The sequence below is a fragment of the Podarcis filfolensis genome (genome assembly GCF_964270895.1).
Source record: "Podarcis filfolensis genome assembly, chromosome: 17".
Classification (NCBI taxonomy): Eukaryota; Metazoa; Chordata; class Lepidosauria; order Squamata; family Lacertidae; genus Podarcis; species Podarcis filfolensis.
In genome coordinates, this window is record NC_139621.1 from 31,694,927 (window position 1) to 31,817,100 (window position 122,174).

The window sequence follows — 122,174 nt, forward strand, 5'->3', positions numbered from 1 at the left end:
TATAAGCACCGACAACTGGGAAACACTGGCCTGAGAGCACTCCAACTGGAGAACAGCCTTTACCAAAGGTGTCATGGGCTTTGAAGACACTCGAGCTCAGGACAAAAGGGAGAAATGTGCTAAGAGGAAGGCACACTTGGCAAACCCTCACCATGATCAACTCCCACCCGGAAACCTGTGTCCCCACTGTGGAAGGACGTGTGGAACCAGAATTGGCCTCCACAGTCACTTACGGACTCACTGTTAAGACCGTGTTTATGGAAGACAATTTTACTCGGCTATGAGTGATCTCCAAAGAAGAATTAGTTTCAGTAGGGGATGAGGAATTATGAGTTAAACCCATAGACTTTATGGAAAAGGTCGGCTGGGAAGAGGGGAAGTTGTTCTGACAAGGAGTTCCAAGCACAACAGGCAACAAGGACGAAAGGGGTAGGAGAGACTTGCAAGGAAGACAGGAAATAAGGAGAACGTAATCCCCATTAGAAATGGCTTCAGGCAGGCTTCCAAGGCACGAACTGCAGGGAAAGTTGTTTGAGGAGCCTGCCTGAAATGGCCCAAGGAAGGTAGAGCATATATGGTCTACGGGATATGGGTGGCGGGAGCAGCAGCAGCCTGGGCATAGCTGTCAACTTACAGATTTGAAAATAAGGGACCAGCAGCCTTGAAAATAAGGGACCAGCAGCCAAAATAAGGGACCTGCAGCCTCACCTGTTCCAGGCACTCCAGTCTTCCTGTCCTCCTGCAGTCTGGTCAAACTCATGCTGGTAGCTTCGAGAACACTGTCCAACCAACTTTGTAACCAGAGGTTCAACTGAATAGAATCTGAATCACATGCACCACAAGGCCTATGCAGCCTCAACTTAAGATGGCTCCCCGGCCTGGCTTTGCACTGCAAAGTTTGCAGCAGCACGTGCAACAAAATGGCATCCAGCATTCAAAAAACCCCTCAGCTTGCATTAACTAGCCACACACAAGGCATGCAAGCTCCACCCCCGGTCGTTCTTAGACTTCTTATTGGGTGAGCAACACAGCCAAGCAACACAGTTGGAGCCTCCCTCCTCCCTGGCCGGCAGGGAGGGAGGGAGGGAGAGGAGCTGCTTCCTTTGAAATTTAAGGGACATCATTTAAGGGACATTTAAGGGACATCCATGAATAAGGGACAGCAGCGGGACATGGCGCTGGAATAAGGGACTGTCCCTTCAAATAAGGGACACTTGACAGCTATGAGCCTGGGAAAAGATAGGAGTGCAACCTCTGTGTGTGAATGCATCTTTCCTGTGTCAGATAGAAGCTTGGGAGCAGGAGGAGCTAGAGAAAAACGTGTGCTTCAACAGCTGCCGCATAGACCCCTCGCCCTTTCAGCTGGTGGAGAGGACATCCCTGCACAAGGTGAGTGTCACTGCCCTGTCCCTTTCTGTCTCCCACCGCCATCTTTGGCCAGCCCCCACAGTCCCCAGCCCTCCTCTTGCTTTCCAATCTTGTCTACTTTCCCCCCCGACTCTTGGTCAAAACTGTATTTCATAGTCACAAAGCCAAGAATTGCTGAGATTGGGGTTACTTGCTGCTACTTTTTCACATATGCAAGAGACAAACAGCCAAAGACAGAACTCTCAGACCTTCCTGTTGTAGGGCCTATGCCATGATTTTACAGACACAAAGCCATGTCTCCATGCCTCATCAGTTCTCCTCCCTTTCCACCTCCCCTGGAATGCACAGCCATTCCTGACCATAAGCTGGACAACTTGTGATTCCCAAGTGGAGCACAGCCATCATCAACCGTCTACTGTGAGCTGCCAGGTATTTGAGAACTAGGGGTTTTTTTTAGTTTCAGGTGAGCTCCATAAACAAGAGGTTCATTCAGTGCTATTTTTCTAGAAAAATAGGTGCTGGAACTCATCATGAACGCCTCTCTCTTTCTCATAGAATGGCAATGAAACCCACCTGAGAGTTCCAATGAGTTTCCCCTGAAAAAAAGCCCTGGGTTTGTTGAAACTTTAGTGGGTCACCCAACTTGTGTGGTGCCATTTGCCCACTTGCCTGGACTTATGGGGGAGGTGGGGCAGACACAAAAGGTTCTCAAGCCCCTGACAAGCCAACACCTGGCAGTGACCTGGGTTGAGCTTGGAGGGTCACATGAAGTACAGAACTGCTCATCAGATTCATTCAGACAAAAACATAATCTGTAATTCAGTTTCTGTAGTTATGGTTCTTACGCTACATGAATTTCAGTATGTTATGCTTAATACCAGCGGACTTGCCACAATTTCTTCTCAACACCAACAAAACATTACAGTAGGTGGGATCTGCACCATTAATGGTTCAGGTCCAAGCACGAAGATTTCATCTCTTGGCTTTGCCGAATTTTCTCTTCTGGACTTGGGTGCAACAAAATCCACCACGTGCGATTCAGATTCTCCATGAATCTACAATGACTGGCCTGTTCTCTTTTCTCACTGATAGAAACTGTCTTATCTCTCCCCTCTCACAGACACACACCTTGTTTTCATTGCTGGGACTCAGCCATGCCTATGTAACCAGTATGGGGAAGCTGAGAGGTGTGATTGCCCTGGAAGAGGTAAATTTAACTTTGCTACCTTTGTATTCCTTTGATCAGTCTCAGATAGTCCTTACATTGTCCAATGCCAGTTGGCTCTTGCCTAGAGGAGTAAAAGATCCAGCCACTACAATTCAAGGCAGACAAATAGTTTTAAAGAGAGGTATGATCAGGGCAGTCTTGCCATGTTTGTACATTAACACTGGTTTTATCCAGTGCTATTTTTCTAGAAAAAGAGGTGCCGGAACTCAGTTCCAGCGAGTTCCTGCTGGTTTGATCTCACAGTTGCCCCACTACTGGGATGTTAGCTTAGTAACTGTGCTAATGATTGTTTATTAAAGGCTTCTGGGCCCAGCATGTAGGGGCGTGGGTGGCGCTGTGGTCTAAACCCCTGAGCCTCTCGGGCTTGCCGATCAGAAGGTTCGAATCCCCGTGACGGGGTGAGCTCCCATTGCTCGGTCCCTGCTCCTGCCAACCTAGCAATTCGAAAGCACGCCAAAAAGTAGATAAATAGGTACCACTCCGGTGGAAAGGTAAACAGCATTTCCGTGCGCTGCTCTGGTTTCGGTGTTCCATTGCGCCAGAAGTGACTTAGTCATGCTGGTCACATGACCCATAAAAACTGTCTGCGGACAAATGCCGGCTCCCTTGGCCTGTAAAGCGAGATGAGCACTACAACCCCAGCGTCGTCCACGACTGGACTTAACTGTCAGGGGTCCTTTAACCTTTACCTTTAGTCCCTGAGTAGAATTGTCATTGTCAGGGTTTCCTGGGATGACGCAAAGTCTGCTCAAACCACTGTTATCTGTGGTGTAGATATGGCCGAGTATTTCTATTGAGATTCTACAAATTGAGACCTAGTATCCTTTGCATGGATATTTTCTGATCTTTTGATTCGAGATGGACTCATTTATAGCCATACCCGCCTCCACCTGCCAAGGAGGCACCAGACACTCAGTGAATGTTGGCGGAGATTTCCAGGTCTCCTGAACAACTGTAGACTTGTTTATTTGGTGGTGGTGGTGCATCTGTTCATTCCCTCTCTGTAACTCTCAGCTCCAGAAAGCAATTGAGGGCACCACAAGCTCTGGTGTTCGCCTTCGTCCTCCCCTGGCCAGCTTCCGTGACACTACCCAGACGGCGGGTGGCAAGGAGCAGGCCAAGTGGACTGCACAGATGTGGAGCAAGCACGACAGTGATGCAGCGGCGGCGGCAGCAGCAGCAGCTCCCAGCAGTATGGCAGCAGACTCAGGGACAGAGAGCCTGGTAGCCCCTGGCTCTCCCTTCCCGCCACCCTCTCCTGCCCCCAGTGGAGGGAAGGCGGTGGTGCGCTCTGCCTCAGTGGCTGATATGGAACTGGAGGAACTGGAGCTTTCTGGCCCAGCTGCTGAGAACATCTCAGGCATCCTGAAGGACCTCAACCTGCGCCCCACAGACGTGTCTGAGGATGACGACGATGACGTGCCACTATAATTGCACAGAGGAGGCCCCCGTCTTGCCCCTTCACCCAAGATACTCCTGCCATACTTGCGCTTCAAGGAAAGGCCTGTGGGCAGCTTCTCTGGCACTAATGGATGGTAATCCGCACTGGAGAGCCTTGGCTACATGGGCTGACTCTTCCTTCTGCCACTATCAATGGGGTGGGGTGTACTTTGATTACCATGCTGTGTTAGGCATTCCATAGGGCTCCATCCCCTGTGGAGAGATGGTCATGGCAGGCTGCGCAGAAACTTCTCTTTAGACTAAATGACACGGCCACCAACATTTTCCTCGCCTTGCTTGATGAAATACTTAGCTTAGAGAGGAAGTAGACAAAGGATTTAACCCAGACTGGCTGTGGAAAGAATGCAACCCAGGTTGTCAACAGGCCCATAAGTGGGGAATTTATGCGGTGGTGCCCTTCCCTTCGTGCTCCCGGAGTGAAACTGTCTCGTCTTTACGACTTTGCACATCTCAGAAGCCCCTCTCCTGAGAATTGCAGCTTTAAGCCACATGTGTTTTTTGCTGCTTTTCCAGACCCATCCTTGTCCAATGTTCCCATCCGGAAATCACAACATTTTCCCAATATATCCCACTCAAGTGTGCGGCTCAGGTCAGGATGTGTTATGGAATTTAAAGGCCAAGCTCAATCTGAATAGAGAAGAGTATCTCTGCCCCACCCGCTAGAGAAAAAGAAGGCAGCAGTAGGAAGGCAGAAAGCCAGTGTGGTGTAGTGGTTAAGAGCGGTAGTCTCTTAATCTGGTGAACTGGGTTCGCGTCTCTGCTCCTCCACATGCAGCTGCTGGGTGACCTTGGGCCAGTCACACTTCTTTGAAGTCTCTCAGCCCCACTCACCTCACAGAGTGTTTGTTGTGGGGGAGGAAGGGAAAGGAGAATGTTAGCCGCTTTGAGACTCCTTAAAGGGAGTGAAAGGCGGGATATCAAATCCAAACTCTTCTTCTTCTTCTTCAACCTGATCACTTGTTTTGTATATTTCTTGGAGATGTGAAAATTAAATGAAGGAAAGACTCAGTGCCCTGACTCACTCTAGGAAATGTAACACAACCAGGGCTCTGTTTGCAGAAGTCTTCTAAAATCCTGCTTTGGGTTGCTGAGCGGGAAGAAGGGGAATTAATCTGGCTCCCTGAAACCTAATAAATTAGTGCCCCCACCTCAAACCCAGAAAATCTATTAATAAAAACAAATTCAACCATCACCACCACCACATCTGCTGGATTAGAGAAATGAGCATATGCACAGCGCATTGCTCCCATATAGCTTCCCACCCAGCTTGGGAGACCTATGCAAAAGCCTTCTCTGGCACACATAATGGCTGCAGCTTTACCTGAAGGCTGTAAGAAAATGATACAACCAGAAAGGGTAGTATTCTGAAGTTTTCTGATCATTAGCGAGGCGAAAGTTTGAGCAAGGTAGCACATAGTCTTAAATGGTTGGTTTTTTTTTTTTACGTTTTTATCATGACATGATGGACACTTATGCAAAGCAGTTGTCTTAATCACTAGAATTCCTGCGAAGAAACGGATGTGATAAGAGGCGGCAAGTGGAGGAAGAAACCGTTGCTGCTTCTGTGAGCACACCTCTATTACAGTTGCCTATAGGCTTTCTACCAGTTTAACAGCCATGGCTTCTCCCCAAAACTTAAAGTTTGGCAAAGGTGCTGAACATTCTGTTATGAACAATCTGCAATGACATTTCCTGGGAGAGAATGATGGCTGACCCTGTTTTAAGTGGGTAGTATCTAAAAGAGAGGAAAATGCCTGTCTCTTGAGCTTGCCATTACAAACACAGTTTTGTCCTAGCTGTGTCTTCCAATCCTGCACTCCAGTTCCCTCGCTGCTCCATTAGGGTGGGTAAATCAGTCCATTTTGGTTTCTCTTGGTTCCTCCTTTTTCCTGCGCTAATTTCAGTTCACCACACCAGTTTCTTTCTTTTTTTTAAATAATAAAGCCCTCGTTAAAATTCATCAACACTTTAGGGCCAATTTCTAATATACACACATTTTTGTATGCAATTTTCCCTAATGCAATGCGTTTTGTACGTTAGGGTTAGCATTTTTGTGCACCCTTCTACGCCAGTATATGCTCTCTGTGCAATGTCAAAATCTGGCACCTTCCATTGGACTTCGCAGCTGTGGCACCCCAAAAACTCTGCACCTGAACTGGTTGTGCTCCTCTAGATCTGCCTTTGCTCAACCCCCAAATGCCTCCACACAGTTTCGCCAAAGCTCCTCAGCCACTGTCTGTGAAGTGGTCTCAGTTATTCTTGCTCCTACTCCTGAGCAAGCCTTGGCTTACCAGAGAGGAGGATATGCACTGGCATTTCTTGCACATGCAGGGGAATACCACCTGGAGGAGTAAAGTGCCTGCCCTGCCTATGTGAAACTGATGACATGCAATGTTTACCGTTTTTTAGAATTCTCCAGCCCTCTTGGACAGTTCCATGGGGAAATAAAAACAAAGTTATTACAAGCAGAAATCACCAGCCCGAAAGCTGTCTCATACACATGGAGAAAACACTGGAAAGGACATTTATGAATACACTCATGTGATGGTAGTTTCTTAGGCTCAGAAATGGCACATTTGAGGGTGTGTGGGCATATTTTCAACAGCTGTTTGCTACTTGGAAATTCAGTAACCTACTGAGTTTGTCTGCCTTGCAGTTGTTAGGAGCCCTTCTGGGGAAAGATGGTGGCAATCCTGTCTGTGCCGGGTTTGGAAGCTAAGCTTGACATCAGGTGTCTACCTACCCCAACTCCATCAGAACCATTTTGGACAGCGCTTTGGTACAGCTCACTGTCTTTTGCCAGCAATTCACCAGTTCTATTATACGAGCAGCATCTCAGTTCCCAGGGAGCTTGTGGCAAAACTGGATGCACTGAATCAGTATGCTCGGTCACAGACAAAATCCCCGTGTGGTCAGGCCCAAGGGTGTACGTGCAGGATTAATGATAGGTCAGCTGCATCTTAACATTTAAGCAACCTGTTGGTGACACATTCACTGCTGTTAAAGAGGAGTGTGCATGGAATGGGGATTCTGACATATGCATTCATCACAAAAGGGATAGTGATCTAATAATAATAATAATAATAAACCTAAGGTTACCAGATTTTTTTCAATGAATCCGGGGACACTTTTCAACTTCAACGGATTTTGTATGGGGACTGATGTATAAATCTGGGGACTGTCCCCAGGAAACGGCGATGTCTGGTACCCTTAAATTAACCTGGTTATTTAAACATGTGATTCTGGGCAGATTTCAAGGTTAGACAGTTCTGAGCTCTAGGCAGATTCCAAAATCTGTGGGGAAAGAGAAGCAGGTCTGCTGCCAAACGTGCTCCTTTTGTTTGCCATCTGCATGCACTTCAGTGCTCTACACAGTTTTCAGCTGTGGATATGGAAGGCAAGAACTGCATAGTGCCTGCCAAGCGGTAAACATGGCACAGTGAGTCAACAGCAAAAACTATTTCTATTCCTCTTGTACTTGCCTCTCATGTCTGCTGCACCTGTAGCCCTACCTTCAGCATCCTGCAAATCTGCCTTTAGAGGCCTAGTTCTTGAAGCAGTAAGCCTGCATCTGGGCAGCATCCTTTCAGACTGCATGTGGAAGTTCATGTGTTTGAAGCCCTAAATGGCCTCAGTCCAGTACAGTGGTACCTCAGGTTAAGTACTTAATTCGTTCCGGAGGTCCGTTCTTAACCTGAAACTGTTCTTAACCTGAAGCACCACTTTAGCTAATGGGGCCTCCTGTTGCTGCCATGCCACCGGAGCACGATTTCTGTTCTCATCTTGAAGCAAAGTTCTTAACCTGAGGTACTATTTCTGGATTAGCGGAGTCTGTAACCTGAAGCGTATGTAACCTGAAGCATATGTAACCCAAGGTACCACTGTATATCTGAAGGAGCGTCTCCACCTCCATCGTTCTACCCGGACACTGAGGTCCAGCGCCGAGGGCCTTGGGGATGCCTGATTTAACAGATAAAATTCTACAGGGTGTGTTGATCTTTAAAGCCCTAAACGGCCTCGGTCCAGTATATCTGAAGGAGCGGCTCCACCTCCATCGTTCTACCCGGACACTGAGGTCCAGCACCGAGGGCCTTCTGGCAGTTCCCTCACTGTGAGAAGCCATGTTATAGGGAACCAGGCAGAGGGCCTTCTCGGTAGTGGTGCCCACCCTGGGGAACACCCTCCCACCAGATGTCAAAGAGAAGAACAACTACCAAACTTTTAGAAGACATCTGAAGGCAGCCCTGCTTAGGGAAGCTTTTAATGTTTGATGTATTGCTGTATTTTAATATTTGGTTGGAAGCCGCCCGGAGTGGCTGGGGCTGCCCAGCCAGATGGGCGCCGTATAAATAAATTATTATTATTATTTGAATTCTCCTCCATCCCAAAGGTCTTCTCGCATAGAAAACTCAGTGTCAGGCAGGTGTTACAGTCCAGATACAGGGCTACTGCCACTGTAAGAATTAGGCCAGCATCTCAAACGCTGAGTCCTATGGGAATTTTGAAAGCTTTTGCAAGCTCCTAGTGGAAAGCTAAGACAAACCCACAGGCAGCTGCATATGTGCACACCTTGGGGAATAGTAACAATTTTGGCTTAGGCCCAGCTATACTACTGTGAGCCACCTTGAACATTTACAGCAGCACACAGATCCATACAATAAATAAATATTGTCAAAATATGCATCCAAGTTACGACGACACATAGAAAATATATTTATTAATACATACAAATGTTAAGATACATATTCTGTGAACACAGTGACAGCACTTGGACATTTTACTTAAAAAACAAAAACAAAAAAACCCCAACAGAATATGGCCTGGTTCTCATGGACAGCATCAGCCCATGTCAGTGCCCCAATGCTTTTGGCTGCAGGAGTGGATAGGGACTTACAGAACTGAATGTCCCTCCATATAGGATTTCCTAGGTAAAGCTATCGAGCACCCCTTTCTGAAGGGTCAGCAGTGTGAAATTGTACAGCCCAGACACAGGTCAATAAGGTAGAAAGCAGGATTTAAAAAGAAACCAAAACATGACAGCAAGAATGTTATGTATGTTACTTTTTGCTTGTATTTTGTGTGTGTCAACAAACATCTTCCCTACGTTTTGAAGGGTCTGGGATGTACCCATAGCTTTTTAGGTTGGGTTATTGGTTTCTAGGCCAACAATCTCAACAAGTGGTATATTATTATTATTGTGCCGGGGATACATAAAATGTCCAGTACCTGTCAAGGTGCGCTTCTTGGAGTTGGTGGGGAAAAAATTCTTCTGATAATGGTCTTGCTCACATGTGTGGATGGAAGTGTCTTCACTGACAGCACAGGCCTTGGTTAGCATGGAGGAGAAGTGTGCTTCTTGGAAGTTGCTACTCTCTGTTTGTTTGCCTCTTGATCTTGGCTCTTAGAACTGTACTCCTCTTCTGGGTCACGCCACATTCTTTCATGGATCGATACCCCCATCCCCAATGTTTCATATATAAGGTGACTGTAATGGAATGTCATTCTGAGGCGGGGAGGAGCCAGGGGAAGGAAGTTACAAGGCTCGTTGGGCCAGGCCAGGACCTCCACTGTCAAAAAGGCTGTTTTCTGGCAAACAGGTCATAATTACCTTTCATTAGTATCAGGCAGTGTCTGAGCATCATCTCCATCGATAGAAGGGGGAGCCCCAAAATGAAAATCCTAACGTCTAACCATGTATGTAAAGTTAAAGAACAGAAACATTAAACTTTGTCTTATTTTAAAATATACACTGCGTCGTCTGGCTGAATATACTACATCTTTTAGCTGCTTGGGAGCTCGGCCAATGCAAAGACACAACCCAAGCCCCCAAAACATCATCACTATAAACCAACCTTTCCTGACCTGGTGCTGATGGGATTTGTAGTCTCAAGCAGCTGGAGGGCACGAGGATGGGAACAGCTGCTGTAGATGCACTCGCTGTCAGAAATCGCAACCTTGAGTCCATTTCCCAGCCCGTTCCTCCTCCATAAAGTCTAGTGGGCGCTGCCTCGGGTTATGCCATCATTATGTCCTTGCTATCTTTCCCACCACCCCCAACCCCATAATGGGCTTTTCATAGAATCGTAGAGTCAGATGGGGCCACGAGGGTCATCTAGTCCAACCCCTCGCAATGCAGGACTCTTTCACCGAACGTGGGGCTTGACCCACAAACCTAGGATTAAGAGTCTCGTGCTCTACTGGCAGGGAAATGCGTGAAATTGTGACATGAACTAAGGCAAGTTCTACAGACCTTCCGGAGGAGCGGAGAAACATGGCTGCCCTTTTGGGTGGCGTTTGCCGCCATTCGGTGACCTAGAGATGGCCAGTGTTCTGCAAATCAAAAAGGCAGTAATATGTGCCAGACATGAACTGGGAATACCACAGTGCCCTTTTTCTAACTCGGTGGAGAAAAGCAATACTTTGTCTACACAAAACGAGAGCTTTTGTGGAAGTGTGGGTGGGTGGGTTTTATTTCGTTGGCGCTTTTTCAGCTCAGCCACATTTTTCCATCCTTTTCTCCTGCTCCCCGCTGTGACGTTGACATATGAGAGTGATGGAGGTGAAATAGTTAAACAGGTTACCCAATCAGGACCCAGGGGGGTGGAGTCAGAGGGACTATAAAACCAGCTCTGGGAGGGGTGAAGGGGAAGTTCGTTGGGTGGGTGGTTGGAGTAGGAATGAATTGGGATAGAGTCTGTGGGTAGGTTGAGTTAGTGTAGAGAAATAAGCTGAGTCAGGAATAGTTAGGGGCTAGGAAGACAAGTAAATATCTGAGAGGTGGTTTAGTGAGTGAGAGCAGGGAATGGAAGTTATAGGTCTGGATAGGCACCCCACGTTTGTAATTGACCGATACTGTTTATGAAACCACACACTTGTTAAACTGCAATAAATAAATAAAAGTTTATGTTCCAATTTAACCCTGACTGGACTCAGTATTGTACCAGGTAGGGCCTGGGTGGTGGCAGCGAGAAATAAAGTGGTGGCACAGGGATCAATAGACGGTGAAACGTCCGGGGACCCTGTGTGATCGCCACACCCGCCACCTCCCTTTCAGAATACGCACAGTGCATCTGGTAAGACCTCCCGTCCGGAAATAAAACACACTTCCACCAACCACAATGGCAAAACCATGTGCTGTTTAATAACAATAACTTCACGAGGTTCATACATGCCCTTCCAGGCCATGTTCCCTCATCCTCAGTGGGTGTGAACCACAACCAGGCATGGTCGCCATATAGTTTTTATATCTATTTGTATAGTTACATATATATATTTATATATATGGTATATATATATATATATTTATAGAAGATATAATTCTCATAAGTCACATTATCAAAACATGCGCAGAATAACCAGCAAAAAAGTTTCAAGCAAAGACATTTTGGAGCTGGAAGACCAAAGGCAAATCTGTTTTTTGTTTGTTGTTTGTTTGCTTGTCTGGTAGGGAGCTTCCCCCTCCCCTAGACAGAAGGGGTGTCGGTAGTGGTGAGAGGGTTACAACTGTAGACCCATGTCTTGTCCTGCTCTTCCCTATTACCCTCCTTTCTCCCTGAAAAGTCACAGACCTCAATAAATGTCATCCGTAAAGGATGGGAAGATTCTACGCTTCACCCCTTGTTCAGAAATTCAGAGCAGGAAAAGGACTTAGAGCTGCCCCTCTCCTCGTAATCTCCTGATGCAATTCATATATATATATTTAAAAAACCACCCAAACTTAAGCCCCCAACCTTTGGTAACTTTTAAACGTGCTTTAATAGATCAGTCCCCATTGCTCCCTTGCACACAACCCCTATAATCTGTAGTACCCCCACTGCCCACCCCTGAAAATAGCTGTTAAAAAAAAAGAATTTGCTCATTGCAAAATTATTTTTGAGGCTCATTTTGTAGCTGGGAGGACCCCAAGGATTCCACCACTTCATGCACAGCACCAAATGAACCAGATAAATATTAAAGGATAGTAGCTTATATTCACAAAATTGTTTCTGTCTCACACATAGCATGGTTTCTGGAAACAACAGAAGGAATCGGAGCAAAGGTTGCTCAAATGGACTTTTGGACAAAACCCAGACATAGGCGGTTGTAGACTTTAAGGAAAAGGCATTCTGGATCTGAAGAGATGCCTGCGGAAAGAGGGTTCGGGTAAGCCTGGCCTGGAACGTGTGGAAAGAAAGCGGAACCCATTTCGGAGAACACGGAAGCCCTTTTTCTTTCTTTTTAGCACTGAAGTGATAACTCTGCATATGGACTGTACCACTTCAGGGTGCAACTGGGGTTCCACGCGACTGAACGCTGTTACATACAAAAACCTCCTTGCACATGGAAAACCTATGTTGGGGAGAAGTCAAAGTTAGAACCCTTCACCCTCACCTCACATCTAGCACTCTTATTTTGTCTGGAGGAGCGTTCAGACCAGAGTGGATTAAACACTTCCAGTGCTTTTCTTTCTTTCTTTCTTTCTTTCTTTCTTTCTTTCTTTCTTTCTTTCTTTCTCTCTCTCTCTCTCTCTCTCTCTCTCTCTCTCTCTCCCTCTCCCTCTCCCTCTCCCCCCCCCCGTTTTACTTTGCCATGTCACTCCCTGCAGGGTCTTGAGACCATGCAAGCATTGCAAGGAGAAAACAGCTGGAGGGAAACCAGTTTTGGGAGGAAAGGGTAAAAATACTTGCCTGTTTCCTTCTCACTTCAATCATTTTATATGAAATGGTCTCAGCTTGCTTACAAGTCAAGGCTTGTGCCACCATTAAATAAAGAGCTCTTTTCTTGTATAGATACAATAAAAACTTCTCCTAAGCATTTCATGCTTTTTTTTTTTTAGAAAACAGAAATAAGGTCTTGGGTAAGTGGATGTTCAGGAATAAGTATCCCTCTCTCCTGCATATGAAATTAAAGGAAGACCCAGAGCAAGGCTGCAGCAAAATGTCTGGTGCCAGAGCTGATTTGATGCATGGAAAGGTGACATTCAGGTGGGAAACGGCTACAGAATTTCACTCCTTTTGCAACCAAATCACCTACCTCCATCTGCCGTCTTACCACCTATTTGTTACATGACCACAAAACCCTAAAATGAGGGCACCAGCTCAGCCACGGCTTGGCTACCTGAGACTCAAACTTCAATCTTATCAAAGTAACCAGAGAAAGGATGGTAAACAGAGGCACAAGCCAACATCCAACTTTCCCTTCCACAACAAACTGGTTTATGGGCCACAATGGCTGGTTGTACAACACTTCTTGCTTTAGAGGCTGTCCAACAACTACAGAAAATTATTTTCACTCTAGGCCAGTCTAAGATAGGACTGTGTTGGGAAAAAACCAAATGACACCCTCCCACTAACGTATCTTATTTATTTCTTTTCTTACACCTCTACGCCTTCTTTCTTGTGTTCATCACTGAACACAAGGCATTATATTTGTGGTTCCCAGATAGCCTGGCATCCTGGCATTGCTCAGACCCAGACCTGTTTAGCTTCAACAAGGAGGTGGCTTCATGTGCTTTCAGACCATACCTGGAAACCCATAAAGTGCAATTCATTAAAACAGCACAAAACAAGCTCCATTGAAGTGAAATGAGCACTGGCTCATTTTGATGGAACTTGTGTAGAAAAGCTTCCCAGAACCCACCCTGATCAGCTGTTTGGTAAGGGGGAAATAAACCAAGATGCCACCCTCTCCGTCCTGAATAGCAGCGTTTCCCAAACTTGGGCCTCTAGCTGTTTTTGGACTACAATTCCCATCATCCCTGAACGCTGGTCCCGCTAGCTAGGGCTTGTGGGAGTTGTAGTCCAACAACAGCTGGAGACCCAAGTTTGGGAAACACTGCTGAATAGCATCATTAGCAACTGCTGGATGAACAGTGCCGGCAGTGGAAGTGGGATGGTTTCATTTCAGATCAGGCCAAACTTGAATATGTCCGTTGAAAAGAGGTGGAGTCATTTTAGCCATCCCTCCCCTTTGGGCACTGTGTTTGAGACTAAATGGGGATGCGGGTGGCGCTGTGGGTTAAACCACAGAGCCTAGGACTTGCCAATCAGAAGGTCGGTGGTTCGAATCCCTGCGACGGAGTGAGCTCCTGTTGCTTGGTCCCAGCTCATGAAATCCTGGGGCAGGCCATAGCTTAGGAGGTAAAAGGCCCCGGGTTCCATTTTGAGCATCGCCAAGTAGGGTGAGGATGCAATCTTGAGAGAGCCACTGTGAGTGCAGACGATACGGAGTAAAATGGACCAATGGTATGACTCTGCTTTCTATGTTCAACAGCATTTGGGTGAGTTGCTATCCTCCCAGCATCATCTGCTCTAGTGATGAAATGAGGCCAAGACATACTTGTCTAACTTACAGGTTTGTCATGATGGCGGCGAAAATGTTCTCCTTAGAGAGGCTTGCCTGGCACCTGCCTTAATGTCATTCTAGCTTCAAGCCAATTCTGTTTTTGTTTTTCCAGTCTTTTGTTGTATTTTTCTTCTAATTTGATTTCAACTCTGCTGTATGCTGCCTATACTAAGGTGTGTGTGTATATATATATATATATATATATATATATATATATATATAAGGTATGAATTCCTTATGCACTTTGGCTACTTGGTATTCTAACCATGCAAGTCACCTTATGCAAGCCACCCAGATAATTTGTTGAAGTCTTACAAAGCAGAGGTTGTACATGAATTATTCTGAGCGCTTGGGGAAAGTCTTACATATTCTACGAAGTGAATTCCTAAGGTTTTCAAGCCACCGTGGGTGTGCCCGCCCATTGGTAGCAGGATGTATGACTATGCTGGTTTAACTGCATGCCTTACTAAGGAAGGAAACAGAGACAGCAGGTGCTGCTTAACAACACACTACCAGATGAGAAATGGAGAATCATGAATGATGGATGCATTGCACTCAGGCCTAAACTAGGTTTGATGAAGGAGGCATAATAAAATACCTTCTTCTTGTTTATTTCCTTTAGTGCAGCTGCAGAGCGCTCCAGATTTTTATTTGAGCTATAGGGTGGAGGGAGTTGACTTAACCCTTTCTCTGCAGGCTGCTAGGTTTCTAAAAACAAAACACTCCACCCATCTGCTTCTTCCCTCACAAGGGATAAGACTCGACATATTTTCATTTCATAGCTGGGTCAATTTGAAAGGCTAAGTGCCTCTCCCAGCAGCAGCCGCATCAAATTCAAGGGACCTAAAGAAACATCACCTTTAATTTGACCCTCAGGCTTCAAGGACAGAAATTGGTTCTTTTTTTTAAAGGAATTTATTCCTAAATTTCTTAGTTTACTATGCCCAGTGCCAGCACCCAGCAAGGCTAGATAGGTGCCTGATTATCTGTGGCTGCTTTAAGAGCCCGCAAGAGGCTTGGTGAGATCTGAAACCCATGCTCCACTCCTAGTCTGCTTCACTGCTCTTCCAGCAATGCGGATGGTGAGATAAGGTTCATGGCTGGGGGTGGGGGGAGGAAGAACCATAGGTCTCTAACCTGCGGCCCCAAACTCTGAAGGCACCAGGGCTCTCAACAACAGACATTTTACAAAGCTACCCTTCCACAATGCTCTGGCAGTGCTTTCACTACCCATTCAAGCAAATTTTCTAAAACTGAAGTAAAAAATTGAAATAAAACTATATAGCCGATGTAGCCAAGTGAGCATTATGATATTGCAGCAGAGTGGATTATGTAGTCATACAGATATGCTAGTCTTTGTTTTCTAGGCTCTGCTGAATGGTACTTTTGCATTCCTATGAAGGGACTAAGCGGCAGAATTTTTTTTAAAGGCTTCTACTGGGCTGAAACCAAACAGCAGTGCCATGAAAATGCAGAGCCAGATTTCACCTCATTAACAACTGGCTATTTCTAATTATTTCAAAGATAGTCCCTCTATGTGGAAAAGGGATATAAATCAGTAATTTTGTGCATAAGCCTACAGGCACCTTGTAACAACGTCTTGTGCATGAGCACACAATGGTTAATTCTACTGATGTTACTCTACAAACCAAAGACCATTCACTCATCGTGTTTAACATCCACTGCTTAAAGCTCATTGCTGATCAATTTACATAAGCCATATGGGAGTACAAAATACATTTGCCATGGGCCATATATTTGAACTGTGTGGTTTCCAAGCTGGCCTTGGAGACCAGATCCTCTTCACTGCTCACGTGTCTTTGGAGAGACCAAGCAACTAAAAATAAATAAATGCATGCGCAGTTCAGATGCGCTGCATGTACATTACTCAGGTACCATAGCAAAATACAGGAGGGGGGGACCCATTACTGCACATGCAGATATTAATTTATAGTGAGAGTCAAGAAACATGGCACCCTTCAACCTAGATGGTTGCTTTCCAAACATGCAAAGCTTCAGTTTTTCTCCCTTGTTGAGCTTTCTACAAGAACTGAACTTCAGGCTGTGAAAACACAGGAACACAAGTGCTGCCACTTTCTCCTTGCAAAACTCTGCCCCTGCCCCAGCTGCTTTTCTCTCAGCAATGCTTCATGTTCAGAAATAAATTGAGGTAATGGAGAAAACATCCTGAGGGGAGGTGGTGGAGTGGCGGAGGGGGGGTTCATTATGCTCTCCTATCTGCCGCTTTTCTGATAGTGCTGAGAGCAATTTTTCTACCTACCACTTTACTGCAGCTTACTTACATTTGAGGACACCGATCTAACCTCGCCACATGGAGTCCCGGTTTATCTTAACAGCTCCTTCAGGACATCTGCTGCTAATGACGATCCGATCCGTCAGGAATTGTTTTTGAGCTGCCCTCATCCATTTCAGCTGATGCCATGAGACACGTGGCTTAATCTTTAGGGGGCCACAAGTGCTTTTGCTGACTATTCTCTCTGAATTTGGCTCAACAAACCAAGTCCCTTACCTCTTGAGAGTCTGGAAGGCTACATCAACAAAGAGCTGAAGTTTAAGAATTCTTCTAATCTAAGGCCAAGTATAAAATGGGGGGGGGGGGGAGAGAGAATTCTTGCTAGCCAGGCAAGATTTCAGTAGTGGGTTGAGGACAGAGTTAGAAACATACGCACACTGCCTTAAATGTCAGAAGAATTTCAGAATGGCAAGGCAAGACCCCCTTATTTAAAAAATAAGTTAAAATTGAGTTGAATGGTCCTGAAATAATGTTTATTTAGAAAACTTCTCCAGGAATTGTACAGTTTAATAGAGAATGGAGTCTCTGTTTTTGAGTAGGACTTTCTAGTGGCAGGCTGTGGAATGCTACAGCAGAGTTGTGATTCTCTATTCCACTCTACAGAAATGTTCAGTATGGTTCCCCCAAAACACAAAATTAGCCTCCTTCTCTATCTCCTGTTGTTTCTTTGCTAGATGCCAAGCCATGTGCCCCTCCATAGCAGCCTTCCCAAACCTTTTGTCCCCATATGTTGTCAGACTACAACAGAGGCGCCGCTTGTGGCTGAAGATTGGGGGCCCCCAGCGTCGCGTCGCATTTGTGACATCACTCGCGTGTCGCATGCTTGTGATGTCACGCCTTGCCTAGCGCTGCACAGCTTCAATGGCCACAGCTCCTCCTCTCTCAAACTCTGGAGGAGCCTGCTTTTGATGCTGTGCCACGCTCAGCTCAGTGATTCAGCCTCCTCCCTCAATATTCAAGGGGCTGAGCGACACCTCCGCCCCCTAGAGTTAGCGCACTCGGACCACAACCCACATCATCTCTAGCCACTGGCCATGCTGGTTAAAAGGCAACAGATGTTGTAGCCCAACAACATCTGGGAGACCCAAGGGTGGGGAAAGCTGCTCTCTTTATGCACCACATCTCAGACAGAGGAAAAAAGAAATATACGTCTCCCAAAACATTAGTGTCACATAATATTACCAAATGCACACAAGTTGCTTGCATTTTTGTTTTTAAAAAAGACGGACAATAAAAGAACGGGTTTGGACAAGATGAACCACTTGTCTCGAGTCCGGTGAGTGCCAAGATGACAGCAGGATACATTTACATTGAAACATAATTACCGTAAACATCCAGGTTGAGTCCTGGTCCTGGATAGGCACGTGGAGCAAGAATGGTTTGAGGGAAAGAAGTAGCAGGCTGCCTGACTCACTGCCCCCTGCCCCAACCCCAATACTGAGGACATCTCAAAGCTTTCTGGAGAACCTGAAGGCTCTAAAATGTTGGGGCAACTGGAATTCCATCCATTCTTCACTTGCAGAGAAGTTGCGCTCTGCACTTTCTTGCTTCTACATCATCACCAGCAGAATCCCCCCTCCCCCCCAAAAAAAAACTGACAGCCAGCCAGAACGCAGCAATTAAGATAAATGCAGGAACATGAGGGTTCGCCCTCATATTCAGAGCAGTGCTGTATCCAATCCTCTTAGCCCTCAGAGGTTGGCACTGTAGCATGTAAACATATTTTAAAAGAGAGAGGTGGATTCCCCAGAGCTCAGAATCCGAGCCGCCTCTCCACTGGAGGAGCCAGGAAGAGGAAGGGAAAGGAGAGAAGATTGGGGAAGGGTTGCCAAGAGGCTTCTCATTCATGCATATGCTGCGCTTGCTTCTGCCTGAGCACGTGTCTGTGGTCGTGAAGGCTTTTTCAAGGAAAGTGCCATGGAGAGGGAAGAGTGGGCCCTCTTAGCTTTTGAAATCCATGAAGTGAAAAACCTCCCACTATTCTCTCCATCAAAAGTGAATGAACAATAGCGTCCTGTTCACCTTCTGGATGCAAACCAGAGTGTTCTGGGCTGAACACTCATCTTCTTTATCTGCACAAAGCACCCCAGATGGGTAAGCAAAGCACTCCTCCGTCTTGGTTCACTCCTCGGTCTTGCAACCGGTAGTCTGCCGAAAGTAATAAGTGGCAAGCCTCAGACCAGGTCAGGCTTGGAGAGGAGCAGAGACAGGGCTGTTTCCTGAAGGATTCCCTTCATCAGATAGCCCTACAGTCATCTTTGGCAAGACTTTCCTCATCAGAAATAAGCTTCCACCGCTTCAATAACAAACTTGTGGTTTTGCCCCGCAAAATGTAACTGTTCACTCCATCCTTTTCTTCCATTTTTTAAAAATAATTTTCTGGAGACTTGCAGGAGGATAAAAATGTGGTTTTTATGCTGATAAAACACTACCCCTCTTGTCTTTTGCAGCAAAGCAGCATTTGAGGATGGACTGAAAAGTATGTCCCATAAGCCATGACTTCTCATTCACAAAATCACTCCCGGTCAAAAAAAATAAATGCCCTGCAAAACTTAAGAACCCCTAACTCACCCTGTCTTCGTTCCTAATCAAGATGAAGCCTGAGAAATATTTACATTGTCAGCGTAAAAAGGAGACAGAGAGATTTCAACGGAAAGAGGAAAATCACCCTTTTCCCAGTCTCTGCTTCATCAGTATTTTGGCACTACAGAAGATCTGGCGGTGCTAGGAAAGGAATATGACCTCACACTAAGTGGCACCCAGGCTATTCCCTCTCTGTTAGCTTCTGCTTCAAAAGCTGTTACTTGGAAATACAAAAAAATTAGGGAGAGGGGAACAGCGACAAAAGTTCTAACAGAAACTGGGAAAGGGTGGTGCTGAAGCCACGCATGCTTGCTTCCCTTGGTTTCTGCACCTGCACACTGCTGGAAGGAGAGGACTCCATGGCTGCATAAAATAGAAAACTGGCAGATGACCCACCCTCCCCCTTCCCCTACCCTGCATGCAGTATCCAATATTAAATAGGGGGAGAAACCCCTCTCTCCAGCTCCCAGGTAGGCAGAGGTAACGGGGGTTAATAAGGAAGGCTTCTGCAGAGGCCCACAACGCACACGGGCTAGAGAATGAGGTTTGGGCTGGACTCATAGAGCAGCTCTGTCCACATCAAAGGATAGTTGGTACCAATAGAGCCTCATTCTGGTGCATGGCCTGCACATCCACAGAGTCACTCTCTCTCCACACATCACTCTCTTCTCGGACTCAAGTCCAGAGTGCATCTCCAAGCAGCACCTCACTTTAGGACGGGTCCTGGGGTTGCAAATTTTGCTGCGGTACGTTTTTGTCTACAAAGCTGCACGCCCTCGCTGTTCCTGCTCCACGACGCTGCCGTTGAAACTCTTGCCTGTATCCTCAATGACCCTCCAGTCCCAAGAGCCAAAGCAGATCGTAGCAGCATCTTCTGCGTCGCTGAATTAAGTACGAATGTGTGCCTCCCCTCAAAAAAACCCACATCTCTGCTAAAACCACAACCTGTATCCACCACACAGCCAGTGGAGGCCACCGTCTTGCATTCCCTGAGCTCTCTGTGTTTGGGTGTCCAAGGCAGTAGGTCTTGAAGGCTCAGCCCAACATGTACAGGAGGAAGGGGTGGGTGGGTGGGGGAGACTTAGCATTGCCCAGCACTTTTGGTCCTCGGCTTACCTTGCCGTGAAACTAAAAACAAACAAACAAGTGTGCTCGTGCGCTTGGGGACTTCAGGAGCTGGAGAGGGGGTTTCCCTATCACTTTCCCCCACCCCACCCGTGTGTTTCCCATGCATAAGAACAAAGGGTTCCTCCATGGCAGCATCAGTTGTTGGCTTCACCTTCCTCTTCATCAAAAGACTGCACCCCGGATGAGGTAACGTCGGAGACCTTGCGGCTGAGGGCAGCAGGCTCCGGCTCCTCACGGGGGGACAGGGACTCCAGGTCCCGGCAGACAGCATCGTCCTCCTCGGGCGAGGGCTTCTTGTTCAGTAAGGGAGCCTTCTCCAGCAAAGGGTTTCCTTCCTCCTCCTCTGTGTGGATTCCCACAAAGGTGCTGGAATCTGTGCTGCTGCCGCCGCCACTAGGAACTGTCTGAGCAGGCCATACATCCACAAGGCTAGTATTAGAAAGCAGTTGTTGTTGTTGCTGCTGCTGCTGCTGTTGTGGCTGTTGTTGTTGTTGTTGTTGCTGCTGCTGCTGTTGTTGTTGTTGTAGTTGCTGTTGTTGTAGCTGCTGTTGTTGTTGCTGTTGCTGCTGCTGTAGCTGCAACAACTGATGCTGCTGGATAAGGTTGTTCTGGATCAGAACGCTTTCCTGCAAGCTGGGCTGGGACTCTTCAAAGTTCTGGCCCTGATAGGAGCCAGTCGCTGGGGACGCAATGAGTGACTGGTCGCTGGTCTCCCAGGCGTCGGAGGAACCCAGGCAGTACATGCCTTGCGAGACGTAGGAGTGAGGCCAACTGTCATACTGTGCCTGGGCCAGGTGCTCTGCAGGGAAGGGAAGAGTGGGGGAGGGGGAGAGAGAAACAAAATTTAAAAAATGGAAGAAAGGAAATTAGAGTCCAGCCATCTCCGGACGTTACAAATAGGGTTAATAAAACACCCAGGGTGTGGGTGTGAGCAATGGGAACAAATGTGTTAGCTCTACCCTTCCACCATTTTTTTAAATTAACCTTCTAATTCTTATAGAGAACTCTTTTTTTCCGGGGAGGCTACCATGCCTCTTTAAAGGGTTTTAAAATGGGTGAGGAGCCTCCCCAAATGCCCAAGGGTCATTGCTTCAGACAGTCCCCTTCCACAAGTTTAGGCCAAAATTCCCCTTAGTGAGAGGATTGAGACCCACAGATCCCAGAAGGGGTTGGGGGAAAGAGGTTTACAAATAGAAATATAGAAATATAGAAATAAACAAACATCTAGCATTTATTTAGTGCTTTAGTATTTAGATACGTTATTAATATACAAATCACCATCCACTTGAATCTCAAGGTGCTTTACGTAAAAAACAACTAAAAACAGCTTTCGAAATGGTGCAAAATAAGCAAATTAAATGCAAGTTTTAAAACAGTACAGAATAAACACATAAGGCAGAGAGGCCTGTTCACTCTGGTGGAAAAACTTGTGGAAACAAAAGTGCCTTCTGGGAAGTACAGAGAGGCACCACAGTGGCTCCCAGTTCGCTAAGTACTGCAGACTCCCGGTTTTTCAAAAGCCTAGCCATGGACCCTGTACTTTTGAAAATTTTGGTATCTCTACCATAGTTTTAGTGATATGAAAGGCACTGCAGACCCCGTGGGGTCCGTAGACCACCAATTAGGAATGACTGGTCTATTGTATCTCCAGAGGGGATGCAGTTCTACAGAACAGGGGCAGCTACAATGAAAGACTTGCCCTGAGTTATTGTGGAGAAGGCTTCTGTTATTTTATCAGAATTAACTCAGAATGCTTATTGCTAAAACAAAATTGAAAAATTCCTTCCAGTAGCACCTTAGAGACCAACTAAGTTAGTTATTGGTATGAGCTTTCGTGTGCATGCATATTTCAACAATTCTCACAATATCCATATAATGTAGGTCCTTATCATTAACCCCCACCCACCCCGAATTGCAGATGGGGACAGGGAGGGTTGTGCGCCTGACGGAGGAGAGCAGCTTCCTTAAGACCACCTATTATGTTCACTGCTGATGTTAAGAGCACAGTTCACCCTTCTCAGCTATGATACTATACTAGCAATGGCTAGAACGGGGCAGATGGATGTCCTAAAAGGAACTGAGAAAGGAAAATGTCAACAGTGGGAAGGTTTGGGTAATGAAGGCTTCTCCCTCCCCACCCCAAAAAATGCAATATAGCCTTAGCCAACACAGGAAAGTCAAGCTGCCTACGCCAATTGGCTTTGCTGAATAATTCCCTGTGGACCTGTGCTCACTTCAACCAAATCCAGGAGGAAAAGCCCAATGCTCACCCTGGTTCTCCATCATCTCCTGGTAGTTCTCGTTGTAGTTGCCAGCTTGGTTCTCCTGGTTAGAATTGACGCTCACATCCTCGCCATCCATTGAAGACCAGGCCATGAGGGTGGCTTCTGAGATAGCAAACTGCTCCATCACCCCTGTGTTGAGCAGAGAAGAGAGAAGGTTAGCGGTACATGGAATTGCTCCATTCTTCTCCCCCAGCCAATAGCCGCAGATCCTGCCTCTTGGGTCCCATTGCCCAGTCCGTGCCAGTTCCTGAGAAACTCTGGCTGGGATCCTAACTTAGCAATATGGAGCAGCCTGATCTTCTGTGCAATTGCCCAGGCTCCCAACCCAAGTATCAGGATTTGGTTTTCTGAAGGGTTCAGAACCCCAATCCAGAATAGCTGCCATTACCCTGGTCCCACTAATCCTCATAAGCATGTCTGCAAAGGGCCGTGGACAAAATGTAACCCTTGTAAGCATCCTGTTGCAACTGAACCCTAATAGGGAACACAGGGCAGAGAGTGGCAAACGGCAGCCCTGTGCTGAGCTCCCTCCTCCCTGCTTACCCTATGTCTTGATGTCATTACACAGAGAATTTCCCTAACCCCGCCCCGCCCGCCCCCCCGCCACCAGTGGCAGGCCAGCAATATGGAATGGGACTGGGAAGTGCCCAGTGTATCTCACAGCCAGATAACCAGAGGAATTCAGCATAGCACTAAGGAGATCGTTCCATCAGCACAAGCATTTTGGCTTGCTTGGTGAAACAATCTCCCCTCTCCTTCCCCCCTAGGGGGCTCTCCTAACCCCCTAAGTCAATACCGTGGGCACAGGAGGTGGGGGAGCCCATTTGAGTTAGTGGCGGTCCTCATGCAAGCTTTCGCTGGTGAGGATGGCGAGTTGAATCCGGCCCAATAAGTGCGCTGAGTCTTTCCTGACACCTTCATTATATTTTTTAGACGCCAGGCGAAAATGTTCCTCTTCAACCAGGTCTGTGGCTGATTAATATCCTATAGCCTTTTTAAAGTGTCTGTGAGAAGAGTTACTGCTTTGCTGTTTTGGTTTAATTATTTACTTGTTTTTACTTTATTTTATTCTGTAAACCTCCCTGAGATCTGTTGATGAAGGGCAGTATATTAATTTTAACAACAACAACAATTTCCTCAGCATGCGTGTTCTCCTTTGAAATGCCTCTTGGGTTATTTCCACTTTGCTCCCAGAAAGCTGGAAGGGATCAAAAGGTCATTCCTTCTAAGTTTCCCCTGCACCCACGACATCTAGTGGGTTAAGGTTTATGCAATCCAGAGAGAAGATGCATTCAGAGAAAATGGATCCAGGTGGCTCAACCAATCCTGTCCAGTTGAACTGTTCCCACTCCCATACCCTCCTGTTCCACCACATCCACTGATGGACAGCCAAACAGTAGCAGCCTACCTGCAAGGAATCGGGCCTCCTTCTCCCCATCACTCAGGTCAGAGTAAGCGTCGGCATCCTTGCGCACCGTTTCGTGGGTGTGCTGCTGCTGCTGGGTGTTGCCGTTGCCCCAACCTTGCCACTCAATCATGTGTGCGACGCGACCTGACCCCATGGCCGTGGGCTTGGTGACGTGATCCTTCATGCTGCGGGATATCCCTAAGGCGCCAGACATTAGGAATACAAAAAGGGGCTATTATACCGCTCCAGAGACATTGATCGTCAACCTAGGATGGGCCCATTTTCACCCAGTTCTCTCATTCCTCCTTCATACCTGCTTCCAAAACTCTATCTACATACTGGTCTAAGTAAGGAAACACATAAAAGTCATAAGACATGGGGCCCCATAATGAACTTAGTTGCCATGTTTTAATCTGACAAAGTATGGACACTGCAGCCTTTTATCATACCAAAGGGGGAAATGGACTGGGCATCTGGTTATTGGGGACCACAGTGTATTCACTGATATTTATTTCAATTTCATTATTAGTTGCTTGTCACCCAAGGATCTCCAAGCAACTTACAGCAAAAAAAAAGAGAAAAAAGGTATACCACACATATCACCATAGGGGGGAAAGAGGGGGGAGTCATATAATACTTTAGTATTTCATATAAAATCCATTAAAATACTCAAATAGTGAACAAAACAATACTCAGACCCACTAATGAGCAAATAAACAAAACCTCAACCTCCCCATAGTCTAAAGATCATTCACATCAAAACAATTTTAGTCAATTTCCTTCTTTTTTAAAAAAGTTTGCTGATTTTATATAACATTAAGCAGACATAAGTAAATTTAAAACAGCCCGCTCCCCCTGTTTTAAGCACTCTCCATTAGTTGACAACATATAAGCAATTGGATATTTTTGGAGATAAATTGTGTGCAAACACATCATTTCACAAATCTCCATGGGTCCTTGGTGGCCTGTATCCAATTTCTTTTGCTAATGCATGCATATGAAATGCAATTAAGCCATATGCTACTAAAGGCGTTTGAATTGTCACAACGTCTTTCTGAGGTGGGGACAGGTCTTCTACTATTCACACATGTTGACATACTTGTTCCACAATGGAAATTTGTCATAGGAAGTAGTAGTGCAAGTCTTAATGGAACTGGTGAGTATATTGACACACAAGCCTGGAGTCTGAGTGGGTAATGAAGTCACTTCAGGTTTAAAAAGGGTATGTGAGGTTCAGTGTAAAGTAAGGGATATACATATACATATATATGCGCAAGATAAAGCCAAGATTGGCAAAAAGTGAGATAGATGGCTTGAGAGCCACAGGTTTGAGATCCTCACCAGAGAAGGAAGACTTTGCCAGAGCTCCAATCCCATACGCATTGGAGTTTCGCTTCAGCTTGGGGAGGATGGAGGTTGTGTCTTCCATGGAGAGCTGCAAAGAGAGATCATGTAAAAGGAATGAAAAGGTAAGAGGGGGAGGGAAGGAGACATTCCAGTCTGGACTTCTAAGAACACAAGGAACTGGGAAGCAGAAGAAACCAAAGGAGAAGGGACAAATATAGATGGGGAAATTAGTAACTAGACTGAAAACCTGCATGGGGCTTGGTCAGGAAGTGCCCATGGGAGGGAATTATTGGATTGTGTATGCCATTTTGGATATTCCTGTCTTGGGCCAGCCCTGGTGTGCTAAGATGTATCTCATGACTAGTTGGGTGTGGTTTTTGGGCCAGAAGTTTGTTCAAGCGAAGTATTTATGAAAAGATGAAGATAACAACAAGCAGCAACAACAACAACCCTAAAGTAAGATTGTTCTGTATACACAGCGCTGGAGCGAAAGGAGAAGAATGGGAGAAGTTTAATACTGACTGGATGAAGATATTACTGAGGAAAGGAGGTCAGAAAGGTCTTTTAAAAAATGTAACTAAGCAGATGTGTCCAGGCCAGTGTCCCTGGTGCCACACATATTTTTTTATTTCAGTTTGCCCCATGTTTAGAGCAGGGCTTTAAAATTACAATAAACTGAGGACTGCTGTTGAAAACTGTAGCCCTGTGTTAAGTTCAGCAACATGTAGCATAACTTACTTAACATGCCGATGTCATTGTGCTCTTCATTTCCTTGCCTCTGCCCCCAAAACATTGGCTATCACTGGAGGGGCAACACTCCGTGCAATTGGCATGGGCCATGGGGCAAATGGAACTGAATGTTACAAAGGGAAAGGAGATAACCTGAAAGGGGATGCTTTGTGTTTATCTATATGGTCGCTTTCATGCTTCTTATTCTTGAGGTTGTGGGGCTGCATTTATAGTATAGTTCTGCTGAGTATTCAAAGCCTTCTGTATAAGGATTTCTATCACCTGGAGATATCTCCATGGGAATGTGACGCTGAGGTAAAAAAAAAAAATCGAACCTTTTCCTTTCCTGCCCTTGAACAAAACGATTCCAGAACCTTAAGCACTGTGTTGATGGTGAATCAGTCGATCTGTACAAAAGAAAATCTCTCTCTATTTCCACCTCCCTCCCTAAATAAAGAGGCTTTGCTAATGAAGAAGACTAGAATAATGGCTGGGGTGAGGAACATTGTGTTAAAAAACAGCCCAGAGTCTTGCGGCAATTTAAAAGATTTGACAAATGTATTCTATGGCAGAAGCTTTTGTGGAAGTGACTAATACAGCTACCCCTCTGGATCTGGGGGGAGGGGATGTACAAAGTAATTGTTGAAAGGTTAGCACCTCTTCAGAGAAGCACAAATTTCTTTGTGAAAAAGAGGGAGTAAAACATGAATCACAAGGGTGAGCCATACCGGGCAGGTGAGTCTCAGGCCATGCCAGCATGCTTCACTCACGCCATTGTACCCATGTCCTTGCCTGATAGGTGTCTGAATCGGCCATTTTTGAGGATGCTCGCCATGCTATCCAGCAAAGCTGTTTGCAACTATTGATCTTAGGTGAGCATGTGTACAGGTGTATGTGGCAATAAGCCCCAGGCCATCTCAGCTCTGCAACTCCAGGCTCTGACCAACAAAATAAAGCTAATTTAAGTTGTCCTCCTTCTCCAACTCCTCCTCCTGCTCACAGAAGCCAAACATAATAAAGTTCACTTCAGCAGGAATTTATTACTCTTGTATAAAAATGGAAGGGATTTGTTCATTAAAAAAAAAATGAAGGAAAGCTTTTGTTATGTACTGAGTTGAATAGGATCCAAAAGGCAGCAGTCTGATTGGTCTAGAACAATAGGATTCAGAATGCAGCAGTCTGATTGGTCCTAAAACAATAGGATCCAGAGTGCAGCAGTCTGATTGGTCCACAGGAGCCACCCAATCCAGCTCCAGGTGGAAGGGAATCTGCAACCTGATTGGCCTACAGGAGAATCCCAGAATTAGCCAATCATGTGGGGCCCATTGTGTAAATAATGTATATAAGGCAGACATTCTGGGGGAACTTCCATTCCTCCTCACCACTATGAGCTGCATAAAGAGCATGAAATCCACTCTTGACTCTGAGTATATTTCAGCTTTACTTGCATTTCCTGCCCACATCATATTTGTATCTGGCTTGGGTTGTTTTTAAAAGGGGTTAGAGGCACAAATTCACAGAGGGTAGATTCACCAGCAGCTATTAGCTAAGATAGCTAAGAATGGAAGTTCCGTGTACAAGGATTCTGATCAACATTTAGCCACTGTGTGAGTTTGGGCCAGTCACTTGGTCGAATCTACTGCGCAGGGTTCCTGTGAGGATTATTGATGCATTTATTTCATTGGTATCCCACTTTTCCTTCAGCTTAAGGTGACACCCCATTTTATCCTCACACGAATCCTACAGGGGTTAGGTCAAGAGACAGTGACTGGCTCAAGGTCACCCAGTGAGCTTCATGGCAGAGTGCGGATGTGGACCTTGGTCTCCCTAGTCCTAGGGCAGTACTCTAACCACTACGCAACTATGGCTTTAACTCCGTGTTTGCCTTTCTGAAGGAGAAGCCCATGGCTTTCGTTCTAAACTATAAGTAGTGCAAACCATAGCTGGCATGATGTCCACACTGAGTAAAGGAGAGTGACAAAATTTCAAAATAAATGGGAGCGCCTCCTATGTTTAGAAAGAGTGCAATATGAAGAGTTAAACTAAAATGTATGAGGCAAATCACTACCTCTATTACTGGATCCATTCACAACCGAGAAAAGTAGGCAAATTGTGGTTTCAAATTATAGTGCTTGTGTGCCACAGAGTTGCCCTCATAACCGAAATCCTTAAATGCACGAAAGCATAATTAAAACGTTTAGCAAAATAAATATTCATTTATCCATCCACCTAATTCAAAAGTACAGATCTCTGCTGCTGCTTCCCTGCCTCTGGGTAACTAATGCAAAGCAGGAGTGGGTGGCAAGGAGGTGCCAGTCCTCACTGGAACGACTGCAGGGAGAGGTGGCGGGCCATTCACATGCCCGCTCTGGGCCAATTTTTATTTGATGTGATTCCTAAATGTTCAGCAGGCACCCTTGTAATCACTATGGGTCAGACTGGAAGCAGCAATACACCCATCTTGAGATATAATCCAAAACCCACCAGTAGCAAGATAGGCTCCCACACAGACACATGGAGTCTATGCAAGAAAATCTCTTAGGGCAACAGTGGGGAAGCTGGGGCCCTCCAGATGTGGTTCAGCTGAAGCTCCTATCAGTCCTAGTCAGCACAGCCACTGCTCAAGGATGATGGGAGATGTAGTTGAGCAATTCCCAGAGGGCCAACCTCTGTCTTAGGGAATGGGGACGGTACTCACGTTAATGCCATCCCAGGAGAAATCTGTCCGTGTTTGCTATGGAGAAAGAAGAGGCCAAGTTAATGTCACATGTGAGTTCTCTGCATATAACATACATTACTTCCTCTACCAGCTGATCCTACTGGTTACTATGAGCAACCTACTACAGTGGTACCTCGGGTTAAGTACTTAATTCGTTCCGGAGGTCCGTTCTTAACCTGAAACTGTTCTTAACCTGAAGCACCACTTTAGCTAATGGGGCCTCCTGCTGCCACTGCGCCACCAGAGCACGATTTCTGTTCTCATCCTGAAGCAAAGTTCTTAACCTGAAGCACTATTTCTGGGTTAGAGTCTGAGTCTGTAACCTGAAGCGTATGTAACCTGAAGCGTATGTAACCCGAGGTACCACTGTACTTAATCACTTATTGAAAAAGGGTGTTACTCCTTCACTTTAAGGGTGCATGCTTGGAAGAGCATCCCTGTCCAATTTGCTCCTGGTGGCCACAGCCGTACGTGTGCAGCCATCATGTGCTTCATAAAGAATAAGAAAGATGAAGAGACAAAGAGAAGAACAGAGGTGGGCTGGGAGAAAGGGAGAGAGAACCACAGACATGCAGAAAATATATATAAAACTCTTCTGGGATTAGGAATCCCATGGCGATCAAACCCCTTCAGTCTTTTATGGCTGAACACTAGATCTCTGACACCAGCAGACGTACATTCAAAGGGGATGAATGTGCAAGATTAAAAGCTTATTCACAACAGTAACGGATGATTAAGTGCATATAGATTTATACAACAATATGGAGCTCTCTGTACCTTGAGGCTAGAGGCTTTCTTCTGCTCCCCTGCATGCTGCCCAATTCCCCCCCCCTGTTTTTCTACATTCATTCAAGCTCCTTTGGTTCTGCTGCTTCCAACTTCTCTTCATGAGCCCTGTCTTCCTTTTGTTCTTTCCTTTAGCCCTCCATTTTCTATTGTGCCATCTTACTTTCAGAATTCCCTTTCACTGCAAATATATGTTCTGCATTGGCTATACACACATTAAAATTTAGCTTTTCTCATATGCTTCTGTTCCCAGTTCAGGGGTGGCCTTGCAGGTGCTGTTGGGATATAATTCAACTCCAATGATTGGTTTTGCTGGCTGTGTCTGATGAGAGTTGTAGTCCCGCGGCACCTAGAGAGCCAGAAGCTAACCACCCCTGCCCTGACTGAACTGTTTCTCTTCCCTCCCCTTCTCAGCTCAGCCCTTCAATTCCCCTCTTCAGTTTCTTTCATGCTCTGTCCTGTTTTCTCCAAATTACAAACTTGCAGGCAAAAACTGTGACACACACCCTATTCACAATGCAGCTCGTCATGAATAAACATGACGGTAATGCACAGCTAGTTGCATGGAAAGGAGAATGAGGATGCACATTTGAAAGCACACGGAAATGTGCCCACCATTCAAATTCATGCACAGTGCGCCTCTGAATGCACATCCAATTTATCCAAATCCAGGCAGTAGATGTGTGCTCACAGGCCTGCTTATATGCACAGATCTCCTTAGCTGAGGGAGGGAGTTTGTCTAGCTAGTTATTCTAAAGATAAGCCTTGAATATTAAACATAGACTTTGGGAGGTGCTGCCAGTCAAAGTTGACAGTACCTATGCTGGATCACATCTAGGGTCTGTCTGGTCCAGCAGTTGCTCTCCAACAATGAGCAATGAGATGGAAAGTTCACAAGATCATCAAGATGGCACCAAATGAGTCTCCTCTAGTGCCAGCAGGTTAGGTGGCATCCTGGTAACTCACTGACACCAACCATCATCGCACAAAGAGAGGGATTTCTGGAGTCATCCCCTACAGCTTAGCAGAGATGTACTGAAATGAAACTCTCAACCTCATTGCATTTTGCAATGGAGAGAGATTCATAAAGCTAAAGTGGCCTGTTTGAATAAAAATAGTATTCATCTTTTGAAAAGACCAAAGGTCTCATCAGATTGCATTCACTGAAGCTTATTACATAGATAACTCACATGCATAAAATTACAGATGGTGAAGCGGCTGCCAAACAACAAAAATAACACCATCTACAGAAACCACTGCCTGGTAATCAAACGGCAGATATCTGACAGCAAATTTAGAGCAAAAAGAGGAGATTCTTCTCTGTATGGCAACACCAAGGCAAGAATATGCTATAGATTCTGTAGCATCCTTTTGCATTGCTGCAGCCATCCAAGGAAGCTTCTCCTCTTTTTGTTGAAAATTCGCTATCAGATCCCTGCCTCTATATCAAGGGTGGGCAACTTCCAAACCCAATTATGCTGGCTAAGTCATGCCAACTTGTCATCAGTTGTCTATGACATCAGGTATGGAGCAGGTAATAACCTGGTTCAGCCAAAAGGTGATGCCTGCAAATCCCTATATGAAGTGCTGTGCACACGTCTCTGCCAGGTCTTATAAAGTGCCCCACAAGGTATTTACAAAACATAATAAAACATTAAAAACACAACAACAGCAACAACTAAAAACAGTTGCAAGCATTCTTTAAAAAAACACCATTGCAAACATTATCAGCTAGAGATCTCAGAGTTGCCAGGAACAATGGCTTTCAACCACCTGATGCCTCTGTTAACAGGAATGTTTTTAAATTCCTTCCAAAAGTCAATAATGAGGCAGGGCATTCTGCAAATGGGGGAGCACCACTGAAAAGGCCCTGTCACACCGCCAACTGGGCAGCCACCAGTGGTACTTTGAAAATGGCTATCTCTGCAAAGTGGTCTTTCAGATTCATGCAGGCAGAACAGGGCAACCAACATCATTGCGACATCAGATGATTACAGGTGGGTAGTCCCACACACCAGTCATACTTGGCCCATGAGACGTAGGGGAGATAATGGTCTGGCCCACAGTATAGAGAATATCACAGTAATGCCAACACACATCCAGACCATTGGGCAAATTGTTTAGATTAGAAACTGTCCCAGATACCCACTTCATGGAGAACATCTGAGATGTCCCAAAGTTTCATGTACCTGGAATCAAACTCATTTGGTTCTAATCAAGTAGTCTGATGCAACTCAAAATTAAATTGTGCAGAAAATGCATAAAACAAACTACGTCTGGGACTCATTCTCTAATGAAAACAAAGAAGCACATTGCCTTCTGTCACTTTATGTTCTCCAAACTTGATCCTGATACTCTGTCTTCTTAAGAGGACACGGAATGGATACTTACCTCGGTGGACGGCCGGTGGATGCTGCTGCCATGGAGTGAGCTGGTGCTGTCCATATTGATCTGGTCAACATCTTTTAGTCCTTTCCAGTCCACAGCAATCACCTCGTTTCCTGCAATCGCACAGAAACTGCGTCAGAGCTTGCTGCTGCTTCCATCATACAGATTTCATTCCAAAACTGGAACATCCACTGCATTTATCCAAGCCATAGTGTTACAAGCTATTCGTTGGGTCAGTAACTCATGCTCTTGTTAAAATTAAGGAGAGGACGGGGAGTTGTTTTATGGTTAACAAATCAAAGTCCACAAATTTACTTTACAATCTTACAGGGCAGCAACGGGAGAAATACCTGTGGGGGCCAGGAAAGGCTCTTTTTCAAAAAGAAAAATTAAAAAAATCCCCGGGCTCACCATCCACTAAAGACAATGGATGTATTTCAATGCAGAATACTAGTCAAGCGGAGAGGTAAAACAACTTTGCTCCGGGGGCAATGAAATCAGCACAAACTCTAAATATTAAGTTCAAATATTGGTTATCAACAACCAATATCATTGATCAAATAAGGAATACGATAAATTTAATTCTGTTTTAAAATACAGATTATTAAATGTGACTGATGATAAAACATAGGTTATTCAGTATTGCTTGAAGGCAAGCTTCAAATAGGATGTGTTCAGACAGACCTTAAGTGGAGGGCTTTTTATTTTTTTTACCTCTCATAAGGTAACCCAGCTCCTTTAGCTTTCAAAATGCGTTTGACAGATGTCCTCCTTACTAGCAATTCTGACCCCACTATCAAGCATATTTCCTGCTCCTCACTCCTTCATCCGGCTGGCCGTTTACCCTATTTATTTTTTTAAGTATAGCGCTAATGTATATACATTAAACACAAATGTGTTCTTGTTTTTGTTGTTGTTAAAGCAAAATCCATCTTAAGGGAGCTGCAAAACATTTCTAGTGAGAAGGATTAGTGGTACCCCACATGCTGGTCAACTAGTACAGTTCACAACCAGCTTCAGCTACAAACTGGCTTAACCGGTTTCCCACCTTAGCTTCGGCCTGAACAGGGAGCCTTATATGTTTGTAGTATTCTGAGCCATGTTCCACAGCCACTCAGCTGCTCAAATAATATAGGACTGTACACACACCCTTAAATATCAAATATCAAATGCCAAACAGAAACAGACTATGTGTAATCCTTACTGAATCTACAAACAAAGATAAATTTAAATTTGTAAAATAATTAAACAGAACAAAAATAGGATGCAATACAGATCCTTGTGCATTCAACTTTCTACATTCTTCCATTGAGATAACTGTCCATTTATGCTTAACCTCTGCTTCCTGTTTCTTAAGCAGTTACTTATCCACATGAAGAGATCTCCTCATATTCCATGACTGCTAAGCTTACTCAAGAGTTTATCTGAACTGCACCAGAAGATTTTGGAGGAGTGTGAAATGTGAAGGGTGGTCATATTTTGACCTGCACATTAGTCCAAGAGGTGTGGATCAGGTCATTTCATTTAGGAATTTGCAAATATCTAATTCCTTAACCATCATTCTTAAGGCTGAAAGAAGAGTTCAAACAAGAGAGGTGGTTTTAAAAGAAAAACAGCTTGAATGGCACATATCGTGTTGTCTTGTGTTCATTCCTTTGAGTGCAATAAAGCCAGTTATCATCCATTTAGAAGGAATGTAGAAGCCTGCAAGAGGGACCATGAGACCAACTATTCAAAGATCACATTTGATTCAGACTGAGCATGCATGTATAGGTAGCCTTGAAACAAGGTTTGAAACTGAGAAAGCAGAACATCTGATCCTGAGGTGAGAGACGATGATAAACCAAAAGAAACTTTAGTCACACAAAGCACCTGTGAGACTTGATGACAATAATATAGACACAGAGATTCCCATTACTAGCTCGAAAGAAAAAGTGACCCAGATCCCTAAGAACTTTACCTTCTAAAATGTTAATTTTATTTCATGGCTCTGAGTGCATCATATTTGCGGCAACAGATGTTATATTTTATTTTTATTCCCCAGCCAAGTAAGTCCCTTTCCTGCTCAGCAATGATCCATTAGCTCATATTTTCAAGTGCATTTTTATAAGCCTAATTTTCTACCTGTGCATTAATCACAGCTTTTCTGCCCACATGACTTTAGCATTTGCCATTCTCTATAATTAAATAAAAGTGCATTGCCCGTATTGCAAGTAAAAGTGTGTTGCCTTTGTACAGCAAATCAGTTGTCCGACCTAAAGCATTTAAACTCTCAAGATATGGTCTGAACGGAAGGCACAAGGCCATCATCTTGCTGAAGCTAAGCAGGTCTTGTCCTGGTCAGCATCTTTCACAGGAGACCTCCTGGAAATCACATGTATTCCACCTTAAGGACCTAAGAAAGCCGCTGTTGCATCAGGTCAAAGGCCCATCTAGTTCAGCATCCTGTAAGATACACATATAATTCTATTTGTATGCCGCCTTTCCAGCCTTTGCATTGTTAAAACCATGTTCAAGGCAGCTTACAACATGAAAAATACCTGATTACAAACATAACAAAAGTAAGGTAAAGGTAAAGGGACCCCTGACAATTAAGTCCAGTCGCAAACGACTCTGGGGTTGCATTGCTCATCTCGCTTTACAGGCCGAGGGAGCCAGTGTTTGTCCGCTTCTGCAGTCAGTTTTTCCGGGTCATATGGCCAGCATGACTAAGCCGCTTCTGGCGAACCAGAGCAGCGCATGGAAACCCCGTTTACCTTCCCACCGGAGTGGTACCTATTTATCTACTTGCACTGCGTGCTTTTGAACTGCTAGGTTAGCAGGAGCTGGGACTGAACAACGGGAGCTCACCCCGTCGTGAGGATTTGAACCGCCGACCTTTCAGTCGGCAAGCCCAAGCAGCACAGCGCCACCGGCGTCCCATATAACAAAAGTAGTCATAACCAATAAATGAAACATCAAGAAGTACAAAACCAAGTTGAAGCAATTTCCACATAAATCACAACAGCATCTAAAATAAGGATACACAAAAATTAATACCTCCACACCAAAACCTCCTAAACAACACCCCAGCCCAAGTGTCTGTTCAGAAGCCTCCGCTTTTGTAGATGGAGTCAGTCCAGGCCCCGCCCTCCCCGGTCAGGTGGAAAGAGGCCTGCAAGACATGGAGCCGGTCTTCCAGGACTCACAACCAAGATGCCCAAGGGAAGACCACAAGCAGGACTTGAGTACAACAGCATTCTCCCCTCTCAGGATTTCCAGCAAGTTGTATCCAGAGGTCCACTGCCTTCAACAGTGCAGGCAGAACATAGCCAATGATTCCATGACAGAAGAAAGGTCGGGTATAAGTGCATGAGAATAACTAGACTGGATTGGTATTATTTGTTGGCTGCTAAAAAAAATGTAGTATTTCCCCCCCTCCCAGATGCTTACAAATTCTGTATTTTATGTAGCATTCCAAAAATGTGCTTCTGCAAACACAAGTACAGCAACCTGTGGACAGGATTACAACTGAGTTCTTCCTCTGTTGCCCATTGGCATCAGATATTAAACACTAGGAAATGTAGAATTCAGCAGGGAATAATCAGGACAGGAGCATGAGGTCTCTATAGATACCAGGATAATCTTGACTTTGAAGTGTGTGGCACCTACGGTTAAAACAGGGTTCCCCTTGAATCTGGCTTGGAGCCCATCTCTATGGAAAAGGCAGCAATGTGGCTTTCCTGCAGCTGCTCTTCTCTCATTTTCTAGCAGGAACTTATTTCCCATAGCTAGGTAACCAAACCTCTCTGCAGTTCAGGGGCTACTGGTGTCACATCCATATTCAGCCACTTCATAGCCCAGAGTCATTTGGACCAGCAAAGGACTTGGACTTGTCTTTCGCAGGTGGGAAGTGCATCTATGTGCCCATTTAATGCCCAAGAAACTCTAGAAGCGCCTCTGGGGAATCAGTGCCCAGGGATCTTCTCTGGAGCAAAGTTGGTGGGAGTTGTGCAAAAGCACACTACTGCTCATTGATTACCATGTGGCTACTACTGGAGAATGGGTGGCACAGTGGGTTAAACCACACTGCCTAGGACTTGCCGATCAGAAGGTCGGTGGTTCGAATCCACGTGACGGGGTGAGCTCCCGTTGCTCGGTCCCTGCTCCTGCCAACCTAGCAGCAGTTCTAAAGCACGTCAAAGTGCAAGTAGATAAATAGGTACTGCTCCGGCGGGAAGGTAAACGGCGTTCTGGTTTGCCAGAAGCAGCTTAGTCATGCTGGCCACATGACCCGGAAGCTGTACGCCGGCTCCCTCGGCCAGTAAAGCGAGATGAGCGGCACAACTCCAGAGTCGGTCACGACTGGACCTAACGGTCAGGGGTCCCTTTACCTTTACCTTACTACTGGAGAACTTCACAGGATATTGCACCTTTAGTATTCTGCAAGTTACCTACAGGGCTGACCCACCCAGTGCTTTTAAAAAAGAAAAATAGGTGCCGGAATTTACTGTGGGGCAGCCCTGAACAGATGCCAGTCTGACAACAGCCACGTTCACCACCCACAGAGCTGCTAAAAACTACGGCAAACTCTCTCACTAATTGATTTGGGGGTCACTCCTGGTTCTGGCACAGGTCAAATAAATGCACCCATGTTCCCATGTTCTCTTAGATTCAGGCAGGTGGCTAGGGCATCTCGGAAGGGCCCTCGCGCAAACGCACACATGTGCAATGTTAGAGGCCTGGGTGGAAAGCTTAAAGCCTGCCGCTACTACATGGGAGAAAAGGAAATGTGAATTGGCCCCACCTCGTAGCTTGACCAATTGCAGCTAGCAGCAGCTAGAAGCTAGGTGAAGTCATGGATTTAAAAAAAAAGTCTAGATTCGCATATGCTGGCTGGCTTCCGTTTTGAGTTGAAATGTTTGCTTTGGGCTTCTCGGAAGTATGTCAAGGCAAGAAGCGGTGGAAGGAGTGTTGGCCTGCAATGGCGCCCGCCTAAGAGGTGCCGGAACTACGCTCTGGCTGAAAAAAAGCACTGGGCCCAACCATGAGGCGAGGTGAGGCAGTTGCCTCAGGCAGCAGATCCAGCCTCTGAGGAGTGCAATGCTTGTTGATTGCTCCTCTCCAGACTTCTTTACTTTACTCCCCTGCTGCCATCAGTACTGGGGGCAGGGGGTTGCAGAAGAGGAGGCGGAGGCAGTGGAGGGTGGGAAGGCATTATCTATTTTGCCTCAGGTGACAAAGAGTGCCCTGCCTTTCTAACTCGAGTCTTACCCAGCTGGCTTCCAACATACAGAATAGCTCATTTGCTTCATATAAGATGAAGCCATCATTGGTCAGATACGCTAGCCGTGGACTCTCAGAGTCAACATGCATCTGCACCCTGCCAAACGACAAATAATATTTTTTTTTTAATATAGGAGAAAGGTAATTACAATATTTAGATAATTTTCAAGTTGGCTCTGAATTATTGCACAGAAGCAAGCGGTACGGGTTGCCACCGCACATAGATGCTACTGATTAGGAGAGAGCGTCTGACTCATTGAGTGCATCAGCCATTAGTGAAGCTGGGCGGAATCGGAAAATTGAAGAGGATTACTGACATTTTAAAAGTCGCACGGGGAAAGCAGCTTCTGCAATTAGGCTGCTTGTGAGAACGGAAAATGTAAGACCCAAAGTTGGGTGCAACAAGGAAGGGCAGGGTGCATTTGCACCAGTGTCTCCCACAGGACACGTATGAGAAAAAGCTGGTGTCATTGACATTAGATCCAGAATGGAGTCGCTGACTGGTGTCCTACTCCAAACTCTGAAGGCAAGGAGGCTGTTTATAGAGGCACATAAAACTAGCATTGCAACTTTTTTTTTTTTAAAAAAGCAAACCAGTTAAACATCAAGAAACCTGCTAATAATTTTTTGAAAACCTATGTGATAAATGAGGCAGATTTTTAAATTCTAAATGTGTTAAATTATATTTTTTTACAAGTACTGTATACAACAAACTTGGCACGGTGGTACCATCTCAGAAGAAGCATCCTATCTTCTTCTCTCTCATACATACACAGTGCCTAGTGTGACACATGCAGTACCCTACTGGGTTTTCCTTTTGCTTCTTGATCTTTGTTTTAATCATATGCAAATATATGCAGCTTTAATAAGCTAATCAATCAATTAATAATAACATTTGCACAGTGATATGCAGTGCTCAAAACCCTTCACATGCATTATCTAGATGTAATTCTTACAGCATCCTGTGAGGTACGACAAGTATAATTATCTCCCATATTACCAACTGGGACAGGGAGAGTGAGTCACCCAAGGCCACCTAGTGTGTTCGTGGCAGACACATGAGATCCAAACCAGCAGCCTTCTGATTTGCAGGGCCAGTCTCTTTGCCACTAGGCTACACAATTTCTTTAAATTGGGCAAAAGCCCCAGAACACACACATAACAGAACCATCAGACCTGCCAACTGGGAAGGACTCCCATTTACGGCTTGAAACGGAGCCCAGCTCTGACAGATCTGCTGCAGCCATTTATCAGGTAGATCTGTCAACCAGGAGGGTTTTAAACGGCAAGATGGAGCTCCACCCCGTCAAAGAAATGATCCATTAGTAAATGTTCCCTCTGGGAGGAGAGCTGAAGCGGATCTGGAGTAGATTCTGCCAGAGGTAGCAGGCAGCAGCCCACCCAGACAGATTTACTCAAAGGGAAGGAGCCCAGCTACTTAAATAATATGCTGGCCTTCTGCTGCTGTGCTTTGCAGCCGAAGCAAAAACATCCACAAAGATTTAAAGAGGTGGTGGCACATAGAAAAGAAGATTCCTCCCCTTGTAGGATGACATACACTTACCCACGAATGGACCTACATCCTTTAAAGCTCCAGTAGGAAGTTCTGGTAGCATTAGGCTGCAGAAACGTGATTTGCAAAATCCAAATGGGAGCAACTCCCCATGATGCTACCACAACACCAACCTTCACTCCAGGATGAGTCGGTTGACATAAACTGTATAAAAGCAACCAAAGGGGTGGGAGGAACCAATTTCAAACTGGTGGGACAGTGATCCATACTAGCCTTTTGGTTTTGTTCTGCGTGCTAGGGGATTTGTCAGGCGTGCGGGAAAATATTATTCTGATGAGAGAGAATGCACCCCTGTTGAGGGCTGTACGTGCTCAAATTGCTCCTGTTAAGTTGTGGGTGAACATATCAGACGACACAGCGATTCTTCAAACAGCTTTTGTTTATTCACGGGCCATGACAGAACTGAACTGAAGGGTTCAGTCAGCCTGCTTATATAGAGCTCCAGTACAATGTAACTGTAACAATTTTCTAAAACTATCCAATCACTGAACGTCACTTTCGATCCCTTATTTGCATAACTATCTACAGTACCCCCCTGCTGGCCCAGGGTGAGAACTTCAGTACATAACAGCTCCCATACAAGAAGAACATTAGAGAACAGTTTCAAAGTTCTGGCAGTGGTGAAAGCAGGGGAAGAGAGATTAGACCTTAAAGAGAAGATTCCCTTTCCTCACACTCTGCCCCTGTATGGAGAGAAGTGAGTAGAGCTCTCTTCCACAACTACCTCCAAATTCTCTTTCCCGCCCCTAATCTACAACAATGCAACACAGCTTGCTGGTTCTGAACCTGCCAACGTAGCACTAGCGAGAGAATTTTGATCCCCACCCCTCTCCCACTTTCATAATATTACAGCACTCAACATTCATGGCTGACCATACAGTATTGGGAGAGGGATTAGATTAGCCTCCTTGCATTGCACTGCTTGGGTTGGGGGCCACCGACAGCACCCTACTTTCACTCGTCATCCTCCCAGCAGCCAGCAGTTTGAAGAAGTAGGGAAACCCATCACACAAAGTCCGCGCATGTCCCCAAATTGCTCCTAACCCATCTCTGATCCATGCAGTCCAAAGCGTGGTGAATTGCTTCTTGTTTCTTTGTCAGAATGACTTGATCTTTAGGAATCAGCAGGTGAAGCTTTTTGCAGCATGGGGGATTTTACAATCTCACTTGCTAATTCCTACAGGTCAAAGCCGCTGCTAAAAGCACCACCACAGGGGGCTGGGGGGAAAGGGGGGGGGGAAATCCAGGCCTAATTGTACCTGGCTATGAAGGAACCTAGGTAGATCTCTCTTTTCCCACTTAGCTTCACATCTACTCCTTTCACACACGGTGCCCGGAGACCACCTTGATTTTTCAAGCCTAGGCATTTTGTTTAAGGAAGGGTTGCTTTCGTGATCTAGTCAGGCTTTCAAAGCAGATGAGGCCTGCCAGGGTAGTAGAGTCCATAGCTCAGATAGAGGTGGCAAACCCACTGACGTGATTCCTGTGTTTGCGGCGTCTGGGAGGATGGATAGGCCAAGAAACCTAAGTCATTAAAAAAAACAACAACCAGGAAGATTCTAGTAGCATGGAGAGCCAGCAACTCATCCTGAATGAGAAGTGCAGCAGACGTTGGTGCTATATAGATGGCAAAGGTATATAGGACTGGCTCTCCTAGGTCACCTGACTTCTGAACTCAGGAGGATTTGGGCCAATATTGCCTGTTGCCTGATGGGAAATGGCTCAGGACCACAGTACCTCAAGGACTGTCTCTCCCCATATAAACTGCCCCGGACTCTGCATTCATAATCTGAGGCCATTCACGTGCCTCTTCCATGAGAGGTCCAGAGGGTGGCAACATGAGAACGGGCCTTTTTTGCAGTGGCTCCCTGTTTGCAGAATGCTCTCCTCAGGGAGGTTCATCTGGTGCCTCCCTATATCTTTTGCTGCCAGGCGAAAATGTTCCTCTTCAACCAGGCCTTTGGCTGATGAATATTCTACATGCTATTAAATGTGTTTGTGGGAGGGCAGTTTATGGGGTTTTGTTTTGGTTTTTGAGTATTTGTTTGTTATTTTACCTTGTTCTTTTATCCTGTGAACCACCCTGAGATTTTAAAATGAAGAGCGGTATAATAATAATAGTAATAATAATGATGATGATGATGATGATGTGGCCATAGCTCCCTCCTTCAACTCACAATCCTGGCTGCTCAAATCTAAGGGACTTGCTACCTGCAGAGTCCCCAGCTTCAGTCCCAAATTGCTTGACAGTAGCTCATGTTGGCTATTTGTGATGGAAAAAAAGTATATCTTACACAAATAGTTGAAAATATTTTTAATTTTTACTTGTCAGGTTGGCAACAGTATTATTTACAAACTCCTCCAGACAGGGTCTGCATGAAATCTCCACACCTCTCACGTTCACAGTCAAAATAGAACTAACAGAAAAAACCAACCAGTCACCAACTGCCAATTTCCAACTGTCAATTGTCAACTACCACCTCCTTTCTCCATCTATTCTTTGTGAAATACATTTTCAATGAAATTACAAGTACTAACAGCTCAACACCCTGAGCAAGTGGCTGCTGGTCAGATTTTTTTTTTTATTATTATTATTATTATTATTATTATTATTATTATTATTATTATTCTAGTGTTGCAAACTATTCAATCAATTGTTCAGCCATGTTCCTCCTTTCCCCTAAAACGTACAATGTTGAAAAATTGCGGTGGAGATTGTGAAGAATGGTAAATTCATCACGCCACAAGACACCACCTCTAGGCAGATCTTTTGATATTTAAGTTCTACCATGTTATGGAACCTAAACAAAAACAAAAACTTGCCTCAAAACAGAAGTAGCACACTTCTTTTACAAAAGCAGCAAAACTGCCTCTACCATTTTCACAGCACCAAACCTGTACACACTCCTTAAGATAACACAACTATAGCAACAGGAAGCAGATATAAGCAGAAATTAGCAAGGACTGTAGAAACACAACTAAAAGTAGTTTTTTAAAAGCCAACTACCGGTAATTAAATTATGCCCATATACAGTAACTATAATAAACAGTATGCAATACACAATTATGTCTACCTACTCTAAAAGGTGAATGCCAAGAGATTCTGTTCCACTAAGCCATAATTTGTTTTATTGGCTCTGTCCCCAGTGTTTGGTGTTTTCTTAAAACTATCACCATATATATACATATGCTTTTTCTTCATTATTAGAAGCTTCCTTACATCTCCCATTTCCCTCTGAAAATTTTTTTAGTAAGTTTATAAAAAGAAAGCTGACAGGGGTTATTTATGGAACTGGCTGACAGGGTAGAAAAAGGCATTAGAACTAGTAACTTGCCTACAAGGCCATCACTCCTGATCTCTCTTGAAATAGCAGCTAGGAAGAGACAGGTTTCTCCACACAAACCTCTCACCCTTTGCTTCCAGTGCCAGCCTGATGCAGGCTGAGAAGTACCTGACAGCCAAAAAAACTCAGCACCAGGTATACCTGCCTCCCAAGGATCAGACAGCGGTGGCACATGTTCCCCAAACCCAGCAACTCACCATCTGCCACATAATGGCATAGGAGAGCTGATAATAATGCCAATGTATTTCACATCTGGCAACCAATGTGCCCCTTTGGTTTCAGATAGTACATGGGTAAGGTAAAGGTAAAGGGATCCCTGACCATTAGGTCCAGTCGTGACCGACTCTGGGGTTGCGGCGCTCATCTCGCTTTATTGGCCAAGGGAGCTTCCGGGTCATGTGGTACAGCTTCCGGGTCATGTGCCCAGCATGACTAAGCCGCTTCTGGCGAACCAGAGCAGTGCACAGAAACGCCGTTTACCTTCCCGCTGGAGCAGTACCTATTTATCTACTTGCACTTAGATGTGCTTTCGAACTGCTAGGTTGGCAGGAGAAGGGACCGAGCAATGGGAGCTCACCCCGTCGCAGGGATTTGAACTGAAGACCTTCTGATCGGCAAATCCTAGGCTCTGTGGTTTAACCCACAGCGCCACCCGCGTCCCTACATGTACATGGGTAGATGAGTCTAAAAAGCCCAGGACGCAAATTTTCACATCCCTCTACGGTGGCTCATTTACCAGAAGTAATGTATTGTGTGTTAATTCTGGAAGTGTATACTTGATTCTGACCAAACTTAGCCTCCTAGGAGTATACACTTCCAGAGGTAACGCTAAATACATTGCTTCTGGTAAATGAGTCAACATAGCTGCTAGAAGGATGTGAAAACTTGTGTCCCGTGCTTTTTAGACTCGTCTACCTGTGTACTATCTAAAACAAAAGGTGTGAAATACATTGGCATTATTTTCAGCTCTCCTGCCCCACTACCAAGCAGTGGCCAAAGGGAGCTGTGGAACAGCAGAAGCAACATCCCTCCAGAGTCCAAGCAATTTGCCACCGATGGCATTGCACATTGGACTAGCCAGGAAGCAACAAGCCTGGTGGAACTTGGAGGAGATGCAGGAAGATACCTGGGCCTTGTTAGGGACACTTTCAGCCCATGGACCTACCGTATAACCAGTGCAGCGGCATTGTGGTGAGCCAAAGGGGAGGAGCTGCCCCATTTGGGCTGCACCAAGGCTACCCCCACTTTTGTTGTTGCTTTTCGGGTGCCCCCTAGTGAAAGCAAGGCGCGCCAGGGGTGGGGAGTGTACAATTTTGCCTCACCTTTTGGTGTGCACTTAAGTTGGCGAGATAGCAGCCCAAATAGTATGGCCCTGAAATGTACCAGAGTTGGAAACAAGTGAAGTAATATATATATTACCCTCTAAGGAGGAGGAGCCCAAAAGGCTAATGAACCCGTCGTATAAAATTTCCTAACTGTGCCACTGTCACTCTGGAAAAGAAAGGGTTTCCATGGAGTATTTAATTAACACACACATCAGTTGTTCTTAAACATTCTGCTTGTTTAATTTATTTGCTCAGCTTTGGCCACTGTTAACACAGGGCTTCCGTGGACCAGCTGTAGTTCTTTAAAGTTTATTTTGTTGATAGAAATCTTGTGCGGTTTGGAAGATTTACACAATACACAAGTTTTTCCATGAACAAAATCAAAACGAAAATTAATTGCATTCTACAAGCCTGGTGGTTTTTAATATGTGGTCTAAGAAGAGAGAGGTGCTTTCTCCTGCCCTATAGATTTGCATCACTAAAGAGAGCAGGCTTGTGTATAGCTACTAATTTGGTCATCTGTGGAAAGTGAGAATTGCATCCTGTCAACCCTGAAAGGAAGCTGTTGTAAACTGGAAATGAGTTTACAGCCCCCAAAAGGACTAGTGTTGGTACATATGGAAAGGTGGGCCATTAAACATTTCTGGTGGCTAGTACGTTTTGAAGGTTAATCTGCATGGGTGCCTTAATGTGCTATTGCTCTACACTTAACATACTGTAAGACGCAGCTCACTTGCACATCAATGCAGGAAATATATGGGAATGGTCACAGGCATGATCTATTGGTGCTTTAAAAAAAAAAAAGTACCAGATTACAGAGGAAACTTTCCAGCTCCAATTTTCTGATAAATGTGTGTACACACCAAGAAATTTCTCCCTACAAAATACAGTGCTATTGAAGCATGGCCAGTTGCCTTTCCACACATACTTGGCTGAACCAAAACCTATGTACCGTATTTTTCGCTCTGTAAGACGCACCAGACCATAAGACGCACCTAGTTTTTGGAGGAGGAAAACAAGAAAAAAAGTATTCTGAATCTCAGAAGCCAGAACAACAAGAGGGATCGCTGCACAGCGAAAGCAGCGATCCCTCTTGCTGTTCTGGCTTCTGGGATAGCTGCGCAGCCTGCATTCGCTCCATAAGACACACACACATTTCCCCTTACTTTTTAGGAGGGAAAAAGTGAGTCTTGTAGAGCCAGAAATACGGTATTTAAACTTATCATCTCTGTTTGGTTCCTTTTGGTTCAAGAGGCGGCATTTGTCTTTTTCAGTTTCTATATGATACTTTGCACTGCATCTGGTCAGCCTGTCATCAAGTTTCCTGGGCAGCCTTAGGCAAATCATTCTCTCGGCCCAACTCCAAGAGAGGTTGTAAAGCTATAATGGGAAGCTGCCATGTATGCCACTCTGAGCTCCTTGAAGGAAGGATGGAAAGTGTAACGAGCAAACCCAGATACCTGGCTTCTTCAGATAAATCAAAGTTTTGGAAGCTCGGTGTTAAATCAACGTCAGAAAGTCATATCAAAGACAATCCAACATCTGTGGGAAATGAGGTGTGGGAGGAATGAAATGGAAGATGGTGGAGGCTGGTGAGGCTGACTGATTGGAGCACTCCATGATGAAACTTGTTCCCTAATTTATCATCAGTTATATAGTGCCATCAGCACAACTGGAGCATTTTTATGTTTCAAGCACAGGGCACTCACTGCCTTGCCTCTAGTCTGCCTCTCAGTAAGTAGGTCCAATTTAAATGAGTTGTGCTAAAAAGCCACTTCCGCCTTAAGAGGAGGTGGGGTTGCGGGCGGCATGCCCCCACCACGTGAGCGGTGGCTGGCTCTCAGCCTCTGTGTGATTGAGGGAATCCCCGGCCGCATCATCCCCTGGACAGCCAATCGGCTGGCTCAGGGGGTGTGGCCTGTGCTATTTAACACTGGCACGGCCAGGGATCTCCCTCTTTTGCCGCCTCCATCTGCTCCAGTTTTCCCACCCTCCTACCCTTTAAGGTTTCGTCTTTGACCTTGCTATAGACCTCGGTTGGTTTGCCGTTAAGGGGCCGGGTAGGAATTTTTTCCACTTGGCAAATTGGCACCAGCCACTTGCTTTTTCGCCTTGTTGTTGTTGTTTAGTCGTTTAGTCGTGTCCGACTCTTCGTGACCCCCTGGACCAGAGAACGCCAGGCACTCCTGTCTTCCACTGCCTCCCGCAGTTTGGTCAGACTCATGTTGGTAGCTTCGAGAACACTGTCCAACCATCTCATCCTCTGTCGTCCCCTTCTCCTTGTGCCCTCCATCTTTCCCAACATCAGGGTCTTTTCCAGGGAGTCTTCTCTTCTCATGAGGTGGCCAAAGTATTGGAGCCTCAGCTTCAGGATCTGTCCTTCCAGTGAGCACTCAGGGCTGATTTCCTTCAGAATGGATAGGTTTGATTTTCTTCCAGTCCATGGGACTCTCAGGAGTCTCCTCCAGCACCATAATTCAAAAGCATCCATTCTTTGGCAATCAGCCTTCTTTATGGTCCAGCTCTCACTTCCATACATCACTACTGGGAAAACCATGGCTATAACTATATGGACCTTTTTCACTTTTTCGCCTACCTCGTAGCAAATCGTCACAACTTCCTTGGTATTGGCGGTTAGGCATTGCTATTGGTATTGTTATGTAGATGAAGGGGGAGGAAGCGCCATCACCTGCCCCGCATATTGAAGGGTAGTCCAATAAAGGATTCTGGGGGGCGTGGCCCTGTCCGAAACCTATGGAGGTGTGGGCCCAAGGCACGCCCCCAAGCGGTGACCCTGGGGGAGATCCTAGTTGGTGTGCCTCAGCAGGACTCCCCCTACTGGTGGTTAACCCTTCCCGGACTTCAAGGGGACAGGCTGAAGCCAGATAGTCGGTTAGGACCAATGCCTAAGCCAATACCGCTCATCACCTGTAACCAATAATGTTGTGGCCTTATTTAGCCCATTAACCTTAAATAATTGTGTCATGTGTCTTTATTTCCACTGGGGGGGGCGGGAACTCGCCACGCAAGCACCGGCTCATATAGCATACCTTCCAATACTGGAGTGAGGGAAATCGGGACACAACCTCAACAGAGGCTGCAACCCCTCTCATTCACCCTCTGTTACCTTCCCCCTTCACTCCTTTATCCACCGCCTTCGCAGTGGCAGCCGCCACAGCCATCACACAGCCTCTGCCTCCGCCATACTTCCAGAAGCTTTTGGAAGTATGTTGGCTGGAAAGCCGCCGCAGAAGGAGGAAGAAGAGTGGAGGCATGCAGGTGCAACTGACTTGCGCCACAGTGCAGGGTGGGGGTGGGGGAATTCTTTTGGTCTGCCAAAAGGGGACATCCGAGATTGAGGTCAAAAGTTGGGTGTCCTGCTTAAAATGGGGCGGTGGCGTGATATGGTATAGGGTCCACTGCAGGCTTGCATCACATTTGAAAGGTGTCTATTCCATATGCAACCTTTTACAAACTCAGGATGCACAGCCAGTATGCATAGAGGCTTGTGCATTAGCTAAAAAGTGTGTGCGCCCTATAGCAATAAACTCTTTTTTTACAAAAATCTGCATTACATTCAGCTCTTGGGGTCCAAAATGATATGACCTATTTATTCAAAATCACAGCATGTTATTTATTTAAAGCAGTCCATAAAATACAGAATTCTTAACTTTGTTTAGTTAGTTTAGCTGCTGCGCTTCCAAGACTGGCCAATTTTGAACCAACTGCAATTGCTGCCATATTGAGTCAATCATCCTGCAACCCTTCTGAGAAAAACCCCACCCCACCCTCCCACTATATATAAGGCCCTGGTGACCTGTGTTTCAGTGTATCTGAAGAAGTGTGCATGCACACGAAAGCTTGTAACCAGAACAAACTTACGTAGTTGGTCTCTAAGGTGCTACTGGACAATTTTATTTATTTATTTCAGCTGCCATTCTGTTTTTGAGTGGGGCACCTCAGAGAGTTGGTGCTTACCTTTAAGGCTGGAGTGGCTGCCCTTCCAATATTGCTGGATTACAACTCTTACCATCCCTGAATATTGGGCCATGGTGGCTGTGGCTGAAGGGAGTTGGGAGTCCAACAACATATGAAGACCAAAGGTTAGCCACTCCTGCCTTAAAGCTTGGAACCCGAACGACTGCTTTCTTCCATCCAAACCTGTCTTGTGTACAGATGTCTCCATCAAAGGCTCTTCTGCAGGTGCCGCAGGTCTCTGAAGTCAGGTGTTTGGCTTGCTTGACCATTTGGTGCCAGCTGAAAACCTTTTCATTTCCCCAGACCTCTGCTGTTTTAATATGTTTGTTTTGTTATTTTGGTTTTGTTTGCTATTTTGGTTTGCTATTTTGGTTATTATGTTTTAATTGTTCTCATAGCCAGCTGCCTTGAGAGTACGTTTCTGAAGAACAGGATATACATTTTTTTTTTTAATGCTGCAGGTTGCTAAAAACTGGGAAATGACACAGATTGATGGTAAAACACATGCCTTGCATGCAAAAAGGTCCCAGATTTTATCTGCAGTACAGCTAGGGAAGATTCTTGCCTGAAACCCTGGAGAGCCATTGCCAGTTCTTTTGTAGATCAGGATTAGCTAACCGGTGGTTCTCCAGATGTTTTTGAACTCCAGCTCCCCTCATCCCTGACCATGCTCGAGGTTGACGGCAGTTGGAGCTCCAGTAACATCTGGATTTTCCATCCCTGGGGTAGGCAATACTACATTGGCTGGACAAATGATCTGGCTTGCTATATGGCAGCTGCTTATGTTGCAAAAGTATATTTTCTTTGCACTGAGAAATGACAGCTCTACTTATCCAGGAATAACATTATGTACATTTGTCAGTGTACAAGTGAATAGAGATAAAATGGCCAGCATAACACTCTCATCACAAACATGCTTTTAAAAACAGCCACGCTTGCCGGATGCATTTTGACCTGCTGGTCTCCCCCCCCCCCCCGCCCCACACACATCAATATCAAATTACAAATATAAGTAGGTTAGAGTCACATAATGCAAATAATCCGGCTTACAGGGGCAGGCAGAAATTCACTTGGTATTTAATTCAGAGGCAATTCTCTCCTCTGCGAGTCTTCAGTTCTCTTCAAACTTACAGCCTGCTCAGTTTCACAGTGTTCTACAAAGCAAAGGCTCTGTCTCTTTTTCCAAAGGTTTGTAAGCTAGAATTTCATGAGGTTTTGAATAAACCTATTTTGTGCCCTTACTGCTGAATATAACATGTAAGTGGACAACTCTTTAAACACAAAGCTGGACCAGAGATCCCCATTCAGGCTTCTATTGCAACTGGAAGGTCACCGAAATTGGAGCTCAACTCCACAGCCTGGTCTTCAATGGCAGTGTTCCCTGGATCTTAACTACTCCCAACACAAGCTTATTCAGTCTGCCACAAGTTTCTATGCCTCTTGTTCCATTGTCCAAATGTCCTTACGATTAGAAAGCAATCCCAGGTATCTACCCTAAATCTGGTTGGCTGCAACATGAACCCATCATTCTTGTGCTCTCCTCCCTGCCTGTAGGAAATTGGGCTCTTACTTTTATAACAGCATCCTTTCATATAGCAAAAAAAATGCTTCCATGTTCTATATTTGGTTGTTTCCACGAAAATCCACCCCAGTCCTTTTAGTTTTTCTTCTATCTAGAATCTTTGTAGATCATACTAGCAAACTTCCTGCCTTCCAGCTTTAAGCACCTGGAATTTTTGAGGAAGAACTGTCCCATGTCTGTCTCTTCTTTCCACAAAACAACCCCCTTTTCCAGAAAGGTGGAAATGTACTTGGAATATTAGAATTCAGTTACTACTGAAAACCCTCTAGTGCAATTGTGACCAATCTGTGCATTTATGCCCTGCGGTTCACCCACCAAGTCTCATGTTGGGAGTTCCTTGCCTCTCTGGTGAACATTGCAAGCTTCAAGCATTTTCCTGATCTTGGGGGTGGAATACTCACCATGGCAAGCAAATATGCAGATCCATGGTATGACGTCAGCCCCGAAAAGTGACCAGCACAAGTCCATTCCACTTTAATGTCTCCCATTTAGAGGTCAGCTTGCCCTGCCTTCCAATTACCGTACACAGCTGTCTTGAGTTAAAACTGACTTAACACAGGACTGGCTTCCCGTATCTATCCAAGTATCAGCTGACAACTAAGGTAGCCCTATAAAACAACTGGAGGTGGCTCAATTTGCACCAGAAGACAAATGTCTTAAGAGTTAAGGTGATCTTACGTGTTATACATGCACAGAAAAATTGTGCCAAGTTTCCTCTCCCCGCCCCCCCCCCCGCCTTTACTACTACAAGGAAGGCACAAGGACATGCAAGCTGCAATAAAAAAACCTTGTGAAACATACTTTTTAAAAAAAGAGGTAGTCCAAAGATGCCATAGCTATGGGAAGACGGGAAGGAGCAAGACAGAAACGCAACATAAGCGATCTAGCCAACGTTTTTATAAAGGCACAGGAGACAATTCGCAATGTAAACATAGCTTCGAAGTCTGAACTGTCAGGCCCCCAGTGTCAGCTGGGAAGATGAAGAACCATAAATACAAGATTAAAATATTTCATGGGGAAAGCCCCTGACGTGCCAATGGTACTCATTCACTTGTTCCTTTATGCAGCTGGTACATAAAACTGCCCTACTAATTTTAGTGGAACTTTCCCCTACAAGTGAAGTTTCAGGGATTGAGATGTTTAACAGCCGTGGCCACTCACTGTCCTCTCACTGACTGTCCAGAATGGGAATCAGGCTCTCTAGGTAGCTATTGTTCTGCCCCATGGAATTGTGTGCATTTTGTACTCTGGGCTGTTTCAGCATCCACATGAATCCATTGAATGAGGTAATTCAGAATTTCAGGGAGGTGTCTTCAACATGCTGATGACACCCATATCTACTTCTCCTCTGATTCAGGCGAGGCTCTGCTGAAATGTGGAGTGAGTGAAGAACGGAATGAGGGACAGCATAAATTGAATCCACAAAATACTGGGTATGGTTGACCAGATTTGGGGAGGTGATGTTCTAAATAGGTTGCACTCCATTGCCTAAAGCGGAGATTATCAAGGTGACACCCATAGGTAGCACGGAATCTGTGCAAGCACTCACTTCAACACCTACTAACCACCATAACCACATCTGAAAACTTGTCTAGAAACCAGGTTTCAAAGTTCTTTGCTAGGCCACATGTAGACTGACCACACACCCTTTCTGAGGGCAACTCTGATTGGATGCCAGCCCCATCCTTTCCATTCTGGATGAGAGCGAAGATGGGACAACATGATGCACAGATCAAGTGGTGGTTGTTGAGTTCAGGTAGGTTGCTATGGCTTATTATAGTTTCGTCTGTGGGAGGGTGTCAAAAGGCACTTCTTTTTGAGTTTTTCAGTTTTCTATTTTGCAGAACTGCTCTTGCCAACCGCTTTATGACTGGCGTCCACAGCACATTCTCAGAATTCAAAACATGCCCACAGGTCCCAAAAGGTTGGCAACCGTTGCCCTAAAGAGTCAGGTCCACAGCTTCAGTATTGGAAATCCCCGTGGCTCTGGCATGAAAGTAACTTTCACCAGGTGCAAGCCTTCCTGGGCAGAGACAGCCTGGCCAAAATCATTAGCATTCGGGCAACATCTTGTTTAGACTATTGTAATCCACTCTACACAAGGGCTGCCTTTGAAGACTGCTTGGGAATTTCAGCTGGCACAAGTTGCAGCAGCTAGGTTGTTGACAGGGATTGGTCATATGGATTACATCGCATCAGTCTTGAGACAACTGCTCTGGGCTGCTGGTCTTTTGAAGTAGAATTCAGAGTGCTGATCTTACCTTTAAAGCCAGTACTCTAGGGACTCATTTATGAACCTGCCAGAGTATTAAGACTGACCACAGAGGGCCTTCTCTGGGTCCCCCATAAGCTTTAGGCGTGAGGCAGGTGGTGAGCAGGGTTAAAGCCTTTTCCACTTCAGCACCTGAGTTTTGGAAAGCTTCTCCCATGGGAGGCTTGCCTGGCATAATAAGCCTTGTTATTTTTTTGTGCCGGGTGCAGAATTTTGCTTTTTGTTTTTCACTCTTTTATTATTCTGAATTCAAGGTGCTCTGCTGGTTTCAATAATTTTTATTTTATTGTTTTACATTTTGTAAGTCACTTAAACTGAACCATGAGATATTAAATTATTGCAATAAATAAAATAATAATAATAAACATTGCTTCCTGTAGTGAAAAACAAGAGTTTGTTTCTCTCTGTCTCTCTCTCACCACACTAAATCAGAAACAGCTTAGCTAGCCCAGGGAATGAAGCTAGCTGGAGGAAAGGGAGGAGGGGGGTCAATGTTATATTAATACCATTACGTGTAATAGCATCTCTTGATGTGCTGGAATGATGTCACTGCGCAAGAACTGGATTTATACAAGCTAAACAGCATTGTATGACCACTAAGCGGAAACCGTTCTAGAGAAATTAGACGGGGCAGTTTTGTGGGATCTGGAAAACAGTCAAGACTAAACAGTGGAGGGTAGCAGCATAATTTGGGGAAGGAAAACAGATGAACAAATGTATCTGCAGATTGACAGTGCTTTGGCAGCATGAAGGCAAACTGAGGAGAAACAGGAGGGGGAGAAAATGAAGTGCCAATGACTGAAGCAACACATAAGCAAGGGTAGTATAATACATCACCTTGCCAACAAAGATCCGTATAGTTAAAGCTCTGGTTTTCCCAGTAGTGGTGTATGGAAGTGAGAGCTGGACCATCAAGAAGGCTGATCGCCGAAGAATTGATGCTTTTGAATTATGGTGCTGGAGGAGACTCTTGAGAGTCCCATGGACTGCAAGAAGATCAAACCTCTCCATTCTGAAGGAAATCAGCCCTGAGTGCTCACTGGAAGGACAGATCCTGAAGCTGAGGCTCCAGTACTTTGGCCACCTCATGAGAAGAGAAGACTCCCTGGAAAAGACCCTGATGTTGGGAAAGATGGAGGGCACAAGGAGAAGGGGATGACAGAGGACGAGATGGTTGGACAGTGTTCTCGAAGCTACCAGCATGAGTTTGACCAAACTGCGGGAGGCAGTGGAAGACAGGAGTGCCTGGTGTGCTCTGGTCCAGGGGGTCACGAAGAGGCGGACACGACTAAACAACAACAACAACAACAGTACAATACATGAGACCAGTGTTTCCCAAACATGGGTCTCCCACTGTTTTTGGACTACCATAATCCCTACCTAGCAGGACCCATGGTCAGCAATCATTGGAACTGTAGTCCAAAAACAGGTGGAGACCCAAGTTTGAGAAACATTGCATTAGATCAACCTTTCCCACCCAAGAGCCCTCCAAATGTTGTTGGACTACAACTCCCATCAGCCCCAGCCAGGATGACAAAGTGGCTCCAGGAATCTCAAGGCAGTGAATAACTCAGTGCAAGCTGTTGGTGACCTGCTGCTGCTACCCAAGTTACTAATTCACATATTATACTCAGCTCCACAGTCATTTGCCTTCTCTCTGTGGAAAGGCAGCTTCTAACATTAAGAAACTCTAGCACAGAGTTATTGTGTGTTGGGGAAACATATGTAAATGATAGCATGATGATGGCACACATGTTTTGCTGTGTGCATACAGGTAACAGGTGCCGCCAGGAAGCTACGATCGTGCTTCCTAGTGAATGAACATGAAGCAAAACAGAAAACATGCGGTTGCCACATGTAGAAGCATGGTTTTCAGTCAGACAGAAAAGCTGACCTTTGTTTAAGAATGTTTTCACCCTGCTGCAATGGCTTACAGAGCAATAAAACAAGTTAGTTCCTGCCCCAGGGCTGTGTCCACACATTTAAAAACCTCATGTTAAAACCCTACTTCTTGTTCAATTCCAGATTTGATCAGTAGTGTTTTTATAGACGATGAGGTGCTGGAACTCACCATGAACGCCTCCTTTATAATGGCAATGGTGGCCACCTGAGAGGTGCTGGAACTGAGTCCTGGTGAAAAAAAGCCCTGGGTTTTATGAAAAAGGCTGCTGCCTTAGATGGAAATCTCATGCCAGAGTTAATTCAGTTAGTTTCTGGCCTGTGCTTTTTGCTTTCTTACCATGACAGACTAACAATGCAATTCTAGCCATGTCTCTTCAGAAGTAGGCCATATTGAATTCAACTGGGATTACCTCCAGGTAAGTGAGTTAGGATTGTAGCCCAGCACAGCTAACCTTCCTTTTTTAATGATAGATCCCCCTGGTTCGCTGTATTCTTTTCTTCCATTTGCCCTCCCCTTCCTCCTCACTGCTTGAAGGCACGCTGTGGTTTGGCACTGCCTCCCCAATCAGCTTTAATGCATTATGGAGCTATCACCACCCAGCTCTGGTCTCTTAATAATGCCAAATTTGATTAGCTCTTTCTCTTTCAAGGGCCTCCATCCTTCCTGCCCTGCTGTCCTTTTCACTGGCCTGGTTTACATAATCATCTCTCATTTGGTTAGCCTGTTCCCTGTGCACGCAACCCTGACACTCTTCCCTTCACATGATTAAACTAGGAAAGTCTCTAATTAAACCACAGTTTCTCATTCTGTCCAAACCGGAAAACTATACTTAAAACCTGCAGTATAAGCTAGGATTAAAACAAAACAAAAACAAACAAACAACCACTTCAAACTGTGGTTTGAGATCTTGGCTCGTCCAGAAACTGATAAACCATGGTTTTCCCTGTTCAGACAAACTAGAGTCGATTAGAGGCTTCCTGGTTTTATTGTTATGCAGCACAAACGCAGAAGAGAAGCAGCTGTATTGGCTCATGTGTATTTCATCTTAATAAGCCAATATATGTCCAAATGTAGTCCTCCAAAACACACATCTTAAGATTAGTTACAGATAGGTAGCCGTGTTGGTCTGCCATAGTCAAAACAAAAAAATTCTTTTCCTTCCAGTAGCACCTTAAAGACCAACTAAGTTAGTTCTTGGTATGAGCTTTCGTGTGCATGCACACTTCTTCAGATACACTGAAACAGAAGTTGCCAGATCCTTCTATATAGTGAGAAGGTGGGGAGGGGTATTACTCAGAAGGGTGGTGGGAATGGGTGATTGGCAGATAGCTGTGATGAGCCTGTTGACGACTCTTAACGACTGCAATAGGTCTTACAGGAAAAACAGGCTCATCACAGCTATCTGCCAATCACCCATTCCCACCACCCTTCTGAGTAATACCCCTCCCCACCTTCTCACTATATAGAAGGATCTGGCAACTTCTGTTTCAGTGTATCTGAAGAAGTGTGCATGCACACGAAAGCTCATACCAAGAACTAACTTAGTTGGTCTTTAAGGTGCTACTGGAAGGAAAAGAATTTTTTTATCTTAAGATTAAGCAATGCCTTACTATTTCCTAGAAGCAGGAAACCACTCCCAAAAGAATACCACATGACTTGGTACACTGATTATGATAAACAGCAGCAAATTACTTTGTGTTTATACTGTACTTTGGGCACTTTGCTTGCCTTATCTCAGCAATCCTTTCTTGAAAGATAGTTTGTCTACCACTGTTGATCTTCTCCTGTTAATCTGCAGCTGTTGGAGATTGTTGGATGGGCTCTGCAGTGATCTCATAGTTCAGGCAGTGCCAACAGCGAGGGCCAAGATGTGGCCAGCACTCCATCCGAACTGACAATGCACCCTACCATCACACCGCAAACTTCAACAATCCGTAGAAGTTCATGGAAGGCACGGAGTACCTCAGTAGACACACTGGTTCAAAAACAGTCCCTTGAAAGCACGAAGTTTGAAAAACAGTTTTGTTTTGGATGATCCTCAAAAGGGTCATGTAACTACACTGAGAACCAGAACTAATTACACATACTTTATTTATTTTTTAAATCCTGCCTAATTTTCAGAAGAGACTCCAGGCAGCTAACAAATCAAAACATTGTGCCATGTTAAAATATGTCACGAGTTGGGAGTTCTTTGCCCCAGTTAAATAACTGTGACCGATATATATCATGCAAAACTGGCATAATGGAATAAAACTCTCTTAGCATCCAACGGCATCCTGGTGGCATAATTTTGAACTTGTTGCAGTTTCCACGCGGCAGTTTTCAAGGCCAGTCCCATGTAAAGTGTGTCCCAGTAGTCTAGCTACGGGAATGTGAATGATTGTTGAAAAATCCAAGGTTGTCTGGAAGAGCTGTAGCTGGCACCAAGCAACCTTCACTACCAGTGCTGGCCACACATCTAACATGAGCAGCAGGTAAAAGGTAAAGGACCCCTGGATGGTTAAGTCCAGTCAAAGGCGACTATGGGGTTGCGGCGCTCATCTCGCTTTCAGGCCGATGGAGCCGGCGTTTGTCCACAGACAGCTTTCCAGGTCATGTGGTCAGCATGAATAAACCGCTTCTGGCGCAACAGAACATTGTGAAAGAAACCAGAGCACATGGAAACACTGTTTATCTTCTCACCGCAGTGGTACCTATTTATCTACTTGCACTGGTGTGCTTTCAAACTGCTAGGTTGGCAGGAACTGGGACAGAGCAACGGGAGTCATTCCATTGCGGGGATTCGAACCGCCGACCTTTTGATCAGCAAGCCCAAGAGGCTCAGTGGTTTAAAGCACAGCACCACCCACGTCCCTAGCAGCAGATAAAGCAACACCCCAAACCATGCACCTAATATTCCAGGGGGCTGTGCAGCTCTATCTAAACCAGGCTATAAACCCAAACCCAAGTACCAGACCAATACTCTGTTCCCCTACCAATACTTAAAATAAATAAGATCTTGTTTAATGTGCTGGACAGTAAGCTGGATCCAAAGATCCTGCAGGCACGTCTTCATGTAGAGGATTCACCAATCAATTTCAGTGCCCCCACCCCTTACAATCAGCTCCTGAAAATTAGAATATATTTCAGAGCATCTATTTAAGGGGATTATGGAGTATGGCAGGAGGAACCGTGAAATTCTATATGGCAGGGATCCTGGAACCAGGAGGCAATGGGTCTCTTGGGTTCTGCACAGAGACAGATTGGATGTGTTCAGATGCCATACAAAAATGTGGCTTAACAAGACATGAACAAGTGTACATTCCCTTTGTGCTCCCACACTAATATCTCACCCCTCTTCCTTCTGAATCATTTCAAGGCGGTGTTTGGAAGTGTTTGCTTCCACTTTTGGCAAACCATGGTTTGCCATGTCATCCAAACTGACAAACTATGGTTAGTTTTAAAACAAACCAGCTTCAAGTCATGGTTTCCGAAGATGGCTTGTTTTAAGCTATCAATAATTCTGGGTCCGGATGACAGAGCAAGCTATGTTTAACTAAAAGCAGAAGCATCCAAACTCCTCTTGGCGGAATGTGTCAACCTAGGAAGAGGATAGGCTTATTCAGGTGTCACTAAACTATAGTACAGTGTTTCCTAAACCTGGGTCTCTAGCTGTTTTTGGATTACAACTCCCATCATCCCTAGCTAGCAGGACCAGTGGTCAGGGATGATGCGAACAGTAGTCCAAAAAAACCACTTGTAGACCCAAGTTTGGGAAACCCTGCTATGGCGTGACATCTGAACATAGCTTCTACACACAGGAATGACAGGCCGTCCTACGGAAGAGGCTAACCAAATGTTTGCTGTAAGAACTCTCAAGGCAGAGCTGGGCATATTGCTCCCTCATAATGAATGTTCAGCATCTGATGTTTATTTCCATCTTATAATTGATCTCAAGAAAGCAGGCAGGCTTCTAGTGCTGAGGCCATCTGTGACTGAGCCCCAGAGAAAATATTATCTTTCCTGCACACTGTCAAGAAAGAGTCTGACCCAGTAGACTCAGGAGTGCCTTGCAGACAGAATGGGACATTTTAGCTCTCCAGGTGGTATTCAACGATCTTTCACCGAGAACAGACCCCACTGAAATTAATGTACGTGGCTACGTTAGGCCCATTAATTTCAATAGGTCTACTCTGAGTAAAATGTGGTAGAATATTACCCTTTGCTCCAGCTCTACTGCTTCCAAGCAAGGATAGAAGGAGCGAGTGATGTGCAGACTGTCAAAAATCAAATAGCAGACACTAACTGTATCTACTTGTTCATTTCTAGCTCAAATTTCCAGTCTCCTTTATCTGTGTGTGGGGAAGGGGAGAAGTTATGTATCACCGGCGCTGTATCTTTTAACATAGTGGAGACCCACACAATTTGTCATCAAGCTACTACCTTTGCAGGGCGGCACAGCAAGGGCTCAATAGGCTCCTCAAAAGCTATTTCTAAATAACTTCCAAACTATTTTCATTAGTAGATTTCTATCCTATTTCCCCACCTCGCTGCCTTTCTGGTTAAAAGACACAGGTCCCTTGCTTTTAAACAACCCCGACTAAAGTCCATATATACCACTTAGACATATTTTATTATAATGACAATCAGAGCACTTAAAAATACTTATACCCAATCACTGGAAAAGGGTCCAGAATGATATGAAGTTATGGTCTGATTTCAATAGATCTTTTATTGGAAGAAGAATTATTAAAAATGAACATTCTCCCCTGCTTTTATGGCTGCTCTGCTGGCTTTAACGTTTCGTTTTATTGTTTCTTGTTGCAAGTACTGCAAGAGTCTATGAAAGCCTTCAGAGACCAGAGTCTTAATTCCTACAATACTTGAATAAAGTGAGTTCAAGACCCATTCCTTTCTACCAATACTTCCAAAGATTTTTTTGTTTTTTTAGCAGAGGTTTAGTGGGCTAGATCTAAGGAAGCAGCTGGAGTCAGTTCCTCTCATTTAGGTGATTCACTGATGTCCTCCTGTCTGCATACTCTCCTAATGAAAACTAGCTCCAGAGGATTCGGAAATCCTTTAGATTAGCTACTTAAGGGACATTTGTAGTGTTGGGCTGGAGTAACAGCAACCCACCCTGTACCTCCTGTGTGGGCCGCAGGATCTGTGGATCGAAGCCTATATTACCTGGACAAAAGAGAGAGTTTGAATTTTAACAAATGGTATCCTCAGAGGAATTTCCCAAAATATCTGAAGTGCACCCTACCTTATTGGAAGAGCAAATAAAGTGGTAGATGTTTTGACAGAATAGAGACCAGAAAATATTTCAAAACTTTAGCACTTTTTATTCACTTACATGCAACAATTATTAGAAGGCAATTACCAATGCAATCCATTGTCATTTGACAATACAGAACTAAGATCCATGTTGCAGGTGTTATTTCAGCACACGAAGGTGATTCTTTTTTACACACACACACACACACACACACACACACATTGAATTCATGTGCCTCATGAGATCTTCACAATACAGCGAATCACCTATAACATCCCTTCTTAACGCAGTGTTACCGGTAAGTTATATGGCGGCATTTCTCAATAAAAAAAAATATCAGCAATATTTTCTTACACATCATGTTGCCCGGTTGACACGCGCAAAGGACAGGAAAGCAAGAAAATATGAAGAAAATGAAATGGATTAGAAAAGCAATGGACCCCGTGACATGCTATGTATGTTTACTCAGTTCAGTGGGACTTATTCCCAAGTGCGCCTGGGACTGCAGCCTCAGTTAAACGAACAGGGTAGAAAGGTTCTATATTACTGTATTAATGCTTGAAGCCGGCAGATCTGTTGCTGATTATTTAGCAAGTGCCCTCTCTGTTTCTTAAACGAGCCTTGTCTTTATGAACAAGCTATGATAATTATTTGATTTGCTTTCTTCTCCTTCCACCAGTTTTATAACAATGTTGTTTTCGGTTTTATTTCTATGCTACGGTTCCCATCGTCATTTTGTTTCACGTTGCTTTCGCTTATTTCATGTTCCTTTTATTAAAAAAAAAAAAAACCTAACAGGAAAAGGAATCTGATTAAGGCTGCAATCCTATGCGCACCTACCTGAACACAACAATACTTACTTTGAAGAAAACAGCACCATGTAGTACCTTGTTTTTAAGAAGATTCCCCCTCACTGACACACACTAAAGCATGAAATTGGCAGTCCTGGTTATGATCAGTTTTGCTGTCCTCACATTTCACAGCTGCTGTGCTTCCCAGATGATGAGACTAGTTGGAGACCGCAATGGAAGAGAACCACATCCCCACAGCAAGCTCTGAATCATATCCCATGTTACCAGGAGCCTTGTTCACATTGCTCAGAGGCTGTTCAACCCCCCAACTAGCTTGGCATTTCAAAGACGCATCAGCGGAGAGATTTATGCTTCCCCCACAGAGCTGAGAATACTAAACAGTGGCAGATTGAGCAAGGCAAGAGCATTGCAATGCGTCCTACTCTACCCAGACTCAATAATGTTGTGCAGTCGATTTGGAAGGGGGAAGGAAAGAGACAGCACAGGTGTGTACGCATGAAAACTGCAGTCAAGTCAACAACAGCACAGCCATAAACAAATTTATTCAATTAAAAAAGCCCCATCCACTTGGGAGAATTATGATCTTCAGATTGCAGGCAGAAGAGGTGAGCTCACGGCAGAGGTGAGATTTTAAGTGGGGGATTTCTCCACCGCCATCAGCCATCCATGACTGCCACTTTCTTCTACACAATTTCAGCAGCAGAACCCTTGTGGGAATATGCATAAACTTGATCCTTCGCAATATTGTTTGCTTCAGGCACTTGGTCCTAATTTGCCTTAAAAGTCTCCTAAACAGATAATTACGAGGAGTTCGGTTAAATGCTTGGCCAACCAAGAGTGGGTGTCACCGGGGAGGGCGCTTGTTATTTTAGGAGAATGCGTGGGTGATACGGAAAGGAAGATAATCAGATGCTGTGGATTCGTACGCAAGAAAAAGAGTGCAGTATGTTTGGGGACACAGATGAGACTGGTTTTGGTTTAGATTAATGGGTAATATACTTGAACTATGCCACCTTTGACTACATGCTGAAATGCTATAAGGAAAAGGCTTCAACAGGTGCCAGGGACAAGCTGGGCACAGAGGAATGGTAGGAGGCACCAGCTGGGGAACCACCAAAGGAAGAAGGTTCAGAGCCTGGGGAGTGGCGGTGAGACAATGATGAGTGGTCAGAGGGAGAAGACTGGGAAGAGAAGGTGTCGGAAGCTGGCACCCTTTAAGAACTCAGGAACTTAAAGGTGACATTATCAATTGCTCTTAGTAAACAGAAGCATACGTTCATGTGTCATGGACTGGGTAGACTCAGAGGAATGTTGGGAGGAACCAGCTGCGGAACCACCAAGGGAAGATTAAGCGGTCAGAGGGAGAAGACTGGGAGAAGGAGGTGTTGGAAGCTGAAGAGGTATCAGGGCTGAGGGACCAGAATCAGAGGCAGAAGCTGAAGCAGAAGAGGAGGGAGGCCAAGAAGCAGAGATGAGTCTACCTGGTGAAGAAACCAGGGTGTCTCCCACTCCTGCTGCAACAAGCTCCCTGCCCCACTGGTCTTCCGGGTCCAGAAGAGGTATGAAGAGAGGGAGGAGCAGAGACAGCAGTGCCGGCTGAGTCTTAGGTTGCTTGGGAAGCACCCGGGATAACCACAAGTCTTAAGGCAGCTGTGGGAAGGCGAGGAGCTTCACTCCCCACAACTGGGGAGTGGGGCAAGACCTACTGGGCAAGACACAATATGGGGCAAGACCTACTGGGAAGAGGTGCCAGGCTCTTCAGGCCTGGCATAACTGAGCAGCCTTGTTTCTTCTATTACAAAGTTAACTTCACTTGCTCTGTGTAATTTATTGCTCACCTGACAACAGGACAGAAAGTATTATTGGGCCAGAGCCAAGCAAGATTTTTGAGAGCTGAAGTTAGCATGATGAGAGTAGTTCAAAGATGGAGAACCTTCACCCCCCCCAAGGACACATTCCCTCAGGGGTTATACATCTGGGGCTGTGTGCTGCAGCTGGTGGTCAGTGGTACCAAAAGCACATGATTCGCTTTCCACATGAATCACATTAGATCTAGGGGTGCATATGGTCCCTGGAGCCACAGGCTTCCCATCACTACCAGAGATCGAGAAGATCTAGAGTCACACACAATGACTACCGTCACAGTCCTCACTGGCAATTTTGGTGAAGAATTAACTTGTTCCCCCACTCTCACATCCAGATGGTTTAAACCACAGAGATTTCCCAAGAAACGGAGCAATGCTACCATAGGAAACCATAGCTAATGGTGGCGTTCCATTCTTACCAGAAGTTCAGACTGCATCTCATTTGAGGCCTGGAGTGGCTAACTGGTGACTCTCCAGATATTGTTGGACTCCAACTTCAATCAGTCAGCACAGCCTGGTTGCAGCCTAACATCACCTGCAGGGCCACAGTCCAGGCTTACCCAATGAAGTGCTCTATAGAGATCTTTTTGGACTACATCACCCATCATCCTTGACCACCAGTAATGCTGGCTGGGGCTGATGGGAACTGTTGTCCAAAACATCCAGAGGACACAAGGCTGGGGAACACTGGGTTAGCCTATATTCCAGATTTTGTTTATACCTATGTGAATGACAAAGTCATCATTACCCATGGTGTTAACATTCATTCCTTTGTTTGACCACCCCCTGGCTCAAACCGGTTGTATAGCATCTCCCATAAATATGTTATTTTCAGCTTGACACATTAGAATCTGAAAGACAAATAAACAAAAGCAACATACTCCAACTATACCCATTGGTTGCAGGATATGGTGTGACAGAATATCGAGGCACTATAAAAACCTATCAGATCTATTTATCTAAAGGCAATCGTGGGATGGATGTGCACAGCATGGACAATAGCTACCAGTGCATTGTGAAAGCTCAGTCTTCAGCCTTTAAGATAGTCCTCACCAACTTAGAGCAGTCCAGATGTTTTCGCCTACCTGCCTATCAGCCCTTCTAAACCCTTGCACGCATGGGAAAAGCAGTGCATGGGGGAAAGGGTTAGGGATGCAATCCTATACACTCCTGGGGAAAAGTCCCACTGAGCTCAAATGAGACATACTTCTTAATAGCCATGGGTAAGATATCACTGCAAGCATTCCACCCTGTCCCTCCCTGCTGCAAATCACGCCCTCCCCCAATTTTCACAAGTAGTTTCAATCAGAAGCAGCAACCAGTTGACTTTAATATATGCTTGCCTTTAGTGTGTCACAGCAAAACCAGTAAAAATCCTATGTCAACTTGGTAGTCTGACGCCTTAATGATGGCAACAGGGTGGGGTTTTTGGGTTTGTGTGTGGGTTTTGTTTTTGTTTTTCTGCAAAAGATGCTGCTTCATCAGGTGCATGGGCAACTTTTCAAGGGGATCCTAAAATGCTAATAAGCAAGGGATCACCCAATGTGCAAGATGCTTCCTTGAGATCTGGTGGGACACCTTAAAACTAAGTCCAAAATACTTCCATCCCTACAGCTCAACATTCTGTTATGTGGCTGTCAAATGCATACATTTAACACCACAACAGTCATTTTACAAAATATTGAAATTTTAGAATAAAGGTCAGTCTAAGCATTTGAGTGACGGAGACAGAAGATACCTAGACACCATTCACGGGCATGCAGCACTGAAAGCTCTCCTACGTAAGTATCACTGAAGGGAACAGAAGCTACGCAAGACTGCTGTTGCATTAATGAATAGCTCCTACCTGGGGCTCATAGATCAGATTTGGTTGTCTCCCGCTCTGCCACCAAAGGTTAGGGCCACCACTAAGAGTCACCAGATTCCCTACACTGGCAAAGTCATGCGATCTCACTTCCAAGGAAGGGTATAGCAGAATACCAACACTAGCATTGCTAGAAGAAAACTCTGACATTAGAGAAGAAATTAGGGTACAACTCATTTCAGGGTACAACTCCATTTCAGCAACGCAGGACCGCATCCTTAGTACGTGGCACAACATACTGTATGTTGTGGAAGCTCAGCAGTGGAACACCTACTTCATGCACAGCTTCCATGTTCTACCCCTGGCATCTCAAGGTACGGCTGGGACAAACCCACCTTAAACCCTGGAGAGGCACTGCCAGTCAGCCAGAAATAATGAGCTAGATAAATGATCTGACTTAGTGTAAGTCAGCTTCCTATGTTCCTATATAGCACATTTATGGGGGGTGAGGGTTCTCAGGTCTCTTGTGCCATAATGTGGCCACAGGTACTGTACCTATTAAGCAGGTGCCATGAATCTGGGGGAAGCAAGGCTTCCATAGCCTCCAAACAAATTGCTACCTATAATGCCCTCTTTACACCTTATTCAAGAAAGCACCAATTCCCTGCTGACAACTGCTATGCTTTCTGAAGTGTAGATATGGGGAGGAGATGTATTGGTTACTAGGAAGAAGGAAGAGATGCAGTCAGTCACTCAGGACACCTTCAAATCTCTGCCAAGCCACCAAGTTCACTGGGTGGGCAACGCAACGGGCAAGTCATGGCATTCCTGAGCATTTTTGCTTGGAAATAACAAGAGTCTGTGAAGGGACTGGCAAGTGCAGTTGCAATTGCTGCCTCTGTCTAATTTACTCTTGCGTCGTGAGGGTGAAACGGGATCTATATTGCAATGCACCACGAGCCCCTGAGATCTGGCAGGGAAGGAACGTTAAACAAACGCGGAAGAGTAATTTAACTGATATGCCAAATACAGGAGGAAAGAGGCAGAGCTTTTGGGCGAAAAGCATTTCAGTGCCAGAGTCGGAAAAACTAAACGGCAGCACCACCACTAATGGACAATGTGGGTGGGGCACAATCCACTGGGACGGCTTTCCTGGGCAATACTCATCCAACCAATTTTTCGGCACCTTCCTCCCTTTTGCACTGAGCCTTCCTGGAAGGTTGTGGCACATGGGTCAAAAGCCCAGCCTGGACGCCTCTTAAGTGGTACCCAAACCCACCCTAATATGCCTCACGCCTGGAAGGGCCTTTGCAAAGACTCATCCCAGAATATGTCCTTTTCGCTTTTGCAATTCTTTGGAAATGCCTGAGGCTGCCGCCCGTAAACCCCGCTGGGGACCGTGGTGAGCGGGTGCCATTCGATTCTAGAGGGATGCGAGGAGCTGTGTAGCAGAAGCAAGCGGGGGTGCCCTTGGCAAGGCACTCCGGTCTTGTGGGAGGGATCCAGTGGCTGCTCCTTCTGCTGAGGCGTGGGCAGCCACGGGGAGGGAGGGAGCGAAAGAGGGATGAGCAGCCATCACTGCAGTGATATGGAGAATCTGATAACAATAACCACGAAGGGGAGGGGAAGGGATCAGCTGGCAACCCAGGCGCTGGTGGGAAACTCACTCAAGGAGTGGTGGAATGGTCTGGCCACTGTCATTCCTTATTCTTTACATTAAGGCTTTCTCCATCCATCTCCACGCCATAGGCACCTAGGCCAGCAAGAGATGGGCATTCCTGGGCGAAGACGGAGGCGGTGACTATCCTCTCCTTGTCACAGAGGAAGCACACCTCTTGCCTCCGAGGGCGCCTGCCGCTGCCAACCCCTTGGGGATGGGGGGCTCTCATCCTGGCAGCAGGTGAGAAGCAGCCCAGGCTGCAAAGGGGAGACCCCGCACTCCAGACGTGGGGCCAGCCAGCGAGACCCCCTCCCCATTCTTCCAGACGGGGGCAGACGGCCCTTCCAGCCCAAGGCCCCTTCTTCCCCGCCTGGCTCGCCGCGGCGCTTCTCCGCCCCTCCTTACCGACAGTCCTGGAGCCGATGCAACCCATCCTTCCTCCGGCCCGCGGGGCTCCCTCGTCGGGGAGGGCGCGCAGGAGCAGGTGCAGGAGGCGGCGGGGGAAGCGGCCGCCGCAGCCTGTGCGCACCGAAGCAGAAGGCGGCGGCGGCGGCGGCGGGAGCGGGGCTGCGGAGCGGGGGCTCCGTCACGGCGAGTCCCCAGGGCGGCCCGCCGGGGGCCCCGCAGGGCTGCTCATCCCCGCGCCGAGGGGCGAAGGCGCGCGCGAGCCCGGCAGGCCGAGGCGCCCCGAGGGAGCCGCGCGAGACGCTTCCCCGACGAGCAGCCAGACCCGCCTCCTGCCCGCCCGCCTGCCGTCTCCCTCTCTCTCTGCCCGGCTCGGTGGAAGGAAGATGCTCCCGGGGCTCACGAGGGAGGGAGGCGAGGAGGGAGGAGGGCTCAGATTGGGTAAACAGCTCCCGAGCCCGGCGCGGCGCTGCCATTGGCTGAGCCGGAGCCGCGGCGGGAGGAAGGAGGGAGCGGGCGAGGAGCGCAAGGCGGCAAGGAGACGCGCGCTGCTGCTGCTGCTGCTGCTGCTGGGGGCGGGGGGCTGCCTGCTAGCCAGCCAGCTAGCAGCCGGCCTGGTACACGCCCTGCCATGCCGGGGGGGGGGCAGGTGGGTGGAGAGGAGAAGCTGCAAAGCGGCGTGTTGGCACGTTCACACGAGAAAGCAGAGCGGGTCTCCGCTCTTTACCAGGGGGCCATTTTGAGGCATGCCGCCGTACGAGGCGGCACCGAGGAGCAAGCGGGGCGGGTGGGTGGAGAAAGCCAGCCAGCCGTGAGGGTTCACACGGGTTGTTGCGGCTTCTCCTCCCTCGGGGGTGGTGTGGCGGCCATCTGCCACGGATGCTTCACTCCAGATTCCTGTTTTGCAGGGGGTTGGACTAGACGACCCTGGAGGTCCCGTCCAACTCTACGGTTCCTGGATTCCATGGGTGGCATCGTGGCGGGGGTTCAGATGCCAGGGTCGTCGCCTCGGGTCAAGGGTCGGGGAGGAGAGTCCGGCGGGCGTCGTAATCCGCACCTGTCCAGAAGCAGGGCCGCCGCTGGTCGGCTGCGGCTGCCAAGCCTGTGCGTGCGCCCACCTGGCTCCCGGGAGAGGGCACTGCGCACTGAAGGGCAGCCGGCGAAGAGCGGCTACGACTGCAGTCGTCTTCGGCCTTCGCCGGCGAGGAAGCCCACGCCCAACGCGAGTCGACGGGCGCAGGAGGGCGCTGCAGGTCGTTGGAACAGCGAGGCCCGTCGGGACAGAGGGCGCGAGAGGGATGGGGGAGGCCAGCTCCCGGGCATCGCAAGCCCCATAGCAGCCAACTCCTAGGGGCCGAGGGACCCCCAATAAAATATTGGAGCGTAGGGGTGCCCACTTGAATGAAATATTGGGGAAGTGGGTAAGCCCCGCCCCCATAATCGATCACATGGCGGGGTGCACGCGCACTATTTGAATTGCAATGCCTATCAACTTGGGGGAGGGCAGCCCTCTCAAATATTTTATCCCTCCTCCCCCCCCCCCCCCAGCTGACGGGCATTGCCATTCAAATAGTTGTGCGTGCATGGCACCAAACGATCGATTATGCCAGGCGGGGTTTTACCTGCCCCCCCCCCCATTATTTTATTCAAGTTGGCACTCCTGCAAGCCCTCTTTGCCCCGGGCAGACGGAAGGTGCGCGGGGAGGGACAGCGAGATGCGGCCGCTTTTTTTCTTTTGGTGGCGCTTTCGGGCTCTGCGCCTCTGACCCAGAAGGAGGCGCGCGCGCCGGAGCCTCCTCGCGTCCGCCGCCGGGAAGTGCAGCGGCGCCTCCGAGCGCGCACCACACCCGCAGTGGACGGCGCGGCATCCATCGCATTGTCTGCGGCGCGTGCGAAAGGGGGGGGTGGGTTCCTGCCCGTGCCAGACGGAGCGTCCGCGGGGAGGTTGGGAGGGAATAGCGGGGCGCGGAGGAGGGGATCCCCGGCACGCGCTCGGGAGCCGGGAACCAGCAGGCAGATATGACGGAGAGCTACAGCCGGGACGATCAGCGCAGCTCCACGCTGTCGATCCGGTTCAAAGGTGCCCCTCCTCCGGCGACCTGATCTTCGGGGAACGCCCGGGAAACCCGTCGGCAGCCCTTATCCCTCCACGTGGGTCGTTGGTTGGTGGGGGTGATGGGGCCTGCAGGTCCAATGCCAGAGAGACAGCAGCCCTGTTAGTCTTTCAGGGGCGGGGGGGGGGGCCTAGGCGAAAGAGGCACCCTGAAACACTGACAGATATACTGGGGCAGAGTCTTGCCTGGGCCAGAACCCACAGGTGCGCATGACTTCCCCACACAACACCCTTTCACAGATCCCCCAGCAGGGTGGTGATTGCCCCAGACCATAGGAGCCAATTCCTTTGCCCCCCCCCAATACAATATTTGAGGGGGCCGCCTCCTCCTCCCCAAGTTAATGAGCATTGCTATTCCAATGGTGCGATAGCTGGGGAGAGACATCTGGTGAATGAAGGTCAACAAACCAAACATTTGGAAAGCTTGCAAATACAACCTTTTCCCCTCTGCTAGCAGGTAAGACCATGTTGAGCAATTGGACCCACAACGTTAGTGCGGACTTTGTTCTGTTTCCGATGGGATCCTTCCCCACTGAAAGGTCCTTTCTAGGAAGAAGTCTCCTAAGCTTAACTCCTTAACATGCCCATTTTGTTTTATTGCTTTTGTTCCGAAGGCGTACACTTAAGAAAGAGTGGTACAGCCAAAATACTGTTTTAATCACAGCAATGAGAACAGAGTCTGTTAAGTTCCTCCTCCTCCCATTGCCAAACTGCAAAAAGCTGGGGTGGGGGCAGCACTGAACAGAGCTGTGGGGTATGTGTGGCATAGGTAGCTCAGTAGCAGAGCACATATTTGGCCGGTCTCAGGATCAATCCAGCCAGCAACAAATCTGAGATTTTGTTGAGCCGCTGCCAGACAGGATAAACAGTCTTTGCTAGATGGACAAGTGAGTTCACCAATGTTCCTATGACACGAGCATAAGACGAGTTCTGCTGGATCAGACCAAAGGCTCATCTAGTCCCACATGCAAGCAAGACCTGAGCAAGCTTGCTACTCATTGTTTTTTCCCCAGCTCCTGCAATTCTTAGTCTTCTTCCCTCTGACACTGGAGTTGGCATACAACCATTGGGAAAAGTGCATGATCTTCTGCACAGACACATTCTTAATCCTGGGCCACAGTTCCAGCTGATGTCAGCTTTAATAATAATCGGGGGCACTTTCGCTGAGCAATGATTTCCTTCCTATGTTTGAGCCAGTTCAGGTGTTACCTGAAGCCATAGCCGAAATAGTGCCTGGTTTTTAAAAATCCTACTCCCAGTGAATTGTGCTGGGAGGAGCTCAGGGAGAAGAAACCACGGTGGTGCATCTGCAGCAGCACAACATCTGCCTCAGCTACAACAAAACATGTCTCTCCCACATCGGAAGAGTGGTTCAGATTTCTTCTCTGTTTATGGCACATTTAAAAGTTCATCCTTTCTTGTGCCTTATGGTGAGAGGTTGCCACACTTGATGACTGCCATTTGTGACTTGGCTGCAAGATTTTGTCCCATGTACATATTGTGGAGACTGCACATCTGCTTCGAGGTCAAGGCAAGGTTCCAAATATGTCACCACCTCCCAATTCGCTGGAATCCTGAGCAAGCAAGTTTGAAATTACCAGATGGGGGACTTCCGGGTTGGTGCCACTGTTTAATGGCGGATTCCCTCCGAGCTCCGGAGGGAATCGGCTCTGTAGCGTCTGGGTCTGGCCGCTGCGGCGAAGCGGGGACCCTTAAAATCACAGGCGCGGATGCCTGTGAACACAGAGACTCGGCGGGCACCATTTGCGCCCCCCCAATCCGCGACGGAGCCTTTTTAAAGGCTTCGGAACGGAGGCAGGGTAAGGCGTGGTGCTGAGAGTACTCCCTCGTCTACGGAGTGAAGCCGCAAGCCATTGACAGAGAGCGCCAACTTCTTCTAAGAGTGATTGGATCCTAAAACATCAACCCGTGAGTAATACGGAGATTGGAACTTTAAAAAATTTCTTATCTTGGATTTGGAACGAGCGGGAAGGGGCTAAAAAGGAAGTCCACCCCCCCCCTCTTTGTAAACAACTTAAAGCAAAGGACTGGGCAGCTAAGGTCGAGAGAATCTGTTTCTTGCTTTTTTTTAACAAAAGATCCTGACCTCACGGTTTGGACATTATAAGAAGATATTCTGGAGGATAAAAAGAATTTTGGGAGCTGAAACTACACCCCCCCCTAGACCCGGGAACGTCCGATGAGAAAGCCTGTTGCATGGAAGATTTTGACAGCTGTCAAGTGAGCTGCTAGTCAGCTAGTTGTCAGCTGGAAAAAGAGAACATTGTTTCTGCTGTTTTTGCTGGTTTATTCGGGATAACTTGTTGAAAATAAGGTTGATACAAAATAACTGGACTTTTGGTTTTTGAGCTGAAAGGAAGATCAAGGAATTAAATCCCCCTAGAGGGGTAACAAGGATACTACATTACAAAAATGGCTGGAGTGTCTAAATTCCAAGCAGAATTGGACAGAGCACTGGTTCTCTTGGGAAACTTACAAGATGAGTACGATGCTTTGTCTACAGAGGTATCGCTATTACACTGGACAGTAAACAACAGCTTGGAGTCTGATAAGGATTTGAAACAGGAAGCCTATTCAACTGAACAAATAAATGAAACCGAAAGCGTAGACACGATGGAGCAATATGTTCTTTTTGAAGAAAACGAAGGAGGAGATGGAGGTTTGCGGGAGTCAAAGGAGAGCTACAATATGAGGCCTGACATGATGATAAAAAAGGACAATAAAAACTGGATGCGGAAAGCCTGGTTTGATTGGGAATTTGGAAAATGGAGAGATCCTCTTTGGAGGAGATCTGAAGACCTGAGGATTATAAATTTGTTGAAGGTGGAAGCTGGAGCTGTGGGGACATTTGGATTTGAAAGAAATTTGAAACAAGAGTTGGAATACCCCATAGGCTTTGCTTTTGCTTTTAAGTATGGAGGACTGGCTAGAAGCAACACCGATTCTGTTGGGCCGGAGCCCCTCCGAGACCTGGGGCTTAACATCAAGGTCTATCAAAGAGACCGGCAGAAAGGAACTGAGAGAGACATAAGGGCCTCGGACCTGAGATCTCCAGGCTAAATAAATAATATAAAGACTGATGGATATTGGTTGGGGACTGGAACCGGGAGAAGGGTGGGTGGAGGTTGGGAATCCAAAGGGTACATAAGGATAATTTGCATTGCTTTGTTTGTTTTATATTTTGTTAGTGGTAAGGAAATTGGGTAAACCGTGGAAGGGAAATTTTGGTCGACCTTAGGAAAAAGGTTTAAGAATAAATTAATGAGGTATAAGTATTGATGTGTAATTTTAATAAGGTGAAATTGGTTTTTTTTTCTTTTTTTTAAATTAAGTGAAAATAAGGCTGTTAAAAATAAATGGAGGAAATGGAAAAAAGAAGTAAAGTAAAATAACAGTATGTTAGAATAAATGTTTAAGTTAAGGTGAAGAAATAAGTTAAGGACTTGCTGAATTGACAATTTAAATTGGAATACAAGAAGGGGAGGTGTGAGGAGGTCTGAGAAATAAGGTTGAGGAAAATAAGTATCAGAAATTGTATGTGTTTTTTCTATTTTTCTGTTTAGTTTCGAATATGCTTTTTTGTGTTGTTTTTATTTTGTTTATTTTTTTGTTTTTGTTTGTTGTGTGTTTTTTGAAAATACCAATAAATATTTAATAAAAAAAAAAAATGAAATTACCAGATGGTTGGATTGCCACTAGAGGGCTGTGAAAATTTGTGTCCCGGGCTTTTTAGACTCATCTACCTATCTACTGGGAAGTGGGTGGCGCTGTGGGTTAAACCACTGAGCCTAGGACTTGCGGATCAGAAGGTTGGCGGTTCGAATCCCCGTGACGTAGTGAGCTCCCGTTGCTCGGTCCCTTCTCCTGCCAACCTAGCAGTTTGAAAGCACGTCAAAGTGCAAGTAGATAAATAGGTACCACTCTGGCGGGAAGGTAAGCGGCGTTTCCGTGTGCTGCTCTGGTTCGCCAGAAGCGGCTTAGTCGTGCTGGCCACATGACCCGGAAGCTGTACGCTGGCTCCCTCGGCCAATAAAGCGAGATGAGCGCCGCAACCCCAAAGTCAGCCACTTTTGGACCTAATGGTCAGGGGTCCCTTTACCTTTACCTATATACTTTCTGAAACCCAAGGTTGCCAGATGTGAAATTTCCCCCCCCCCAACTCTCCTACCTCACAACTATCACTACATGCAGGGCGCAGTTGCATTGAACCATCCAACCTCAGCCCTGGAACTAGGCACAGCACCAGATAAATGTATTATGTTGTGTTAAGTGCAAGAGCCGACTGTGATTCTTCAATAGGCACTAAAGGCTAGGAGGTGCTTGCTCAATGTCATTTGAGTGGCTACTAGCTATTTCACACACGACGTTCAGGACCAGGTCAGATGATGGAGACACTTTGGCAGTTCAAATGCCCAAGTCATTTCGTGTATTTGCTTCTTCCGTTTGTACCCTGTCGTTCCGCCAAACAGTGCTGAGATGCTGGCTGCTTTTAGGGGCACTGATGTGGTATTAAAGCTAGCGTTGTGTCTGGATGCTTACCTGTGCCAATGCTCACCTTGTATATTTGTAAGGAACCCGATGGGGCTGGGCCATGGGCCAGGAACCAGGTGAGCCAGGAACCATGGGGCAAAGCCAATCAGGAACAAGGGACAACCAGAAATAAAGGTAGAGAAAAACAAGGCAGAAGCAAAGAGCAATCAAAGGATGCAGAAACACAAGAACTCAGAGAAGTCTTGATGCTTAAGGATCAGGAAGCTGTGTTAGTGGGTTATGTGTATATCAAACTACTTATGCAGTTGCTGCAACATGTAGTTCAGCGGCCCGCCACATGGGGCAGCCCCGCACAGTTCCGAATATTCCTGTCTGTGTGTGTATTTGAGTCCCGACGGAAGCAGATGTTGCACAGAAATGCTCTAAAAATGCCTGGGTTCCACTTTGGGGGCACGGTCAGAGGTGGGAGCTGCTAAGGCACCATCTGTCCATGTTGCAATGGATATATTTCGGTTTGTTCTCCCTGAGGATGTGCACAGGCTGCTTTGAGGTTCTAGGCCTTGCCCATCCTGGCCGGCTGAAGTGGTCAGAGCAGATCTGTCCATCTGAGTCTCAGAGACAGCCAGTGAGGCAGTGGGTAACTGAACTTGGGTGGGAGTTTGTTGTGGAAGGAGTGCCGCTCACGCACATAAATTCTGTGCAGCTGTGCCACAATGGCATTGTCACCGAAATGACAGATTTTTAAGCATTTAATCTGAATTGCCCCTTTCTGTGGAAAATTCAAAAAGCAAACACCTCCCGTTGTACATATGCAGTCACTGCTGATGTGGAATATTGTTTGTGGTGGGTTGGGACTTTTTTTTTAAAAAATTAGGGTTCATCATTCAGTGGGCATGCCACACACCCCGACTCCTGTCTGCTCCTCACCAGAGCACAACCCAGCCATTTTGTTTCAGGCAGCCCAAAGGCCTACTTCCACCAATCACGACAGGCTGAAGGCATGCTTGAATTTCAACAGCCAAAGCTTGAGGACCTCTTCTCTCAAGTTCACCACAAAACACAAATGGGGAATTGCTTCAGAGTTTGTAATCGTAGTGCATACATTGGGTTGGTTTAAAATAGATAGATGATAGATACAGTGGTGCCTCAGGTTAAGTACTTAATTCGTTCCGGAGGTCCGTTCTTAACCTGAAACTGTTCTTAATCTGAAGCACCACTTTAGCTAATGGGGCCTCCTGCTGCCGCCGGAGCACGATTTCTGTTCTTATCCTGAAGCAAAGTTCTTAACCCGAGGTACTATTTCTGGGTTAGCGGAGTCTAACCTGAAGCGTATGTAACCCGAGGTACCACTGTAGATAGATAGATAGATGCTGATAGATAGATAGATATAGATAGATGGAATAAAATAAAATACAGAGGTCTTGTTCAAGGCCTCTTTATCACTCTTGTGTGAGTTTTACACAAATATCACTCTTGTTCAAGACATCCATGTTTGACTTCTGTTAAAAACCCAAACAGGCATGGATATTGCTCAGCCACCTTGAAAAATGCACAAGCCTCCATTTTGCCAATTGCAAAATGTTAAAAAGAAAAAGATGTGCAGACACAGGTGTAGAAATACTCGTATACCTGGCGCCTCCAGATGCATATGCCACCAAGCTCTGTCCCCTGATGTGGACACCAAAGTGACAATGAAAATCGGTGACTGAAACGGATTTGTGGAAGTCTGAAATGACCCATTAGTGATAAACCTTCCACTGGAAAGGAGCCTTTCTCTGCTGCATTCTCAGCCTTTAGAGTCTGCAACTGTTTTAAACTGTCCACTTTTATAGTTGTTTTGAGGTTGCTTTGTGTGTTTTGTTTGAGTTTAATATTTGTTAAGCTTTATGTGTTTTTGCGTAAGTTAGGGCACTTCCAGGGAGCCTGTATAATGAGCCTTTATCCTGATTGACTTGCAGGGAGAGTATATGTTTGCTATTTAATGAACATCCACTCTGAAATATACTCAGTCTCGAGAGTGGATTTCATACTCTTTATTCAGCTCATAGTGGTGAGGAGGAATGGAAGTTCCCCCAGAATGTCTGCCTTATATACATTATTTACACAATGGGCCCCACATGATTGGCTAGTTCTGGGATTCTCCTGTAGGCCAATCAGGTTGCCGATTCCCTTCCACCTGGAGCTGGATTGGGTGGCTCCTGTGGACCAATCCGACTGCTGCATTCTGAATCCTATTGTTCTAGGACCAATCAGACTGCTGCATTCTGAATCCTATTGTTCTAGGACCAATCAGACTGCTGCCTTTTGGATCCTATTCAACTCAGTACATAACACCCTCTGATTTGTTTGAGGGAGAAGCCGGGTGACAGTTGCACCAAAGCAAGCGTTCTCCTATGATTCCCAGTACTCTTTCAAGTCATTTTACTTAGCACAAAAAAATCTGATCTTTGGGAGAAGCTGACTTGTTGCATAAGACCTTCCAATGAACTGCCGTTGCGCAACTTGAATTTGCTAGTTACATGACAGAATCCTGTCCAAAACAGCAACGGTCTGGAAGCCCCTGGTATGCTGCTTACGAGGAAACTGATCCTGACCACGGCTGCTGCGTGTCGTGCTGTGCAGACTAATGTGACTTAAGTCACCAAGGCCATGCGTATCTCTCCACTATCCCATTAACTACTTCATTATAATCTAATCCCTTTGATTCTGAAAGGTGGAGAATTCCTTTTTCTCCTGTTCTGAAGTCTCCCAAGAATGGTAGACATCTTTCCAGGACATATTTGCGCTGCAAATAACCAGGGCGGGGGAAAGGGGGGACATCACAGAGACTTGTTCCAGGAATCGCTGGTGTGATTGGCTCTTTGTTAGTTCTCTTCGTGTCTTTGTTTTTCCAAAACCAACGAGACTACAGATTCCCCAGGAATGCATGAAATCTAAAGGCATGACATCATGCTATGAAACCTCCAGGAACACATCCAGCCAGGGCTGAAAGTCTCATGCCGTGGAGATGAAGCAGTACCTGATTATTTGTACAATGTCCGTTCCGGGATAGTTGAGCATAGCTCATATTGCAACTAAATTGTACACCAGCCTGATCACACAGACACTGATCTGAAGTTAATGCTGGTTTCTTGAATCAACCATTCTGTAGCTACGGTGGACTTCACCAAGTCCTTAGAGGTCAGTTACCATTCATTCTTCAGCGCAATGTTCTCACACGAATGTGTGGCTGAATAAGATGAGACATACAAATTTCCGTCCTCTAAGGATGTAGGTATTCACCACCCCTGCTGAACAAGCTTGTTCTGTGTTAATTTAGGCTTGCAGATCAGTTGCAGAGCAAGCTCAGTGAATCTAGTTTAAGGAAATAAATAACACAGGAAACCATGTTTTCATGCCAGTCTGGAGAACTAGTTCCACAGTGGCTGGAGCAAAAGTCCTCTCTGAGGCATAATAATAATAATAATAATAATAATAATAATAATAATAATTTATAACTGCATTTTTCCATGTGTAAGATGCCCCCATGTATAAGATGACCCCTATTTTTTGAGCCCAAAATGAAGAAATAATTAATTGCAACATTCCGTGTATAAGATGACCTCCAATTTTAAACTTAAAAAAATTGGGGGGAAGTGCAGTCTTATACACGGAAAAATACAGTATTTATACCCCGTCCATCTGGCTGGTTTTCCCTAGCCACTCTGGGCGGCTCCCAACAGAATATTAAAAACACGATAAAAGATCACACATTAAAAACTTCCCTAAACAAGGCTGTTTCCAGACATCTTCTAAAAGTCAGATAGTTATTTATTTCCTTGACATCTGATGGGAGGGCGTTCCACAGGGCTGGCACCACTACCAAGAAGGCCCCCTGTCTGGTTCCCTGTAACCTCACTTCTCGCAGGGAGGGAACTGCCAGAAGGCCCTCGGAGGTGGACCTCAGTGTAAGCAAAGCAAGAGGGGAAATTGTCCATTTCACAGGTAGCTTTGTGGGAGGGACAAAAACGAATTCATGGCTCATGGCTATCCACTTTGTAGGTCTGTCTAACATTTGAAGACAAGTTCCGAAAAGACACAAAATAGGTAACAAGACAGAACAATGCTTTATTGATGCAGAAGAAAGAAGGCTTTTGAGTTACACATAAATCTTCATCAGTCAGAATGGAAAATCAAAATGCCAGCCCATACTTACTAATTTTAGTTAACCCAGGTTACTTCTTCCTGTGAAAAACCCATTAAGTAAAAACAACGGACTATACATCTGCAGTCACTGCTGATGTAAAAGCCTATTAACACACTTTTTTGAGGTGGGCAGTTAGTCACAAACAATGTTTTGGTGGGTGGTCCCTATTGTCACCCTGCTTCCTCTTGCTCCTCACCTGAGCGCGATCTGGCCATTTTGTTTCCAGGAGCATACTGTACTTGTTTTCTCCAACTGCTGAGAGTATGTTTGAATTTTGTTCAGAAGGACTATTCTCTCAAGACCTCAACATGCATGGGGAGTTACCTTGGAGATTGTAACTGAGGGCTCATCTATACTTTTGCTTGACCTGTATTTTGCTTGTGTTGTGTACTGATTAATTCCTCCAGGTCTAAGAGCTTCTCTGCGGCTGCGCCTTGCGAAAATTGGATTCTACCTGCTGAACTGGAAATTTTCATGCACGGAAAATCCAAAGAGAGACTTTGCTTACCGAGCTTCTGATTCAGCAGGTAAGACTGGATTTTCCCAAGGCACAACTGCAGGACAGCAAGAAAAGCTCTCAGACCTGGGGGGAAATAATTGGTATACAATCCGAACAAAATTTGGGGCAAGCGAAAGTGTGAATGAGACCTGAAGTACAAAAAAAAACCCATAGAAGTCTTGTGGAAGACCTCTTTACCGGCATGTAAGTATAGCTAAATATCAGTTTTGCACAAGAGCTCTGTATAATTTTTTTAAATCACCAAATGTAAATGGATGTTGCTGCCTTCTGCCCCCAAAATCTCCATTTGCCCATACTGAAGCATGATAGCCAGGGGCTGATAACATTTGCTCTGTGCACTTTCTGTGAAAAATACATTTTGAAGATGCACACACAGATACAGAAATACCTATATGTGCATGCCCCTCAAAAGGTGAAGGTCCCAGCTAATAGCACTCAGGGGAGGTAGGAATTGCATCACGTAAATAGCATTTTATTTTTATATTTAAGAGAATTTATAGACCAGACCCCTTAATATTAAAAAATTGTGTAAAATATTTATTTTTTTTAAATACTGACAAGATCAAGGAACTTTAAAAAGCAAGTACAGTGGTACCTCGGGTTACATACGCTTCAGGTTACAGACTCCGCTAACCCAGAAATAGTGCTTCAGGTTAAGAACTTTGCTTCAGGATGAGAACAGAAATCATCCTCCGGCGGCGCGGCAGCAGTGGGAGGCCCCATTAGCTAAAGTGGTGCTTCAGGTTAAGAACAGTTTCAGGTTAAGTACGGACCTCCGGAACGAATTAAGTACTTAACCCGAGGTACCACTGTAGACATAATAAGGTTATCATAAATATATGATGGACTATATGGAATTGGCGGAAATGACTGGCAGAATCTGAGACCAGGGAGAAGAGTTGGTGGAAGAAGATTGGAAGAAATTTAAAGACTATTTGCAGAAATATTGTAAAATTAATGAATGTTAAAATGATGCTGGATTGAAAATAAGTGGCATTAGCAACAAGGTTAATAAGAATATGCAAAAATGGATTGATAATGGATGAAAACATATAGTTATAATATGTTAAGATATAGAGTTAAGATAAATGAAAGAGGGTAAGGATTTGCTGAATTGATTATGTAAATGGGAATACAAAAAGGGGAGGTGTGAGGAGGTCAAGGAAACAAGCAAATGAGCTTAAAGATATCAAAAAATGGATTTGTTTTTTATTTTTTTCCTATCTATTTGTTCTTCGTATTTTGTATTTTCTTTTTTTCTATGTATTTTTTGTATTTTTTTATTTTCTTCCTTTTTTTGCTTTCTTTTTATTCTGTAAATCTCTGTTCTTTGTAAAACCCTAATAAATATCTTATAAAAAAATAATATCATAAATATAGATAAAATCATAATTTAAAAACAAGTAGACATAAGTAAATTATATGTCTGGGTAGGCTTGCGTAAACAAAACAAAATATTAGCAGGTGTCGAAAGCAGAACAGTGAAGGTGAGGGATTCCAGAGCACGCTAAAAGACTAGCAGACTGATTTTTAGCAAATGCAGAACACAAGCTATATAGCACTTTTGAAAGTGTAAGGTCTGAAGGAGTATAGCTTGACTGAAGCAGTCAAGTCGGCATATATAGGGTAAGCATGGGAGGAAAATGGTTGGACACACCTCATTGCGTCCTTTCCCTGAGCTTCGCAGCAACTGTACAGGAAGGCAAATCAGGTAAGCAAACAAATGCCATGACTAGTGTGGGTGCCAGTCAGACAACATTTCAGATACTGTACAAAATACATTGACCAGCAGGGGGCTACAAACTATTACAATGACTTCAGAAGCGGAATGGTATCTTTTAAACCAATTGTCTCATGCCAGTAACAAGAGTTAAAAGTCTTTTAGTTCCTTGGAACACACCCTTTCCGGTGTTGTCTAGATCAGGGCAGGAGACAAGGTATCAGAAAGGGAGTGGTCGTGTTGAGATAAATGTTTGCCTACTGGTGATAAACTAACTGTTCTCTAGGATAATTTTCTCATTAAGATCTAAAGCTGTTTGCGTTCCTAAATTATTATTTTTTTGCCTCTTACATATTTTGTTGCACTGTAATTAGAAATACCACAATCTATGGGGCAGTATTTCTCAGGTTTTTGATCCCTGTGGAAGATTTCAGTTTCAGATTTCTGACATAAAAACGAAAGCACACTTCCATCTTAACAGTCGGAAATGTTTACTTTTTTAAAGTTTGCAGCAGCAGGAACTACCAGCCCACAGAGGAGTATAGTAACTCATGTAGAAACGTACTATCTGCCACTTCCTCTGAGAATGAGTCATTCTGCTGTGTTTTTCCATCAAGAATGTTGAACCATGCCGTGGCAACTTGCAGAGCCATCACTAGGAGAGGTTGACTGCGAAAAGGTGACCCCAGAACAGTGAATTACGCTGAGAATTATGCTGCGATGGGGTGAGCTCCCGTTGCTCAGTCCCAGCTCCTGCCAACCTAGCAATTCGAAAGCATGCCAAAAAGTGCAAGTAGATAAATAGGTACCACTACGGTGGGAAGTTAAACAGCGTTTCCTCACGCTGCTCTGGTTTTGATGTTATGTTGCGCCAGAAGCGACTTAGTCATGCTGGTCACATGACCCGGAAAAACTGTAGACAAACACCAGCTCCCTCGGCTTGTAAAGCGAGATGAGCACCGCAACCCCAGAGTCGTCTGCGACTGGACTTAACTGTCAGGGGTCCTTTACCTTTACCTTTTACAACAGGCACAGTCCTTTGAAAGTGGGTACTTTGGAGAGCTTGTTTGTTGCGATGCACCAGTCATTCCCAGTCATGGGAAAATATGGGAGAATCGTACATTGAAAATGTTGTCTATAAGACTAAAAGAAAATTATTATAAATTACAGTGGTAACTTGGGTTACAGATGCTTCAGGTTACAGACACTTCAGGTTACAGACTCCGCTAACGCAGAAATAGTACCTCTGGTTAAGAACTTTGCTTCAGGGTGAGAACAGAAATCGCACGATGGTGGTGCGGCGGCAGCGGGAGGCCCCATTAGCTAAAGTGGTACCTCAGGTTAAGAACAGTTTCAGGTTAAGAACGGACCTCCAGAATGAATTAAGTTCTTAACCAGAGGTACCACTGTAGTTTGGAGATGGTATTTAACGCCAGTCAGATTAAATCAAATAAACAAGGAATATACGGTGTTGGAAGGGATGCCAAGACACTGTGAATTATGTTCACATGTGGTGGGGGTGTAAATATGTACAATTTTTCCGGCAAAGGGTGTTTGAGGAGATAACAGAAACCACTGGGTTAATGCTGACCGAAAGTCCAGAGGTAGCATTATTATCAATTTACGATGGGGTGGAAGGTTCGCAGGCTATGAAGGACTTGCTCACAAATTTATTGACAGCTGCATGAATTACGATAGCTAGGAAGTGGAAGGGGCAAGGTGAATATAAACTGGAAGAATGGTATAAAGAGATGCGGGATATAGCTATTAATGATAAATTAGCGTGTGCCATTAAGGCACAACGGGGAATACGCAGGAGAAATTATTTTGAGGAGATACGGAAGGTGTTTGCAGAATTTGTACTGTTAAAACAGAAAGGGGTCAAACCATCGCAAGAGGTGCTGAAATTCTGGAAGGTTGGATAGTTACAATGGAATGGTCTCGGTGGTGAGGCGCACATTTTTATTCTTATTTATTTATGATTATTACTTTGTCAAAATAAAAAAGGGGGAGAAATACAGTCATATGCTGTAACACATAATTTGGGTATTACTGCTGTGCAGGGTAGTGTGCATTGCAGTGATAGCCAATGTGGTGCCTGTCAGACATGGTGGACTACAACTCCCACCAGCCACAGTCAGCATGGCCAATAGCCAGGGATGATGGGAGTTGTAGTCCAAAACATAGGGAGGGCACTACCTTGGCTACCCACCCATGGTGTAAAGAATTCTGCTTTTATTCAGAACTGTTTGCCATCACACTACGGCAGCTGACCTTAACTGGGGAGGTGGTATACTGCAAAGCATGGTTTGCGATCCTTCACTAATGGCTAAGGCGCTTTAGGAGGCAGCAGACATGGCGCTTTGCTGACAGAACGCAAGGTGTGCTGGCACCATAAGAAATATGCTGGCGGAACAGCAAAAACAGGGCCGAGTTGCAGGTGGGAAGACCAAGGGAGGAACACATTTATGCCACATCCGATACCCCTTCAGTCAGCACCTCCGCTGCTAATTCAACCCCAGTCCTAGCACAACAAATTTCTCTCCCATTGATTTCAACAGAAAGGGGATTAAAAGAAGAGGTAGCCCCACAACTGACTCACGTCATCACCACAGAGCATTAGATATGATACAACACCCACTTGCAGCACACCACTATAGACCCCACACAAAGAGGGCAGAACTTAGATGATAGAGCACATCATAATAATAAAATTTTATTTATATCCCGCCCTCCCCAGCCGAAGCCGGGCTCAGAGCGGCTAACAACAGTAAAATGATACAACATTCTAAAACCATTTCATTATAAAATCAGTTCAGATCAGATTAATGGCAACCATTGGGCTCTGTGAGGATTGCCAAAGGAGGGGGTCAGGTTGTGCCCTGGCCAAAGGCCTGGTGGGACTGCTCTGTCTTGCAGGCCCTGCGGAAAGATGTCATGTCCTGCAGGGCCCTGGTCTCTTGTGACAGAGCGTTCCACCAGATCGGAGCCATAGCCGAAAAAGCCCTGGCTCTGGTTGAGGCCAGCCTAACCTCCCTGTGGCCCGGGACCTCCAAGATGTTTTTGTTTGAAGACCGTAAGGTCCTCCGTGGGACATACCAGGAGAGGCGGTCCCGTAGGTACGAGGGTCCTAGGCCATATAGGGCTTTAAAGGTTAAAACCAGCACCTTAAACCTGATCCTGTACTCCACCGGGAGCCAGTGCAGTTGGTATAGTACTGACATAAAGCTGCATATCTCTCTGGCATCTCTCAGGTTGCACACACTCAGAGCTCATGGGGTGAGGAGGCTGTGGAGAAGGGACACTATGGAGAAAGGACTTTGCGTGAAACAGCAAGGCCTCAGAACATACCTGAGCACATTGCTAACCCTCTGCTGCCTAGAACCCTAACAGGCACCTCGCTTTGGACTCCAGACACAAACATCCAGCACCAAATTCCGTTCCCAACTGCTGAGGGTTCCTGGGAGGAGTACGCAGAGAAGTAAACAAGGGAAGGGGAGGGACACACTTTATTCCGCTCTAGTTTGATATTGATATCCCTGCCAAGCTGTTGCACAGGATTCCAGAGGCCTTGGCCCTCAACCAGGACCTGTGCTCCTTTGGAGAATTGAGACACAACGGAGGCTGTTGTAGCTTTAAGAAATATGGTTTAATTACACACATTTCCACTTTCAGTCTTCATGGAGGGAGTCCAGATCTTACAGCATGGTCGTCTCAAGAGGGGCTTGTTTTCCCCAGCAGTTCAGTGCTGGAATCCAAGGCATCTCTCCCAGCCAGCCTTCAGCCAGCCTGCCCAAGATGGATCCCAGTCCTTCTTCTTCCCAGCAACTCTTGCTCAATACTCTCTTTTCCTGTCACCTCACACTCAGTTACCCTAGCAAACATCCAACCCCCCAGTCTTTGTTCACATCTCAGGACGGGGGGGGGGGGGAAGGACAGTTCTCTTGCACTGCCATTGGTGCTCAGTGGCCCTGTATTGTTTCTTAATGACCCGAGCTTGGCCAGGTCAGTTTACATAGGCTAGCCCATGAATTCCTCTGCAGCTTGTATAATAATTCACATAATCAATATCCTTCACATAATCAATATCCTAAAGGTAAAGGTAAAGGGACCCCTGATCATTAGGTCCTGTCGTGCCCGACTCGGGTTGCGGCGTTCATTTTGCTTTATTGGCTGAGGGAGCCGGCGTACAGCTTCTGGGTCACGTGGCCAGCATGACTAAGCCGCTTCTGGCGAACTAGAGCAGCACACGGAAATGGCATTTACCTTCCTGCCGGAGCGGTACCTATTTATCTACCTGCACTTTGACGTGATTTCGAACTGCTAGGTTGGCAGGAGCAGGGACCAAGCAACAGGAGCTCACCCTGTCGCAGGGATTCAAACCGCTGACCTTCTGATCGGCAAGTCGTAGGCTCTGTGGTTTAACCCACAGTGCCACCCGCGTCCCAATCAATATCCTACCATTTATTAATTTATAGGGTTTGGGGGGGATCCCTGCAAACCTATAAGAATGTGATTTTAAGAGTGGAGGGGGGTAGTCCAGGGTCCTTTCTCTCTCTGGCCACTCAGGTTTTCTAGATTGCGATGGGATAGGCCTCTGGGGGTGATGCTGCCCCCAGATGCCGTGTGGGGAGGAGAGGGACAATGAGGGAAGGATACCATAGGGGAATGGCATTTGGCGGGATCATGCTGCCTAGCAGGGCTGGCCTATCAAACCACAGAGCAGGGGAGGTGGACTGGTCACATGAGCTGTCATGGGGGGCCAGCAGGACTAGTTATTGGCCTATGCAGCAGTTTTGCTGACTGCGTCAGGTGTCCCCGATTGTGGGGGGGGGGCCTGAATTAGGACGGTGCAGGAAGTTCCCCTGTGCAGGGCCCCGAGCCAAGAGGGTACAAAACAAGAAGAAGAAGAAGAAAAAGCCTATATTTATACGGGTACCTACTGAGATCTATAAAAAGCAACTGTATCTATGGGAATTATTGTGAAAACAATAAATATTTTGGGGGGGTGCATGCCAAATTTTGGTGTGTCAAATTACCAATGGGCCTCACCTCTTTCCTGTTGTGGATTTGAAATAGCAACATGGCGGCATCATCCAGATGTTGTTGGGTGCCAATTCCCATCAGTCCCAGTCAGCGTGGCCAGTGGTCAGAGGTTATGAGAGTTGCAGCCCACATCATCTAGAAGGGGCCACATTGGCTATGGCTGCTGTGAAACATAAGCTGTTCCACCCACCTAGAGATTCTTTCGCAACCCCTGCAGAAGATCCTCAGGGTGTGTTTTGATCTCTGTGTGCTGCTGTGGCCGAGTTCTTTTGCCCTTGACGGGACTGTTCTTTGTAAGGCATTTAATAGGGGGCATTTCTTCCCTTTCCCCGGTGGAGGCTTCGAAGTCCTGCTTCCCAGCCCCAGGCAGCAGGCCACTGGAAGTCCATGTGGTGCTGGTAGGCTGCTCTCCTTGCCTCTCTTGCCCCCCACTTCCTTGGGCAGCTTGCCAGGATTGTCTTTCCCACTCCAAATGGCTTTTGAACCCTTGTCCCAGGAGAACCGGCTTCCTCTTGCCCTGGAAGCCATGTGGGTGCCATGTTGTGCGGGCTCTCCTTCTGCCCCTTCAGACGTTACTCTCAAAAATGGCAGGGATTGGCGTCATGGGATTTGAGCCAAATCACTTCCTAGCTGTGCCGGTGGGAACATGAGGATTTCTGCATGTTGTGGCAATTCTGAGGACGCGTCCCTATTACTCAGTTCACTGTCCGCCACTGTGTCCACACGACATGTTGACACAGAGGCAGTCTGGGCTGGGTGTGTTGGTTATTTCCCCATTTCTGTATATTTTCTTGGTGTTGTATTTCCCTCACTGAGCAGGCATTGGGAGTCTTTTGCCTTTTGTAAATCACATAGAAGTCTTTAGTTTGTGTAGACACTGTAACTTTATTTTTTTATTTTATTTTATTTATTTTATTTCGCTTGCATAGCAGTGGTGTATCTCCAGCACAAGCTAGGAACAGGATTTCTCGGTCTTTATTAGTCACCTGAATCGTGCAAGACAGACAAGGTTGTACAGTGGTACCTCGGGTTACATACGCTTCAGGTTACAGACTCCACTAACCCAGAAATAGTACCTCAGGTTAAGAATTTTGCTTCAGGATGAGAACAGAAATAGTGCTCCGGCAGCGTGGTGGCAGCAGGAGGCCCCATTAGCTAAAGTGGTGCTTCAGGTTAAGAACAGTTTCAGCTTAAGAACGGACCTCTGGAACGAATTAAGTACCTAACCCGAGGTACCACTGTATAGAAATGCAGACCTCACAGACTCCATCAGCTAAAATTAAAGAGACAGCATTGCATAGGTGAATTCTTCGTAGGGGAAAAAATGAATCTATACCTAAGGGGGTCCCAGAAGCAAACCACAAATAGGGAATGGGAAAGAGACGACATCTTGTGGGCTGCAGTCCAGGACGGAGAAACACCACAGATATATTCAGAGAACTGTATCCCTCCCACCCCACCCCCCTTTGTGGCCCTCATGTCAGGAGACCTCCATCATTCCTGATGCTTTTGAATGGCGCCATTCAAGTTAGGAAGGGAGTTCCTATTGTACCCTGAACTCGCACTCCAGGCTAGAGAAGACAAGAAGAACACACACACAAACAAACAAAAAAACCCCATGTTGGGTCATGATAACACTGGGTTTTTTGTATGTGGAAAGAACAAACTTCCTCACAGTTTTCTAAGAGGAAATTCTGAGTCAGATGCTAGCCTTGCAGCTGGTTCGGGCAGGGAGGGGAGAGAGTGGGTGGGTGGGTGGTTGGAGGAGAAGCCAAGGCAGACCCTGACTCATCAAGAACAGCTTTTTGGAGGGGGGCGCGCGCCTCCAAAGGAAATGAAGTCATTCCTAGAGGGAGAAAGGGAGTGAGGCTGCAGGAGGCGAACTCAAGATGTGCATTAAGAGGGGGAAAACACACCCAGAGTCAAGGTGGTTTTGGAGAAAGGAGAAGGGGTGAGGGGAAGAGATCAGCAAAAGTATGAAGGAAACCATAAACCTCACCAGGGCCTTGAGCTGAGGGCCGTGGGGGGGGGGGGAGACAGGGGCCACGACAGGGGCCCGCTGGGGGAGGAATGAAACACCTAAGGCTGGCCAGAGAAACGGAGACGCATTAACCTGTGTGCTGCCGCCTTTCCCATTCCGTCTGGACTGCAATCTTAACGCATCCTTACGCACCGGGAGTAAACTACTGAACTCTTGTCTCGAGGCTTTTCAGCAGTTTTTTAGGCTTGGGGCGCTAACGTGGCGAACTTTCACCTACTGGGAAAAACACTCGACAGATCCTCACTGGGGGATCGAGTAGAACACCAGGCCTATGTCCACTTTACCGGGGGCTAGTGAACTCGGGGAGGCGGGCGCCGCTTACTTCCGAGGAAGCCCAAGGAGGAGGGCGTTGCGCACGCGGTTAGTCTTAGGAGGCGGCCCCCACACCGCATCGGGCCGCCGGGCCCCACAGAGCAAAAACATGCCCAGGCTCGGACTCATCGAGGGGCTGCAGCCTTTTGGGAGGAGAGGAAGCCCCCTCCTCCTTTTCTGCGTGGTCGCCGGCAGCCTCCCCTCCTTGCCACATTCCCCGATGAGTGAGCTCAGCTGTTCGCTCCGAGCAGCCTCTCTCCTTTTATGGTCAAACAGCTTGGGCAGAGGGAGGCTCCCTTAAAAAAAAAAAAGAAAAGAAAAAGTTGCGATCAGCTCGGAAGTGTCGGGGCTACAACAGCTCCTTTTTCCTCCGCCCCCTCCGAGCTTCTTCAACACCCCTTCTTGGCAAAGGCAGCTTCAGAAAGTTGCGCGCGGGCCAGGCGAGCACAACCCTCCTGGCCGCGGGGAGGAGTCGCGAGGAGAGGCTGCGATCCTCAGCTGCAGCAGCAGCAGCGCGCACAGTCCTCGTTCAGGTCCCCCGGGGATCCCAGGGCAGCTCCCTTTCTCTGCGCCCTAAAGCTGCGCCACCCGCCGCCGCCGCCGCGGCTCCTGCTGGGACCAGACCATTGCCCTCTAGGTAAGGCTGCCTTCTCCTTGGAGAAACCTTCCGGGCTTCCCTCCACCTCCCCACCCTCCGGAAACTCTACCGTGGTTTTAAGAGCTCTTAAAACGTGTGCCTCGTCTTCGGAGGGAGGGCTAGGTGCCCCTACCTCCTCGGAGGCACCGGCGGGCCGGATGGATTCTCGCGCGGGCCACTTTTGCGCACATCCCCCTTGCAACGCGGGGCTTGGCTGGGTGCGCGTAAAAGTTTACGCGCGCGTAAAGTTGCAGCGCCGGAGGCATTTGGGGAAAGAGCGAGAAACTAGGGGCACGTTTCCTCGAAAGTGCCCTGGATCGCGGGGCAGGGGGGGGGGTTTACTCTCGAGGAAGTCTAGGATCGCGTTAGGGTGGTGGTGGGGAAACGCTCCCGTGGGCGAGAGATTTGCAGGATTGCCGAGCGCCCCTCCTCCTCCTCGGGGGAAACCGTGACGAGGCGCGCCGCGCCGTTGCCGTCCGGTCTCTCTGGCGAGCCCCCCTCCCCTCCTGAAGGGAAATACCTCCGGCAGTCTCCTCCTTTCTCTTGTTAAAGGGTTGGCAGCGGCTGAAAGCGGAGAAGCGGCCTGGGAGTTGCTCCCTGCCTGCTTTAGAGCTGCAGGAAGGGGTGTGCGCCCGCCTCGGCCCGGAGCATTTTTCCAGATGTTTGAGTCGAAGTAGCGGGAAGAATCCGCCAGGTTCGGCAGCGGGGAGGGGGCGACGCAACTGTTGCGATATGTCGGCGCCCTTTACAGGGGGTCTGGCTTGCTGGCTGGCTGGATCAAGACTTCTATTCCACTTCTTTTCGGCCAGACTTTTCCCCTACTTTCAGCAAAGAAAAGGGGTGTGGACGTGTCAGTCGCTTGTATTAGACTGAGTATAGGCCGCACTGTTACTTCTATACAAGCGCGTTCGCCAACTTATTGCGGTCTACGCAAGAAAGTACTTCTTACTGCTTTTTCATCACAAGGCAGAAAAGAAGAAGCGCAAAGATCCGTAGAAACAGTGGATCCCTGCAGGCTCGTGGGGGAGGGGGGGGGAGAGGGAAAGAATGGTATAGCAGGAATCTTGCATCCTGTTCGTGAGCTGGTTGGGTGTTTGCCAAGCTAGCACTGGAGAACCTCTCTGTTCAGAAGCAGTCTACCTTTAAATGCCGAATGCTGTGCACAGCCCACAGGAGAAGGCTGGTGCATTTATTCATGCCCTAAAGAACTTAATTCAGCGGCCCCTGCTTCAGAGAGGACGCTGGAGGAAACTTGATTTGATCCAGCAAAAGGGACTCTTGCCTTGGGGTGATCCTGGACAACCTTACCGGTTTAAAAGCTCAACCAGTGAGTTTGCACATTATGGGAGGAGGAGGGAACTGGAGTTATTTCAAACAGCCATCACAGCCTTTGGAAAACAGAGCTGAGAGTTTGCTGCATTAATTTCTCAAAGTTCTGGTATGACTCTCCATATATATGTGTGTGAGATGGTTGGACAGTGTTCTTGAAGCTACCAGCGTGAGTTTGACCAAACTGTGGGAGGCAGTGGAAGACAGGAGTGCCTGGCGTGCTCTGGTCCATGGGGTCGCGAAGAGTCGGACACGACTAAACAACAAATATTTTCTACATCAGTGGAAGATCATGTCAACCTTTTCATTGGAAAGACACAGAAATGATATGCACTGGGTTTTCCTTCAGAACAATCAGTATGCAATAACAGAAAGGGGTGTGGTCTAGGGTTGGGAGAGATGTTCCTGGCTGACTTTTAACAGTGCTACAACTAGCTAGTTTCACTTCCCTACTGGCCATAGTTCATGAGCTGCCTTTATGCCTCAAATGCTAAAATGTTGGGCCGTGTTAAACAGACCTGCTAAATTTAGGACATGTGTGTGGGCTGCATCTCTTTAGGGTTAGATGAATGCACAAACCTGCCCAGTTCATCATCTGATTCTAGGGTAGGCCTGCTATTATTTAAGACACACCAGCCAAGCTGCTAGACCACAACGTTTACTATGTCTTAAAATAAGAGCCGAACAGGAAACTCTTGACTCCACCCAGATGCTTTAATTAAGCCCAGTGCCACCTAGTGACTAAACTATATGATGGCACATACACACACATACCTGCCTAACCTGTGTCCCACCAATTGTAGCACAACACACCAGCCATTATTTGTGGCTTGTGGGCTTATAGAAATTAGAAGGGAACTTGGTGTTCATCTAGTCCAACCCTGCTCAAGTGAGGATCTGAGATCTTGTGATGAAGTGCAAGGCAGACATTTCTTGTGTATTTCCAGAGCCTGGTTGGGAATGGTAGAAGCCAAAAGATCTGTATGGCCATTATATACAGTTGGCAGAACCAAGCGATAAAGCTTTTTGCAGGACTGTGAAACTTAATGCACTGCAGGTAGTACGATGGCGTTTCTGAATTCCTCCTGAGAAAACCCTCCTGCACTTAGACAGCTAGCATAGAAGGGAAGGCTAGGCTGAACACAGCTGTTTTTCTAGGCTTAGAGCGCTGCCATCAAAGAACATTCATTCTTCACCCACTGCCTGAAATGGTGCAGCCCATGAAAAGCTTCACCGTTTGTTTCTGCTCAGTGTATAAACTGGCTCCCAGTCAACGTTCCTCCCCTCTGTCAGAATTCACTCTGCACCAGCTCACACGAGCCTGGTGTTAATCCCTTTATTGAGAGGCCTACAATAGCCAGATTATATCATAATTTGTATTTAACAGGGCTCGTCCATCATGCCACTGATTGCATAGTCCCGAAAAAGTTTCTGCAGGAGATCTCGCACTTAATAGGCAACAGCTTATTTGCTAAAATTGTTCCTTATCCTACAGGGATGCAGCCCTACAGTTCCTAACTGTTGTTTTCCCGTTGGCTATTTAATTGCAGAAGGTTCAGTGGGTGGGTGCCAGTTGATTTGACTGCGTGCCTAAATTGTCAAGAGATGCACTGTGATAACTGCGTGCAACATTAATGTCTCGCAACCAATGAAACTGATCTGTAGAAAACACAGCTTGAAAAAAGAGACATCACATGTATTTTTGTAAACTAAGGAATCTTTAATAATAATAAAAAGAGATGCACTGTGAGATTATAGTTAACCGGCAGAAACTGTGGTGGGCAATATTGTCAGACTTCCTGCCCTGCAACACCCCAGGCAGAAATACTTGGATTGTGAGCATACCGTGAGTGTTTTATTTAAAATGTGTTTTAACCTTTCCAGCAGCTCCTAGTGACCACCAATAAACAACATATATGCTTTCCTTTCAGAGGCTCTCAATATGACTTACACATAAGAGCTATAAAAGCAATCTGACATTTCACGTTAAATACTACACGTACACCTACAAACAGGTATTCCCTTTACAATGGGCCAGCTAGAGGAACACCTGTTTTAACTGGTCTTCAAATCCTCGTAATAGAAATGGTCTGGTGTGGTTCCCTGTGAATAGAATTCTCTAAGGAAGGTGCCACCACTAAGAAAGCCCCGCTCTTTGCAGCTGCCATCGGCCTCTAATGCAGAAATCTGAAGGGTTTCACTTGCATCTTTGGGAAGCGGGAGAACATGGTCATAGGAATAAATGTTTCCTGAGCATAGGCTGCTTAAAAATGATTCTGTCCCTAAAGCAGCCTTCCCCAACTTGGTGCCCTCCAGATCCGGTTAGACTACAGTTCCCATCATCCCTGATCACTGGCTGTGCCTACTGGGGCTGATGGGAGTTGGAGTCCAACTAGCATCTGGAAGGCACTAGGCTGTCGTCCCATGAACATTGTCAGGGCCATCTCTGCTTATTGGCAACAGCTTGGCTGCTTTACACCCCAATCCCTCTCAAATAACTGCAAGATGAGGTAGTGCCAGAGCTGTCCTGGAGTCCAGGAACGTCTTCTTTTCCCTCTGGGCAAACTTGAAAACTCGTTGGGGCATGCCCCAGTCTTTCCTGTCCATGTGAACAGTGGGTGTGTTGACTGCATCTCATAGCTCTCCCTTTTGGTTTCTGATACACGTGTCTTGAGTTGTGTCCAAGTGTTTCTCAATGGCTCCCATATCTGGATTCTTTGAAACCCTGTTCGGCTCCCTTTTCATCTGCGGACACTCCATTTCAAGTGTCACTTAAGGAACTGGCTGCAAATCATAAGAAGGAGTGTTGACTTCTCTTGGGTTGGAGCTGGGGATGAGGTCACTAGCAAGGGAGAGAAAGAGTAAGATGAGCAGGGCAGCTGCTTGAGAGCAAGTGGGGAAACTGCGTTGTCCTGAGGTTGAGGAGATGGGAACAGCTGCCCGGTCTATGCAATTCAGTGTCTCCATGGGGCAGCTGACTCTCTTGCCTTCAAAACCATGTTGTGCTTTTCCATTTTTTCCTCCTTTTGGTTAATGCACCAGGTACAGTGGTACCTCGGGTTGCATACACTTCAGGTTACATACGCTTCAGGTTACACACTCCGCTAACCCAGAAATAGTGCTTCAGGTTAAGAACTTTGCTTCAGGATGAGAACAGAAATTGTGCTCCGGCGACGTGGCAGCAGCAGGAGGCCCCATTAGCTAAAGTGGTGCTTCAGGTTAAGAACAGTTTCAGGTTAAGTACGGACCTCCGGAACGAATTAATTACCGTATTTTTCGCTCTATAAGACACACCAGACCATAAGACCATAGTTTTTGGAGGAGGAAAACAAGAAAAAAAATATTCTGAATCTCAGAAGCCAGAACAGCAAGAGGGATTGCTGCGCAGTGAAAGCAGCAATCCCTCTTGCTGTTCTGGCTTCTGGGATAGCTGCACAGCCTGCACTCGCTCCATAAGACGCACACACATTTCCCATTACCTTTTAGGAGGGAAAAAGTGAGTCTTATGGAGCAAAAAATAGAGTACTTAACTCGAGGTACCACTGTAAAAGCTGCAAATTTAAGATAATCAAAACCTTTTGCCTTTAAACCAGCAAAGGGATCACTTGAGATTGAGGTGGACTGGCCTTAACTCGCGCCAAGGGCAGAATGTAGGAGGAAGCTGCCGAATGCTGGGGAAGTCAGAAGGCCTAATGGGAAAGTCCTGTGTGGGAAACAAGGTATCTTGGTGCATTTCTTTGTGATGGGATTTTATGCTGGAGAGATTTGGCAGTCTCCAGAGTAGGCTGGTTCCAGTCTTGCCACATGTAGAAGATGCCCATGGACTCATCAGTAAATTCTGCCTCCGCATGTGTCCAAGCGGAAGCTTTCAGTGATGTCGTTCGAGGCCTTGGCTCTGTCTTCCCACAACTTGGTGCCCTGCAGATGTCATTGGACTACAAATCCCATCATCCCTGAGCAGTGGCCGTCCTGACTGGGGATGATGGGAGTTGGGCACCAAGTGTGTTTGTTTGTTTATAAAATTATTGACACGCCTATACGATAAAATATTTTTGGGGAGGTTATTAAAAAGGGGGGGGGGGAGTAAAGCACAATTAGAAGCAATAGAGACAGTCATTAAAGTGACCAGCAAATTAAGCAGCTGCAAAGGGACTCCTGAAAATCTGAAAGGAGGGTGCCCGCTGTCTCTCTGCTGGAAGTGTGTTCCACAGCTTGGGCCTGGCGACACGAAATACTTATAGAACTCACTCTCATAGAATCATAGAGTTGGAAGGAATCCCAAGGATCATCTAGTCCAACCCTCTGCAATGTAGGAATATGCAGCTGTCCCATATAGGGATTGGACCTTGGTATTATCAGCACTGTGCCCTAACCAACTGAGCTATGTCTTGTAGTGGTGGCCAGTTGGGCCTTGGGACACCTCAGTAGGTAGAGCACGAGACTCTCAATTTCAGGGTTGTGGGTTTGAGCCCCACTTTGGGCAAAAGACCTCCATTGCAGTGGGTTGGACCACTAGATCAGGCACCCCCAAACTCGGCCCTCCAGCTGTTTTGGGACTACAACTCCCATCATCCCTAGCTAACAGGACCAGTGGTCAGGGCTTATTGGAATTGTTGTCCCTAAACACCTGGAGGGCCGAGTTTGGCAATTCCTGCACTAGATGAAGTTCGTGGCCCCATCCAACTTCGCAATTCTGTGAATCATGACTCTGTGAATCTCAATGATTCAGCTGGGAGGTTCTAGGGAAGGACTGCATTGGAGGAGGTCAGGAAGGGTCTTGTATGATGTTGGGACACCCCCACCAGGCGGCGATAGGTTTCCTGTTCCATTTTGTTTGGGGGTCAGCTTTGAAGCCCATTGGAAGTTGATGGGTGTCATTGGCAAACTTGAATTGCTCAGTCAGCAAGAACCTTGGAAATGGGCCCCAAAGTTGGGGGGGCTGTGTTGACCCTCCCAATACCTCTGTTTACTTTGAGGGGAATGTCGGTGGCAGACTCGTTTTTGCTGGACTGCTCTCTCAACCTTCGTACAGCCCAGCGTGTTGTGGAAGTACCAGTAGAACAAGATATTTGCAGTCCTTGGTGGGTAAAGTTCTCTCTCTCTCTGTGTGGGTGGTTGGTGGCAAGGTGGGAACGGAGACCATGTTGAGTCCTCTTGAACTATGCTAACGAAAGTAAAATCATAACATGCAACGGAAAAAATGCATGCCATTTATTGTTGACCATGCGCATGTGCTGAAGTTCAAAAGAAACATATATATGGCCTCTTGAAATATGCTAACGAAAGTAAACTCATATGCAACATGCAACGGAAAAAATGCATACCATTTATTGTTGACCATGCGCATGTGCTGAAGTTCAAAAGAAACATATATATGGCACATGCCTCCAGTGTTGGAGATAGTGGGGCAAAGTGTCCTATCTAGGATTTTGCATTTTCTTTCTATATTCTTGTATTGCTAGGACTCTCTCTTTTTTTGCCTGCTTGTACAATTCCGGGGATTCTGGGCTGCCCTTTCCCAAGTCAGCTTATCCTTTAATAAAGTGCCACTTTATTAAGTGGCTAGAAGGGGGTCTTTCTTTTTTTTGCTCCCCCCTCCTGTGCTGTGCCTCTGGTTGCCCCTGCGAAAAATGGGCGGTCTCTCTCGCCTGTGTGTGTGTGTAGCTGGAGCTGGGAAAGGAGGCGGGTGACTCCAGGAACGTGTCAGCGAGCCTGGCTGAATCCTGGAGTTGCTTCCTGTGCAAGCGGGAGGGAGGGAGGGAGGGAGGGAGGGAGGGATGGAGGCGGCACAGCAGAGCAGGCAGAGATGCTGAACGGGGATGCTTGTCCCTGGCCACAGTGACAGAAGAAAAGAGGACAAACCTCTGGCAGGAGAAGGGTGTGTGTGCGTGTGTTGGTGTGTGTTCGTGCGTGCGTGTGCGCACACCAAGGGGCTCCCTTGCTGAAGACACCGCCATGGCATGGGTTCCATCGCCAGGTTTCCTTTTGTTCTGCTCCAGCTGCAAACGGTCCGCGTTCCCAAGCCGGGGCCAGGGGCCTTGAGGTAACACAAAAGCAGAGGTGAGGGGGGGTTAGACAGAGATGTTTTAAGGGGCGGGGTGTGCGTGTCTACTAGCCTGTGAGTGAACCGTAGCCATGCTGAAAGCTCTGTGTAGCAGACCACCCCCTCCCCAGTTGCTTTGCAAAGTCGAAAAGGAATGCTCCGGAGTCACTCTTATTTTTTATTTTTGAAACGCAGCCTTGGAACGGCTATTTTGGCTACTGAGAATTCAATCCCCTTTCCATCTCCTGCGCTGTGGGTTTCTTTTCTCCTGTAATGTGTCCCCCCCCCTTTAGATTCTCTTCTCTCTTTCTGCTCCGCCGCTCCCAAAATAGAGCTTGCATGGCTCCAAAGTGTACACAGGGAAGAAGTTGGGGCCTGGCCTCTATTTTGCCATCGCTTGCCCCAGAGGGAGGAGGAGATTTTCCAGGTCTTTGGATCCAGGTTTTTAATATATGCTCCGTGCTTGCTTGCAAGAATGCATGCATGCACAACCCCCCCTACACACACACACACAAAACGCCCCTTTGCCACCACCTTTACATGCTCTCCGCAAAAGATCCTGCCCTGTTTCCACCTCTCCCACTTGCCTGCTCTTCTCTGACGGCACTCTTCCTTTCCATAGGTCCTGATCCACTCCACGGCAGGATGGCCTCGTCGGGGGCCCCGGGGACCCGCATGACATCCACAGTCAGCATAAACATCTCCACCCCGAGCTTCTACAGCCCTCAGAAGAAATTTGCACCCGTTGTTGCCCCTAAGCCCAAAGTGAACCCCTTCAAGGCTGGCGGAACGGCTCCGGAAAATGCTTCTGAGCAGACGTTTCTGCCCCCTCCTCCGGGGGCTTGTGCCCAGATAGGGAAAGTGGGGGAGATCCCGGCAGCTGTGACTCTTTCCCTCTGTGAAGGTAAGTGCTCCTTCAGTTCCACTTGGGACTGGGGAAAAGACAAAACTGTGTCCGATGACCAGCGTCAGAAAGACAGAGGTTCTCCTCAGGATTCTAGTTACAGTACTTTGTGCCTGCTGGACCAGCTCAGTCCTGCACAAAGCCCTTAATCTTAAGGTTGTGGGTTCGAGCCCCATATTGGGCAAAATATTCCTGCATTGCAGGCGGTTGGACTTGATGACCCTCAAGGTCCCTTCCAACTCTTAGGATTCTGTGAAATGGGCGTTTGTGCAGAATTCTGGTCCTGCTCAGTATAAAACGAATGCAATGATCTCTGTGTTATGTGGGGCTGTCAGAATGCTTTCACCCCCCGGGAGGAATTAAAAAGCACTTCCAGTGAAGGGGTTTGTCTTCGTGTGCCCTGGTAATTGACTTGAATTCAATTGTAACTGGGCCTTCTAGAATGCCACATGGCTCAGCGGAGCCGCTCGCGATTTGTGTGAGGAGTTCTTCGGCTGCATAAAAGTTCCCTGTTTGCAATAAGGACTAGCGTTTTGGCCTGGAATTTAAATAAGTACCCTTAAGCAAGCGAGCCAAACTGTTTTTAGCCTGGGTGTGGCCTCCTCTTGCAGCAATATAAGTGTGCAGGTACAGGCAGGAACTGGGCAGTGATTTAGAATTTAGTCCCAGCATAAATTAGCTTTACCAGGCTTCATATGTATTTATTTTTGGCACTCTGTGTTAGATTGCTATCAAGGGACATAGAGACAAGGCTTAATTTTTAACGTGGGAGGCGTCAGGGCAGAGGCCTGTATGTGGGATTCCTGAAGGAAGCCCTGTTACTTAATTTTAAATGTGAGGGTAGATTGCAGTGGCTCACCATGAGGTGGAAGGCTCTCTGTACATGTTCAGAGGTACTACTTGTGTTAGAATTTATATTTGAAAACGGTGGAGGGACTTAAGTCCTGTGGGATATTTTCCCACTTAACTCTGCTCCACTTAAATGTGTAATACCACATCTGCATTACACATTGAAAGCAAACTGTTTTATCCCTTTAAGCAGTTGTGGTTTCTCCCAAAGAATCCTGGGAAGTAGTTAACTGTTTAGGGTGCTGAGAGATTTCAGGAAACTCCATATTCCCCTCACAATTCCAGAGTAGTTTAAAAATGGATTCCTCCTCCCAGGGAACTCTGGGAATTGTAGCTCTGTGGTAGTTATCAAATGACAGTTCCCAGGATCCTTTGGGAGGAAGCCATGACTGTTTAAAGTAGCAGGATACTGCTTTATATGTATGGTGCAGATGTGACCTTAGTTTTGGACAAAGTGCTTAGTTGGTCTGTCTTTTTGTCTGTGTGTTTTTAAAAATTGCATTTAACCAGAGAGAGAGAGAGGGAGTCTTCTTTGTTCTTTCGCTCCCAGAGCTCCCAAAGACATAGCTTTAATATTTTCACCCTGTTACAGCTGGCCGCTATTCAAGGACTCCACGGTGTCCTTGACTTCACAGCAGAGCTGTCAGAATGTTACAGCACTTCCCTCTCAAGATATAAAGAGGAAGCGTGCATACATTTTTTAAAAAAATCTGCTTTGAGGTAAACCCAAGAAAATGTGTCTCAGATAAAAGCCCTGTGTCTCCGTCTGCCCAGCTATGAGGAAATTATTTTGAGGTCCTGGGGCCATTTTCAAGGCCGGATCCCAACTTTGCATTACACTGACATCACACTGGAGCCAATTTTATTGGGGATGGATCAATTAGAGCAGCATTCTCCAACCTGATTGCTCTTGCGATGTTGTGGTCCATTTGGAACTATAGTCCAAAACATCTCAAGGGCACCAGGTTGTGGAAGAATAATCGTGTTGCTTGTGGCTGCATAAGTTTACCTAGTCCCTTAACTGAATTTTAGCAGCCTGATCATTAGCAACCTGGTGACTGGGAGTGGCCGCCGGGACCACATAACACCGGTTCTGTGAGATCTGCACTGGCTCCCGGTACGTTTCCGAGCACAATTCAAAGTGTTGGTGCTGACCTTTAAAGCCCTAAACGGCCTTGTCCCAGTATACCTGAAGGAGCGTCTCCACCCCCATCGTTCAGCCCGGACACTGAGGTCCAGCTCCAAGGGCCTTCTGGCAGTTCCCTCATTGCGAGAAGTGAGGTTACAGGGAACCAGACAGAGGGTCTTCTCGCTAGTGGCGCCCGCCCTGTGGAACGCCCTCCTGTCAGATGTGAAGGAAATAAGCAGCTATCCTATCTTTAAAAGACATCTGAAGGCAGCCCTGTTCAGGGAAGTTTTTAATATTTAACGCTGTACTGTTTTTAACACTTGATTGGGAGCCGCCCAGAGTGGCTTGGGAAACTCAGCCAGATGGGCAGGGTATAAATAAATTTATTATTATTATTATTATTATTATTATTATTATTATTATTTATTAAACTTCAGCTAGCATTGAGATTGACTTCTCCATGACACAAAGTGAACTTCCTTCTTTCTAGCCCAGTAGTTCCGCAACTTTCCCCACCCCAGGGCAGTTTTTCTGCCTGCTGTAATTGTAACGCGCCGTGCTAGAAGCTGTGTGATTTTAAAATGGTATTTTGTAATCACTTCTTTCATTTCATATTTATCTATTGCGTTACAACTTGCATTCCGTGGAATTCAGATCATAATGCAATAATAAAATACAGTGCAAGTAATAAAAGAAGCGAAAACAATGCAGTCAAAATCTTTAAGAAGGTTTAATGCAATGGAGCCTCATTTGCAACTACCCCGTCCACAGACACCCAGGCAGCACCTGAATGAAGCTTGTGAACCACTGATGGCCTGCAGACCACAGTTAGGGAAGCCTTCCTCTTTCTTGCTGTGCCAATTTTCCAGCAATGGCTGTTACTTCAGAGTAGGCCTCTCCTGGCTTTTTTTTTTTTTAATCATCCAGATATTTCTTCAAGTGCCGTTCTGTAGGGCTCACATACACAGAGTAGCTCTGAGCTTTCCAGCTTTGGGGACCCCAGATGTTCTTGAACACCCATCATCCCTGACCATTGGCTAAACTGGCTGGGGATTATGGGAGTTTTACTCCCAACAGCCCCTGGGGAGCCACGGTTGACATACATTGGAGTAGGGTGTGGCAGTGCCACCCTGGAAATTCAGATAAGTCCTCTCCCAGCCCTTGCCAGCTTGCTGCCATCCTCATGGGTGCACAGTCTCCCAGCCAAGCTGCTCAGGCTTGTTCTTCCCATAGGCTTGTTCTTCCCAGGCCTTTATGTGTGCTTCTTGCTCTCTCTTTTCTGGTAACCACCTAAATAGAGGAGGAGGGGAGTTTTTGGAAGGGAAGGACAGGCCTGGAATGACTTGCCTGACCGCACTATCGCCCCACTGGGTCCCTTGGTTTTGCTGGATCCCCTGTTCTCTTTGGAAAACTGCGATGTACCTACAGTTTCCGCACTGCATGCTACTTTCTCTTGACACCACTGTTTATAATTCTTTCCCTCTGTGTGCATAATACCCAGTTGGTATCCTCCTCCTGCTGCTGCTGCCGCGAAGGATTATTTTACATGCGTCTAAGCTCTGATGTAATTGTTACAGGCCGGGCTTTTGCCAGGGATTATTTTACATACATTTAAGCTCTGGTGTAATTGCTGCAGACGTGTGTGTTTGTTTGTTTTTTGCATCCCATTGCCATCTAACTCCACATTATACATTCCCAACCGTCTCCTTTATACGCGGGGGGGGGGGGTGGGCTGGGTTTTTTCATCCTAAGGGCTGCATTCCATCCCATGCATTCTTCTGGGGGCCACTTGGCAGGAGTGTGGGGAGGTGGAGGCAAAAGTGAACAGAGCCATGGGTGGGACTCCTTCCTTTTGTAATCCAAGCCACTCCGAAGTCAGAGCTTTGTATGTACCATATTTTTCGCTCTATAGGACGTACTTTTCCCCCTGCAAAAATTAAGGGGAAATGTGTGTGCGTCCTATGGAGCGAATGCAGCCTCCTTGGCTTCAGCGATAGCAATGTGAAGCCTCCAAAGCGCAGAGGGAGCGCTCCCTCTGTGCTCCGGAGGCTTCACGTTGCTTTCGCTGAAGCCTGGAGAGTGAGAGGGGTCAGTGCGCACCGACCCCTCTCGCTCTCCAGGCTTCGGGGATAGCCGCCTGAAGCCTTTGGAGCACAGCGGGACCTCGCCCTTTGCTCCAAAGGCTTCGGGTTCCTTTTGCTGAAGCCGGGAGAGCAAGACTCTGCTGCTGCAGCAGAGAGCGAGAGCTGCATAGTGCCCCTTCAATGAAGCAGGAGGAGAAATGGAAGGGGCTCCATTTCTCCTGCCGCTTCACTGAAGGGGCGCTGAGCAGAGAGGGGGAGAAATTTTTTTCCTGTTCTCCCCCTCCTATGGTCCGGTGCGTCCTATAGAGCGAAATATACGGTACATCCTCAATGTCACCATCCTCCATCCAGGCAGTACCTTAAATGCACATGCTTGCTAGGCAAATGCGCCTGAGGTGGACATACAGCAGGGATGGAGAGAGAGGTGTGGGGCCTGTGGGGGCCAGGAGGGGCACATTAGCCCTTCCCCTGACCCCTGCTTTGTTCCCATGGGCAAATGGATATTTGGCAACTGTAGATCACACTCTGTACATCTAATGCAGTGGGCTCTAAACCATGAGAACTTACGCCAACACCATAATATAATTTGTTGGTCTTTAAGGTGCTAGAGACAAGGGACACGGGTGGGGCTGTGGGTTAAACCACAGAGCCTAGGGCTTGCCGATCAGAAGGTCGGCGGTTCGAATCCCCGCGACGGGGTAAGCTCCCGTTGCTCGGTCCCTGCTCCTGCCAACCTAGCAGTTCGAAAGTACGTCATGTGCAAGTAGATAAATAGGTACCGCTCCAGCGGGAAGTTAAACGGCGTTTCCGTGCGCCAGAAGCGGCTTAGTCATGCTGGCCACATGACCCGGAAGCTGTACGCTGGCTCCCTTGGCCAATAAAGCGAGATGAGCGCTGCAACCCCAGAGTCGGTCATGACTGGACCTAATGGTCAGGGGTCCCTTTACCTTTAAGGTGCTAGAGGACTCTTGGTTGGTTTTGGTGCAACAGCCTAGCACAACTTCTCTGAAAATTGGTATTTGGGGGCTGTTCTCATCCTTGGACGCATTATTCTGCCTTAGGACTTTTTAGTCATTTAGGGATCACAGAATTTTGGTTTTGTTACAGCTACCCTTTTGGCGCTCTGTTCATTCTACCTCTACCTTTCCCATGAGTAGGAAGAGTTTTTAAAAGATGGAGAGGAGGGAAGCGTTCAAACGTGATTTTACCCGCCTGCATTAAGTGGCGCAGTCCTGAAAGGCTGGGGTCACATGGTACTTCTTAATATGTAATTTGGCTCACGATGGAGGGACTTGGTAAGCCTTTTTTTGCATCGTTTTCTAATAAATCTTTTAAACGACCTGAAACGTTAAACTCTGAAGTATCAAAAGTCTTAATGTTGCTTGTTGAAACTGATGAATGGAGGAAGAAATAAAATGGTAGTATAATCCTATGAATGTCCTAAGATTAGTAATCAGGGAGGGAATGCCTCATCACCCTGTAATGAATACAGGACCTTTTTGATTCATATCTCAGGGCTAGGCTGCACACACGACAGATCAGGTGAGGAAACTGTTCCTGGGCTGCATCAGTTGAGACGGCAAGGTGACTTCATGGCTGAATGCCCTTGGTGTTCTGATGACTACAGAAGGGTTTAGTCTAGCCTACTTCCTGACCTGCAAGGTTTCTAAGAGCAGATCCACCCCCTGCCCTGTGTGGGAGCCATTCAGATTTCTGTCCCCTGCTGCAGATTGGTACATTCCAAGAACAGTTGTGCCATGTGTCCTGTTCTCTACTTTGGCCATACAGGAGATTGAAAGGGTCTGACATCCCTTGTTCCATCAGGATGCATGAGTAAAATTGCAATGCACATAAATTGCTTTGCCTCCCGATGCGTAGGGCTGCAATGCTAAACTCCATCTCAAGCAAGGCTCCTCTTGAGACATGGTTCCTGGTTAATAAATATAAAACTGTACTATTTAAATATTATTATTATTATTAGTTGTTGTACTTGCATTGTGTTGGAACTTCTTTAATTTTTTAAAAAGCCTTTGCTTGGAACGGTTTTAGTGCCGCAAAGTATCTGCTTCAGTGTGTTGTTCTTCCATCACTCAGCACCCACGTTAGACAAAAAAATAGCTGTTCCTGTTCCTCTTTTCCTCCCCGCCACCTGCCATCCCCGAGGGAGAAACACTGGTATAAAACCCAACTAATTCAGCAACGTGCTTCCAGCACCTTCACTGCTTCCTGTATCGATGCGCGTGGCTTGTACATTCAAGGACTTTCTCGGACGCAGAATATAACTTGATTCTTGGCCAGCTGTTCACTTGGCCAGTGGTGTTGGGGTCCTCAGGAGAACACTGCTGCAAGCATTTTTGTGTTTTGTGAGAATTTGTAGGATTAGCTGGGAACTGCTAGACAGTAAATGGGAAGCATCACTTAACTCTTGGATTTCCTGTTGGTCCTGCAAAACATTGCAGTGGATTCCCCAGTGTGTTCTCCAGTCCATCCCATGTTGCAGTGCTCTCTCTGTGTCTCCTTGTTTATACTTCTCTCCCTCTTCCCCTTTGTATGTACCTGTGGATTCTACAACTGCCTGTTTCCTCTGCCATGCATCCCAGTTCTGTTGGTGTGCATGTGTTCCTTGGTTGTTGTTGTTCAGAATTCATGTATATTCCAGCTGCCCCTTTTTCCTCTTCTCATTTCCCCCCATCACCCACTCTCAAGGCTGTGGCTTGGCTGAGATTGAGCCTTGCTGGGCTGCATGCATGTTTACACTCTCTCCCTTCTCTCAGTCTGTGTTTTATGCCTGTGGAGTCTTCACAATTATGTGTGCCTGGTAACTTTATTTTTTAAAATTGCATACTTTTATGTTCCTCGGAGGGATGCGGGTGGCGCTGTGGGTTAAACCACAGAGCCTAGGACTTGCCGATCAGAAGATCGGCGGTTCGAATCCCCGCGCTGGGGTGAGCTCCCGTTGCTCGGTCCCTGCTCCTGCCAACCTAGCAGTTCAAAAGCACATCAAAGTGCAAGTAGATAAATAGGTACTGCTCCAGCAGGAAGGTAAATGGCGTTTCTGTGCGCTGCTCTGGTTCGCCAGAAGCGGCTTAGTCATGCTGGCCACATGACATGGAAGCTGTACGCTGGCTCCCTCGACCAACAAAGCGAGATGAGCGCCGCAACCCCAGAGTTGGTCACAACTGGACCTAATGGTCAGGGGTCCCGTCACCTTTACCACATTCCTCAGAGTGGCCTCGTTGGGCTCTGAATGGCCAAATGAATCTTGCCTCGCATCACTCGCCTGCAAGGTGAAAATTATGTCACATCTGTGAAACCTAAAGCTTTGTGACTCATTCTGAGGACTTTGGAAGGCAGTTGGTGAAACATAAATCTCATTTTTTTCCCCCAGAAAAGAAAAGAGAAAAAGAATGAGGACTGGTAAACCCGAGGATTGTTTTTTTTTTTTTGGGGGGGGGAGGCATTTTTGGAACCTAGCCTTGTGTGTTTTGATCTTATCAGTTTGCAGGGATGATAAAAGCTGTCACTAGTATGGTTGCACCAACCACTCGCAAACATGTGTCCTTCACACCTTGGTCAAACAAAGCTGGGAAACTTCCATTTGTCTTGGTGTGTGAGCCGAAGGAGCCCTCACATCTGAGCAGGACAGAAATATCAAGAAGCATTGCATTAGTCCCTTCCCCCCAAAAAGAAGAGGGCTGCTGTCATTTCTGGCAGACATAGTCATCTGCCTGCTCACTTCCGCTGTCCTCATTCCCTGACTCCCACCTCCAACGGAGGGATATATAGCCTGAGGGTTGCGTTAGCAGCCATCGCAATCTCCAGTCCCATGGACTCCTCCTCCTGGCTCTGCTTTTTCTCCTGAGAGTTGATGCACGGACAAAGGCATTTTTAACACCCCACCCGCTTGTACCTTGGCTCACGCAAGTTTTAATGGCTGTATTGTTTAGTAAGGCTTTTCAGAGGGGAAAAGAGGGGTTTAAAAGAGCCCTTTCTGCTTGCCTGAGTGGATGTGAATGCATCAAGTTGATCTTGCTGGCTTATCTACCCCAATTCAAATCAGAATGCTTATTTTTAAGCAGACATGCAAAAATCTAGTCACCAGGGGCTTTAATGGTTCTTGTAGAAAATATTAGGGACGCTTTCATACCATACGTTTAAAGCCATGGCTTTCCCCAAGGAATTTTGGGCGCTGCGGTTTGCGAAGGGTTGTTAGGAAACTCCTTTTCCCCTCAGTGGAGCTACAGTTCCAAGACTGGGTTGACAGTCAACCCATCTGAACAGGAACTCTGGGAGGGTCACCTAACAACACTCGACACCCACAACAAACCATGCTAGGTAGGACTGTGGCGGCATGGAGGGAGAGAAAAGCCGATGGGAGCATATCTACGCCCCCTCTCCCTCTCCCCTGGGTATGTGGAAACCTTTGTTTATTGATCGATCCTGCTGTCTTCCCACCTCTCCTACCCTCAAGGCTCTTCCTTAGATCTGGAGATGATGTTGCAGATTTGGTGGCTGGCAGTAGTGGGTACTGGCTGCTGGTGTCTGCTGAGGGCTTATCTGTACTCCCGGCTAGGGCTAGGCGATATATCAATATATCTTCCAAAACCAGTTTGAAGTTATTATAAGAATGTTAAGGTCTTAGATATGTAATAGATAAAGCTAAATGGACCCCTGACCATTAGGTCCAGTTGTGGCCGACTCTGGGGTTGCGGTGCTCATCTCGCTTTATTGGCTGAGGGAGCCGGCGTACAGCTTCTGGGTCATGTGGCCAGCATGGCTAAGCCGCTTCTGACGAACCAGAGCAATGCACGGAAACGCCGTTTACCTTCCCGCCGGAGCGGTACCTATTGATCTACTTGCACTTTGACGTGCTTTTGAACTGCTAGGTTGGCAGGAGCAGGGACCGAGCAACGGGAGCTCACCCCGTCACGGGGATTCGAACCGCCGACCTTCTGATTGGCAAGTCCTAGGCTCTGTGGTTTAACCCACAGTGGCACCCGCGATATGTAATAAATGTTCATAAATGTTCAAAGCAAACACATACATAAATATATAAACCATGTGTCTGGAGCAGCACAGGAAGACCATCCTGAAACCTCCCAAACTGACCTCCCAAACTCTGCAAGGAGGGAGGGGGTGAGGGAACCTTCCCATTATCTCAGGAATTGGGTAATCACCATTTCAAAGGAATGGCCAGACTACCAGGAAAGGCAATCAGATAAGGCATTATCAGATAACCTGGCAGACATTCAACATTCTAATTTCTGTTGTAGACCACCTTTTCTGTGATGTAGGTTTGATGTTTGTGGGGGGTGGCCTTGGGTTACACCCCTTCTGTGATGCATGTCTGATGTATGGAGGGGTGGTCTTGAGCTCCATTGTAGGGAATTTAAAATGTCTATATAAGGGCAGGCACACCTTTGTTCTCGGTCCTCCGTCCTCCTGCGTGTGGGGGGAACACCCTGTTGCAACAGCTTTAACAAAGATCAGGCTTACTAGCTGCTTTGCTTCTCAATATTCTCTGGTTGGCCTCTGTTGTTTTCTCCTACCAATAGGGAACCCATGTAAGGACTCTATACGGGCTCTTGGATACCCCATAAGGGGGAAAGGGCAGATTTTGTTTACAACAAGGTCCATATCGCAATATCGGTTTCATAGCTTTTGACCTGGCAATATATTGTGAATCATGATGTGTGTGTGTGTGTGCTATGCAACAATCACAATGCAGGAAAAACTATGAAGCCAGCCAATGCCTCTGCGTAGCTCCATCCTTATTTCAGACATCCTGATAGATTGGCATATCAGGATGTTTAGCTGGTGATATATTGCAGTGCTGAAATCCAGATACCGCCCAGCGCTACTCCTGGCAATTAATCGTTGGGGGTTTCCGGTTGGTTGTTTCTGTCACCCTGAAACTCTGTTCTGCAACTTTGCACCGATCCTGCACGGGATAACTCCTTCACGGATCATTCCACGCAAGGGCTCCAGAACACAGCATGCAACCAGTGGCCGTGCCACAGATGATGCCAGTCAGGTTAATAGTACCAGGTGCAAAACGATCTAAGCCACATGGCCACGGCAGAAGCAAAAGGTAGCTTAAGTATCTTTTAACTAGATGAAGAGAGCTCTGTTTTTTCCTCCCTCTTAATTTCTTGCCTCCGATAACAAAAATGTTCCGCGAGCTGAAAGGAAATATTTTTTAAAAGATATGATGGAATGGCAGAAATGCTGCTGTGCTGTATTCCAGTGTGCTGTAGAATAAGGCTTGAAATTACATCAGCTGCTAATCAGCTTTTTCTAACAGTAGGAATTTTAACACCCTGTCTGGGAGCCGGGCCTTGGCAGAGGCCGTAAAATGCCTTTAAAAAAAATATACCCCCTGCAACTGCCATAGTACATCCAAGTGTATGCATTCATTCATTCATACATACATACGTACATACACACATACACATTGTGTCTCACACTTCTTTGCCCAAGGGTGAACTCATAGGCGAGGTTAACTCTTGTCATGCCCTTTTCTCCCCAGCAAAAATACAAGTCAGGGAAACATGAGAGTTTAGTTTCCCTGAGGTTTAGTGGCCTAGAGGTGTGAGCCAGGAAGTTCTGGGGTTAAACTTGGCCTCAGTCACAAACTCGATTGGTAGCGTATAGGCCAGGCATCCCCAAACTCTGCCCTCCAGATGTTTTGGGACTACAACACCCATCATCCCTAGCTAACAGGACCAGTGGTCAGGGATTATGGGGATTGTAGTCCCAAAACATCTGGAGGACCGAGTTTGAGGAAGCCTGCTATAGGCAAACCAACGTTCTCTTTCCGTTTCACCTGCAATATAGGAATGAATGCTTTACAGAGTTCCTGAAAGGATTTCTGAAACTATGTACAGTGGTACCTCGGGTTAAGTACTTAATTCGTTCCGGAGGTCCATACTTAACCTGAAACTGTTCTTAACCTGAAGCACCACTTTAGCTAATGGGGCCTCCTGCTGCTGCCGCGCCGCTGGAACACAGTTATTGTTTTCATCCTGAAGCAAAGTTCTTAACCTGAAGCACTATTTCTGGGTTAGCGGAGTCTGTAACCTGAAGCGTCTGTAAACCGAGGTACAGTGGTACCTCAGATTAAGTACTTAATTCGTTCCAGAGGTCCGTTCTTAACCTGAAACTGTTCTTAACCTGAAACTGTACTTAACCTGAAGCACTGCTTTAGCTTAAGGGGCCTCCCGCTGCTGCCATGCCGCTGCTGCGCGATTTCTGTTCTCATCCTGAAGCAAAGTTCTTAACCCGAGGTAATATTTCTGGGTTAGCGGAGTCTGTAACCTGAAGCGTATGTAACCCGAGGTACCACTGTATATGAACACTCTGAATACGCTATGTTAACGTTGTTGTTTTTTGGTTTTGCATGATGAGGGAGAGTGGGAGAGAGCAGGGGGGATCTGTTGTAGCTGTTGCGGCCCAGATTCTTACAAGGATAGAGTGCCTCCCCTCTGGCTGCCCTGGCTGTAATCTGTCTGTAATCCTCTGAGAGTAGGCAGGGTCAGTATTTGTCCCCAAAGGCCAAATGCTGAGGTTTCCCCCCCCCCCCACTTCCTCCCAGGATGATACAGGAATGCAGCAGGTCTTGTTTTGTGCTGCTGGCACGGTCAGCAAATTGTTGCATTTGCAAGGATGTGCTGCTGGCTTCTTGTTCTTGAGTGTGTGGCTTGGTTTCCCCTTTCAGATTTCAGACTAGGTATGCCAAGTTACCATTTTTGGGCCAGACGGCTCAAAAGTCATGTTTTTCCAATACTTTATGACTTTCGACTTCCTTGAAATTCATCCTAATTGTGCAGATTATATATATAACACAGGCACCCCCAAACTCGGCCCTCCAGCTGTTTTGGGACTACAATTCCGATCATTCCTGGCCACTGGTCCTGTTAGCTAGGGATGGTGGGTGTTGTAGTCCCAAAACAGCTGGAGGGCCGAGGTTGGGGATGCCGTATATAACAGATAAAATTCTACAGGATGTGTTGACCTTTAAAGCCCTAAACGGCCTCGGTCCAGTATATCTGAAGGAGCGGCTCCACCCCCATCGTTCTACCCGGACACTGAGGTCCAGCTCCGAGGGCCTTCTGGCGGTTCCCTCACTGCGAGAAGCCAAGTTACAGGGAACCAGGCAGAGGGCCTTCTCGGTAGTGGCACCTGCCCTGTGCAATGCCCTCCCATCAGATGTCAAAGACTACCAGACTTTTAGAAGACATCTGAAGGCAGCCCTGTTTAGGGAAGCTTTTAATGTTTGATGCTTTACGGTATTTTAATATTTGGTTGGAAGCCGCCCAGAGTGGCTGGGGAAGCCTAGCCAAATGGGCAGGGTATAAAAAATAAATAATAATAATTATTATTATTAGTGAAAACAGTTCAGATCCAAGGATTCCCTAGGCATGCGCCTCCAGATGGTGGAGACATCGGGCGCCATCCTGACACCTGGGCATCTTCACTTGGTCACAAGTGGCTGATAGCCAGTTGCAAATGGCGCCTGGAGATTTTCAAATGCTGGCTTTAACAGGGTGTGTTCAAGGGGTGCTGTGACTGTAAAAATAATAATAATAATAATAATAATAATAATAATAATAATAATGCATGCCTGTTTGTTGTTCTCCGCAGAGCTTCCACCCCCTCCGCCTCCCCCTCCTGGGGAAGAGATGGTTGTCTCCTCAAACAGCGCCTTCCCTCCCCCGCCTCCCCCATTCGAGGAGCCGTTTCCCCCAGCGCCAGAAGACGTCTTCCCTTCGCCTCCTCCGCCAATGCTGGAGGAGGAACCCGTGGCTTTGAGTGGGCTACCTGCCCCCCAGGTGAGTTATATAGGTCATATAGGTTAATGCTGTCAAGGTGGGCAGATGGCGGTGGTTGGGGGGAGCGGAAGGTTAATTGGGAAAGACCTTGTTTTGCCATAGTTCTCCTGCATGGGCGTAGCTGGGGGGCGGACAGCTGCCCTCCCCCCGATCAAGTAAAACAATAGAAATACAGTCTTACCTTGGATCCTGAACGCCTTGTGAGTCAAATGTTTTGGCTCCTGAATGCCGCAAACCCGGAAGTGAGTGTTCCGGTTTGCGAACCTTCTTTGGAACCCAGACGCCTTACGTGGCTTCCGATTGGCTGCAGGAGCTTCCTGCAGCCAATCGGAAGCTGCGCCTTGGTTTCCAAACGTTTTGGAGGTTGAACGAATTCCATTCGACTTCCGAGGTACCACTGTACTTAACTAACTGACCAGTCACATTGGTTCTGCCCCCCTTAACAAAAGTCCTGCCCCCTCAACCAAGTCCTGTCCCCCTCCCACAACAAAAATCCTGCCTACGCCCATGTTCTCCTGTTCCCATGATGTTTGGATGTGTGGCCCATAGCAGTGCTGAGGTGTGGTCTAGACTGCATGATAAGCAAGCGATCAGGTGGTCCCAAGAATGGGATGGTGATGAGAAAACTGCCGCCTCCCTCTGGCCTTCCCCAGAATTGCAGGCGTCCTGCACATTCTTCGTTAGATTAAAACTCCGCACCAAGAGATGGGGAAATAACAGTGGTACCTTGGCTCTTGAATGGCTTAATTGTTGAACAAATCAGCTCCCAAACGCCGTAAACCTGGAAGTAAGTGTTCTGGTTTGCGAACATTTTTCGGAAGCTAAACGTCTGACGCAGCTTTCGTGGCTTCCGATTGAGTGCAGGAAGCTCCTGCAGCCAATCGGAAGCCGCACCTTGGTTTTCGGGAGTCGAATGGACTCTCGGAACGGATTAAGTTTGAGAACCAAGGTACCACTGTAAGTAAGCCATACAAATGAAATGATGTTGCACACCAATCCAGAAAAATGGGTATATGCTTGAAGGAGGGGTTAAGGGATATTTTCAAAAAATTGTTTTATAAGTTGTTTGTCCTTGTTTCTCAATTGGATCCTTTTGCATGGTTTTGCATGTTTTGTGGTATTTTATGCATTGTGACTTGCCGCTATTTTTATTGATTATAGTTTCCTTATTCTTTATTGTAATTGGTAAATGTAACCTGCTTAATTCTTATCTGCTGATATTTAATTTTACTGTTTACTATTATATTCCAATGGATTGTTGAATATTGCTTTATTTAAGTTGTTTATTTTGAAGTTGTGACTTCTTTGTATTGGATCAGATTGTGTGTGAGAGAGATCTTTGCTGACGATTTAGTTGTTTCTTCGGCTGGTTAACCACCTTGTTTATAGTAATATAGAAAGGCGGTGTACAAATTAAAAGTGAAATGAACTGAAATGGGAACATAGGGAGCTGCCTTATACAAAACTGGTCTAGTACAAATCAGAGGTTGGAATGGCCATCAGTCATGGATGTTTCAGTTGAGATTCCTGCATTGCAGAGGGTTGGACTGGATGACCCTTGTGGGTCCCAAATCCACAATTCTGTGATTCTTTGACTGGCTTATCTGACTCAGCATTGTTGGCAACGTCTCCCAGGGCTTTAGACAGGGATGATCTCCCTGGAATTTCCTGGAGATGCTAGGAATTTAACTGGGACTCTTTACCTCCCCAGCACACTGAGCTGTGGCTCTTACTTGGAACATAATTCTGCAATATATGCTGCAATATATATGATACATTTTATACTTTACTGTGTTGCACATTTCTGATTCAGTGGCTCGGGGAGGAGCAAAGGTTTATGTTTTGCATGCGCTGAGCAGTGGCGATACATCTTAAGCCAATCATCTGGCTTCTGAGATTTCACCAGGTGTTGCTCATACACTTCTGAGCAGTGTTCGAAATTAGCCAGGGGCCAGGCGCATTTTGCACCTGACTATTGGCTACTTGCGACCAAGTGAAGATGCCAGGGTGCCAGGATAAGCGCCTGACATCTCCACCATCTGGCTGGCTAGTGCACAGCAACGTTTTTTTGCTGCTATGCTATGGCGTGAGTCAAATTTAGCCGCAGCTGACAATATACACAATTCATTTTCAGCCTTGTAATCTTGCAAAAATAAGGGGGGAAAGGCAAATACCGTATTTTTCGCTCTATAAGATGCACTTGTATTTTTCACTCTATAAGACGCACTTTTTCCCCATCAAAAATTAAGGGGAAATGTGTGTGCGTCTTATGGAGCGAATGCAGGCTCCTTGGCTTCAGCGATAGCAACGCAAAGCCTTCGAAGCACAGAGGGAGAGCTCCCCCCGCGCTCTGGAGGCTTCGCGTTGCTTTCGCTGAAGCCCCCGGAGCGCAGCGCGAACTCCCGCTGCGCTCCGGGGGCTTCAGGCAGCTATCCGCGAGCCTTCGGAGTGCAGCAGGAGTTCCCGCTGCACTCTGAAGGCTTGCGGATAGCTGCCTGGAGAGTGAGAGGGGTCGGTGCACACCAATCCCTCTTGCTCTCCAGGCTTCGCTTCGCTGGAGAAAGGGAAAACTGTGCAGCGTCCCTTCAGCAAAGCGGGAGGAGAAATGGAAGGGGCTCCGTTTCTCCTACCGCTTCGCTGAAGAGGTGCTGCTCAGAGAGGGGGAGAATCCCCCACCCCCTGTTCTCCCCCTCCTATGGTCCGGTGCGTCCTATAGAACAATAAATACAGTAGCTTTTCTATCTCAAAGTGCATTCTGGCGGCTAGAAGCTCCCTTTTTGAAAATGCAAACCACAACAGCCGAGATTCTCCCACAATTCAAAGTACCAGCCCTTTGCTCTGCGCCCTTCCGGCACGCTGCTCTCCTGCTAAGTGCGCTAACCAACGGATGTGAAAGGCTGTTGTTGACTGACAGCCTTCAGGATGGGCTTGGTAACCCTCTCTAACATGTAACTTCCTTTCTTCTCCGTGGCGGAAGGGGCAGGCCCGTGGAAAGATGAGCAGCATTGATTTGGAGATTGATACTCTGTCCTCAATGCTGGATGACATGGAGAAGAATGACCCCTTCAAACCGCGGGTGAGCTGCAATAACAGGGTAGCCTGTCCAAGGCCTCATTCTCACTGAGGGGGCCAGCCTGTGCCTGGTCACTTCAGGCTACAGCTGATGGCTCCATGGACTGAAGAGCCCCTTCCCCATGCAAAAAGTTCTTGAAGGTATATCCATTGCTATTTTTCTAAAAAAAAAGAGGTGCCGGAACTCACCATGAACACATCCCTTGTTTTCTTAGAATGGCAATTGACAAGAACTGAGTTCTGGTGAATTCTGGATGAAAAAAAGCCCTGGGTATATCTATATTTTAAAATATTAGCATGTTAAGAAGACTTGAGTGATATTCAGCTAAGTTTCACTTGGAGGAATACAGTGGTACCTCAGGTTACATACGCTTCAGGTTACATACACTTCAGGTTACAGACTCCGCTAACCCAGAAATAGTGCTTCAGGTTAAGAACTTTGCTTCAGGATGAGAACAGAAATCATGCTGTGGTGGCGCAGCGACAGCAGGAGGCCCCATTAGCTAAAGTGGTGCTTCAGGTTAAGAACAGTTTCAGGTTAAGAACAGACCTCTGGAATGAATTAAGTACTTAACCCGAGGTACCACTGTAAACCCATTGAAATTAACAGACCTAACTTTGCCATGTTCATTCACTTCAGTGGGTCATCTTTGAGTAAAACTTAGCTCAATGCCACTGTAGGACCCTTTTGCCTGACATACTAGCTTTCTGCGTGAAGAGAACTTTCTTATCTTTTAAAAAAACAGAGCACTCGGTCAGGCGAGCTTCCACTGGCAGCCACAAGTGGTGCATCCCAGTGATAGGTTGACCCCCTCAGTGAGTACTGGGGACCAACTATGGTTTCTCCAGGAGAGACAGAGGATGGAGCCAGGCTCACTATGCTTGGATTTGCGATCCAAAGCCTGCTTTTGTTAAGGACAAAACTACTCTCTGGACAAGTTACTCTCTGGTGAGCTTTCTCACCCTGAAGTAGCCAAGCCTCTGTATCTGCTTGCCAAGGGATAAGGAGGATTTTGCCACGCTATGGGGTGCAGGCGTGTGGACAAAATGTCTGGCTGCAACAACCCCCTCTTTCCTGTACTCCTCTCTGTTCCTCTTCTCCACACTGAGAGCAGATTGGACCAAGATGGGTCTGGTTTGGATGCCACGATGTTGGCCTCTTCTCCCCTTTGATAATCATATTTATTTCTGCAGGTATCTCCAGGTTCCATGGCTCACGTAGGCCTGGCTTCTGGACCTAAAGCTTCCCCAGAAACCATTGCTCCACCTAAGGATGTCTCAGCTCCTGTTTCCTTCCCTTCCAATGCTGCCTCCAGCCCCAGCGCAGGCTACGTGCCCAAAGCACCGAGAGAAACGGCTTCTGTTCCTCCACCGTGGGTGAAGCAGAATAGAGACTCGCCGTCGACACAGCTTCCAGGACCGCCGGCTCCTCCTCCTCCTCCTCCAGCTCCATCAGCCCCCAAATACACTCCACCCCCCGTTGCCGTGGCCCCCAGATTTGTACCCAAAGCAGCTGCAGGGATCCCGTCCGGCTTCCCGCGCCAGGCGGCCGCTGCCCCTCCGCAGCCTCGCTTTCCACCTGCTTCTGGCGCAGGGCCAGCCCCGAGGCCACAGCCGCCTGCTTTCACCTATGCACAACAGCGAGAAAAGCCCCAGGTTCAGGAGAAGCCACGTCCCGTTGGACAACCGCCTGCCCTGCGAGACGTGGTGAGTGGAGAATAAATCTCAACTTGGGGGGCGGTGGAGAAACAAGGGAAGTGTGCAAAGCTGGATGGACTTTTCATTCAGGATTTATATATAGGCAGAATAGAATAGAATAGAATAGAATAGAATAGAATAGAATAGAGTGGTACCTAGGGTTAAGTACTTAATTCGTTCCGGAAGTCCGTTCTTAACCTGAAAATGTTCTTAACCTGAAGCACCACTTTAGCTAATGGGGCCTCCTGCTGCTGCCGGAGCACGATTTCTATTCTCATCCTGAAGCAAAGTTCTTAACCTGAGGTACTACTTCTGGGTTAGCGGAATCTGTAACCTGAAGCGTATGTAACCTGAAGCATATGTAACCCGAGGTACCACTGTAGAATTATAGAGTTGGAAGGGACCACGAGAGTCATCTAGATCAGGGGTTAGCAAACTTTTTCAGCTGTCCCTTTTTCACTGTCCCTCTGGACTATATTTTGGAAAAAATAATAATGAACGAATTCCTGTGCCCCACAAATAACCCAGAGATGCGTTTTAAATAAAAGCACATACTCTACTCACGTAAAAACTCCAGGCAGGCCCCACAAATAACCCAGAGATGCATTTTAAATAGAAGGACACATTCTACTCATGTAAAAACACGCAGATTCCCGGACCGTCCGTGGGCCGGATTTAGAAGGTGATTGGGCCGGTTCCGGCCCCCGGGGCTTAGTTTGCCTGCCCATGATCTAGATCTTTTGCCGAATGTGGGGCTGGAACCCCACGACCCTGAGATTGAGAGTCTCATGTTCTGCCGACTGAGCTATACCAGTCAGCAATAAATCAAATCTGGCTGGATGCCACATCTGTTGCAGTAGTTCCTAGCGGCCTTTTTAAGAGAGGCCTCAGTAAGATTTGTGGGTCTGTGGACTCCCAGAAGGATGAAGCTACGCTCTTTCTCTTCCTCTGTGCTTGTATTGGTAAGAGAGATTTCCCCTCTGCCAGTTTAACAACTAAGCCCGTTCTATTGAGGGCAGTTGCAAAAGAGCACCCGGCACATGTGCTTTTTTCTCCCACTGGTTTTATAGAGAAGGAATTTAAAAACAAACAAACCCAGAGGTAAAACTGTGTCTATTGAATCTTTCAATCCAACATAACCATTGCAAAGCAAACGGAGGACAGAAGTTCCTCAAAAGGAAGTTTCTTAATCAATACAGTTATTACAGGAAAAGGAAACTTTTTAAAATCTTGTGAGCTGCAAGGTGGTGTCTCAGCAGGGAGAAGGAAGGGTACAGGCTAGATAACGGTAAAAAAAACCATGTGTGGACAGGCAGAGGAATATCTGCGTTGCAGAACAATGTTAAAGGATGGCTTGGCCATACTAAGTGAACTTGAGCGTATATCTGTTCCCTGGAATATGTGGTGTCTGAGAGGCTAGCAGGAGGGACGTTCCGGTCTCAGTGACTCTTGATTTCTTTGTCCAGCGTAACCCGGCGCCCTTTGCGAACACTGGATCAGACCCTCCCAGGGGCAACTCTGTCCTGACCATGAAAGAGGTTGAGGAGCTGGAGATGTTGACCCAGAAGCTCATGAAGGACATGGACCAGCCTCCACATGCAGAGGCCACCAATTCTGGTGTGTGTGCACATTTTAAAAATATTTTGCATGTGCCGGTGATGGAGAGTGAATGGGATTTTGGTCTACTGTCCCCCCCTCTCTCTGCTATGGTGCCTTCATCAGGAACCAGACACACAGAGGGTTGGGGGTGGGTGGGTGGGCTGACGTGTTTCCCTCCGCTCAGCTCCCTGCCGCTGAATGCTACAATCTTCTTCTTATGGAGATGGTAGCTGTGTTCAGAGAGCCAGTGTGGTGTAGTGGTTAAGAGCAGTGGACTCGTAATCTGGTGAACCGGGTTCGGTTCCCCGCTCCTCCGCATGCAGCTGCTGGGTGACCTTGGGCCAGTCACACTTCTCTGAAGTCTCTCAGCCCCACTCACCTCACAGAGTGTTTGTTGTGGGGGAGGAAGGGAAAGGAGAATGTTAGCCGCTTTGAGACTCCTTCAGGGGAGTGAAAGGCGGGATATCAAATCCAAACTCTTCTTCTTCTTCCCCTTTCTTGCCTGGAGGCGTAGATACGTATGGCGTGGAGATATGACCTGCCAGCAGCCTCTCACGCTCCTCTTTTCTCTCCCCCTTCCCCCTGCCGCTGCAGAGTTTTGTGGCCTGTGCCACAAAGCCCTGTCGCGGACGCAGCCGGCTGTCCGCGCCCTAGACAAGCTCTTCCATGTGGAGTGTTTCACCTGCTTCAAGTGTGAGAAGCAGCTGCAGGGCCAGCAGTTCTACAACGTGGACGAAAAGCCCTTCTGTGAGGAGTGCTATGCGGTGAGTGAAATGCAGGGGGGCAGGGGTGCCTTCTTGAATAAAATATGGGGGCGGGGCACAGGTAAGCTCCGCCCCACCTAATCAATCACAAGTCACGGTGCACACACACCATTTCGATGGTACTGCCCATCAATGTTTGTGGGGGGGACGGACAAATACTTTGTTGTGGCGGGGGGGGGGGGTCCGAAGAGACCTCAGCCCCTAGGAGTTGGCTCCTATGCAGGGTGGCCAATCAGAATCATCGGGGCATTTTGGAAGGAGCCATGCTCTGGCGTTACCTCAGCAACCTCAGCTTGTTTTCCCCAAGCGAATTCTGGAATGTCTTAAAATGGCCGCCACATCTTGCTTCGGCAACCAGCTAAAGTTCAACTTTTTTCTCTTTTAATTCGTCTGGTCAGAATTTCATTATTTGGGCTAGTTTCCCGAACGAAAACGTTGCCCCTATTTCCTATACTGACATTGTTCAAAAGAAACCATTCAGAAGTTCATTATGAAAGGAAGCAACTTTCATTAAAAACAGCCATTCTTCACGTGTTCAGGTACCTCAGGTATTAGTCGGGTCGGGTGGTCAAGGTGGGGTCAATTCATCTTGAGATGCCGGCATTTTTGAACACCGCAACCCCTTGACTCCAGTCTCCTAGTGTGGGAATAAATCATCATTATTTGTTCACTTAATATACCACCCTTTATCCAAAGATCCCAGGGCGGTGAAGTTGCCAAGCTCACGGTGGAGTCTTTGTCTCCATTACCAGGTCAACCCAGTGTGGATCTGTGCCACGCAACAATGGCTCCGTGCCACAAAAGTTACATCTGAACTGGCTTCAACAGTCTCTTTCGGTGGCGTCGCAAACATACCACCGTGTGCTTGTACACTGTGGGTGTGACCAGGCATTTGCCTGAACATGCAGAAGCTCAAAGTGTGGACGGGGGCTTATGCATGCAAGCAAGCCCCCCCCCCCCTCCAGTGTCCTCACACTTGTCGTGCTCTCTGCCTCGGGCAGCAGCTTCTGAAGACACCCAGTTCATGGCTGGTGTAAGATTTGATTAAGGCTGCCTTCTTCACAGATTTCTTGTTTGCTAAGCTGCCCGGTCTTGGTCTGCTCAACATTGTTAAAGGGCAATTGATGGGTTTCAAAAGAGATCTTGAGTATGCGATCCTGGAGAGACATTATGCTCTGTATTGTTTTGGGAGATGGGGAGGTTGGATGAGAATTGTTTAAATTTGCCTGTTTTCTCCCATTTACATCCTTAAGATATCAATGGCTTCCCTTCTTCTCTTTCCATGGTTAACTATACCAATCACTATTCCATTATTGCATCCATCAAAACTTATTTACGCTGTTGAATTTATCTTAACGCTGCCAGCGTTTTCAGCTGTGCACAATTATTTCCCATATATTTAGTAAACGTTTTCCAAACCTCTTTAAACCTATGTTCTTCTTGTTCTCTTATTCTGTATGTTAAGCCTGCAAGTTGTGCATATTCTGTCAACTTAGCTTTGCGTTATTCTTTAGTTGGGACCTCGCTCATTTTCCATTTTTGGGCTAACAAAACACAGGCTGCAGTAGTAGCATACCTAAATAACCTTTTTTGACACCTGGGAATTTCAGTCTGAATTATCCCCAACAGAAAGGACTCTGGGGTTTTTTGGGAATGTACATTAAAACATCCCCCCCCCATTCATTATGGATCATTTCCCCATACATTGATATCTGTTCTGTACGTTTGTCAGTGTCTCACCTTAAAGTAGGGAACGTTCATGAGGCAGCCTGTGCCCCACAGCTCAGGGACTGAGTGCACCACTCTTCCTCTGACATGTCTCCACAAATGGTCTGTTTCTGGAGGGCCGGCCTCCTTCATTTCTGACCCTGTTTTTGTTCTTCAGGGCACCCTGGAGAAGTGTTGTGTGTGCAAGCAAACGATCACAGACAGGATGCTGCGAGCCACGGGCAATTCCTACCACCCTCAGTGCTTCACCTGTGTGGTGTGCCACAAAGCCCTTGAGGGAGCCTCCTTCATTGTGGACAAAGCCAACCAGCCACATTGCGTGGACGACTATCACAGGTGGGTGACCTCCTCTTTCATTTCCTGTGTCTTCTTCCTCCACTTCACCTGGGACCTTCGGGACTTGACCGGGGCAAGTCTGGCCTAGAAGGTTGAAACCGAAAGTTTGAGTCCTCATACTGCCTCTTACGTGCTTGCAGAAAATACGCCCCACGGTGCTCGGTGTGTGCTGAGCCCATCATGCCAGAGCCCGGGAAGGATGAGACCGTCCGCGTGGTAGCCCTGGAGAAGAACTTCCACATGAAATGCTACCGTTGTGAGGTGAGCCAATTCCCTTCTCCCCTTCCTGCCAGTCCCTCGTTGACATTTCTGCCGCCTCAATATCGTTGATTCTCCCTTTTCTCCCTCTCTATTTCAGGACTGTGGGAAGCCGCTTTCCATCGAAGCAGATGACAATGGCTGTTTCCCCCTGGACGGGCACGTGCTGTGTAGAAAATGTCACACCACACGGGCCAAAGCTGCGGTCTAAGGACCTTGGATCAGGATGTGCCCTTGATGTGCTTCCCTGTCCCCACCCAGCCCAGTCAGTGGGCCTGATTTTCCTCTGTGCTGTTTCTGGTCATTCCTCTCCCCCTCCCCTCAAAACCCACCATGCATTTTTACTTAGAAAGAGTCTGTCTGGCAATATCTCTTTCCACCCAAGGGCTCTTCCCACTTCCTAGCTGTGTTTCCTTTTTCTTTTTAACCTGCCCCTTCTAAGACTGGGTGTTCCTTAACTCCTCTCCTAGTCTGGCCACGGTATATTATTCTAGACACTGCAGAAAGTGACGTGGAATTGCTATAAGCCCTGCAGTCCTTTTACTTACTAAATAATAAAGTAATCTTAGAGGAAAAGTCTGGATCCTTCCAACCTGCTATGTCCCCTGACCCTGCAAAATGCTGTGCTCTGTTCAGGTATGGAACACAACCCAACTAATGGGACTATTTTTTTAAAACCCTTACTTTTGGCGATGGACAGAGTCTGCTCTACAGGATGATGATATAAATGAATCTCCTTCTTCTGTACTGGACTTGTGTGCCTGAATGGTTCTCCTTGCCAGCAAGGAGTTTATGGACCAGTTCCCCCAGACCCCAGAGTTATGGTGGCCCCAGTTATTTTTTACCTCTGTGGTGCTTTGGCCTAGCAACTTCTGCATAGCAAACTATCCAAAGGACTACTCCTCTGTTTACAACATGTTTTGTCGAACTGGGAGTGTGGTGTGACCGGGAATGGTCCCGAACTGATGCTGAGAAAGGCACCCTCATCAGAGTTTATTCGTTTGCAGCCTACATGTGATGGGTGCCTTCTAAGTCCCTGCCAGGGCCACACTCCCACCCTTCTCTGCGGGGGTTGCTGTAAGTGACTTTGCTGGTGTGTGTTTTTGGCACAGTCAATGGAACAGAGCCTCAATCCCTGGGCTGGACTGAACAAGCATCTTCAATATTGTCTGTCCCAGCCACTGTTTGCATTAATAAAATTTGTGTTGGGTCCCCCCCGCCCCATTATAACTTCAGCCTTTCTGTGGTGTGTGTGGCTGGGGTGGGTCAGAGAGAGATCATTGCTAAACTACCCAGCAGTGAATCCATTCTCCCTCCATCTCATTTCAGGGGGTTGGACTAGATGACTCTCAAGGTCCCTTCCAAGTCTATGGTTCTCTGATTTTCTTTCCTAATGATTCCTAGCATGGATCTTGTCTTTTCACAGCCACTGCACACTGGGTTGACATCTTCATCAAACTATCTACCATGACCCCAAGATCTCATTCCTGGTCTTGTCACTTCCAGTTCAGCTCAATAGTATATGTGAAGTTTAGATTTTTTTGGCCCCAACATCACTCAACCCTTGTTTACATTGACTTCCATTTGCCTTTTTACTCTCCATTCATTCTGTTTGGAGTGGTCCTTCTGGAGTTCTGCAATCCTTTTTTTTTTTTTTTTTGCCTCTGTATCCAATTAGATGCATCATTTGGCAGAGAGAAAATTGCTGCCTCTTGCTAAGCTTTTCTCCTGCTACTGCTCTTCCTCAGTTTGTTGGCAGTGTTCTCAGTGGTGTTTCCTGTCTATACAGTGGTACCTCGGGTTAAGTACTTAATTCGTTCTGGAGGTCCGTTCTTAACCTGAAACTGTTCTTAACCTGAAGCACCACTTTAGCTAATGGGGCCTCCTGCTGCTGCCACGCTGCCAGCACGTGATTTCTGTTCTCATCCTGAAGCAACGTTCTTAACCTGAAGCACTATTTCTGGGTTAGCAGAGTCTGTAATCTGAAGCATATGTAACCTGAAGCGTATGTAACCCAAGGTACCACTGTACATTCTTTTCTTTTTTTGCTCTGACCCACTTGCACTTTCCCCTTCATCTTCAAAAGAAGTCGTCATTTTGTGGATCTCAGCTGCATCTCATCCCCTACTCTCATTGAGTAATACAGTGGTACCTCAGCTTACAGATGCTTCAGGTTTACAGACGCTTCAGGTTTACAGACACTTCAGGTTACAGACTCTGCTAACCCAGAAATAGTACCTCGGGTTAAGAACTTTGCTTCAGGGTGAGAACAGAAATTGTTCTCCGGCTGCACGGTGACAGCGAGAGGCCCCATTAGCTAAAGTGGTGCTTCAGGATTTTCAGCCGCTGTGATTGACGTCCACGTCCAGCCCTCTGAAGCATTGCTGGGCTAGAAAAGCAGGTTAGCTTTGCTGAGTGGCACATGTGGCCAGGACTGCAACCCCAGGGCCACTCCCTCTTCTGAGAGAGGGAAGTTAAACACCAAACTACTATTGGTAATGTCTGGACACTAGTTGAATGAATACAGGCTGAATAGTCATGGGCTTAAAGATAAGGAAGGCGGAAAATGTCATTACCTTTTTTAAAAAGCAATGCCTTGGGTGATAACTAAGTCCCAGGATAGCTCAGTTGGTAGAGCTTGAGACTCCTGGTCTTGGGTCATGGATTTGAGCTCTACGTTGGGCAAGATTCCTGCATTGCAGGGGGCGTTGAACTAGATGGACTTTCATCAATAGAAATGTGAATTATGCCGATTTGTAGTAGATCTACTTGGAATATGACTGTGAGTTGATACTTTTAAATCAGTGGACTTGAGTGACTGAGTGTGCTATAGTTTGAGATCGCCCATTTACATATTCTTTAAAAATTGGGGGGGCGGGTTAAGTATCCTTGTTTTGATGAGGGCTATAACATGCATGACCCTACAAAGCGGAACTCCAGCAGTGCAGAGTAGCTCACCAGTGGCTCTTGTTTTTTGTTTTAAAAAAAGCCTGTTTCCGCTGCTGACCTAGGACTACATTTGCTTGCCTTCTCCATAGAGGCTTTAACAATCCTGTAATAGTATATGTTGTTAAACTGTGGACTCTAGTGTAGCACTGATTTTAGCCAGGGCAATGTTTATTCTGCCCCCCCCCCCGAAATTTTTTTCGCCATTTGTGCAGAAAACACACAGCTTGCAGAATTGGGCTTTCTGTGAGGACCCAGTTTATTTTAAAAGAAAAACAGGTTTCTAAATCTCCTGACGTTGATGCCAGAGTAATGTGCAGGCTCAGAAACGGGGAAAAAAGCCAAACTGCACTGTAGGCATATTTTGCAGGCATCTATTGAATCCACAATATATGTCCAAGCACACACAGCCCTTCCTTGTAAGGCAATTTATTCTGTCTTTGGTACTGGATCTGGGTACGAGAAGTTTAAGAGTTAAAAGACTGTGCTCTAGCCCAAAGCCACGCACCACCTTCTGCATGTACTTGACATCTAGCACAAATAGCAAAAGTCCAAAGTGGAGGAGCCTGGCAAATGTTTGCACAGTGTTTAGCTTGTTTGTTCAGGTGAAGTTCAGTTTCGTTCAGCAGCCCCTTGATCTCTTTGTTTCGTTGCTGCCTGCATCTTGGGAGCTGGAGAGACCCTTCAGATAACTTGACTTTAATGCACTGAGCCTGTGTCCCGACTGAAGGCTGCTGCAGCTCTCTGCAGGGGTGAGATTACTCTCCCCACCTCTTTAAGGCTCCTTGACTCACACCACCAGGCTCTTCCAACTTTGCTTTGAGATGGAGGTTTCTTCCGTGGTCCTCCCTTTCTTTGGGCAGCTTATTATACCTCTGCTTAATCTGGAGTCCTTCAGAATAGATAACTCTGAAGGTTACAAGAAAAGAAACCATACAGCCAATAAAAAATGGTAGCTTGGAGCAAATGAATGTTCCTATTGAAGGACAAGTTTCTTGTTTTGGAGGCTGGGAAGGGAATTGGTAGCAGAAGCCGTCTGCTGAGTGGGAGGCCGAATGCTGCTAACACTTAACCAGCTGAACTTTGCTCTCTGACACGATCTTTTGAGCAGGCCTTCCTGGGAAGATCTCTAGGCCTGATCCCTGTAGGCTTTTTCATACTTCTGCTTGGGGTCCTGTTAGTAGATGTAGTTTTGGAAGAGTTATGCAGATGGTAAACATGCATAACAATAGTTTTTGTACTGATGTTTCAACTTGTTTCAAGTTGACCCCATTAGTCCAGCAGAAGCTTTGATAAGAGTCCCTAAGCTGTAAGTGGTGGTGGGTAGATGCACTGTTTCACTAAGACCTTTCTAGTTCAACTGCCCTGGGTATGTTAAATTGGGCTGATCTGGTTTCTGCAATCTTTCTTAATTGACATCAATATATCAAAAATGTCCCAAACTTGCCTGGCCCAGAGTTGCTCCTCGTGTTCAAAGTTCACAGGCTTGTGGAAGAGTTCAGTAGGTGGAAAACTCATTTTTCTGTAGGTCCAACAGTGTAGGGCATAATGTTTGTGGACAAGGTGATGAGAAACTAGTTCTATGGTATGAAATGGTACCCTTAGGCTGCTGCTTAAGTCTTGCAGCTTGATTAGTACCACATCTTAAAAGCAGTGAATGCATTTCAGGATTCAAGCAATGGACATTGGAGTGCCAATGGGGCATGGGCATTGCCACTCCTTGCCAGATCAGTGCCCAGTCAGTAAGAGTGCCTACTGAAAAGCTACAGTACCATGTTGGGATGGCTTGCATTTCTAAAGTGATAGAACTATAGTCCTTTATGTACCACCCTTGCTAGAACTAATTCAGTGGGCATGCAGTTCTGAGGAACGTGTCATTTTGGACCTGATCAGAAGGCTGGGAGAGGAGGAATGTGACACAGTTTTTAGTCACAGTGTAGGAAGATGCTGCAGGTTATATTGGGTGGTTATATGTTCATTTCAGTAAGTTCCTGTTTGGTCTACGTTCAACCTGAAATCATTTCCTGGTGTGAACTTTCCTGAGATAATATTACCCCTCCTCACCCCCTTTCTCTTTTTTTTCCTTGGATGCATAGAGAATAGCTATCCTAATGTGACTTAATGGAGTTTGATCCTATAGGTATGGCAATTACACAGTCTGGTTATTGCTTTGTTAAATTCCCTTCTTATCTTACATAGCCTACAAGGCTACTGCTTCGACTGTGCTTCAAATTTCTTCTTGGCAGCTGGAGCTGGTCATTGGCTTCTGAACTACATTAAATACTGTCCTCACTAATTTAGGGCTTCAACCTTCAGGACACTGTGTGACTTACTTCTGAGTAAGTACAGAGTAGGTGTCTATGTCAGGTTCTTTATGCTCTTAACATCTCTCTCACACCCTGCAC

At 46.6% G+C, this 122,174-nt stretch overlaps 3 protein-coding genes and 2 long non-coding RNA genes across 8 annotated transcripts in view; 3 read left to right on the forward strand and 2 right to left on the reverse strand.

The window, feature by feature from the left end:
• The window catches only part of CLCN1 (chloride voltage-gated channel 1), a 100,114-nt gene extending 94,097 nt beyond the window's left edge, over positions 1–6,017 (forward strand). Inside the window, exons 21-23 of the mRNA XM_083593034.1 lie at positions 1,285–1,389; positions 2,489–2,575; positions 3,611–6,017. Of these exons, the coding sequence (XP_083449160.1) occupies positions 1,285–1,389; positions 2,489–2,575; positions 3,611–4,027 (609 nt within the window). The 3' untranslated portion in view covers positions 4,028–6,017. The remainder of the gene's footprint in view (positions 1–1,284; positions 1,390–2,488; positions 2,576–3,610) is intronic.
• Positions 6,018–14,144: 8,127 nt separating this feature from the next.
• LOC310753028 lies at positions 14,145–18,275 on the forward strand. The gene is made up of 2 exons (XR_014543083.1): positions 14,145–14,553; positions 14,605–18,275. It is a non-coding gene; the product is annotated as an uncharacterized lncRNA (long non-coding RNA).
• On the reverse strand, positions 15,032–98,418 carry LOC310753126. Its single transcript, XR_014543209.1, has 2 exons — positions 98,347–98,418; positions 15,032–15,188 (listed from the first exon to the last, which is right to left on the reverse strand). It is a non-coding gene; the product is annotated as an uncharacterized lncRNA (long non-coding RNA).
• On the reverse strand, positions 17,146–65,211 carry FAM131B (family with sequence similarity 131 member B). Of its 3 annotated transcripts, none has more exons than XM_083593695.1 (7): positions 65,113–65,211; positions 32,071–32,180; positions 28,873–28,908; positions 25,439–25,533; positions 24,099–24,304; positions 22,676–22,819; positions 17,146–21,204 (listed from the first exon to the last, which is right to left on the reverse strand). In XM_083593695.1, exons 1-7 carry the CDS (start codon positions 65,138–65,140, stop codon positions 20,540–20,542), a joined length of 1,284 nt encoding a protein of 427 aa, XP_083449821.1. In that variant the 5' UTR covers positions 65,141–65,211; the 3' UTR covers positions 17,146–20,539. The 3 variants fall into 3 exon arrangements, with proteins under 3 accessions (XP_083449821.1, XP_083449820.1, XP_083449822.1); XM_083593694.1 differs by lacking the exon at positions 65,113–65,211 and adding an exon at positions 64,715–64,763; XM_083593696.1 differs by lacking the exons at positions 32,071–32,180; positions 65,113–65,211 and adding an exon at positions 29,671–29,763.
• On the forward strand, positions 85,794–118,058 carry ZYX (zyxin; the record flags this gene model as incomplete). 2 transcript variants are annotated; one of them, XM_083593238.1, is made up of 10 exons in its annotated part: positions 85,794–86,199; positions 94,194–94,475; positions 107,181–107,368; positions 110,346–110,444; positions 111,635–112,147; positions 113,605–113,755; positions 114,332–114,501; positions 116,387–116,565; positions 116,706–116,826; positions 116,924–118,058. In XM_083593238.1, 10 exons carry the CDS (start codon positions 85,827–85,829, stop codon positions 117,032–117,034), a joined length of 2,187 nt encoding a protein of 728 aa, XP_083449364.1. In that variant the 3' UTR covers positions 117,035–118,058. The 2 variants fall into 2 exon arrangements, with proteins under 2 accessions (XP_083449364.1, XP_083449365.1); XM_083593239.1 differs by lacking the exon at positions 110,346–110,444 and having other exon boundaries at positions 85,827–86,199.
• Positions 118,059–122,174: the final 4,116 nt, after the last annotated feature.

Excerpts from the sequence above, each read along its gene's own strand:
- FAM131B (XM_083593694.1), bottom strand. The coding sequence starts at position 64,748 with ATGACAGTGGCCAGACCATTCCACCACTCCTTGA. Across the intron at positions 32,181-64,714 it reads ACCATTCCACCACTCCTTGA|GAAACGAGGTGATTGCTGTG; the intron begins GTGAGTTTCCCA and ends GTGCGATTGCAG. Across the intron at positions 21,205-22,675 it reads GGAGATGATGGAGAACCAGG|AGCACCTGGCCCAGGCACAG; the intron begins GTGAGCATTGGG and ends CCTTCCCTGCAG.